This window comes from Dama dama, chromosome 14 (genome assembly GCF_033118175.1).
Source record: "Dama dama isolate Ldn47 chromosome 14, ASM3311817v1, whole genome shotgun sequence".
NCBI classification, from domain to species: Eukaryota; Metazoa; Chordata; class Mammalia; order Artiodactyla; family Cervidae; genus Dama; species Dama dama.
The window spans coordinates 2,353,125-2,496,454 of NC_083694.1; the positions used below are offsets into that span (position 1 = coordinate 2,353,125).

General features: G+C 45.2%; 4 protein-coding genes, 1 non-coding gene and 1 pseudogene across 9 annotated transcripts in view; 2 read left to right on the forward strand and 4 right to left on the reverse strand.

The window, feature by feature from the left end:
- Positions 1-226: 226 nt before the first annotated feature.
- CNTN2 (contactin 2) lies at positions 227-20,668 on the forward strand. Its single transcript, XM_061161178.1, has 22 exons — positions 227-331; positions 5,685-5,829; positions 5,910-6,085; positions 6,243-6,338; positions 6,706-6,915; positions 7,181-7,280; positions 8,795-8,970; positions 9,306-9,442; positions 9,901-10,030; positions 11,394-11,544; positions 11,667-11,794; positions 12,249-12,424; positions 12,965-13,085; positions 13,694-13,852; positions 14,522-14,671; positions 16,756-16,826; positions 17,114-17,348; positions 17,670-17,782; positions 18,835-19,021; positions 19,319-19,431; positions 19,883-20,051; positions 20,425-20,668. The coding sequence occupies exons 1-22, from the start codon at positions 262-264 to the stop codon at positions 20,532-20,534; spliced, it is 3,123 nt and encodes a 1,040-aa protein (XP_061017161.1). The 5' UTR covers positions 227-261; the 3' UTR covers positions 20,535-20,668.
- Positions 20,669-26,051: 5,383 nt separating this feature from the next.
- TMEM81 (transmembrane protein 81) lies at positions 26,052-30,498 on the reverse strand. The gene has a single exon (XM_061159906.1). The coding sequence runs from the start codon at positions 29,158-29,160 to the stop codon at positions 28,330-28,332; it is 831 nt and encodes a 276-aa protein (XP_061015889.1). The 5' UTR covers positions 29,161-30,498; the 3' UTR covers positions 26,052-28,329.
- Positions 30,499-30,634: 136 nt separating this feature from the next.
- RBBP5 (RB binding protein 5, histone lysine methyltransferase complex subunit) lies at positions 30,635-70,242 on the reverse strand. Of its 5 annotated transcripts, XM_061159902.1 has the most exons (16): positions 70,113-70,219; positions 57,434-57,502; positions 54,569-54,594; positions 53,571-53,743; positions 47,152-47,292; positions 46,053-46,215; positions 44,807-44,916; positions 43,650-43,769; positions 43,409-43,562; positions 43,239-43,310; positions 42,189-42,306; positions 40,888-40,957; positions 40,283-40,512; positions 39,359-39,550; positions 34,902-35,044; positions 30,635-32,663 (listed from the first exon to the last, which is right to left on the reverse strand). In XM_061159902.1, exons 4-15 carry the CDS (start codon positions 53,711-53,713, stop codon positions 34,941-34,943), a joined length of 1,617 nt encoding a protein of 538 aa, XP_061015885.1. In that variant the 5' UTR covers positions 53,714-53,743; positions 54,569-54,594; positions 57,434-57,502; positions 70,113-70,219; the 3' UTR covers positions 30,635-32,663; positions 34,902-34,940. The 5 variants fall into 5 exon arrangements, with proteins under 5 accessions (XP_061015885.1, XP_061015883.1, XP_061015887.1 ...); XM_061159900.1 differs by lacking the exon at positions 57,434-57,502 and having other exon boundaries at positions 70,113-70,242; XM_061159904.1 differs by lacking the exon at positions 57,434-57,502 and having other exon boundaries at positions 39,473-39,550; positions 70,113-70,241.
- Positions 70,243-76,601: 6,359 nt separating this feature from the next.
- LOC133069556 (prohibitin-2-like) lies at positions 76,602-77,695 on the forward strand (annotated as a pseudogene).
- Positions 77,696-103,433: 25,738 nt separating this feature from the next.
- DSTYK (dual serine/threonine and tyrosine protein kinase) overlaps positions 103,434-143,330 on the reverse strand; it is a 50,325-nt gene continuing 10,428 nt past the window's right edge. The window contains exons 2-13 of the mRNA XM_061159907.1: positions 131,875-132,260; positions 118,775-119,444; positions 115,077-115,309; positions 114,596-114,679; positions 113,762-113,938; positions 112,797-112,926; positions 112,280-112,436; positions 111,732-111,864; positions 110,003-110,116; positions 107,807-107,921; positions 106,319-106,453; positions 103,434-105,910 (exon numbers count right to left, since the gene is read on the reverse strand). Coding sequence (XP_061015890.1) covers positions 105,723-105,910; positions 106,319-106,453; positions 107,807-107,921; positions 110,003-110,116; positions 111,732-111,864; positions 112,280-112,436; positions 112,797-112,926; positions 113,762-113,938; positions 114,596-114,679; positions 115,077-115,309; positions 118,775-119,444; positions 131,875-132,260 — 2,522 coding nt within the window. The 3' untranslated portion in view covers positions 103,434-105,722. The remainder of the gene's footprint in view (positions 105,911-106,318; positions 106,454-107,806; positions 107,922-110,002; positions 110,117-111,731; positions 111,865-112,279; positions 112,437-112,796; positions 112,927-113,761; positions 113,939-114,595; positions 114,680-115,076; positions 115,310-118,774; positions 119,445-131,874; positions 132,261-143,330) is intronic.
- TRNAC-GCA (transfer RNA cysteine (anticodon GCA)) lies at positions 143,240-143,311 on the reverse strand. The gene has a single exon. It is a non-coding gene; the product is annotated as a tRNA-Cys (tRNA).

Here is a 143,330-nt window from a genome sequence, read left to right on the forward strand (position 1 = left end):
CTCAGCCCGGGAAGAGCTGCTGGGCAATAGTCAGGCCCCTTCCCCGGGGCTGTGGGGAGGGTGGGAGCGACTCCAGCCTCTCCTCAGGCCGGGGCAGAAGCGTGGCATGCCCGGAGCCGGGAGGGGCGCTGCTCAGCTCCGAGGCCTCCCCATCCCTCTGCTCCCCCAGGTGCCTCTCAGCCTCCAGCTGGAATCTCCGGAGTCTCCGTGTGCTGACCTGAGGCTCGTCTCCGCTGCCCGCCCCAGCCTGGAGTGCCCACCATGGGGACACCCATCAGGAGGAAAGCAGGCCTGCTGATGCTGGTAGCCACGGCCCTAGTCTCCACCCCAGGTAAGAGGGCTTGTCCGGCCCCGGAGCCAGCAGCGATGTGTCAGGCGTTCTATCTTTGTTAGGGATGACTGCACTGCTGTAGCACTTCAGGGAGAGGACATTTCCTTGTGGAATTTTCGTGTCTGTGGATTTTACTTTTCCTGAGATTAGGAGGAGAGGGGATGAGTCTTTGTCTCACTGCAGATGAAAGAAACATGATCCAGAGAGGGTGACTGGCTTGCCCCGGGTCACACAGGAAGACTACGGCACAGCCAGAGCTCCACGTTAGCAGAGTTGTAGCCCTTAAGGCTGCAAGATTAAAATTAGCTGCTTAGCTGTCCTAGCTGCACTTCAAGGCCTCATGGCCGTATTGGACAGCACAGATTATAGAGTATTTCCATCCTCACATAATGTTCTGTTGGAAAGGACTGCTCTAGGGTCCCCTGACCACAAAACCCTGGGAGGGAGGGCTCCTCAGGGCAGTGCTGAACCCTGGCGAGTGGACCAGATGTGGAACAGGATCTGGGCAGAGATGAGGCAGGGCAGAGGATGCCCAGGAAGCAGGCAGGCGAGGCCCAAGGAAGGTTCTCGAGCCAGCGGTCCCGGGGTTGGGGGGCTGGCAGAAGGGGAGGGGGCGGGGCAGGGCGAGCCGTGCAAGGCTCTAGCAGCCTCTGCCGCTCAAGAGCCTGCCGGGACCACTGCTCGGTCTCTCCGCCCTGACCCCCAGCCTAGACCCACAGACGTGTCCTTTTCCCTTAAAGATCGCCATGGGAGAAAGCGTGCTCTTCATCTGATGTCCTTCTGGAGTCCTAACTGCTTCAGACTCTACCTCCCCACCCTGCGGTCCCCTGCAGCCAGCACATTTTAATTCTTCGTCTCGGCAGGGAGGGACCCCACTGGTATACAGTCAGGTGTTCTCACTATGTTTCAACCACCTCCCAGCCCTGCACCCAGGTCAGTGAGGCTGCTAGGAAATAGGGAGCCTCCCGGGCGCCCAGCCCAGGTCTAGCTCCTGGTGCCGGGACTCCCAGGCCTGGAGGTGCTGCTGGGTAGGGAGCCCAGCCTTCAGGGAGCAGGAGACATCTAGCCCAGAGAAAGCAGAGGAGAGGTGCCTGGGGCTCCTCCAGGTTCCGGACCCTTAGGGGCAGCTCAGTCCTGGGACCCCAGCACCCGGGGCAAACAGCCTCTGGAGTCCTTAGACCCTGAGAGGCAGGAAGGCCCAGGAAGGTGGGACCTGGCCGGCCCCCGGGAGGAGCGTCCACGGCTGTTCATCCCCTTGGAAGGGGCCTCGGCTCTTAGCTGTCTCTGTGCACCTGCTCTGGGGACACAGCTTTGGACTCCTGCACCCCAGTGCAAAGTAGCGCGGTGCGGCTTCCCCGACACGCTCCCGGCTCCCTCTGCTTCCCCTGTGAGGTCCCGATGCCTATGCACTGAGGAGCAGAGTTGTCAGGACAGGGAATCAGGAGAGAATCAGAGAGGTTGTCAAACAGGGAGAGCATGGAGGGGGTAGATTTGCCCGGCAGTCGTGTGTGTGTGTGTGTGTGTGTGTGTGTGTGTGCATGTGTGGGTGGACGTGTGTGTAGCTTCATAGGAAGGCATGGGGTGAGTGAGTGTGTGCCTGTGGATGGGAGGGTGGAGCTGTGAGTGTTATGCGTGGAGGACATGCTACCTTTGAGGGGATGACAAACATCTATCAAGGCCTTAGGCACAGTGCAGCGGCTCACAGCTCTGACTGCCCTTCAGAATGTCCACGCAGCCCCTTTAAAATCTAGATGCTTTGGCCTCCCTCCTAGAGATGCTGGTTCAGTACCTTCAGGATGGACCAGCACCTCTGATGCTTCTGCTGGGAAGCAGGTCAAGAATCCTGAGCCCTGTGGCTGAGGACGTGGCTCTGGGTCCACACCCCAGACCTGCTCCTTCTCGCTGTGTGATTTGGGGCCAGTTTTTTAACCTCTAAGTCTCAGTTTTCAGATTAGCTAAACAATAAAGTGGCGGTATCTATCTTGTAAAGAGGTTATGGAAAAGAAATGTGGAGCATGATATTTGATAAAGAGTAAGCCCTCAAGAGATAGGATCTATTTTGTGATTATTAATGCCTGGATATTATGAATGCTTATTTTGTATATGTATGTATGTATATACAAGTATATGTGGACATTTGTAGCTGTCTGTGTGTGGAAACAGATGTGTGTATAAACGTATATATCTGACTCCTGGAGTAGCTTAGAAAGTCATGTATGTATATATGTGTGATGTCTGTGTGCACGTGAAGAAGTGAGCGTACATGACAGGTGTGGAAAGTGTGCATGTGTGGATGGTGGGGTGAGGGTGTGTATGTGGCCTAGCGCAGGGGATCAAGCTTTTCCCAGAAGGAAGCCAGTCTTGAAGCATCAGTGTGCCCCGGGCCCACTCAGCCCCCCACCCGCACCGTGCAGACAGACTTCCTGGAAGCTGCGATTATGCAGGGCTGTTCCCAGCAGCCGGGCTGCCTCCCCCGCCCCTCCGCACAGTCCCAGCTGGGGCAGGGGTCCCTCCCCTCCACCGCCGTCATTAACTCGGGATTAAGCTGGGCCATCTCTGAGGCCTGGGGCAGCCATGAGGGAGAGCTGGCTTGGGGGGAGGCGGGGTGCCGTTTCAGGAAGCCCTGCCTCCTCTTCCATTCTTAGAGCTGCTTAGCAGCTGCTGTCCCTCCCAGGGGTCTGGAACCGGGCCTCACATGTGCCGTGGGGCCCAAGGCTGACAGCTGGATGAACCAGGAGAGCAGGCACTAATTAGTTAATGGGGACCCCACCCCACAACCCACCGAGGAGGCTGAAATCAGCGTCACTGGGGGACAGGAGCCAACTAGGGGTGGCTGGCTCCCGCCTGACACCACAAAGGCAAGGCATGCCCGGCCGCCCGGCCAGCACATCGAGGCGGGTGTAGGACCCTGCCCTTTGCGTCGCATCCCCCACCCAGGGAGGCCCGGACACACGACCGGAAGAGCAAGGCATCTGCTCCGGGAGGGGGGCCAGGCAGAGAAGCGCCGTTTGCATGCGGCATGCCCATCTGCTCAGCAAACCCAGGAGCCCAAGGTCTAGACCTGTGTGTGCCCCAGGCTTGCCCTGTGATGATAGGCAAGTCGTTCCCCTTTCTGGGCCTCCCTTTCTTGAACTGTCACACAGAAATTTTATAAAATGCCCCAAAGCCACCCATACAGCACCCACCCAGCCCTGAGCCTGCCTTCCCCCAGCCCCCACCCTTGGATCCGGGGGCCAAGTGCGGAGCACACAGCCTGTGCTGGCTGACCCTGCTGTGGGCCTTGGGAGGGGCGTTCATCTTCCCATTTCCCAGGTGAGGAAGCTGAGGCCCAGAGGGTCCTGTGATAGCCCGCAGAGGCCCAAGCCCCAGCATGTTCTCTGGGGACGCCTCCCAGAAGGAACACAGGCCCAGGGCCATGCGTCCTCGCCCCGCCACTTGCCCTGTGGCTTCCGGGCGTCTGTCCAGGCCCCTCTCACGCCCCATGGGCCAGCTCTCCCATGAGTCCTCTGGACCCACTCCAAGGATCCCTGCACGTGAACCTAAACCATCACGGTCCTTGCCTTCTTGTACTGTCAGCTTTCTGTCTTCCTTCCTAGACCTCAGGCTCCATGTGAAAGGAGTTGTGCTACTCAGCCCCTAGCCCAGTGCTAAGTATACAACAGGAACTCAGGACCTGCAAGGGGGGGTGATTGCCTGAACTAACTTAACAAGTTGGAGTCTGTCTGTCATTGTCCAGTCATTAAGTCATGTCCAACTCTTTGCAGCTCCATGGACTGCAGCATGCCAGGCTTCCCTGTCCTTTACCATCTCCTGGAGTTTGCTCAGACTCATGTCCATTGAGTTGGTGATGCCATCTCACCAGCTCAACCTCTACCGCCCCCTACTCTTGCCTTCAATCTTCCCCAGCATCAGGCTCTTTCACAAAGAGTTGGCTCTTTGCATCAAGTGGTCAAATATTGGAGCTTCCAATGGATATCCAGGACTGATTTCCTCTAGGATTGACTGGATTGATATTGCTGCCCAAAGGACTCTCAAGAGTCTTCTCCAGCATCACAGTTTGAAAGCATCAATTCTTTGGCATTCAGCCATCTTTATGGTCCAATTCTCACATCTGTACGTGACTTCTGGAAAAACCATAGCTTTGACTACAAGGACCTTTGTCAGCAAAGTGATGTCTCCACTTTTTAATATGCTGTCTAGGTTTGTTCTGACTTGTCTTCCAAGGAGCAAGCATTTTTTTAATTTTTTTTTTTGAGCAAGCATCTTTTAATTTCATGGCTGCAGTCACTGTCCATAGTGATTTTGGAGCCCAAGAAAATGAAGTCTGTCACTGTTTCCATTGTTTCCCCATCTATTTGCCATGAAGTGACGGGACCAGATGCCATGATCTTAGTTTTCTGAATGTTGAGTTTTAAGCCAACTTTTTCACTCTCCTCTTTCACTTTCATCAAGAGGCTCTTTAGTTTCTCTCCACTTCCTCCCATAAGGGTGGTATCATCTGAATATCTGAAGTTGTTGATATTTATTTCTCCTGCCAATCTTTATCCCAGCTTGTGATTCATCCAACCTGGTGTTTCACATGATGTACTCTGCATATGAGTTAAATAAGCAGGGTGACGATATACAACCTTGATGTACTCCTTTCCCAATTTTGAACCAGTCCATTGTTCCATGTCCTGTTCTAACTGTTGCTTCTTGACCTGCATACAAGTTTCTCAGGATACAGGAAAGGTGGTCTGATATTCCCATCTCTTTAAGAATTTTCCAGTTTATTGTGATTCACACAGTCAAAGGCTTTCTCATAGTCAATGAGGCAGATGTTTTTGGAATTCTCTTGCTTTTTTTATGATCCAGCAGATGTTGGCAATTTGATCTCTGCTTCCTCTACCTTTTCTAAATCCAGCTTTTACATCTGGAAGTTCTCAGTTCACGTACTGTTGAAACCTAGCTTGAAGAATTTTGAGCATTACCTTGCTAGCTTGTGAGATGAGCGCAATTGTACAGTAAGCTGAACATTCTTTGACACTGTCTTTCTTTGGGATGTGAATGAAAAGTGACCTCTTCCAGTCTTGTGGCCACTGCTGAGTTTTCCAAATTTGTGGTCTGCCTAACCTATTGAAATTGAAATTTTAATGAATTATCATTAAATAAAATTAAAAACCTGGTTACTCAGCTGCACCAGCCATATTTCAGGGGCACAATGGCGAGTAGCCAGTGGCTACTGTACTGGACAGTTCAGAAAATGGAACCTTCCCATCACTGCAGAAAGTTCTATTGGACAACAGTGCCCTGAAGACCAGGCTCCAACTGGCCCCGAGGCCCTGAGACCTCTGGTGATGTCCCCCATCTGCAGCTTGGAGCTCGGCCTGGGGATCCCCAGCTACCTTTGGGCCTGTCTTTGAAGAGCAACCCCTTGGCCTGCTATTCCCAGAGGAGTCCACAGAGGAGAAGGTGATGCTGGCGTGCCGCGCACGGGCCAGCCCCCCGGCTACCTATAGGTGAGGCCCCGCGGTGGTGCCGGGAGGCCCTGGGCAGTGGCAGGCTGTCCTCACGCCAGCCCCCGCCACCCCCACTGCAGGTGGAAGATGAACGGCACCGAGATGAAGCTGGAGCCGGGCTCCCGCCAGCAGCTGGTCGGCGGCAACCTGGTCATCATGAACCCCAGCAAGGCCCAGGATGCTGGCGTCTATCAGTGCCTGGCCTCCAACCCCGTGGGCACGGTCGTCAGCAGAGAGGCTGTCCTCCGCTTCGGCTGTGAGCCCCACGGGGGACTGAGGCGTTCTGGGGGGTGGCAAAGAGGGTGCTGGGAGGCGTCCAGAAAGGGCGGGTAACTCCCGCCCCATGGAGGCTGAGCAGGGCGGGGCCCGCAGCCTTGAAGGCCAGCGCTTGAGGGCCTGGTTCCCACGTCCAGTTCTGCAGGAATTCTCCAAAGAGGATCGAGACCCAGTGAAGACCCACGAAGGCTGGGGGGTGATGCTGCCCTGCAACCCGCCTGCCCACTACCCAGGTGAGCCAGGGCCCTGGGCGATGCGAGCGGGCACAGGAGGCGTCCGGCCGCTCACAGAGGGGTGGAGTAAACGGTGGTGAGGGGCCCCGGAGTGCGGATCCCTGGGTCCCCAGCTCTGGATCAGTCTGTGCCCCACAGCACCCCAGACTGGGAGCGTCCCCAACCACTGCGGGCTGTCTCCCCAGCAGACTGCACTCCCTGAGAGTGGGACTAACGACGCGACTTCCCTCTGGGTCCCCCCCCCAGCCCCAGTTCCGGGCCCCGCGGCTCTCAGGACGGGGTCTGCAGGTCCCCAGCCACACGGTGGGGTCCCAGCAGAGCTGGTGCATTAACCAGTGGCCCAGGTTCCTCACATGCCCCCTTCCAGGCTTGTCCTACCGCTGGCTCCTCAATGAGTTCCCCAACTTCATCCCGACGGATGGGCGGCACTTCGTGTCCCAGACCACAGGGAACCTGTACATCGCACGGACCAACGCCTCAGACCTGGGCAACTACTCCTGCCTGGCCACCAGCCACATGGACTTCTCCACCAAGAGCGTCTTCAGCAAGTTTGCTCAGCTCAACCTGGCCGCAGAAGGTCAGGGTTGGTGCACAGGGCCCGGGGAGGGGGCTGAAGGGCTCAAGGGCGTTGGGAATGCGGGCTTTCCCTTTGAAGCTGTAAAGAGCAGCTTGGAGGGCACAGGGTCTGGGCCTGGACCCCGGGGCCCTCCTGTGGCCCAGCCTCAGAGCCTTGCTCCAGCCGCCAAGGGCAAAGGCAGGCTCTGAGCTGCGCTGAGGTCGCAAGCACGGGAGCCCTGACCTGGAGCGTTTGTGTCTGATGCGCACACTCCCCCTCTCCGCAGACACCAGGCTCTTTGCTCCCAGCATCAAGGCCCGGTTCCCGGCAGAGACCTACGCCCTGGTCGGACAGCAGGTCACCCTGGAGTGCTTCGCCTTCGGGAAGTGAGTGGTGGGGAGGGAGGGCACAGCCCCTCCGAGCCCCCAGGGAGAGGGCAGGGCCAGCCCTCGGCCATCTTGGTGCCCCGCAAGGTCTAGCAGAATGCTGGGCCCTCAGTGGGCACTGAGTCTGTAGGTGAGGCATCACACACTCCAGGGCCCCGACAAGTGTCAGCTCACTTGGTCTTCCCAGCAACACGTGACAGGCTCAGGCAGCTTATGTAGCACCCCAGGCTGGAGGCAGGTAACGTGGTGAGTGGACCCAAGCTGGCCTGCCTTGTTCAAACCCCAGCTCTGTCACTTGCTGACGGGGAGACCTTGGGTAAACCACTTAACCTCTCTGAGCCTCAGTTTCCCTATTTTTTCAGTTCAGTTCAGTCACTCAGTCGTGTCCAACTCTTTGCAACCCCATGAACCGCAGCACGCCAGGCCTCCCTGTCCATCACCAACTCCCAGAGTTTACCCAAACCCATGTTCATTAAGTCGGTGATGCCATCTCATACTCTGTCGTCCCCTTCTCCTCCTTACCTCAATGTTTCCCAGCATCAGGGTCTTTTCAAATGAGTCATCTCTTCGCATCAGGTGGCCAAAGTGTTGGAGTTTCAGCTTCAGCATCAGTCCTTCCAATGAACACCCAGGCCTGATCTCCTTTAGGATGGACTGGTTGGATCTCCTTGCAGTCCAAGGGACTCTCAAGAGTCTTCTCGAACAGCACAGTTCAAAAGCATCAATTCTTCAGTGCTCAGCTTTCTTTATAGTCCAACTCTCACATTTCCTACTTGAACATAGTGTTAATAATAGTACCTACCTCGTGGAGTTGTTATGAGCTTTGAATGAACTAATATACATACAGTGCTTAGAACAGTATCTGGCACTGAATAAGGATTCTATGGATGCTAACAGTTATCTTTTAAGATAGAAAATTTATAACAGAAATCTTCCTCGCTCAGGACAAGAACTCACTGGACCAGTGCTAAGCTGATAGCAGGTGCCCGATAAATGTCCGTAGAATGAATGAAAGAATGTGATTTGACCATTGGTCCCCTCCTCCCTCCTATATCTCCTGTGGTTACCCAGGATGCCTCCTGCTTTGTGGAAAGTGATTGGGCTTCCAGAAAATCCATGTTTAAAGCACATAAGAGTCACTGATTCCTCAGTCAATTTAGTACACAAATTACTAACAGCATCCCCTTTGAAAAGTAGAGGCCAGGCCCCGCTGGGGAGAAGGCAGAGGGAACCGTAGGGACCCTGGTCTCAGGCCGCTGCTGAGGAGGCGGGGCCCAGGAGAGGCCGCTGCGGGGTGGGGTGGGGTGGGAGGAGGGCAAGCCAGCTTCGGGGTGCAGACCCCCAGCACGCTGAGCCCCCAGGAGCAGCCTCTCCCTGCCGCTCTCCCCGTCTCTCCTGGACCCCTCTCCCTTCCCCACCTGCCCCGTGTCCCAGGAGGGCCCGGTGGGGGTGAGGGGCGGGAGGCACGGGGCGTCTGCCCAGCCCTGCCCAGCCCTCTGGCTGTCTCCCCGCAGCCCGGTCCCCAGGATCAAATGGCGCAAAGTGGATGGCTCCCTGTCCCCGCAGTGGGCCACGGCCGAGCCCACCCTGCAGATCCCCAGCGTGGGCTTCGAGGACGAGGGCACCTACGAGTGTGAGGCGGAGAACGCCAAGGGCCGCGACACCGTCCAGGGCCGCATCATCGTGCAGGGTACGGCCGGCGCCCGCGGCCCCGCCTTCCCCGGCCCGAGAGGCGGGAGGCTGGGCAGCCCGGTGCTCAAGCCTTCAGCCCAGAGTGCCCTGGGTACGGGGCGGAAGAGGCTCGTGCTGCGGCCGGCCCACGGCCTGGGCTGCAGAGCGCACGGAGCGCGTCCCAGTGATTTAAGTCAGGAAAGGTTACTGGAGAGGCGCCAGGAACCTGCTTCTCCCCACCCCCACCGCCCCCATCCCGTCCCAGAACCCTCCGCCCTGCCGCCCGACGGCCCGGGGACTTAGCCCCGAGGCCCTGCCCGGCTCCGCAGCAGACGCTCCCCTTGGTCTCCACAGCTCAGCCCGAGTGGCTCCGGGTGATCTCTGACAGGGAGGCTGACATCGGTTCGGATCTCCACTGGGCGTGCGCCGCCGCCGGCAAGCCCCGGCCCGCAGTGCGCTGGCTGCGGAACGGGGAGCCTCTGACCTCCCAGGTAGGAGACCTGGGGCGTCCGTCCTCCCCGACCCAGCGCACTGTGCTCTGCTTCCCGGTCCCCTCCCCTCCAGGTCTCCCCCTCCACACACACCCCCAGGGACCCTTTGGGCCGGTAAGGGTGCCAGAGGCTAGTTCTAAGTGCTTCTGTACATCCCAGAGCCACATTCTCCCGGTCAGCCGGAGAGACTCCTGACTGGAGGGTCCCGGGACCTGGGTCCAGGCACACGTCAGCCACAAACGCACCGGTGGTCTTCAGCCCCCTGGCTTCCATGTGCGGACGGGCATGAGGGCTGGGGAACCTCTGCACCCTGGGATCCAGGCGGCCCTGGAGAGGACCGTGCATGGGGGCTTTCTCTAGGCAGCCCCGTCTCCACTGCGCCCCACTGTGAGCGCCCAGGCTGGCACTCCAGTGGTCCTGATGCCCCTCCCCGGCCCGGGGCGGGCTTTTCTGCACAGGCCCGGGTAGAAGTGCTGGCCGGGGACTTGCGGTTCTCCAAGCTGAGCCTGGAGGACTCGGGCATGTACCAGTGTGTGGCGGAGAACAAGCACGGTACCATCTACGCCAGCGCCGAGCTGGCGGTGCAAGGTAAAAGGCCCAGGGAGAGAGGTCGTCCCCAGGGACAGCCGGGGGGCCCGTCAGGAATTCTGAGCAGTAGCATGTCTGCATTCACACACTCACCTGGCAGTTTTCCAACAGCTTCTAAGTAGAACTCAGGGATGGAAGACAAGCTGAGGCACTAGACAGAGAGCTCCCAGAGGACAGGGTATCCGGCTTGACCCACATCTGAAAGTAAATGTCTACTGTTGAAAAAAAAAAAAGGAGGCAAAAGTCACTGGAAACCGAATCAACTAGATTTGGGTTTAATGCGGCCCCTTTGCTTATGTGACCTTTGGCAAGTTATTAACCTCCTTGTGGCTCAGTTTCTTGATTAATAAAATCAAGAAATCACTGTCCAGCCCTCATACAGGCTATAGGGTTAAAGGAGATGATAGAGCTAAAGCATAAAGAACCTGCCCATCACATAACAGGTGCCTATAAATGTCAGCTGATCCAGTATCCTTAGTTGTGTGACTTGGGAGCTTGCAGTCTGTTTCCTCATCTGTAAAATGGACAGAATGGAACCTATCTCATCAAGTTGTAGTGAGGCTTAACGAGGACTCACTCATTCATTCAACCAGTAGTTTTTCAACACATCCTAAGAAGTGAATATGAAAGATAAGGTCTCTGCCTTCAAGTATCTTACAATCCAGTGAAGAGGGACAAATAAACAGAAAATCAAATAATTAAAAAGGCTAATTTCAGACAGTCATAAAGAATACAGTATAACGGAACTTCCTCAGAGTGGTGGGGTAAGGCAGGCCAGTCAGAGGCAATGGTCAGGGGAGACCTCTCTGAGGAAGTCACATTTGCAATGCGTATCAATCATGTGAGATCTGGGCATTTTGAAGCAAAACCGATGGTAAGTGCAAAGGTCCTGAGGCAGGAAAAACCATGGCATCTTCACGGGACAGAAAAGAGAAAGGAAAAATGGCCCAGGCGATTGGAGCCCAGTGAGCGCGGGAAGGAGCAGAATGCAATCAGGGTGGAGACGGCTGTGCCAGCCCTCAGGAGGTGCTGGGCTGCATCCTCAGTGTCTGACTTGTGTGTTTTAAAAAGATATTCCTGGCGGCTGTGTGGAGAAGATCGTAGAAAGAACATGCAAAAACAGGAAGACCAAATAAGGGGCTCTCAGTAGTCCAGCGGAGATTTGGTGGTAGTTGAGGTGGCGGGGGGTGAGGGGAAGGGGCTGCATCCTGGCTATTTTAGACGTGGTGCTGCTGGGAGTCACTCATGCATTAGCCATAGAGGGCCCGTCGGCTGTTTAGTGTGTAGCCAGGTGGCGTCTTAAGGGCAAAGGGGCACTGTTTTGATTCCCCGGGTGACTGCGGGGTTCTCCCCTTGCTTCCAGCGCTTGCCCCCGACTTCAGGCTGAACCCTGTAAGGCGTCTGATCCCTGCAGCCCGAGGAGGAGAGGTCGTGATCCCCTGCCAGCCCCGGGCCGCTCCTAAGGCAGTGGTGCTCTGGAGCAAAGGCACTGAAATTTTGGTCAACAGCAGCAGGTGCGAGCCCAGCCCCTCCGCCCCAAGCGATTCCAGCTCCACCCCCTCCCTGGACTCCCACCCCCGTCCCGGGACCACAGGGTGTCCCCAGGTCGGCCAGGTGTACTCCGTCCCTGCTGCAGAGTGACTGTGACTCCGGATGGCACCTTGATCATAAGAAACGTCAGTCGGTCCGATGAAGGCAGATACACCTGCTTTGCTGAGAACTTCATGGGGAAAGCCAACAGCACGGGCACCCTGTCTGTGCGAGGTGAGGGCGATGGTTTGGCTGCGGCCGGTGGCTCAGGCTCCTCAGGGCGCCCTCCGTCCCCACCATCCGGCTCGTGTTCCTCCCAGTTCCTTTTTTTTTTTTTTAATTAATTTATTTTAATTGGAGGCCAATTACTTTACAATATTGTGGTGGCTTTCTAATCAGCCTCGGGTGATGGGATGGGGAGGGAGGTGGGAGGGGGTTCAAGATGGGGGACATGTGTTCACCAGTCCCATTTCGAGGCTACCCCGGGGGTGGTTTCAGTGGGGACCACCATCCAGGATATGCGCCTCCATCCCTCCCACACATCTGGGGGGCTGCTGGCGGGTCAGGGTACTGTTGCCATGCGGCCTGTTCTCTTTCCTGGGCTTCCAGGCAAACCCTCTCGCCCTCCCTGCTGCCCCTGCCGGGCCTGTCTCCTCCTGCTCCACCCAGGGGCCCTCTGTCTTGGCAGATGCAACCAAAATCACACTAGCCCCCTCGAGCGCCGACATCAACCTAGGTGACAATCTGACCCTGCAATGCCATGCCTCCCACGACCCCACCATGGACCTCACCTTCGTCTGGACCCTGGACGACTTCCCCATCGACTCTGACAAGCCTGGGGGTCACTACCAAAGGGCCAGCGTGGTAAGGCCTGAGGCCAGAGAACTCAGGGCTTCTCCCTCCTTGGTAGACAGGGCACCCAAGATGTCCTTAATCATCACCACCCCAAAGCCTTTCCCCTTCCCCCAGAAATGCTGGCAAGCCTATCCCTGGGTCCATACACACCCTCCCTTAGACAGGCAGCTCCCTGGGTTCCACCCAAAGTCTGTGCATGCAGGAGGTTAGGGGCAAGCCTGGATTCCCAGCATCCAGCAAGACTGAATTCCCCACTGCTATCCTGCTGCCCGCCCCAACGCAGATGATACCATTAACCTGAACCAACATTGACTGTCTTCTCTAAAAAAAAACAAAACTGCTGTTTAATCCCCAGTGGTACCAAGTAGAAAGTAGCTGATTCCTCCCATGGAGCAGAGAGGAACAGTGAGGTGAAGAGGTCTGTGGGCATAACGGAGCAGGGGACCGTGAGCCGCGCCTCCTGCCCCCTGACTCACTGCTGGGGAGGGTCCTCTGACCTAGCTGGGTCTGCGTCCTCTGACCTACCCGTGCTCTGTCCCTCGTGTGCAGAAGGAGACGGTTGGGGATCTGACCATCCTGAATGCCCAGCTGCGCCATGGCGGGAAGTACACGTGCACGGCCCAGACGGTGGTGGACAGCGTGTCTAAGGAGGCCACGGTCCTGGTCCGAGGTAAGGCCAGGCGGTGGTGGACGGGGCGTCTAAGGAGGCCACGGTCCTGGTCCAAGGTATGGGGCTCCTACCCCACCCCCACTGTGACAGGCGTCTAACAAATCTGTTGCACTGAACTCATCCCAAGGGCCTTTGCAGGTACTGAATGAATAGAATACTCTTCCTCCAAAGCCAAAATTATAAAAATCTACTTCTAAACACACTCCTAGCCTGGAAAAATTTCCTGAGGCTGGAGAAGGGGCTGGCAACCCACTCCAGTGTTCTTACCTGGGGAATTCCATGGACAGAGGAGCCTGGTGGGCGCATAAGCAGGCCATAAGTTCGCAAAGAATCAGACACGACTGAGCGACTAACACTTTCACTGGAGTGTCAGAGGCTGGTGCTGGGAAATCCGTCCACTCTGTGACTCCTCCAGCCTGGGACACGTCCTTCCTCCAGGAAAGCCCCCCGGCCGCAGCTCACACCTTGCCCTCCCACCGAGCATGTGTTTGCTGCGCCCTCTGCTGCTCCCTCCTGGTACTGCAGTGGCCCACGCGGGCCTGAAGGAGGTTAGCTCCCATTGGAAGCTCTGCAATTCTGACCCACTTTGCTCTGACGTGTTGGTGTAGGTCCGCCAGGTGCCCCAGGAGGCGTGGTGGTGAGAGACATCGGCGACACCTCTGTCCAGCTCAGCTGGAGCCGTGGCTTTGACAACCATAGCCCCATCGCCAAGTACACCCTGCAAGCTCGCACTCTGCCTTCAGGGAAGTGGAAGCAGGTTCGGACTAGTAAGTGTGAGGTCCTACCTAGGTCAGTACTGGTTAGCCTGGTGGTTCAGATGGTAAAGAATCCACCTGCCGTGTGGGACACCTGGGTTCGATCCTGGGTTGGGAAGATCCCCTGGAGGAAGGCATGGCAACCCACTCCAGTATTCTTGCCTAGAGAATCCCATGGACAGAGGAGCCTGGTGGGCTACGGTCCATGGGGTCGCAAAGGGTTGGACATAACTGAGCAACCAGCACGCATGCATGAGGAATGGAGGGGGTGGGGCTTGGGGGCCAAGGCTGAGCCTGGAGCTTCCAAGAGGGACAGGTGTAGGCCCCTCTGCCTGGAGGAGCTCCCAGGCCATTAGGGAAGAGGGCCACACAGGGAGCAGGAGAACGGGATGAGAGTTGGAGGAGGAGGCTCAGTCTGCACCCTTAAAGCCCTGGCAGGACCGTTACTGGGGCAATGAAAGCGTTCATGGGGTACGGAGTGCTCACAACACCTTACAAAGGTTCCGAGGCGGGGAGGTCTGCCTCCTAGTTCCCAGTCACTGATAGAAGAGGCACTGACTTTTAGTAAACAGCAGGCACCAGTGTGGGAGCTGGGCATAAGCACGAGATGCACAGCCACTCCCTGCCCCTTGCATCCAGGCCTGTAAGTAAGTGCAGGACACTGACCCCTGTGCCTTGCAGATCCCGCCAACATCGAGGGAAACGCCGAGACTGCCCAGGTGCTGGGCCTCACACCCTGGACGGACTACGAGTTCCGGGTCTTAGCCAGCAACATCCTGGGCACTGGGGAGCCCAGTGGACCCTCCAGCAAAATCCAGACCAAGGAAGCAGGTCAGAGCCCTGGAGGAGCAGTAGTGTCAGGCACAGACACCAGCTCTCCTTAAAGGGTGCTCCAAGCCAACAGCAGTTACATGGGGCTCCAACCCTGCTCACCAGACTTCAGACTCTAACAAAACAAATGCGGAAGGAACCTAAGTCAGGGCAAGGTGGCTACACTGCACGACGCACGACACACGGTCAGGGCTGGAAGCCCTCCAGTCCAAACTGTTCACCCAGAAAAAACAGGCCAACCTTACCACTGCATGTGAATCTACAATTATCTAAAAGTTTAATTTTTATTTAATTTTTAAAAAAATATTTATTTGGCTGCACAGGGTCTTAGTTGTGGCATGTGGGATCTACTTCCCCAGCCTGGGATCACACCCAGGGCCCCAGCATTGAGAGATCAGAGTCTTAGCCACTGGACCACCAGAGGAGTCCCTAAAAGTTTAATTTTTTTTTAAAAAAATGGAAAAACCAAAGCTTGAAGGAAGGAAGGAAGGGTCACACTGTCAGAGCCGGGGCTTGAACCCAGGACCATGGGGTAATGGGCAGCTCTTCTTTGTACATACACAAGCTGCAGGAATCAGTTGGTGAGGAACGTGTATGTTGTACAGGGCACTAGGTGGGCAGCCAGCGTCTCTAAGTCCTTCTTTAGACGGTTTCTTTGGCAGCAGGAGGGATGGACTTTCTGCCCACACCCCTCCCTTAAAGGCAGGTGGGGAAGGAAGAGGTGAAGATGAAGCCCAGGACCAGAGCGCTGGGCTCCCAAGGCCGGCAGTGTGGAGTCGGGACCTGACGCCCCTTCCCCACCCACCCAGGCCCGCCCCACTGGCTGTGGGACAAGGGTCTGCCGTTTTGTGTCCCTGAAACACCGTTTCCTATGTGCCCCAGGCTAACTCTCCAGGCTCCTTATGGAATCATTCGACATTTTTAACTGGTACCTCTCCTGAGTAAGAATTCCAGAAGGAGCATTTTCTTTGACTGAACTTGGAGAGTCCAAGGGTGAGAAGTGGTCTCCTCCACCATAGTATCCAGGAGTTGAGCACAAATCTATGATGCAGAAGAAAGATGGTGAGCTTTTCAATCAGAAGACCTGAGTTCAAATTCAAACTGTGACATTTATTAGCTGTGTGACTTTAAGCAAGTCACTTAACTGCTCTGGGCCTCAACCTTTCCACTCTGAAAAGGGTAATAGGTGTTTAAGTACCCTTTGCAAATGAGAAGGCCCTCAACTCTCATCAGAACCAAGTGATGAGTCTCCATTTGCGGTGTCATCTGCAGAAATATTTTGACCTTCAGCCAAGTTACTCCCTGCCAAGCTTCACAATCTAATTAAATATATTTTTTAATAGCAGCCCTTTTGAATACTAGAGACAATTAGGAAATTAAATCTGCCACACACACCAAAAATCACCCTGTAACCCAAAAGAAATATTTTTTGGATTAACTGCAGTTCTGGATTATTTATTCCCCTTAATTTAAAGAAAACTGGAGTTGGTCTATTGAGTTTACACCAGCTAGAGGAATGAGGCTAACGCTCATTTATAGTGTATGCTCTATGTATATGCCAGCCACTGTCTTGTTTAATTCTGTTTTTCTTACAGCCTTTGAGAGAAACATTATTATCCTTATCTTTTGGAGAGGGGAATCAGAGGCTCGGAGAGGTTAAATAACTTGTCCAGAGAAACGCAGCTAGTAAGTGGCAGGGGTGAAATTTGATCTCAGATCCGCCTGACTCCTGAGCCCACATCCAGAGGGACCCAGAGGACAAAACCAGGGCTCACTGGAATAGCTTCAGAAGAACAGATGTAAACTCTAATTGTTTGGTAGAATTTACCTGTGAAGCCACCTGATCCTGGACGTCTGTTTCTTGAGAGTTTCAAATTACTGATGTGGTGTGTTTGTATTTCCTATTTCTTCCTGGTTCTGGTTCGGCCTCGGGGGATTGCACATTTCTAAGAGTTTGTCCATTCCTTCCAGGTGGTTCATTCTGTGGGCATATAGCCCATTGGAAGGGAGTCCTGACCCTGCGATGCTTCTCAGCTCAGCCGCAGGCCCGTCTCCACTAACTGTCTGTCCCTTGGCCCCGACAGCCCCCTCGGTAGCCCCGTCGGGTCTCAGCGGAGGCGGTGGAGCGCCGGGAGAGCTCACCGTGACCTGGACGGTAAGCAGCGAGGAGAAAGGCAGGAACACGCCTGCGGTGCTCCGGGGGGGCGGTTCTCCCCCACCGCCGGCCCGCCGGCCCCTGGGACTCATCTCCGGAAGGGCGTGGCGTGCAGAGAGGACCAGACAGGGCCACTGCGGGGTCCTGACCCGGAGCCAACGCGGGCCCCGCTGCCCCCGCCGCAGGGTGGAAGGCGCAGTCCCGGGCGCCGGTCCCGGGGAGGCTGGGGGCGGGGCCGGGCGGGCCGGCGGCCAAGGCCCCTCGCCCACGCGCTCTCTCGCCCTCAGCCCATGTCCCGGGAGTACCAGCACGGAGGCGGCTTCGGCTACCTGGTGTCCTTCCGCAGGCAGGGCGGCACCAGCTGGCAGACCGCGAGGGTGCCCGGCGCCGACGCCCAGTACTTCGTCTACAGCAACGACAGCGTCCGGCCCTACACGCCCTTTGAGGTCAAGATCCGCAGCTACAACCGCCGCGGGGACGGGCCCGAGAGCCTCGTGGCCGTCGTGTACTCGGCCGAGGAAGGTGGGCCGCCGGGGCCACCGGGCGCCCCCACCCCTGCGGCTGGTCCGCGGGGTGTAGGGTGGGGGGAGGGACCCGGGGCAGGGGAGACCCCTGGCTGCCTTTCTAGCCCTGGCAGCCTCTGCCCCACTCAGGCCTGAAGGAGGAAGGCCGTCTGGGAGAGAAGTGGGCCCCCAGGGGTGGGGGGTGCTCTGGGAACCCCCACCAGGCCCCTACCCTGCACCTCAGGTTTTTTAAATCCTGTGCAAGAGCAGTCCCAGTTGGCGGCCGCTCTGCAGGACAGGGAGGCCCCGGGAATCCACACCCATTCCGTGTTGTCTCCAGAGCCCAGGGTGGCCCCTCCCAAGGTCTGGGCCAAAGGGGTCTCGTCCTCGGAGATGAACGTGAGCTGGGAACCCGTGCAGCAGGACATGAACGGTATCCTCCTGGGGTACGAGGTGAGCGCCGGCAAGGACTGGGCGGGGAAGGGGGCTTGGGGTCAGGCGCAGGGCCACCTCGCAGCTCAGCAGTCTTCCTCCCAGAACCTCTCCTGCACTCACCAGGTGCACCCCATGCAGTCTCTGCAGCATCGCGTTCGCAGCCTCAGCGCAATCCTCTGGCCGGTGCCTGTGGACAGCCTGGACGATACTGCCCGGCTGGCCACCTGGACACTGTGGGAGCCCAGAGGAGGAGATCTAGAAGGGGCATGGCCTGCCTGCCCCTTTCACACCAGAGCCCAGCTCTCCTGGCATGCTCAGGGTGGCAGAGAACAGCACAACCCCCTCTGTGTACCAGCCCGTCAACCTGTGCCCAAGGAACTCTAGCCTGACAGTTTCTGACCCAACCCTTGAGGCCCGCTGATTATTCTACACTGGGGTCCATGTGGGGGTACGTGGAGAGCGAGACAGAACAAGAGGAAGGGAAAGAAGGACCAACGGAAAATGTCTTTGTCTCAGGGGGAACCATCATACTAGTGACGCTGTAAATCCTAGCCCAGTAGTCAGCTCTGGGCTGCAGCAAATACGCTAGGTGAGCCCACTGGAGAGAGAGCTCCAAACCCTGCCCTTGATTTGGAAGAACATCTAGAAGGTCTTGGTGTTACGAGGACTATGCCAGTGGGTTTGCATTTACTGGGCAGCCATCATGAGCTTGCTGGCGTGGGGGCTGGGGGACTGCTTTGCAAATATGCATTCCGTGGCCTTTAAGAGTCCCCACAGGACTCCTGAGTTCATTAACTGGGGCTGTGTTTCAGCAGGCCATCTCTCGGTGGAGTCTGTACCCACCCACCTGCTCCCGCATTCAGCCCAGGTACTAAGCTCTCTCCTTGGACTGGGCCATCCACTGGGCATCAAGAAGGGAGCAGCAGATCACACAGCTTGTCTCTTTCGTGGGCCTCATAGTCGTGTCTAGGCTCCAAGCCTGGGATGGAGGGACCAGGCAGAGCCGGGGCGGCGCAGTACTGAGGCCCTGGGCCTGATCGCTGACCCCTGGCCACGCCCGCTCCCTTCAGATCCGCTACTGGAAGGCTGGCGACAAAGCAGCGGCCGCTGACCGAGTGAGGACAGCAGGGCTGGACAGCAGCGCCCTGGTCACGGGCCTGCACCCCAACACCAAGTACCACGTGACTGTGCGGGCCTACAACAGGGCCGGCACCGGGCCCGCCAGCCCCTCTGCCAACGCCACCACCATGAAGCCGCGTGAGTCTGGCAGCCTGGGTGCGGGAGGGGCGGGGGGCTCTCGGATCACTTTCCTGGAAAGACGGGGCCCCAGCCCCCAGGGCCGCTCGTCTGATGGTAAGAAGGGAGTGGGGTTCACGGCCTCTGCGGCGCCTCTCTTCTCCAGCGTCTGTTGGAGTTTGTTTCTCAGTAGTGGTAACAATGTTCCGGGCACAGCTGTGACGGGCAGATTATCTAGAAAGTGGCTGGCTGAAAGCAAGGGGGTGCGTGGTGGGGAAACATCAGGAACACTCCTCCTGACTCTCCCCGCTCTGGCAGCTCCACGGCGACCCCCAGGCAACATCTCCTGGACTTTCTCGAGCTCCAGTCTGAGTATCAAGTGGGACCCTGTAGTCCCGCTGAGTAATGAGTCTGCAGTCACAGGCTACAAGGTAAGGAGGGGCGAGCAGGCAGTGAATGCTGGGGGACAGCTCATGTGTGCCCCGTGAACACAAGGGAGCTTCAGTTCCTAGCAGCCCATGTCCGAGTTAGATGTAAGCAAACCGTCTGGGCCCGTGAGAGGCATGACTGCGTGAGTGAGTCTCCGGGGAGCATGCAGTAGCGATTACACGGAGGAAAGAGGTGTGACTGCGGAAAGGCAGGGTTCACGAGAGCGGTGACAGACTGGCTGACGTTTGGGACCCTTCTGGTCTGAGGAGCCTGCAAAATCAGTTCAGCTGCTGGGAACAGGAAACTGGCTCCAGGGAAAAGCTTATTCAAGAGCCTGGTCCTGGTCAACGGGCAACAGGAGGGGTGAGGGGGCAGGACCTCAAGGCTTTCCTGGGGCCAGGGAAGGGAAGGATCAGCCCTAAGGAAACCCTGCTGGCTAACTCCTTCCCACAGATGCTGTACCAGAACGACCTACACCCAACTCCCACGCTGCACCTCACCAGCAAGAACCGGATAGAAATCACAGTTCCCGAGGACATCGGCCACGCGCTGGTGCAGATTCGGACCACAGGGCCAGGAGGCGACGGGGTCCCGGCAGAGGTTCACATCGTGCGGAATGGAGGTGCTGTATACCCCGTATCCCCCGGGAGGAGCAGGGTCCATCCAGAGGCAGAGATCATCCCAGCCCAAACCAGGCCCCAGCCCAGCCAGTCCCCAGGGAGACAAAAGGCGGCGTCAGGAACCACGTTCAGAGTAGCCCTGACCCGCCCTTGCCACCTGCCTTCTCCCCAAACATCCCTGAGGGCTGAGTGCGCTCCATGCTCGGGAATGAAGGTCCTACAAAACCCAGCTGAGAAGGGCTGAGGGTACCTCCCAGTCCTGAAACGAGTCCTGTGAGTCTCCTTTGGGAAGGTCTGGATTCTGTCCTGAGGGTGGGGCAGGGATGAGCCGGCCCAGGCCCAGCCTGTTCAGCCCATCCCACCTGTTGGTTTCAGGCACTAGCATGATGGTGGAGAACTCCGCAGTCTGTCCAGCCCCGCATCTGGACACCGCCCTCACCCACTCCGTGGCAGTGCTGGTCCTCTTAGGCTACCTGCAGCTCTGATCTCGGCACCCTGCCTCCCCGCCACAGCTGGGCGCCCACCTCGACGGACAACCGGCTGGCCCCAGTCCCTTCCCAATGCCAAGGTGGCCCAGCAGTGTGCCTGAGAACGGCTGGTTTCAAACACTGACTTTATTACAGAGCCCTTTTCGTAGGAGGTAGGATATGTCATATTCTGCCACAGGATAGAACCCATGCAAGCATTTTTTTTTAATCGAGAGGCACCAGGCAGTAGCTTCCATGATGATACTGAACCCTGTGCCTGGGCCCTCTAGGGTGCCTGCATGGAAGGCAGGAAGAAGGGGGTTAAACGTGTATCTGTGTATCAGCGGAGATGGCACTCTGGGACTGCATATGGACTCTGGCCCAGACGGCAGAATCCTCAGCCCGGGAACACTGGACGGGAACGGGCTGACGTGGGACAAAGCACCCACAGCAGCGTCACTCAGTCTAAGGAGCAGTCCCGACCTGAAGACCTGGGACTCTTCTCCTTTCTCCTCTGGCAGGGCAGCATGGCTGGGCCCTGACACTGTCCTTGAGGACTCCCTGGAGGCCCCCACCACCCGCCCAGATGGCTGAGACCCATGTCCTGGTGTCAGGCCGGCAGCTGAGCCCCTGCCGCTCTGGGTGGCCGTGCTCCCGACTGCTGGGTGGGAAGGAGGCTGGGCCTCCTGCTGGAACGCTGCACCAGACTTGGCCTGAGGCGCAGTCACACCTTAGGTGACGTCACCCTCTTAGCCAGCACTGCCAACCCGACCTGTCACCTCGAGTGACAGAAGCCACGACAGGTGGCTGGTGACTAAAGGGCTCGTCTTGGGGAAGTCCCCCACCACACCAAGACCCATCCTGCGTGGTCTGTCCAGGGTCTGGGCAGGGCGGGACAGCCGTCGTGCCCCACCGGCTTCGTCCCGCGGAACGTGAGCAGTCATCCCCTGTCTGCAGTCAGGCACCTTCCGAGAAGCCCAGAGGATAAAGGCAGCCCTGCCCGCTCCCAGGAAGGCCCCGGGCCGTCGGGCGAGCCGACCCCCACACGGCCTTGGGTGCTGTTCTACATTTCCCCCGAAGATGAGGGCGCGAGTAAAGGGGGCCCCTGGCCTGCTCTCGGGGTGCGGTGCCAGTCCCGGCACATCAGAGCTGGAAGAGGCTTAGACCTCAGCGTGCCCAGGCCCCTGCTCTACGGGGAGGAAGCGGAGACTGGGGGGAGGAGGGCCTGCCTCCGGTCACACAGCCCGCCAGGGCTGGGGCAGAAACGGCTCTCTTCTCCCACCGGCCCCAGGTCCTTTGTCTGCCGAGGAAGGGGGCCGTGCTGAATGGCCGTGACCTGGTTAAGAAGGTGATCAAGAAGGGCAGAGTGGACTGTGAAAACCCTGCTTCAGGAGGTTCCGGTGGGTGACGGTGGGGTGATTGGCATGGCTGGCTTCCAGCCCACGGCATGTGCAGACTGCCGGAGATCCCGTCTCCCTTTGCCTCCTTAGCTGGCTTCTGCAGGGCCCTCAACACGCAGTGCTGGCTTGGACCCCCCTGTGCCCCTTACCCTTGCTTCCAAAGCAAGGACAGGGATTCCCCAAATGCAGGCATCAGTGGAGGCATGACCAGGAGATTCCGAAGCCTGTGTTGTGACAGGTGACCCTTCGCATATGGGTCAGCAGGACAGGCGTCGCAGGGGACGGGCCCCCAGCCTGGTTTCTGTCGTTTACAGTCAGAGCTCTATTTTGTTATGGTTTTTAACATTTTTAAGCCCTGCTCTATTTTACTGGGCAGGTTTGTGTTGATGTTTACCCACTACAGTTTTTTAACAGTGTCAGCTCACATGCCTTCTCTGTGCCACCACAGCACCCACCGCCCTGTCCCCGGCCCAGGGCACTGCCCCCCGGGCCCTCCGATCAGACCCTCCTCCCTGCCCCTGTCCGTCATCCCCACGCGGTGCTGGGGGCTGAGGTCCGTGCCCGCCCTGCCACTGCAGAGACCCGAATTTGGCCTGGCGCCCAGCCTGGTCCTGCATGGCTGTGAGGCGGCCTGTACCCCGCTCTTAGAAAGGGGGATCTCAAAGGAGGACACCTCCTTCCAAGGTCTTGCTGACTCTTTCTTCGTTGCCTTAGCTGTGGCAGAAGCAGAGGGCCAGGTGTCCAGACGCCGGCCACGGGAGCTGCAGCTGCGGCCCTGGGCTTGCTTGAAGCCAGAGACACAACCGAGAGTCTTAGTTCTGGGGGGGGGAGACCGACCCTCTGGGAAACCCAGGAAGGATTTTTTTATGAGTAACTAGGAAAACTCAGCCTCAGGAACACCTCAGCCCTGTGTAGGGAGAACTCATTTGGGGGGACTCAGAAAAGACAAAAACAGACATTCCTGCAGGCCGAGTGCCGACTCAGACCGCAGGGGATGGCAGGTGACCCGAGGGTGCACAGGCTTGGGAAGCAGAACGGCCTCTTGGGGCGGTGGCCGCACGGGAGCGTGCATGCAGGCGGAAGGCGAGATGGGGCAACGTCTGAGTCCCTCTCTGCCCGAGGCCGGCCTGCCACCACCTCCGCCGAGGTGGGCCGAGGCTCACAACGCGACCCGGGATCCCTCCCTTCATGTGCCGAGCCCCGGCCGCCAACCAAGGCTCAGTGGCCAGAGAGCGCCTGAGCACCCAGGGCAGAGCCTGCCCCAGGGCCCAGGAGACGGCTCCGCGCACGCCGGGCTCGGCCGGGGGGCCCCTGCCCCCGTCCTGGCTCCACCCTGCTCTTTGCCCCACAGCCCCGACGGTACCTCAGCCTGGACAGCTCTCTCCAGACGCAGCCTCAGGGCCCAGCGGTGCCAGGGAACAGGAGGGCCGTGGGCCAAGGGCTCTTTTCGATAAAAAGACAGCAGAGTCGTCAGAGAAGACGTCTGCAAGGAGACCTTTCCTAGGGGGCTGTGAGGAATTCTGACAGCTGTGTCTTGGGGTCTGGGTTAGGTGATGACTGGAGGGGATGCTCTAAGTGCCCTTCAGGACTGGCATTCTTGGAATCAAAACGTGCTCAGCACAGAAGTCTTGGCACTCCTGTCCGCACTGCGGGGGAGTGACTGCAGTCACCGTCATTTGCGGGGGGAGGCACACCCCAGGCATTCTCTGCCCAGCACATGCCACTGCCTCTTGGCAGTCCCAGGAGTGGTTTGGTCTCCTCCGGGCAAGAGCCCGAGCTGACTCCAGAATGTTTCACCCCCTCGCGTCTTCCCCGCTGGAGAACTCTGTGCTCGTCCTGTGACCGCCTGCTGGCTCCTCTATATGGAGTGTCAGCACGGTGCTCATGCCTGGGTTTGCGGCACAGGAGTGGCGCCCTCTTTCCCTGGCTCAGGTCAGACCAGGAGACGAGCAAGGTGGCCGGAGAGGCCCCTGGAGCGGCACAAGGGGTCCGACGGGCACTTAGGGAACTTCACGGAGAGCTCCACAGAGAGGTGCCCGGGAGCCAGCTACATATATAGGCTTTGGGAAGGCAGGACAATAAAAGGAAAATGAAGAGGGAAAAAGATGGGTCAGATAGCCTCCCCCAGTCCTAGGAAGCCTCATGCCCTCAGACGGGGTCCACCCTGCTTTGACCCTGACTCCAGCCGACACACCCCCTTGCAGGGTCTGCATAGCTTAGAAAAGCTCCAAGGGCAAGGGTTGGGGCTTCATCGGGCCACTGTTAACTCGGCTTTTGTTAAAATGGACCCACTCCCACTGATCTGTTATTACCTGTCTCTCTCACACTTCTTGTAATAGTAGTTATTTATTGACTCTGGTAGCAGGCAGTTCTTAAATAAAGATGGTTTCTCAACCTGGGGAGGCAGCTGCCACCAGCCGTGGGTGTTTTTATCCTCAGACTGAAGAGTATCTCCTGGTCGTGTTCTCTAACCAGAGGCCTCTATCCAATACCTTCAACCTTCCACACAGTCCGCTCTAAGGGTCACAGCGCATACTGCAGGCTGCTTCGTTCAGTGCTGCGAGGGCAGAAAAGTTAGGCCGAGCGACCTTAAGACAGGCTCCTCAGAGCAGAGCAGGCGTGCTGCCTGCCTGCTGGCTCTCCCGGACAGGGCAGGCAGTAAACCGTGTTCGTGTAATGATGCTGTTCTCAGCTCCCCTGCTTTTTAAGGCATGTGAGGTACAGGTTCTCCTGCTGCTCACAAGTCAAGTATTCCTATGAACTCTTAAGCTGAAATGGTGTAAAGCAAAGAAGCAATTACCTTTTTTTTTTTGAAAAAGGGAAAATCCTCTTCAGATATCTTTCAGCTAGTGAGAACAGGTACTAATGTAGGTTTCTCATAACTCCAAAGTGGTGGAAAGTGAACTTTCAAAAAGCAGGAAATACCTGTGTTGACTCAATAGTTACCAAAGGGAAATCGTCTCCCTGCAGAGACAGTGACCCCCTTCTGGGAAGTGGGTGCCTCCAGCCTCGGCTCAGCAGCCTAAAGAATGAATTTCTAGTCATATTTCCCAACTACAACACTATCCTGCATTCAACATTTGCCACGACTTCTATTACACCTGAGATGCAGGACACACAGGCAGCTGTGTAAGTGTTCGGTTCTTTCAATGTGAAGCAGGTAGGGCTCTGTGCTAACTGCGCCTGACAGCTTCCAGCAGGGAAAACAAGGTGAGCGGAGGCCTGCCCCTGGCCTGCTGGGCACAGGGACGCCGAGGCTGACAGTGAGCCCCCGAAAGGCCACACAGCTTCACCCCTGCTACTCTGCACCCAAAGAGATGCTGGGAGCACTGGCCACTCTGGAGCCCAAATCGTAGGCAGCATCTCCTGATCCTTTAGAGGCAGACCACATGCATAGAATTCAAAGAACTAAGTTGGGTTTGAGGCTGCACTAATGCATGTAATTGGGTTTTGTTCTCTTCCCAGTTCAGTACCCTCACATCCTCAAACTAATGCAGAATGCTCTCAACCTAGAGCTGTAAGATATTCCACCTCATGTTTGACTACCGGCTTACAATAGAATGCTGGAGAAGTTATTTAGCTCTTCTTGGGTCTGTCTTTCCATCTGTAAAATGGGAACACACTGCACCCCTTAACCTGCCTCATCAATGTAATATTAAGGTTTTACGGTCCTCTTTCAAAGCAGAGCAAGCTCTCTCCTGACTGGCTCAGCAAAGTGCCCAGGACTGAAGTGATGGCCTTCATTAGTGACATTCCCCAATCCTGTACGTGTCTGAACTTCACAGCTTAGAGCAGCTTGACTCACAGTATCTCATTTGATCATCACAATCATGCATTTCAAAGATGAGGACTACGAAGGGTCAGTTAGCTTGCTCCGTTACACAGAAAGAGGACCAACCCAGGTCTTCTGAGTAAATCCCATCTGAGATAGAGACTGGGAGAAAGGGGCTGTGGAAACTTTAAGGTCTTTTCAAAATAAGAGCAATAGTTAAAGACTCCCATGCATGAGTGTAAGCTAGTGGTTCTCAACCTTTGCTATATACCAGAATTATCTAGAAAACTTCTGAAAAACAAAGATGCGTTTGAACACATGATTTATATATACATAGGACACACAAATGGCCTAGAAGCAGTGACCTTCCAGTGGCAATAAGCACAGCCAGCACCCACGCCGTGGTTTCTAAATACTGCTTCCCACACTGAAAGGAACCAGAGCCCCTTGGAGATTCAGGTTTGGCGTGCATCTGAGGCATCTTGCCGTTGGCAAGGACATGCTCAAAGTCAAATGCGACCACACCAAGAGGACAAAAGAGCTGGCTCGAAGGGACTCCTGGCCAAAAGTGGGAATAATGTGAACATCAAAAATATGACAACAGTAATTACGGGGTATATATAATTCACTGAATAAAAAAGAGAACCCATTGAAATCTCTAAAGAATAAAAACAATAGTGCTTAAGAGAAAAATGCAGTGCAACAGATACAAAAATGAGTTTAAAAATCCATTATTTTGCAATCCCCAACATGTAGTAAGGCAAAGATCATGGATTCCAAAACACCTGTGAATGTTTTTTTGAAACCAGATAATCACAAGGCATCACCCCACAGATTACAAAAGGAAAACATATACAGGTATACCACTGCAGAGATCTGGCAATCACCACCTTAACCAAATGATCAAGCTCACCATCAACAGCGGGTCACCCTGACACCGGGCCTCCCGAGGTCATGCAGTAAGTACGTATCATTTTTGTTGGACTCTTGTCAAAAATGTTTTAAGATTCATTCCTCAGGAATTTAATCATGAGGAAATAATTGTGGGACATGTAAGCAAGACAAATACCTCTTCAATATGAATGTCATGAAAAAAATGTAGGGGATCTGCTGTAAAATAAGATTTAAGAGAAATAATCAAATGTAATACGTGAACCTTCACTTGACCCTGGATCAAACTTTAAAAGTTCCAAGATTTTAGAAGTTGAGAGAAATGATGTATCAACTATACATAAGATTAGGGAATTGTTAATGTGATGAAGTCGCTGTTGTTACACAGGTGAATGTCCTTATTAAGAGATACATAAATGATTAAAGGGTAAAAGGTCACTCTGTGACTCACTTTCAAGTGTTTTATATAAAATCAACATGTGTTTAGAGAGCAAGAGAATTGGAGCAGAATGTTTGCAGTCAGTGAATCGTTAAAGGGTCTATGGGTGCTATCAACACTTTCAACTTTTTTATGGGCTTGAATTTTTTATTTAAAATAGAATAAATAACAGAGATCCATTGGTCGTAATTTAAACTGAGTTAGCATCATCAGATTGGGACTCAGGAATCTTACTTTTCAAAAGCTTATCTGGGTGACTCAGACATATGACCAGAGAAGACAATCACTGGTCCAAGTCTTATTTCTGCTACTTCATCTGTACTGACAGCAAAGTGAAGGGAAGAAATGCTAATTCTCTCAAACAGAATCAGCTCAGTTGGTGGCCCAAGAGCCATTTCCCCGATGGTTCCACAAGCCAAGCCAGTTATCTCAGACACAGTCTGAATGACCTCTTAAGACTGGATTTCCTGTTGCGGAAGGAAGGTACTAGTCCTTCCTCAGGGGGCCCTGACTGCTCTAAGAAACCAATGCACCTGACCTCTCCAGCAACTTAAGCTTCAGGGCAATAAAGCTTGCTGGAAGGATAGGATCAGGAAGCAAGCCGAGAAACCGTTCAGGCGAAACCTACCAGCAGAAAAATCCAATGTTTTGCTAGGAATTCAATCTAGCCCTGAGCACAGAGGCTTCACCTGGGAGGTGTAAGGGTGGCAAACGACTTACTAAGATTCAGGGACTGTCTCTTACACACTCGAGTCTGCAGTCGTCATTACCCTCAGCTCTGCCACAAATGGTTATATGCCGCGAACAAAGCAGTTTGTTCAGTATCTATTCTAAAAACTGGTGAGTTTAACCCAAAACCAGACTGACTATGGTCGGACAACTTAAAACGACTGACAAGAAATTTTACACTAAAGAGCAGAAAATGTTAGGTCTCCATACAGTTATTGTGAATTATTTTATTGAAGAGGAAAAAACTGCTTTCACTAAAAAAGCTATCATATCCTTCTACATGATTATACTGCTCAGAAGGGAGATCACGGTGGGAGGCATACAAGCTGTAAAGGGCAGGAAATTAATGCAAACGTGGAAGACACAGCTCGTCCCAGGAGTAGGGAGATGCCTGCAGTCAGGGTTCCCGGGCACCTGGTGGGCAGGGAAGAGCGGGGCGAGATCCACCCCGCACACAGTCAGAGACTTGCCCACAGCCACCATCCTGCTGCCTGCCCCACACGCTCCGCTCAGCTCTTTGGTAATGGAAGCCTGCCTCTTAGCCAGCCCACAAGCAGGCAGCCAGAACACTCCCCTGAAAACCTAGTCTGGCGTCCTGAGCATCCCACCCTTGGGCAGCAACGGTTGTAAGGTCTCAAGGCTGGAACTGCTGTGGGCCGCCCGCAGCCTGCCACAGAGGGCGGTGCTCACCAACACACCAGCAGTCACGCCACCGGCGACGCCCACTCCCACAGCTACGGCCACCTTCTTCCTCCACGGTGGGGGCTGCGGCCTGGAGTAGTTGTCCAGACTCACTTCCAGGCCCTCGTCTACCAACTTCTGATGCTCAGTGAGGGACTGATGGAAATTCAGGTTCACCAAATTAGGAGGAAGGACCCTCAGCCCAAAATAGAGCCTCTTGACGAGTCTCAAGTTTTTTAACAGCTGCACATCACACCGGTAGGTCCCAGAGTCATACTCTTGGATGGACTGAAACTTTATAAAGTAGGAACTGGCTTGGAAGGGTTTGAAGACTTCATCATCAGTTGAGATGATTCCCCGAGCAAGTCTCCAGGTGAATCGGAAAGCTTCCTGCCCGATCTCCAGGATGTCTGGACTCAGACAGCTCAGCTTAAACTCCTTCCCTATGAGAACGGTGAAATGGAGCATTCCGCAGACCCAGCTGGTCAGACATTCCAGGCGCTGAGACTTACACTTCCTTCTCACTCCATCAGGGCCCACCTCACAGACAGTCTCTTCCTTAAAGCCAAGGCCACACGTGACGGTACAGGTTGTGGCATTGACGACAACTTTCCCCACAGCTTCTTGCAGTTTCTCAGGGATGGCCAGTGTTTTAGGTAAAGTCACCACCAAAGGTAGACAGAAGGCCAACACCAGGCTCCCAAGGATGAAACTAGTGGCCAAAGTCTTCATGTCTTAGCAGACACCTCACTACCCTCAGCCAACACCTGAGGTGTTCCAGCTAAATCCACCACCACATCACAACTCAATTCCTTTGACATAAGACAGCTCTCAAAGGCAAAAGATACGATGCATGCATTGTCAATAAAAACTTACAATTAAAGTCCAGTCCTTACTAACAGGTGAGGCCACAGGCAGACAAAAGTAAAGCACTGCTGCTTTACTATCTGTTTGCTAACGACTACCTTCCCAAAGTCTTCACTCTTTTCACATCTTTTTAATGAATTTAAATCCACCTCTTGGGAAGACAGATAAAAAGGCTTCAGAAGCTCAATTGCCAAATAACCTCAATGCTCACTGAAGCTATACTGTTCCTCACCCTTTCCAAATTGTGGGATCGGAATTTCAAAACCCCCGTTAAATCTGACCAAATAAGAAATCAAATACTGACTCTAAAAAAGAGAGGATTAATTTGAATTAAGCCATCATCACCTTTAAATGCTCCTAAACCTATTAAAAGGATTAAGGACTCTGGACTAAGATGCAAGTGACTTCCTCTTCCTGAATTTGTTTCCTCCTTTGTAAATTAAGAACTCCTTGCCTATTTCAGGAAGGTCACTTTGAGCATCAAATGATAAAGTGCACATGAAAACACTTTGTAAAGTGTGAAACACTCTTCATGTGTAAGGAATGTTAAAGAGAAATGAAAATTCATGAAGGCAAGGGCCACGAGGTCTTCTAGAATCAATGCGTAGCAGGACAGGCAATATTAAATGCAGTTTCGCACTTGTAGGCACTCTTCCTTCCCAAGGGTACCAAAAGATACATTCTGGGGGAGAGGATCTCTAAATGCCCCTGCCTTTCAGTCTAGTCCCTCCACCCCACAAAACAGGGAAGGAGCTCATAATTCACTTGGGTCAAAGTTGCTAGGAAACAGCTGTGATGTCAAAAGATTCTCAGTCACATAACAGGGAAGACTCGTAAGTAGACACTCAGATTTAGAGATGATTAGAATCAAAGACTTACATATTCTTACTCTTTTGGAGACAGTAAGTAGTCAGTGGATTTCAAAGCTGTTTAATTTAGGCAGAAAGAGTGCTAATGAAGAGGAATTTATCTGCAGTTACTTTAAGATCCCTGGAAGGCAGGAGCTTCCTTACAAGTGTTTTCCGTAAGCTCTGGAATGTCTCCTAGCACTGTGGCCTCTGTAGTGTAGTCACACACTTACTGAGCAAAAGAATCTGAAGAGAGGTCACTCCTAAATGATCTGACACTAATGTACTTTGCTTATTTAATATAATATTGTCCAGAGGCAGATATCTAGACTACCAGGCCGCCTCTCAGCCCTTCCAGTTCTGTATTTCCATATAGAGATCTATTAAGAATCTATTATCAACCAAGTAAGCTGTATTTTCTGTTGCACGCAGTGAAGAGGCTGGTGACTTTCAGAAGTGATCAGTTGTCTACAAGCAAACACCTACACCTGTTCTTTAATAAACATCCGATTTTATTTACAAAGCATTAAAGCTTCAGCAAGAAGTACCCGAGGCTAAGTCTCCTCTCATACAAAACTACAGGACATTACAAAACGCTGAGGGGATGGGAGGTGACAGAAGGGAAAAAAGAATATGCATATATTGTACAAATCTAGAGAATCAAACTGAAATGGACACAAGGTTTCAGGAGCCGAAAACAATTCCAGAAGCATAAATAATTGCTAGGAGCTGCTACCAGACGCTCTGGCAGGGCTGACGTTGATTTTTCTCAGGAGCCAGTTTAGGAGGTGGACAGAGCCCGAACATCCAAATGCTCAGGCAGAGGACACCCAGCTACTTTGCAGAAGTAAGGCAGAGGCCACCTGTATCACAGTTTGCATACTGCTGCCGTGTACAGTGCAGTGAGCAACGAAATGGAAATAATGTCTGCAAAACAAAAACATGCCTAGTGACCCACCTACCAATCTCAACCACTGGTCTGATATGAAATAGGAAATGAAATTCACAAAAGGAGCATCTGAGGAAAAGGCAGTGGCATCTAAAAACATAGACATTTGGCCACTGGTTCAGGGAGAGCTCTTCAGCCACTGAACACTTTGGTTCTAGAGACGGAGTGGAAGAGGCTCTTGCTGATGTGTTCTACTCTGATTGCTACGCTAAAATCCAAAAAGCAATCAACTTGTCTGGCTACCTATTGAAGCAACCACCAACCAACAGAGATTTCCCAATAAGCAGTGTTTAACTCTCCTTTGAAAATACCGTGAAAATGATGATCCAGATTGAGCACTTCCAGTCAGCTCAAAGCTCTACTCAGAAGAGCTGGACAACCTTCTCCACACCTGGTTTCTTCACTCTGGGTTTTCAGAGAATTTCAAACACCTGGTGGACACATCCATCCAATTTGCTACTTTTTATACAAAGAACAGCAGAAGCAAAAATTAAAAAATTTTTAAAAGCTAAGCAACCTTTCACAGAAAGGAAGTGACTGGAAACATGTAGGAAGGAAAAGGAGTGTGGACATAAGGAGGGCAAACATGATGACTGGTGGGAAGGACAGATGTCCACAAGCACTGATAAAAAAATGTTCCTTGATTTTTTATTTGTGTTGTTGCTGCTTTGATTATGGATGGTTTTATTTTAGTCCTTGCATAGATTCCCCCACCCCAGTATAAAATAAGCTTGTTGAGAGACACCCCGGTTTGTTTTTGTCTCTGGAAGCCAGTATAGGTAAAGCAATATAAACTACTAATGATTCTTTGCTGGAGACAAATGAAACTAGCTATCTTCATAAACCATGATTGAATGAACTGCAGAGAAACATGCAATGAAAAGAAAACCAAGAAAAACCCTGACCCTCTCACAGCCCAGCTTCTTGAGCAAAATGTTACAGGATGTTAAAAAGAGGGGTCCTTTCTTATCTCTCTCTCAGAAAATCTGAAATCTTTCAAGCACCTTCTTTTCTGCCCATCCTTTGTAACAGAATATGGAAATATAGGAGGTATCTGGTGAGTAGCTAACTTTAAAAATGGAAGAAAGAATGTGCAAACAGAAGTTTTTTCTAGGATACAGGCAGCAAAATTTCAGGTAAAAATAAGTCACTCAAGGACATGCACTGAGGAGCGAAGGCAAGCAGGAGAGAGGACGTGAGAAGCCGCAACGATGCCAGGCACAGGGCAGACAGACGAGCAGACCGGCAACCTCCTCCAGCAACAGAACGAGCACTCAGATTTCAGGAGCCAAACTCCTGCGTGATGTCTTCACAAATCCTCATTCCTGAGAGTCTATTTGGACTTAGGCTTGAAAGGGAAGGGACATATACTCTTCTTCCATAATTCACTTCTTCATTCAAACATAAAATTCACTCCTTCCACCTCCTGGGTGGAAGACACAGGCCTTTGTTTTAAATTAAAGTCAATCTCAGATGACTGACCACAGTGTCCAGAGGCCACATGATGGCAAAGTAGGGAAGAATGAAGAACTTCAAGGGTCTTCATAACAGTTCTGAGATTGCTCCTCCTGCTAAAGAGATTAGAAATAAAAAGATTTCTTTAGTATCAACTTAGACCAGTTACTTTCAAGAACAGAAATACTGATGGATGCTAGAAGATGCATTCCAAGCAAACATGAGCTAAGAACTCCCCACCCCTCCACTTTAAGTTAAAACCAACTGCAACTCCCAATTACCCTTTACTGAAGCAACAAATAATTCAAATCCCAAACCATGCCCCCAGGACTTTTCTCAGTGTTGCCCCCGGAGGGAGAAAAAAGGGCAAAATGATCAGACTTCTACACATTTCAAGCTGCTAACCATTCTCCAAGGTGTTAATAATGCTTCATATTTCAAAAAGTAAGCAAAGGAAAGGAAATTCTAGGGTACTGCATCTTTCAATCTTTCACACATTAGACTAATTCACCATTAAATGATTAACGATGAGCAAAACATCCTTTTTCAAACACCCCTGTTCCTTAAGTGACACTCTCAGCTCCTCAGAATGCAGAATATGGTGAAATGTTAATGAAAACCACTACTGGCATTTCTGTGCACCAACAACTGATCAATAAATAAAACCCTAAATAGTGAAATGAACACTTCCCTGGTCACTCCACAGAAGCTGTTCAATCTCTGAAGGACATCCTTAAATGGGCTGCTGTGAAATATTAACTAAGAAGTGGAAAAAGAGAACAAGGTGAAGAAAGTCCTCCCAGTGTCATCTGGAATGCAGAACATGCTACTTGAAGGGAAAATGGTTTAAAATAATTGCCCAAGCTATAAAAAAAATAAAAATAAGAGTACCCACTTATAATTTGCTTTTAACCTGATTTTTAAAGTGCAAGCACATATGAAAACTGGCAATAAAAATAAATTCCACTTTGCCTGAGAACAGACTAAACCTCTCCTGGGTGCCACGTGTTAAAAATATCTCCAGGCAGGAATACCGGAGTGGGCCGCCATTTCCCTCTCCAAGGGACCTTTCCACATCTGGGATGGAACCCATGTCTTCTGCATTGGCAAGTCGATTGTTATCATTGAGCCACCTGGGAAGCCCCAGAAGTATATTTAAGTTTTTCAGATCTTTCAACATAAAATGTAGTGATTAACCTCTTGATTTTTTAAATAATCTGAGATTAAAGAATCTACTCCACAGAACTTTAAATACTTTAAGGTTAGCTTTCCTGATCATTCCCACAGGTACTCTGACCAATCTAATTTTAAGTTTAAAAACAAGACACAACATTGACATTTTAAGCCTAAATCATGAGAGGAAAAAGTGGTGTGTATTTTATAACGGGCACTCAAGATGATCAATAAGCTACATTATACTGCTTATCTGAGGTCAGTTAATATTTTTTCTTATTGCCCTCTTTCCTGTGAACAGACCAAAAACAAAGCTTGTTGAGGCATCAGGCAACAAACGTAGAGCAGCACATCTATGAGGAAGGTAAGACACACAGAGCAGCAAAAAAGCAGACCCCCAGGTGAATCAAAATTTGCCCCAAGCGTTATTTAGCTGCAACACAACAGAAATCTCCAGCAATAAAAATTAACAAAAATTCAGCTCATAGTGAACAGCTGCTATTGGTACCTCCCCAAAGCAGCCAAGCCAGGGTAGCCTAGAAAACACTGGATATTAATTTTCAAGCATTACCTTAGTCAGATAGTAAGACCACACAGAAAGAATACCCAACTAGCCATCTAAAAATCTGATCCTAGCAGGAATTCATAGATTAGTCTTTGAGAGACTATCAAGTTTATAAAGGAAAAGGGCTGGGGGAAAGCCCCTCCCAACCATTTAAAACCATCAGACTCACTAAATGACCAGGATATGGTTCAGAGGCCCAGGCTGTGGGGCCAGAACCACAGGCAGGGGAACCTGAGGGGGCCTGGGGGCCTCAGAGGTGACCCTCCACTCAGCCTGGCCTCTGCCTCCCTCGAGAGCAAGCACCATCCCACGCCCTTCAGGCCCGCCGTCCCACAAGGCCTTTAGACCCCGTGCATGACAGACCACAGCTTTGTCACCGTCACTGCTGATGGTGCTCACTGCCAAGGAGCCCTACTTCTTGGGCAGCCCCTGAGTGGTCACGGGGCAACAGGGACTCTGGTGGTTCTGCTCACATCTCAACTGTTGATCCTGAAGACTGTCCCCTGGAGAGTGTAAGGTAACTAGGAGGAAATCTGACAGATGGAGCAATGTTGGTACAGACTTTCTGTGAGTTCCCAGTTCAGGGTTTCCCTCAAGCTTCACTGACGGGCCCTACCACAGAAGGTGTGTTGTCATGGATGTGGGTCCACTGGTCCTATCCAACACTGACGAGCTGTTTGACAGCGAAGAATTTTCGAGCCCCAGATTCCAGATGGCTAGTTACTTCTACTGGCGCTCTATTAGTCTTCCAAGTGTCCCCTGAAATGCATAATCTCCTGTTACAACATGCAACAGACTACAGCAGCTTTGTCAGGACTAATCAGGGCTCACTGGACGGTTTCTTCAGTTAACTGATCAATCATACATAGTAACAAACAGCTGGCATTTATCCAACTTGAGCGGTAGCCTACACTTATAATCCTGCCTTCAAACAATTTGGCTCTAATGCAAAACTAGGGCATTTGTGGGGAAGGAAAGTCCACAAAGCACTGAATATGCAAATACTGTACACCCATCAGACTGAACTGATCTTTAAGGATGGTTCCACCTCAGCCACTGAGGATCAGGATTCATTTCTTAATATCTGGTAGAAAATCCACAATGACAGCATGCTGCTTCTTCAAGGAAAACCTCCAAGGTGTGGAAGAATGTGAGACATGAGTTTTTATTACCTCAAAGGCCATGGGGAGCCCCGCGAAAATCAACAGCATGTGTCAGCCAGCCTCTGAGCCCTCCAAAATGGTACTGGATGAAGCCCCACCCAACGAAATCCACACAAAAGATACGATAGGTTGTCTTGAAACTGAGACCTCTGATGGCCCACTACGATACTCAATGTCAGCACTCTCCCCCAGAGGCGCCGTTTTCACAAAGATCCACATGGCAGCTAGTGGCTAAGGCCCTCTTAGGAAGGGCTGGCACTAAACCACAACGCCCCTTTGAGGCTTTTTAATGATCCTGTTCCTCAGCATACTCTGGGGTTTTATCTGGCCATTTCAGAGATTTCCATATAGGAAAAGGCCAAGGAACCAAGGCAAGAGAAGAAGATGGGAAGAAGGAAGTATAGATTATTCAAGCAAGTATGCAATGTACACAATCATTTTGTTCTTCAGCTGCTCAGTCCTGTCCGACTCTTTACAACCCCATGGACTGCAGCATGCCAGGCTTCCTTGTCCTTCACTATCTCCCAGAGTTTGCTCTTGTCCATTGAGTCAATGATGCCACCCAACCATCGCATCCTGTCATCCCCTTTTTCTCTTGCCCTCAATCGTTCCCAGCATCAGCATCTTTTCCAATCAGTCGGCTCTTCACACCAGGTGGCAAAAGTAGTGGAGCTTCAGCATCAGTCCTTCCAATGAATATTCAGGACTGATTTCCTTTAGCATTGACTGGTTTGATCTCCTTGCAGTCCAAGGGACTCTCAAGAGTCTTCTCCAGCACCACAGTTTGAAAGCATCAATTCTTTGGCATTCAGCCTTCTTTATAGTTCAAATCTGTATGTGACTGCTGGAAAAACCATAGCTTTGACTATATAGACCTTTGTCTGCAAAGTGATGTCTCTGCTTTTTAATATACTGCCTAGGTTTGTCACAGTTTTTCTTCCAAGGAGCAAGAATCTTTTAATTTCATGGCTGCATTCACTGTCTGCAGTGATTTTGGAGCCCCCAAAAATAAAGTCTGTCACTGTTTCCATTGTTTCCCCATCTGTTTGCCATGAAGTGATAGGATCAGATGCCATGATCTTAGTTTTTTGAAAGTTGAGTTTTAAAAGCCAGTTTTTTCACTCTCAAGTGCCCACCAGAGCAAGACCCAGTTTTCCCCACAGTCAGTCCCTCCCATCAGGAATCCTGCACATGTCTCTTATCCTCATTCATCAGAGGGCAGACAGAAAAAATAAGAACTTTAATACCATGGCCCACAGAACCACCATCACAGAAAACTAACCAAAATGATCACCTGGACCACAGTCTTGTGTAACTCAGTAAAGCTATGAGCCACCCAAGACGGATGGGTCAGGGTGGAGAGTTCTGACGAAACCTGGTGCACTGGAGAAGGGAATGGCAAACCACTTCAGCATTCTTTCCTTGAGAACCCCAAACAGTATGATCGTGAGAAGCTGGTAAAATGTTTGCCGTAATCTAGGCAGTTCTTTGGTCTGTGTTACAAGAAAGCACATCCTCACTCTGGCCTTGTCATGTACAAGTCTCCCCTAGTCCTTTGAAAGGATGAAGTCATTAAAATAGCTGCCTCTATTTAAGGCTGACCAATGAAGTGCCTAATAACAATGATGTAGAAAATAAAAATCCAGTCTGAAACACCCTGCTATTTCAAGACACAAGTTTTAGCCTTTAACGAGGTTTTAACCCTCTTTTAACCTTGTCAGCTGAATGGGAATAAACTCCTACCAGGCCCTTGATAATGATAACCACTCTTGCTAGAAGGAGCTCTGAAATACTGACATGTGCAAACACTATTTTACACCTGGCTCAAAATTTCAATGCAGTATTTTTAGTATTCAATGAAGTATTTTAGCATTTAGGGCTAAATAAACTTTGCAACATTCTGATTTTCAGTGTTATTTAGATGTTTTTGAAGCATAGCTGAAAAACACCACTGCTCTTATACGCTGAGCTATAAAACATAGAGTACTTCATGGGACCTTTGACAAAAGCCCAAGTTGGAAAATGCCAAAAATATTTAGTTACTATTAATGACCATAAGAAAAATCTGATTTTTAAAAACTTTAGTTTATTTACCATATACTTAGTACTAAAGAGCAAATGGTTAATTACATACAGATTCTGAAGATGCTGGGAAACTGTGTCAGAGTATTTCAATTAATTCAACATGTTTGCCAACATTTTAATCATCCTCAAGCAATTTAGCTTTTGGGGCCAGGGAAATTGATTTAAACTTTCAATAGTTTCTTCTGTAGTAGCATCAGCTTATGCAAAAAATGGGTTATGGAAGGATCATTTTTATTTACATTAGTCAATTACTGACCTGCAATCTTTGTTAGTAATACCCATATAACTTGTTCTCAGCTATTGTTTAAAATATATAGACATGGCCCTAAATGAACTGAATGTGGAGGTGATAATCAGTTGAGTACCATAAATACTGTTGTTGGGGGGAAAATGCTAGTGCCCTAGTGGGACGGTGTAGGACTGTGAAAATCTAGTGAATTTGAGGGGGGATACTCAAAATGATGAGTCACTGAGTCTGTTTCAGCTTCTCTGTAGAGGAGAATTCATGTTCACAATGATAAACTGGCTTAAGGAATTCTGGTTTGCATTCTAGTACATATCATCACATTTGGATTAACACAATTAAAAATTTTAATATGGTGGAAAAATCCCCTCAAATATAACCACTGATTATTGTTAGTCCTGCCTCTGAATTTATAGACCTAGCCACAGAAAATTGAGAATACTGTGTCAACTAAAGCAATGCCTAAAAAAAAAAAGTTTCCAAAACCTAACAATGTTTGAGTAGAATTAAATCCTAAGTTGATTACTATTTTCCAAACAAAATACCCTTTAGCCTAGATTCACAAGTATTTGATAGGAAACTGAAACTGTTCTCCATCCTCCAATAACAATCCCTTCAAACCTATGAAAGTGGGAAAACTCAGTAAGTATCAAGAAGCTTAGGTATTAAGAAGCTACAAAGTTTGTCTTTTGTATAATCTTTTTTAAAAAAAAAAAAACCTCATCTTCTTCCTTAACATGACAGTGCTACTAACAACTCCATCACTGTTTCTAGAATACTGAGAGAGAGAAAAACACCACCTCTGGAATTTGAACAATTTGAAGAGAGAGAAAAAAGATGATACAGTTAAACATTCAGGGGCTGTATAAAGCAGCTCATTTTTCTGGTTATCTGCCTGGATCTTTCACTTGAGACAAAACAAAACAAAAAACCTAGGAGCAAACACAGATGAAAATATTAATTAAACCAGGGGTTCCTACCCATTTTTGGGGTCATGGATTCCTAAAGGAATCCTGTGAAATGTACAAGCATCTCCACCACAAAAATATTCACACAATATTTTGCACATAAGATCAAGGGAATGGACAGCCCCTGAAATATAGCTGCAGACCCAAGGTTAAGAGCCACTGAATTAAGCCAAATCTGATTTAGCCTGCCCTTGGCAGCAGCTTAAAACTCAAAGATCTTCTGCCTCTGGGGAAAAGGAGGGAAGATGGTCTGGGAAGTAGTTAGGCACAGCACGACTTTGGGATATAAGAGAGAGCTAGACCAGGCATCAACATTTAGAAATTATTCAAGTGTAGCAGGTAGTTAATGCTGTTAAAAAGAATTTTTGACAGGGAAAAAGAAGATCAAGGGAATGCAGATGCCTGAAACCTAGTTATGGACCCAAGGTTAACAGCCACTGAATGAAGCCAAATCTGGTTGAGCTGCCCTTGGCAGCAGCTTAAAACTCAGAATTATCTGCCACTGGGGAAAAGGAGGGAAGGAAGGAAAAAAATGTTGCAGTTAAACGGAGTCAGGGGCTGTACAAAGCAAGGCCACGAAGAAAGCCAGACAGTGCTCCCAATGTGTCCTTACCTGTCAAGGGCTGGCTGAGCTCCGCCTGCACTTTACCCTTCGCTGATCCTTCCAGAGGTAAACCTCTGTCCCCTTTGTAGAGTTTCGGTTTAAATGGAGAATCTTTCTCTTTACCTTTTGATCCTTTAGGCCGGCCTGCTTGCTTCTTCTTGGATTTGCCATCCCCCTTCACACCCAGTAGTGGATGGACTTCTGTAAAAGGACAGATGGGCATGGAAAGGAACCCACACATCACCCCAACCGAGCACGTGTGCTGCCTACCCACGAGCAAAGAGTTTTGCTCTTGTGTCCCAAGTCCACTAACACAAGAAGAAAAGTTTGTTTTGTTTATCAATTATAATACTACAAAAGAGCAGCCATTACATGAGAAACAGTTGCTTGGCCAAAAAGCACACATAGCCTATGTGGTTCACACCAAGCTAAAGCAGCTCTAAATAGAAAAGGGAGATCAAAGACCCACTGACACTTTGTCACACAGTCAGAACAGGAATGCACATGTTCACACTGGCACATGAAAGCAGAAAGTGAATGGGCTTTGGAACTCAGTAGAGCAAGGTAAGAATCCAGACTCTACCATGTGATTAAAAAGGCTTCTAGAATTAAGACTGTCCAGGTCTGACCAGTATTGATACTTTACCACCTAATGAGAATTTGGGAGGAGAGGTAGAGGAAGACTGATATTTAAACAAACTGATCCAGATGTCAGATGACTTAAAGCCTGTTATCTTAGGAAAAATACTGAGGGCAGAATCTCCCCATTTTAAAAGAGAAGTGAAAGCAGATAAACTGTTACAAAGTTGTGAAACACTACAAAAAAGACTCAGGGAAAAATTCCTTTAAGGGAATATCACCCAGAAAGAAAATTTACCAGGCTGCTCTGGAGAGGGGGTCAATCAGGTGGGAGAGAGGAAATGCGGCCCTTACCATCATTTGGTACTCCTTGCAGTTCAATATTGGTTGTTTTGGGTTTCTTCTTAGGTGGCTGGGACCCATCTGCTGAAGACTGCCTCTTCTTCTCTGAACTAGCCCCTTCGTCCATCAAGGAGGTTTGGACTGCATCCGGTGGGGGGCCATAAGGATTTTCTTCTGGGTCTTCTACCTCAGGGGCAATGGGTAAATATAATAGAGCCTTTGAATCTTCCAGTTCTTCATCACTATTTGGAACAGGATCAGAAAAGGGATAGGAAAAAAGAGGAGAAAGTTGCTTAAACCATGAACCCTTCCTCTAGGGCAAAATCATCTAACCATAAGTAACAGGTACGGACCTAAAATTTCATGAAAGCCAAGGATGGATAAAAGAAAATCAAACAATATGATACAATCAGTAGTAAAAGTAAACGGCATAAAATTAATTATTTCACTTCCTTAAGATCTTCTATCAAGGGAGAACGGAAGGGATTTCTTGCACATCAAAGGCGTTAACTCTGAGCCTAAAGGCAGACGGGACTGAAGGACAGTGGGGGCTGAGCAGCACAACCAGAGACTGAGGAGCAGGCGCACCCTGAGGCCTGGCCTCCACGGCAGCTCACCTGCTGCAGAAGGCTGCGATGGGGTCCACGCTGGTGACATCCACCTCCTCGTCCTCCGCAGCGTCAGCCCCTGCAGGGCAGAAGCACAGTAGAGCTGTGAGAAGCGGAAAGCTGTGAGAAGCTGCTTTTTACATGCTGCTTACGATTTTCATAAACTGAAATCCAGGAGAAACAGAGGAGGAAAATCAGGCATTTAAGTTAGTCGTTTAGCAAATACGTGCGGAACTTCCCCCATATGCTAGACACTGGGAATACAGCACTGCCCCAGAAAGTTGGGAACAGTTTTTTTGTAAAAAGCCCCAGCAATCTAACTGAGGAGACAGACAGAAACGGATAATTTCGGTTCCACAAAGTGAGTGCTACAATAAAGGCATGTGCAATGTGCCCAGGAGATGGGAGGAAGAAACAACTTATGCAGAAGTCTGGGAAGTTTTCCATGCAACACAATCCAATCACACCAATACAACCCAAAATATCCCATGGTCCTGACAGTCTTCCTAAGACACCTGAGGTATACACATTATCTAATGTCACTGAAGTGAGGACCAGCACCTTCAGGCTGGAGAGAACTAACCTCAATCCCAATTCCTTGATTCCTGGCACCATCCAGAAGCCCAGCAGTCAGTGACAGTGCCAAAGGGGCACGTCACGCTTTCATACACACAAACCCCCGCCAGATGCAAAGCCCTGTGCTTATACACTAGGGGGCTATAAAGTGAAATATTTATTCTCAAGGTGTTTCCTATTTAGAAGTTCAGAAGCCAAGAGATGAAAATAACAATGATCACGATCTATTAGAATAGAATATCTGAATGCTCACTACGACCTAGACACTATTGTGAGCGCTCTACCCCACAACCCTAAAAGGCACAGTTTTTACAGATAAGGAAGTTCAGATTTAAAGAATAAGTATTCTGTCCAAAGCAGTCTGACTTGAGTCCATGCTCTTTACCTTCGTGTTACTGACAAAGAGATGAGAATACCCAAGAGCAGCTCAGCACCCAGCACATATGAGTGGCTTCCTGAGGTGCTGTATGCAAATCCTCATTTAATCATCATCAGTCAGGAAATACAAAGTGAAATGTTAAGAGAGCTGCTCAAGCCCTAGTAAAGCCCATATAAGCTCTGAGTCAATGCCTTACAAATAAGGATTCTAAAAGGACTATTAAAAGTGCAAGCTTAAAAAAAAAAACATTAGACTAAGTGCTGAAATGAATTTTCAGCACAAATTAAGAATGAGTACTGAGTTAAAACAATCATTTTTCCTTTTGGAAATACTATCTGCAATTGAGAAATATTACCTGTCTGTTCAGGCTCACTCTTATCTTCATCTTCAATATCAAACTCTGATTCCCTTTCTTCATATTCTACATTTTCATCCAATTCTTTGAAGTCTGGCGCAAATGCACTCCAGTTTTCCTATGCCACAAACAAAATATACTACTTAACCATATGAGAAAGCAACAGTCTGTAATCTAGACATTAATGACATAATTGAAAGGCTTGGGCATGAGACACTCAAAATTCTGAGATCAAATTTGGCAGGTAATAAAAATTAGGTATCTATAGGTTTTACTATCTTAAGGCATTTCCTATCTTAAACATGCCATATTATTAACTGCAGTTCTTTCATGAACAACTGTCTAAAACATTTTTAAGGATTTTAAAAATGATTTTACTTCTTTATTTGGCTCTGCTGGATCCTCACTGCAGCACATAGGCTTTCTCTGGTTGTGGCACCTGGGGGCTACTCTTCACTGCTGTGCATGGCCTTCTCAACGTCCTGGCTCCTCCTGACGCGGAGTGCCAGCTCTAGAGCTCGGGCTCAGAGTCGTGGCACAGGGGCTCAGCTGTCCCATGGCACACGGGATCTTCCCGGACCAGGGACTGAACCAGTGGCCCCTGCGTTAGCAGGTGGATTCTTAATCACCGGACCACCAGGGACATTCTTAATCTTTTTAAGATGTAATTCTGAGGTAAAATGTTAAGTTTTCTTATGAGTACATGGATTAAAAATATAATTAAAGTTTTCAAAATAAAACCAGATGCAAAACAGAATCTAACTGAGCTGAACATAGGAAAAGCATAAGAAAGCTCTATCTGAGATAAGCAACAGAAAAATATACCAGAAGTACCCTAGACTTCCTCCCTGAAAACAGAGCTAGTAAACTGGCTTTGGACCAAGACCCTCCTGTTAAAGCAAAATTAGATGCATGGAGCTATTTAATCAGGTAAGAAGAATCCTGTGGAAAAGAAAGTAAATAAAGTAACTTTTGTCTTACTATTTGCAAGGCTCATTGATATAGATAGAGTATCTAGTTTCAAAGCAGTTAAACCAGAAAAATACTTACTACTTGATTTTGTGCCCAGATAGATACGACTCCACTAGAAATGGACGCTATGATGGGTCGAACAGGATGCCACTAAATTTTAATGAAGCAAAGAAAAGTCAGTTCTAAGAATGAATCCAAGATTCCCTGTGTTACGTTAAGTAGCAGCAGCAACCTCTCCCCCTACTTACAGCTACGTCCAGGAGGAGCTCTCCTCTGGTCCCGTGGAGGATCTTCACCAGGTTGCCGATGCTCTTCTCCCAGATGTACAGGGCGTGCTGCCGGGCGGACCCTGCCACTATGTACTCCCCATCCCCAGAGAAACAACACTTCTTCCACGGGGTCCTAAGGACAAAGAAAGCACCCAAGGAGAACCGGAACCTGAGCCCAGGCAATGAGCGAGCACACACTCATCCAGGTTATGACACATACCTATTCACCAAGTCCTGCAGTTTCTGCATGGGTTCAGGCTCTCCATCTCTTCCACAGGTTAAGATTTCTCTACCATCATAAACTCTGATGATTCGATCTGCTGTGTTAATTAAAAAGCAACTACAGAAAGGATAAAAATATCAACACCACAGGTCAGAAATCGTTCCTGTTAACATTTTCCATGACTGCCAGTTACTGAGGAGAATACCACAAGACAGCTAACAAACAAGGAAGAGAGTGAGTGAAAATCTAAACAACGGACTAGACTACTTATATGGACAAGACTACCTGTCACCTTTCAAGATAAAATATAACGTGAAGTGAGAAAATGCTTTATATCAGTACTTCTGTGTGACCCTGCACCCTATATGCACCAGTATTTGACTGAAATCCAAAACGTGTATATTGAAACCAGTTTCCCATATGTACAAGCTTACAGTTAAATATATATAAATACTTCATTTCTCTGGCCTATTTTAGTTATAGTACAATATATTCTTCTTAATGAGTTAATGAATATATCATTTGGATAGCCCCATTTTTAAACATTGGTTATTTTACAACTTCCTTACAGACTTCACTAACTTTTTCTTAATTCAAGAGAAATTGAACATGAATGTCTTGTAAGTGTGTACGGTGATCTCTATACAAACTAAAGTGACTGTCACTTCTCTTAATGACAACTTCTCTTATTGACAACCTATTTTCTTCTTGTTTCTGTTGATATCTACTTCTAGTTGGGTAACCAAACTTACTAGAAAAATATCTGAAAGTAAGAGGATAAATAAGTTTCACCAAAGTAAATTGCATATTCAGTTACTATGTGAACTCTGTGGTATCAATTCTGACTACAGTATAATAAACACCTCATCTCTGCCCAGGGCTTACCATGTGCCAGGCATTCTGGTCCTATGCACAGACCACTCAGACATCTTTTCTGTAAAGGAACTGCCTGTGAACCTCCAGGAAGATGTGACTGCTGCCTCAATGCAGTAAATTTTACAAACTTAAGAAGCAGGCAGTAACAGTTTCTATAAATATTTTTAAAATAAACTCAAGAAATTTAAGTATAATATACACAAAAACTATGAATCTCAATGTATTTTTGCATTCTACTCACTTTTAAAATTGTCTCTAAAAAGACAGGTCTTACTTACCTCCCCTTCCGGGCAAACTCTATTGACTTAATGGCTGTTGTATTGCTTGTTCCAGTTGTTACTCTGAAGGAAGCAACAAGATCCTGAGAATCGGTTTTTAGGACCAAAATCTAAAGTTTAATAGAGAAAAAAGTAAGTAAATATTCTGATAATTTACAGTAATTAGATATGGCTTGTTTTTAAAACTGGGCAAAGACTACGTGAAAACCTAAGTATCTCTATTCAACTTGCTTTTACCTCTTCAATTAAAGACAATGTCTTAACCTATCCTTAAAAGATGGTGTTTAATATTATCCACAAGAGAAAGTGGAAGCAACCCAAGTATCCATCAACAGCTAAACAGAATGTGACATATACATACAATGGAATATTATTTGGTTGAAAAGGAAAGAAATTTTGACGACATGTGCTACAACATGAATGAATCTTTAAGGACATTATGCTAAGTGAAATAAGCCCCAGTCACATGCAAAAAATACCAGATGACTTCCAAATTCATATAAATAGAAAGTAGAATGATGGTTTCCAGGGGCTGAAAGGGAGTAAGGAATAGCAAGTCATTTAATAAGTACAAGGTAAGTGCGAGATGAAAAGAGCTCTGGAGATAAATGATGGTGATGACTGCACAATATCGATGTACTTTATACTACTGAGCTGCACACTTATGAATGGTTAAGACAGTAAACTCTAAGTGCATTTTAACACAAAAAAACACAAAAAGACCCAAAACACTGCCACTCTCTTAAGTAGCCATACTAACCAACCCACATGATCCAGTCAAAATGAAAAAAATAAAAATAAAAAGGCAACAGAACTCAAATTCTAAAAAGTGTGAAAAGGATCCTAAAACGTACTTAACTTTTTTTTAACCTAACTTTTTACTACACAATAGATTAAAGTGGCCTAAATTATACAATATTTTCAGACCAAGATATCAGACATTTGTTAGCAATATTCCATTAATGATATTTGACTTTTATAATTTAGTAATGGCCCTCTATTACTAGCATCCAGTAAAGGCCCTCCATCCTCCTGTAGATCAATTCTCTCTGACCCCTCTCAATCCAAACAATAGAAATTATTAAGGCATGGGAGAACAGGCTGTATTTGCCACAGGCAGGAAGCACACTCAGTCCAGGGATAAAAGAAATTTCAAAGAAAAGAGAACAAGTAAAAGTGAAATGAGCCAACACACAGGATGACTGATGCTTACTTATTTCACCAGCTCCTAAGCTTCCAGGCTTACCTTGCCTTTTGCATTTCCTGTATAGATATATTCTCCTCGCCTATCAAAAGATGCAACCACGTTCAAATCGGAGTCATCGTCTACAGGCAGAACGACATGTTTGGAATCTGAAAGGGTCAACATGACAGGAGCAGATTTCATGGGACACACGAGAACCTTGTTCCTGTTTAAAAATATGAATAGTACATTGGCAGTTGCTATGGTATCAGAAAGCTGACTCTCTGCCCTTTTCCTCTAATTCCTATCTACTACCCTCATCACCCTATCCAGCCCAAGGATATTTAAAATAGTTCAAAAAGACTAAACTCTAAATTTCTAATAATAGGGAAATGGCTGAGTAAAGTTATGGGATCCTACCTTGACAAAACAAAATGTAATCATTAAACATAAATATGAAGATGTAGCAAACTGGTAAAATATGTATGAAAATGAAAAAGCAAAACATCAGTTAAACTATGTAAAAATACATATTTGTGTACACCTAAGAGAGAGAAATGCTTTGTGAGCTAATAAGTGCTTTGTGAGCTATGAAGTACTATATAATAAGCTTTTAAACTTAATGAGAACTTAACTAAAAGAGAACCTAGAGAAATGAAAATAGTTATATAGAAGTAACTGAATGGTGGGTAACTCTACATAAATATAGTTTTTAAAACTATTTTATTTATTTGGCTGTGCTGGGTCTTAGCTGCTGCATGTGGGATCCAGCTCCCCGAATCCAGGACCCCTGGCATTGGGAGGGCACAGGACTGGATTTCCAGGGAAGTTCCTTAAATGTAGTTTTCATACTGAACTGTTTCCGGTACTAAGGAAATTCAAATTGGGGGAAAACCCCAGGTCAAGAACAATTATACTTTTTCTACCTTTGCCCATTTCAAAGTTTTATTATAGGCCAGTTTTTAATTGTAAACTACTACAACAGTATCTTTAAAATCTGTTCAGAACCAACCCAGACAGAAAAATTAATTCATGTAGAAGAGGTTTGAAGAGATGTGTGCTTTTGCCTCCTGAAACCTTAAACTGAAATTATCATGAGCTTAGAGATAATTTAGACAGAATGAGACCCACCCCAGGAAAGAAAAGCTCAGAGAAAACATACTGATCTCGCGGATGATACTGGACTTTTAAGATGGGTGAAGGAAATCGAAACCTCTGGTCGCAGTCGCCTGAAAGGACATCCCACTGGGACACTATGTTGTCAGTGGAGGCGCTCACGAGCTTATGACCATCTCGACTCCAGCTGAGAAGGAAAAAAGGGTAACTTAGAACTTAGCACATATTCTAAGTTAAAAAAACCATATCACCCTTACAGATAAAAATGCATGAGTCACACTTATTGCCCTAACTATATGGGTCACCAATGTTTCTTCTTCTTCATTTTTTAAACATATACTCAAATCTATAAGCTTTCCTAACATTAAGCAATAAATGAGAATGTTTTCATGACATCTTTGTATCTAGCAATAGAAGCTCTTAACAGTTCAAGATAACAGTTCAACTGGCTAAGTGAAAAAAGAGACTCAACATTTTAGGAGAGTATAAAAATCAGCAGGCCCTTAAGTGCTGATTTAACAAAAAACAGGTTTTCTTCCCCCTGAAGGGAGAAGGAGGAGCAGCTGAATTTTCTGAATTCGGCCCTGCAGTAGCACCATCATAGTACACACTAAACAATACAGATATGTATCTGTTATTTAAAAGAATTAAGAAAGAAATTAATTCCTCCTGCTAAGTATAGTTAAACATCCTGGACATCATACAGAAAACTAAAAGGTTAAGAAGAGCCAGACTGGCTAGGTACTGTAGGATCTGCAGAACAACACAGCAGTGAGATCCTTAGATTTTCTTTTTGCCTCACATATCCTGGACCAGGTGATGGAGATGTCAACAACGGAGTAGCGTCAATGGGTACACACAATGAGCACACACCCTTCCGTAAAGCCAAAGGACAATCAGCAGACACCACCACAGAGATAACACAGGTATTAGAACCTAACCAACATTTCAATGCAGCCATCATTGCTTCAGCAAGCAACTACAAACATGCTTGGAACAAATGGGGGAAAAAGAAGTCTCAGCAAAGAAACAGAAGATGACCAAATGTGAATCTCAGAACTGAAAAATATAAAAACTGAAAGAAAAAAAAAACCCTCAAAAGATGGGTTCAGCAGCCAGTGGAAAAGAGGAAAGAATCAGTAAACTGTAAGACAGAATATAAAATCCCCAATCTGAGCAAAAAATGGAAAAAAATGCAATGGAAAAAAATAAACAGAGCCTCAAGGACCTGTGGGACTATAACAAAAGATCTAGTATCTAATATCCATGGCATCAGAGTTCTGAAAGGAGAAAATAAAGAGAGTAAGGCTTAAAAGTATTTGAAGAAATAATGACTGAAATTTTTTCAAATTTGACAAAAGATATAAAACATACAGATTCAAGAAGCTGAGCAAACCTCAAAGAAGATGAATTCAAAGAAATCCACTCCCAAATATAAATTTTTGAAAACTAAAGACAAAGAAAAAAGATCTTGAAAGCATCAAGAGGAATGACATCTTACCTATGGGGAACAATTCACATGACAGCAAATTTTGCATCAGAAACCATGGAGACCAAAAGGAAGTGACATGTTTCAAGCGCTGGAAGAAAAGACCTGTCATCACCAATTCTACATCCAGAGAGTAACCTTCAGAAACAAAGAGGTAAATCAAGACCTCTTGTCACCAGCAGACCTACCCTAAGAGAATGGCTCATGGAGGTTCTCTAAGCAGGGAAGAAATATTAGATCATCAGGAAAGAAGAAATCTTAGAACATCAGGAAGAAAAATAAGGAAAAGTGTTTAAAAAATTAAATACGCTTTCTCAAGGTCTGATGTTTCAAACGAAAATCCTAACACTGTCTTAGGTAGGTTATCAATATACACAGAGGAAACGTTTAAGACAATTACATTATAAACAAGGAAGGGAAGGGAGGTAAAGGGGAAGTTTCTATGCTTCGCTTCAACTAGTGAAACGTCAACGCGAGTAGACTGTGATAAGTTATGTATATAAAAAGCTATACAAGCTAGACAAAGAAAGAAACTCAAAAATACTACAGATAAGTCAAGGTGAAGTTCTAAAAATAGTTCAGTAACCTACAGAAAGCCAAAAAAAAAAAAAAAAAAAAAACAGAGAAACAAAAACCAGAACAAACAAACAGAAAAAGAAACCCTAAATGAGTCTTTATTCAAATTTTGCAATGAATAGGATTTGCTACTTAGGGACTTAGAGGAGGCAACACAGTTCCATGGTTAAGAACACAGGCTCAAGTCAGATTTATGCTCAAGCCTAGACATTATGACCTTCTAGCTGTGTGGTCTTGGGCAAGTTATATAATCTTTCTGAACTTCAACTTTTTCATTTATAACATGGAAATAATAACAGTATCTGCAGACGAGAAAATTAAAATTAATGCACATCAAACTCTTAGTCCGGAACAGTAAGTGCTCACAAACCATTATCATACCAGAGACAAGATAAATGTATTCCCAGACTTGAAACTCATGGCAGAGAGAGGCAGGAGCAAGCTGAGGAAGTACCCGTGGTGGGACTGAGCTCCAGTCTGCACACAGAGGACTCGGTCGCCCCCTCCCACCACCTCTAGAACACTCCCAGTCAACAAGAGCATCTTTCTGGGGAACATGAGCCTAAAAAGGAAGATGCCTACACACGTGTAACTTGAGGGCTCGTAACAGAAAGGTCAATGGTCCACCCAACTTCAGTGGGAGATGAGAGGGTGAGAGGGTGAGCCAAGACTCACATACACTGTAGTCGGAAGTCACAAGTAAGTTCTCTAAATTAAACTAAGAAGAAGTAATATGCGTTAAGTGCTTTAGAAATATTGAGACAAATAACCAAGAGAAACCAACCGGAAGAACGGAAGTGCACTGGGAATGGGCAGGAACGAGGGGCAGCTTCCCCAGCACTTCTCCTAAGCACTGCAGGACACTCTGACTACACAACAGTGTTACCTATGACTCCACCGCCCCTTTAAACCCTCAGCATTGAATGACTTTCTGTTTCACAGCAGGCTTGTGTTTCCGTTATAATAGAGGGAATTAACAATCCATTGTCAGCTCCAAATTAAGTTCAAGAAGGAGGGATTCTCATACATTCTCACATCTGACAATACTGTTTCTTTCCAAAAGACAGATAGGTCTTGGAGTCTTAAATATCATTTTTTCTACCTATCCAGTGGCCCCCACCCAGTGCTTGAATATCTTCTGCAGCAATTCTAAGAGAGACAGCAAGCCTAAGAAGGGCCAGTCCCACTGGTAAGTTCTTCCCTGGGCAGTCCACCCATCCATGGGCACTCTGCTTGGGAGCTCTTCTCTATTCTAAGCTAACATTTGTTTCCCCATAAATTCCACTCACTATCTACAAGTCTTGCTGCTTCTCCTTAGGTCAATTTTTCTGTGTTGCATACGTTCTTTAATAGTTGAAGACAGCTATTATACCTATCCAAAACGCCTCCTGGTGAAATTTTCTTAGTCTTTAATATATTCAAATATTATACAACAATTAATACATAAAGTCATATTCTAAATGAGGCTGGATCAAAGAAAAATGCAAAATGTGTGTAGTTACTGACCCTAACTCTCATGTATAAATATATATAACAAAAATCAGGGAACAATTACAATGCACAAAAACCAAGTAATACTATATAGGTGTACACATACATATATATATCAATACAGAAAAACATCTACTATGTATTAAGTGCAAGAGGAAGCAATAAAACAATGTTTCCATTAAAAAAAATACACATTTACTTGTGTATGTACATTTTTACATATGTGAGAGATACAGATAGATCTTACAGATAAAAGATATATTTCATACTCTAATTTGGGCTTCCCTGGTGGCTCAGATGGTAAAGAATCTGCCTGCAATGCGGGAAACCTGGGTTTGACCCCTGGGTTGGGGAGATGCCCTGGAGGAGACCATGGCAATCCACTCCAGTATTCTTGCCTGGGGATACCTCAAGGAGTAGACAAGGGGCTTTCATTTTTTACTCTATATATTCATATATTGTTTGAATGTTTTTAAAGTTCTTAATAAAAAAAATAAAGTTCTTAATAATCAAGTTTTGTGATAAAAAACCTTAAAACGGGGGACAGATGGAGAAATCTCACTGTTCAAGCCTTCTGACCTAGCAGTAATATACTTCTGAAAGTCTACACTAATGAAGAAACACAGATCAAATGCCTACTGGGCATCTTCACTAAGATATCCCACTCATCCAACAAGTACCTATGTGTCTACCGTATACCAGGTATAGTGCTAGAAGCTGGGACTATAGCAGCAAAATGGCAGACAAGATTCTTGTATCCACATCCCTTACCATATTCCAGGGCAGATACTCATGAAACAGCTATGTGCAATAAAGTACAACAGGAGACACATACTGTGATTCACTGTATCTCCCTCAAATCTTACATTAACATCATCCAAGCAGGAAACCTAAGGGTCATCTTAACTCCTCTACATCACTTACACCCTGTACCTAATCAACGCCTACGCCCTCTAATTTCTACCCTCTCTCACCCCTGTCCCATTCAGCTGCATTCCTACTGCAGCCATCCTCATCCTCTCTAACGGAGACCACTGCACCCCTGTTTTCATCTGCCACCCTCCTTCCCACATGCTGCTCGAGAGATCCTTCTAAAATGAAAAGCGCGTCGTGTCACCTTTCTTCGACAGTGCTTTAACGGCTGCACAGTGCCAACAGGATGAGACTTCGGTTCACAGGGCGGCAGGTGATGTGCTCCTCGGAGCACAGGTTACCGTGGCTGCTGCCCCACCACATCTTCCACAGCACAGCCCAGCGAATCTGAGCCACTGCGGCTGCTCGTATGAAGCTGATGTGCTTTTGTCTGTGCAGAGCCGTCTGCTTGGAATAGAACTGGAAACACCCACTCATCTTACAAGTCTGAGGTTAGAAATCACCTTATCTTTGAAGCCTTTTCTGACCACTATTCTTCTCCAATACAATTGATCATTTCCGCCTTTGCACCTTGCCTCCACTAAACTTCAAATGTAGTTCTTATGTAGGACCTACAAACCTTTAGTATTTGTTTTTGTCTCCCCAAAACCCTAACCTTTACCCTAAATGCCTAAAACAATATCTGGCACGTAATTCATGTTCAATGTTTGCTGAAGAAATGACTGTATGAGAGGAAAAACTTTTATGTACAAGGACACTGACTAAACAGCAGAGAAACAAAAAATGATTAAGCAAATTATGGTTTATCTAACAGAAGATACATAGCCATTAAAAAAAGTTTTTAATGGGTACACAAGCAGGAAAATGTCTGGTGTTAAAGAGGAAAAAAGCAAAACAGAAAACATGGCACACAAACTTTGCTTTTAAAAAATATATAGTACCAAATCAAAATATTTATAGTAGTTATATCTGAGGGGTAAGACAATGGAAGATAGTCTTTCTCCTTTGTATTGTATGTGTATTTTAATTTTCTAAATGTTATTATTTTATAATAAAAAATATGAATAATTTAAGTGGCAGCACTTGTAAAATTAGATTGTGATATAGCTGCACAACTCTGAAAATACAAAAAAGTGAAATGTACATTTTAGTTGGGTGGATATCACAGCATGCGAATTATACATATCTTAATAAAGCTGATAAAAATGTACATATCTACTTAAACCTTTATTGCAAAAGCACAATAATAAAAAAGAAATAAAATGCAGAAGAACCAGAAAGGGCCTAAGAAACTATACAGGCCAGTTCTCTCATTTTGCAATTCAGAGAAAAGTTCTGGCCAAAGCTGCTACCTCATTAGTGGCCAATCCGAGACTGGGATTCAGGCCTCCTCCCAACACCACTGCTGCTCATACTCAGGCCAAAGGAGCTGTGTTAGTGTAATAAATCTAGACCTGGTAAGGTGTTTTTGATCCCAAGCTCATTTAAAAGAAGTGTTGCCCCAAAATAAAATTTTTGCAAAGAAACAGTCCCTGAGAATAAGATTGAAATCAAAGGGAATTTATTTAATCCCAGATTTCAGCTCAATATATTGGATAGAAAGCCTTAATAACTACAATTCAATGAAGGAACAGGCATGTTTGTGATCACTACAACTGCTGCAATTCAAAAACAGGACAAGGCTGGACACTTTAACTTTCAAGCTGCCCTCCTAACCAAGATTTTTTTTATTCTAAATGAAAAGGTCAGTATCACAAATAAGATTACAGCTGCAATCTGCAAATGTCTCATTTCAGTACTGCAGTATTCTCAGACAGAGCCTGACACTGATCCACATTACAACGAATTTCTCCCCACAAAAGTGTTGAATATCAGCATGAGTTCAACCTTTCCACAAGCTATGAGAAATTATGTTACTAATGGCCAAATACTTAGACTTTAAATATTAAAATTTATCTAATGAGACTGGCAATTATACAGTTACCACTCATCCCAATTTAATTCATATTTAATACATTGACTTTAAAACTCCTTACCATAAAGAACAGACTGGATGAATGTGTGCACTAATTATTTTAGCAATGCCTCTTGTCAGGAAATCCCAGATGACGATTCGGCCATCATTACAGCCAACTGCAAGCAGCGTGCCCCACCTGTTAAAGGTGCAAGTCAGGGCCATGCTGATACAATCCAAAGTTCCATCAGCTTCCTAAAAATTAAAATGAAGGCAAGAATACAGAACTTAATACCCAGATATCCAAATCATTTCTTAAAAGTTTCTCTAACATCTATGATACTTCTTTTGAATTTAAACTAGGAAACATATCAAAATAATCCATGAGTATTCTTGTATTTCTTAAACTAACCAAAATGAAGAAAGATTTATAAAAACTAACAGAGAATTTTTAGAAACAGATGTGACCAATCCTTTATATTACTACTATGACTTTATACAAATTCTCCAGAAGGCAATTAGGCAAAATAAACCAGGTTTCCCTAGGAGTCATCTTACTGATCAAGCAATCATAGTTCTTGAAATTTATTCCAAGAAAGATAATCTATTAATAAAACAAAACCCGTAGGAAAATCAAATAAATCTGTATTAATATCAAGCCATTTAAACACCCCAAGTATTACAAAATATTTTTACATTTTAAAAAGTAAAGCACACTTACAGTATACATATATTATTATGATGTAAAAACACTGATCAAAACTATAAAAACACACAGAAAAAAACATTTTGATACAGGTGATAGTACTGTTTGTGAAAAATGCTTTAATCAAAGTCTTTTTTAAATTTAAAGGGAAATGAACCATAAGGTTTTCAACATTGAGATTTCCAACCAATATGGCCTGTCTACTTCCCAGCCTGTTCAAAATTAAACTTTAGTTACTTTTATAGCAAAAGATCATCACACTTAATGCTTCTATTATCAAAGAAAAAAAAAGATGAAAATGTAGTTTTCACTCTACTCAAACATAAAAGCTAGCAAGTTGCCATGTTTCTAAAATCACAATATTATACTCTTACCTCTGGATAATTCTGCCCAAAGGACTCTGCAACAAAACAAAGAAAGAGAGTTGATGGAACATGTGCAACATACCAGGAATCCTACAGCACACCATGTACAGAGTGGCCTGCAAAGTGTGGGTGCGGAACTGGGGCTTGTGCAGGGACCCCATGAGGTCACACTGATTTTCATTATCACACCAAGATGGCACTTGCCTTTTTACTCTCATTATCTCATAAGTTTACAGATAAGTTCTACTGATGCTATTCAAGCTGTGAAACACTGTGAATACAGAATCCAGCCAACTTCTATCTAGGCAAACATTAAACAGGTTTGTAAAAATGCAAAACAATACCTCTCTTCTCACTGAGTATTTTTTGTTTTGAAAATAGTTATTTTTCATTAAAACGTTCTTAACGTAAGCATGTAATGGTGTATTTTACACTTACTTTTATGTAACAAACTTTAAAAGCTCAAATCAGTCAAGTTACCTTAAATCCCAACTACTCTCTTAAACCCTCATTAACAGCAGTCAACCAACAGGAGTCATCTCCAGTCTAAACAACAGATAGGACTTAGGCTATAACATAATTTGGTAGTTGGTTAAAGACCTAATTCTCTATGTTAATTTCTTCAGCAAATAACATTTTAATACACACATCTCTGAACGTCTTTCCTATATTAAATTAGGCATTTACACATTAGTGTAAATTTTTTCTAAAAAATGTTTATTACTAATGTGTAAATGTCAAAATTACATTTGCTATGGTTTTTCCAGTAGTCATGAAGGGATGTGAGAGTTGCACTATAAGGAAAGCTGAGCGTCAAAGAACTGATGCTTTTGAACTGTGGTGTTGGAGAAGACTCTCGAGAGTCCCTTGGAATGAAACTGAAACAGGTCAAACCAGTCCATCCGAAAGGAAATCAACCCTGAATATTCATTGGAAAGACTGATGCTGAAGCTAAAACTCCAATACTTTGGACACCTGAAGTGAAGAATGGACTCATTTGAAAAGACCCTGATGCTGGAAAAGATTGAAGGTGGGAGGAGAAGGGGACAACAGAGGATGGCTGGATGGCATCACCAACTCAATCGACATAAGTCTGAGTAAACTCTGGGAGTTGGTGGATGGACAGGGAAGCCTGGCGTGCTGCTGTCCATGGGGTCGCAAAGAGCCAGACACAACTGAGTGACTGAACTGAACTGAATAAACTTTTTGAGCTACAGTATGATGATACTGCCTATCAGAAGTTTGTTTAATGCAGCAATCATCTTTATCAATATTTACTTATGTTATTACCTAAATATTTTATTACAGTGATATTTAAACTATACTCTTAGAACTACAGTTCCAAGAAAGCTGTTTACATTTAGGATATCCAAATAAGATTCCATTTAAAAAAATAAGACTACTATTTTTAGTTTTTGATCATATGATAAAGCAATTTCACTCCTGGGTATATATTTGAAGAAAATGAAAACACTAACTCAAAAAGATTCATGCAATCTAACATTCATTGCAGCACTCTTTACAACAGCCAAGATAACAAAAGCAACTTAAGTGCCCATCAACAGATGAATGTGTAAAGAAGTTATGGAAAGTGTGCATATGGACGTATATGTGTGTGTATGTACACATATATATTTATATAAGTAATAATATATTTCTCAGTCATAAAGAAGAATAAAATGCTGGCATTTGTTACCAGTGGAGAGAGGGACAGAGGACAGGCAGAGAGGTACAAACTATTATGCATAAAATAAACAAACTCTAAGGATATACTGTACAGCATGGGGAATATAACCAACACTTCATAGTAACTTTAAATGGAGCATAATCTATAAAAATATTGAATCGCTGTGTCATACACCTGAAACTAATGCTGTAAATCAACTGTACTTTGATTTTTTTAAAGACATCTGATTTTTTAAAATCTGAAAATAAGTTTTATTAATTTTATCTTTTATAAAAATTAATAGAAATCTAAACAGTGAGAACATTAAAACTAGTCAAAAGAAATCAGGCCTTAAAATTAAGAAAACTAAAAGACGAGTACAAAGCTGAACAACTGCCCAGCCCCCAAGAAAGGCAATCATTTTGATTTATCTAATGTGTACCAAACTTTAGTGTGATTGCATTCAAATATTAAAGACAAGAAGGAAATGAAAAGCTGAAACCAGATCAAGATAGGCTTTTTTTTTAAAGAACCTTTTAAAAATTACTAAAGTAATACATGTAAGTAATATAAATATGTAAAATTAAAAAATGATGGTTTCCCCCCTGCAACCCCCCAATTCAATTCCTGGTTCAGGAAGATCCCCTGGAGAAGGGATAGGCTACCCACTCCAGTATTCTTGGGCTTCCCTTGTGGCTCAGCTGGTAAAGAATCCATCTGCAATGCGGGAGACCTGGGTTCGATCTCTGGGTTGGGAAGATCCCCTGCAGAAGGGAATGGCTACCCACGCCAGTATTCTGGCCTGGAGAACTCCATGGACTGTATAGTCCATGGGGTCACAAAGAGTCGGACACAACTGAGTGACTTTCACTCCCACTCACCAAGGTAAAAGCTTCCATATACTTCTGTATGCTTATAGAAACATTAACATACTTAAGGCTTGTTTCCTAAATAAAATACTATTAGGTTGGTGCAAAAGTAACTGCAGTTTAGAACTGCTGAACTTTGCATTTGATACTGGAATACATTCTTAAATATGGTTATGTTATACATCATTTTAATGCACATTTCTTGCTTTGTTTGTTGCTAATGACTTATTACTTACTGTTTATTTCATATTTATTTTAAACTTGGGAAATGATGCTAGACAAAAAGTAAATTTTAGCAATCTTCTCATTCAAGTTCGTAAAGCAGCAAAGACAACTCACAACATCAACAGTCCATTTGGCCCAGGAACTACTGGTGGACATACAAGGCCAGCGGTGGTTCAAGAAGTTCTGCAAAGGAAGATGAGAGCCTTGAAGATGAGGAGCACAGTGGCGGGCCATCGGAAGCTGACAAGCACCAACTTAGAAGATCATCGAAGCTGAAGTTGCCAAAGAGCTCAACGACGACAGTCGTCCAGCATTTGAAGCGAATAGCAAAGATAAAAAAGCTTGACAAGCTTTTTGCAGCCTCATAAGGGGAACGCAAATAAAACCCAATCATTTTGAACTGTCTTCCCTTCCTCTACACAACAACAAACCATTTCTCGAATTGTGATGTGCGATAAAAAGTGGATTTCATAGGACAAGGGGCAACGACCAGCTCAGTGGCTGGACTAAGAAGCTCCAAAGCACTTGCCAAAGCCTACTTGCACCCAGGAAAGGTCATGGTCACTGTTTGGTGGTCTCCTGCCCATCTGACCCACTACAGCTTTCTGAATCCTGGTGAAACCATTACATCTGAGAAGTATGCTCAGCAAATCGATGAGATGCACCAAAATCTCCAAGCCTGCAGCTGGCACTGGTCAACATAAAGGGCCCAATTCTTCTCCGTGACAACACTTGATCGCACATCACACAACCAACACTTAAAATGTTGAATGAATTGGGCTACAAAGTTTTGCCTCATCAGTCATATTCACCTTACCTCCCACCAACCCACTACCACTTCTTCAAGTATCTCAACAACTTTTTGCAGGGAAAACACTTCCACAACCAGCAGGAGGCAGAAAAAGCTTTTCAAGAGTCCATCAAATACCAAAGCATGGATTTTTACGCTACAGGAATAAACAAACTTATTTCTCATTGGCAAAACTGTGTGATTGTAATGGTTCCTATTTTGATTAATAAAGATGTATTTGAGCCTAGTTATAATGATTTAAAATTCATGGTCTGAAACTACAGTTACATTTGTATGAACCTAATACACATAATATTATGTATTAAATTAATATGCATTATGAACAAGAGAAGACTTTACACATGAACATCACCAGATGGCCAACACAGAAATCAGACTGATTACATTCTTTGCTGTCAAAGATGGAGAAGCTCTATACAGTCAGCAAAAACAAGACTGGGAGCTGACTGTGGCTCAGACCATAAACTCCTTATTGCCAAATTCAGACTCAAATTGAGGAAAGTGGGGAAAACCACTAAACCATTCAGGTATGACCTAAATCAAACCCCTTATGATTATACAGTGGAAGTGACAAATAGATTTAAGGGACTAGATCTGATAGATAGACTGCCTGATCAACTATGGACAGAGGTTCGTGACATTGTACAGGAGACAGGAATCAAGACCATCCCCAGGAAAAAGAAATGCAAAAAAGCAAAATGGCTGTCTGAGAGGCATTACAAATAGCTGAGAAAAGAAGAGAAGCGAAAAGCAAAGAAAAGGAATATATACCAATTTGAATGTAGAGTTCCAAAGAATAGCAAGGAGAGATAAGAAAGCCTTTCTCAGTGATCAATGCAAAGAAATAGAGGAAAACAATAGAATGGAAAAGACTAGAGATCTCTTCAAGAAAATTAGAGATACCAAGGGAACATTTCATGCAAAGATGGGCTCAATAAAGGGCAGAAATGGTATGGACCTGATAGAAGCAGAAGATATTAAGAACAGGTGGCAAGAATACACAGAAGAACTGTACAAAAAAGATCTTCACAACCCAGTTAATCACGATGGTGTGATTATTCACCTAGAGCCAGACATCCTGGAATGTGAAGTGGGCCTTAGGAAGCATCACTACAAACAAAGCTAGTGGAGGTGATGAATTCCAGTTGAGGTCTTTCAAATCGTAAATGATGATGCTGTGAAAGTGCTGCATTCAATATGCCAGCAAATTTGGAAAACTCAGCAGTGGCCACAGGACTGGAAAAGATCAGTTTTCATTCCAATTCCAAAGAAAGGAAATGTCAAAGAATGCTCAAACTACCACACAATTGCACTCATCTCACACGCTAGTAAAATAATGCTCAAAATTCTCCAAGCCAGGCTTCAGCAACATGTGAACCATGAACTTCCAGATGTTCAAGCTGGTTTTAGAAAAGGCAGAGGAACCAGAGATCAAATTGCCAACATCTGCTGGATCACTGAAAAGCAAGAGAGTTCCAGAAAACCATCTATTTCTGCTTTATTGACTATGCCAAAGCCTTTGACTGGGTGATCACAACAAACTGTGGAAAATTCTGAAAGAGATCGAATACCAGACCACCTGACCTGCCTCTTGAAAAACCTGTATGCAGGTCAGGAAGCAACAGTTAGAACTGGACATGGAACAACAGACTGGTTCCAAATAGGAAAAGGAGTACGTCAAGGCTGTATACTGTCATCCTGCCTTTTTAACTTATATGCAGAGTACCTCATGAGAAACGCTGGGCTGGAGGAAGCACAAGCTGGAATCAAGATTGCCGGGAAAAATATCAATAACCTCAGATATGCAGATGACACCACCCTTAAGGCAGAAAGTGAAGAAGAACTAAAGAGATGAAAGTGAAAGAGGAGAGTGAAAAAGTTGGCTTAAAGCTCAACATTCAGAAATGTGATCTTAGAAAACTAAGATCATGGCATCTGGTCCCATCAGTTCATGGCAAACAGATGGGGAAACAGTGGGAACAGTGTCAGAGTTTATTTTGGGGGGGCTCCAAAATCACTGCAGATGGTGACTGCACCCATGAAATTAAAAGACGCTTACTCCTTGGAAGGAAAGTTATGACCAACCTAGATAGCATATTAAGAAGCAGAGACATTACTTTGCCAACAAACGTCCATCTAGTCAAGGCTATGATTTTTCCAGTAGTCATGTATGGATGTGAGAGTTGGACGGTGAAGAAAGCTGAGCGCCAAAGAATTGGTGCTTTTGAACTGTGGTGCTAGAGAAGACTCTTAAGAGTCCCTTGGACTGCAAGGAGATCCAACCAGTCCATCCTAAAGGAGATCAGTCCTGGGTGTTCATTGGAAGGTCGATGCTGAAGCTGAAACTCCAGTACTTTAGCCACCTGATGCGAAGAGCTGACTCACTTGAAAAGACCCTGATGCTGGGAAAGATTGAGGGCAGGAGAAGAAGGGGAGAACAGAGGGTGAGATGGTTGGATGGCATCACCGACTCAAGGGACATGAGTTTGGGTGGGCTCCAGGAGTTGGTGATGGACAGGAAAGCCTGGCGTGCTGCAGCTCATAGGGTCGCAAAGAGTCAGCCATGACTGAGCAACTGAACTGATGAACAAAATATCCTATATATCTTTCCAAAGCAATAACCAAGATCTATATTCACATGATTAAGAGAAAAAAGGACCTTCCTGCGCTTCCTCTCTCTTTCACTCAGGCCCATGGTGCCGGCAGGATGGGCAGATGTTGCGGCCTTTGTACTGCCAGGAAGCCCCGTAGCCAGCGACGCAACCAGAGGTGGCATAATAAACAGTACAAGAAAGCCCATTTGGGCACAGCCCTGAAGGCCAGCCCTTTTGGTGGCGCTTCTCACGTCAAGGGAATTGTGCTGGAAAAAGTAGGAGTTGAAGCCAAACAGCCAAATTCTGCCATCAGGAAGTGTGTCAGGGTTCAGCCAACCAAGAATGGTAAAAAAAAATCACTGTTTTTGTACCCAATGATGGTTGCTTGAATTTTTTTGAGGAAAATGATGACGTTCTGGTTGCTGGATTTGGTCGCAAAGGTCACGCTGTTGGTGACATTCCTGGAGTCCACTTTAAGGTTGTCAAAGTAGCCAATGTCTCTCTTTTGGCTTTATACAAAGGCAAGAAGGAAAGACCAAGATCATAAATTTTGATGATGAAAGCACGGTAGTAATAAATTTTCATATACCAAAAAAAAAAAAAAGAGAGAGAGAGAGAAAAGGAATATTCACTTAAAAATTAGAAACAAAACAAAAAACCACCATCTAAAAAGATGAAGCACTCAGGAAGGAGCAGAGCATGACTTGGTGTGTTCAGAGAAAGGAAAGCTGTATTTAAGATTCTGAAAGGACTTCCCTGGGGGTCCCAGTGATTCTGACTAAGTGCTTCCACTGCAGGGGGCATGGGTTCCATCCCCTGGTCTGGGAACTGAAATCCTGCAAGCCTTGAAGAGTGGTCAAAAACAACAACAAAAAAGATTCTGAGAGAATCCAGAATCCTTGGACCATTTTAATGTATGATTATGCTTCAACACAGACTACTCCTGATTTTGTACTTTGGTTTTATGCACTGGATGGGTTTTTTTCCCGTTTTCTGAAGGTCTGCGTGCTGTGCGCTAAGTCACTTCAGTCGTTTCCAACTCTTCGCAACCCCATCGACCACTGCCCGCGATGCTCCTCTCATCCACGGATTCTCCAGGCAAGAAGACTGGATCCGTCTCCAAGGGATCTTCCCAGCCCAGGGACCCAACCACACTGGCAGGCAGGTTCTCTACTACTAGCGCTACCTGGGAAGCCTTTCTGAAGGTCATCCTAGTTAATAGGATGATAACAAGGAATCTAAAGGAATACAAGAGAAAGTGATATACAAAAAGACTAAGTTCATCTGAGCCACTTTGGTTGAGGAACTCGAGCAAGAATGCTGTCAAGTATGGTTATGGTAGCACAAAGCCACTTCCCCCAGAGGTTCAAGGCCATTTTTACATTCTCCATCTCCCACCATCTAACATTTAATATTCTGTTACAATCAGATTCTTGGGCTCGGTTTTAAAGACCATGGAGCGGAGGGAAAAAGCCCAAATACAGTTGCCAAGGAGAAATAAACCCTAGTCGGATTTAACGTCACTTGATAATTCAAAAAACATGAATGACTCTTGCAACAAAAGACATATTTCCAGAACTGATTACAGAAGAAAAATTCTTGACTGTGTCAATGAGGAAAGAACACACCTAAAAGTTGTTAAAGACCTGTCATTAAAATAAATTTTTTTTTAATGTTTAATATTAAAAAAAAATGACAGCATATGGATGGTTTTACGAGCCATATGGTTTTTTTAATGGTTTATTCCTCTAAATCTCAAGGCAAAAAAATAATTATAATGTTATTCAAGCTATTTCTAAGCAGAAAAAATACACAGAGCAGTGTCTTACAAAACCAACACAGACAATAACAAAACCTGATACAGATGGGTGAAAAAGGAAACAAGTCTCTTTCACTTAAGAACATAAATGGTACAAGGTTTATGAATCACCTATAAATTCTACAGAAAAGTAATTTCTAGCAACGTAAATAACTATAATCAAATTCCAAACACAACAAATCTTGAGCTTATTATTCTACCATATAAGAAGGCATAATGGTATATAGCAAGGGGAGTGGGGAGGGGGAAGAACAGGCCCACTCCAAACTCGTTCCAAAGGAACAAATAGCACAATGCATTCGAATGTATATCCCTCATCAAGAATGTTTAAGTCATACAATCCTGTGAGTAGATATTGAAAAATATTTGCTAAAACTCAATAGCTCATTCTAATAATAGCCAATGAAATGAGAAAATGAAACTATTGGTTTAAACATTAATATAGGAAATAACACTATTTTTCTTTTCTGGTATCACTATCTAGAAAACAGAAGAAATTTTAATTTAAAAAACCACCACCAAATTAGTAAGAAAATAAGGCAAGGTGGTTTTATATCAGGAAAACATTCAAACATTAATTGCTTTTCTCTACATTGGCAATTAATATCGAGAAATGAAAATGAAGGGGAAAATTCCATTCACAGTGGTTATTACATATTTAAGGAAAAATGTAATAAGACATGCCATGTATAAAGAAGAAAACTATAAAATCTTATTTAAGACCGTAAAATACGAATAAGTGAAAAGGCAATCTACAATGCATTCTGGGGTAGAAAAGCTTAATGGCTTTCTCCAAAAACTGATAAATCTTATGCAATTCCAGATGGATTAAAGACAAATGTAAAAGCAATTCTAAATGAACTGCAAGGCTGCTGATATATGATGAAAATGACATTTCAATTTAGTGGAGAATTTATTTTATATGGATGGACAACTAACTATCCATCTGAAAAAAAAAAAAAACAGCTCTGATTCCTCTCCCATATCACATATAAAAACAAATTTCAGGTAAATTAGTGATTTTTAAAATCAAAAATTTTAGAAAAAAATTTGAGAGATTCCATGTATAATATACAGTGGGGAAGATTTTAACGAAATTAGAAAACCAAAAGAAGAGAAATACATCTGATTACATAAAAACTGGAACATTTTGCAAGGCACAAGGTCCCATAAACAAGAGATTTACAAAAACTGGCAATGTAGATGATGGATGAGAGTTGGTATCTATACTATAAAGCAAGTCTATAAAACAGTAAGGAAAACCAATCAAAAAGAAAGGCTAAAGAATATGAATAAACAAGAAGAAATAAGATGGCCTCTAAACAAAGGAAAACATCAAATTCAGAGAAATGTAAATCAAATGAAACATGAGATGCCACTTTCATCCATCAGACAGGAAAATTTAGACAGCGCACCTGCTGGGGGCAGAATGTGAATAAAGGAATATTTTCAGTCACTGTCTATAAAAATGGGAATTTTTACAGCAGTTTGGAAAAGGAATCTGACAACATCTATTAAAAGCAAAAATATCCCTCATCTCAATAACCCTACAACTGGAAACCTAAACACAACAATGGTATGTAAGAACAAGGGTTTTTAAAGTATTGCTCTTGATTGCAAAAAAAAAAAAACAACTCCTGCCCGCCAACTGGAAACAAGGTAAACGCCTATTAGTGGAATGAATGAACTGCTGTATTCAAAGATGGACCGTGGTCGTGTAGTCACTAAGTCGTGTCCAACTCTTTTGTGACCCGCCAGGCTCCTTGGTCCATGGGACTTCCCAGGCAAATATGGATAAATTACACTCATTCTCTTGAGAATTTTTATGTGTGCTACTTAAGTGAAAAAAAGACACAAAGTATATATAATCCAATCTCATTTTTTTGTTAACATGTGTATATACACACATACAAATATGCAGAGAGAAAAATATGGAAGGAGATACATGGGATTATCAACAAAGAAAGGAGGAGGCAGGGGGAAAAAAGATCACTTTAAAAAAAATAATCATTTATAGCAAATTCTCTGGTGGCCCAGAAGTTAGGACTCCACACTTCACTCAGAGGACAGAAGCTCAATCCCTGGTCGGGGATGAAGATCCCACGTACCATGGCAAATAAAGACATAAACAAATAAATAAGCATTTAATAGTTAAAATTCTATACTGTGTGTGTGTACCTAACATGAATGCATTAAAAATCATTAGCTCTGTCATCTCTTAATGTGTAGGAATAGGCTTCCCAGGTTGGTCAGCGTTAAAGAGTCTGCCTGCAAATGCAGGAGACGTGTGTTTGATCCCTGGGTTGGAAAGCTCCCCCAGAGAAGGAAATGGCAACCCCTTCTAGTATTCTGGCCTGGAGAATTCCATGGACAGAGGAGCCTGGTGGGCTACAGTCCATGGGGTCTCAGAGCCAGACACGATTTAGTGACTAAACAACACTTGCATTGTTTCCACTGCTGTGATAAATATTTACTGTATATGTTAATTTGAAACACATAAAGAAATTTAATGAGTTTTCTAAACTTGAACTCATGCTGGCTTATCAATTCTTTCAAGTACTCAAACTTGCATTTATCGTTAGCAGCTACCCTTACTAAATGCTTGTGTGTCAAACTGTACTAAGATTTTCTGTACGCTGTCTCATTCAATCCTCTCCATTCACTATTAAGGAAGTACTATCATAATTCATTTCACAGTTAGATTAAGTCAAGTCATTTCCCAAACTAACAGTGAAAAACTGGCAAAACTGGAACCTGACCAAGAAACCATACTCTTAAATATACGTGCACTATAATCTATAAACTTGCCCAAATTTGACCTCAAGGTTACTAGTCTATGATTTACATAACTCACCTGTCCTTTATTAAAAAGTCAAAATCTTGCCCATCTCCTTTATTCTCTCCCCAAGACACAAAGATCCTCAACACTATTTCACATGCAAGTTCCTTCCAGCCCAAGGAACATAATTAAAGCAAGAGAAGTGAGCTAAATGACCCATCTAACCCTCTCTCTATGAAGGACTTCCCTTTGCAACGCCCACTGGTCACTCTATTTGCCCCGCTGCCCCCTCCTCCTTGCCTTCACACTCCACGTAATGAAGCTGCCTCATTCTTATAGGATTGACCTTTGATCACATTAGCTTTCCTGAAACTTTTTTTTTTAAATTATTACCTACAGTTCTTTTTTTTTTTTTTTTTAATGTGGACCATTGCTTCTGTTTGGGTTTTCGGGTGAGAGGCATGCGGAATCTTAGCTCCCTGACCAGGGATTGAATCTGTAACCCCTGTGCCGGAAGGTGATGTCTTGGCCACTGGATGACCAAGAAGGCCCTCCTGGCATGATTCTTAAAAGCTGGTGCCAAGCAACTATATGCCATCTCAATGATTTAAAAATAAATAAAGCTGGTGTCACCCTCATATACTCACTTTCAGCAATGCACCCTTCTCTTTTTGAGAATCTGAGTTTAGACTGCTTTCAGTGGGAGCACGCCAGTTCCTGCAGGGGCCTCCTCTTTTTTTCTAGTTACAATCCCCTCTCCAAACTGCCTTTTGGCTTTCTAGGTCTTTAGAGACTTCTTTCTCCCAGTCTGATGACATGGAATAATACCTATTCCCTAAACTGCTGAACATCTTCCTCCTTAAAAACTTGGTATCAGGAACTCTAAAATTTCAAGGTCCTTTTCTCCCAGTGGAAGTCTTTTGGACTTGCCAACTAATTATTTCCTACTGTAACAGTTAGGTCCAGAGCAGCAGTTTTCATTCCACTTCCTCAATCTAACAGGTGATGACAAGAGTCAGCACCATTTCTTTTTAGAGAAATGCAACCTGCAGGTGGCTAAGTAACTGATCTTACCGCAACCTAATCTGATGCCACGGCTGCTGTAATTACTACATTTCCCTGGCTCCAGTCTGGCCTCCATTATCAGTTCTTAACAAAGCTGCTACAGCCTGTTTTCTAGGCCCCAAATCTCATCACATCACTTACCTGCTCAAAAATCTCCCCTGCTAAAATAAACTATATACTAAAATCCTAGGCATAGTTTTAGAAAGCAATAATCTGGCCCCATCCAGTGTTTACTATTTTATCTTTGACTAAATCCCCATTAGCACCTGGGACAGAATCTTGCATAATCCCCCCTAAGCACCAGCTGTAAGCTACTATCATGTCCATGCCTCAAGTTTGCCCCTACTGTTCTCTGCACTGGTAATCACCTTCATCATCTCTTCCCTTTGGAAAAATCCTACTCCATCTTTACTGTCTGACTTAAATGATGCTTCTGCTATAAAATCATCCCCAAATTCTACTGCCACCCCAACAATGCAGAATTAACTGCTCTTTCAGCTGGACTCCCATAATGGATTCCTACCATTTATTGTGGTTCCACATCATACCGTCATTTGTTCACACCCCTCTCCTCCTCTGTGTGCGTTAGTCGCTCAGTTGTGTCCAACTGTTTGCGATCCCTATGGACTGTGGCCCACTAGGCTTCCCTGTCCATAGAATTCTCCAGGCAAGAACACTGGGGTGGACTGCCACTCCCTTCTCCAGAGGAACTTCCTAACCCTGAAGTCCCCTCAGACCAGGGGCTGAGCCCTGGTCTCCTGCATCACAGGCTCATTCCTTACCATTTCATCTACAGAGAGGTCCTCTCCTCCTAGTTCTACGTATCCATCTGGGGCAAAAACTGTACTTACTTCAGTGTTTACCAAACATTAGGACCCAATCCACCACAAAGGGATAAAACATTCAGTGAGCCACACAAGTTCTTTAATAGATTAGAACAGAAGATATCAGAGGCCACTGAGCAAAACAACAATTAGTATCATTTTGAGAAACTTAGTTACATGTATATACAATGGGTTATGACAAAATACATTTCTTACTGTGAGTTGAAGTTAAGTTTGAAAAACTCTTACTTAACTTTTATCTCCAGTGCATACTGCCTAATACACAGCAAGGCCTCGGTGGCTAAGATTCAGTGCTCCCAACGCAGGGGGTCTGGGTTTGAACCCTGGCCAGGAAACTAGATCCCACACGCTGCAACTAAGACCCAGCAGAGCCCAATAAATAAATAAATTTTTTTTTTTAAAGAGAAAGTGGTTGCAGAGGTAAAGTATGTGAGAGCCCACACTGAAAACACATTATCACCCTCTCCTTACGGCCAGACACGCTTTAGTGTGCCCCCACAGTCACGTCACTTCTGTCCCTGTCTCCTCTTCAATAATCAACCTTCTCACTGGGAAAATTCAGTCACTGCCATAGAAGATTATAGCCTTTGAATCCGGTCAGTCTTTTAAATTGTCTAACCTTCCAATGCTAATGTTCCTTCCTAAGTTTTACCTGCATGAAAATTCTGTACCATACAAGAAAACTCCGTCCTATGACTCTGCTCTCTTTCAAGGTATGAGCCTATTACTTCTCCCCCATCCCCAAGTTTTTTAAAACAAGAATCAACTCTGCCTCCATTCCATCTCCCACATCTCCCTAAACTGTAATTAGCTTCTGTTCAAGTTGCTAAGGAGTCCCAAGTTGCCCAAAACGTGAGTAGCCCTTTCTCAGTTCTGAGCCTCAACTGCTCTACAATTGCTTCTGTGGAAGACGGCACACTAACCTGTATGCTCTTTCACCTCTAATGAATACATTTATGAAAAGCACTTGAAATCAGGCCTAGCTCACAGTAAGCAGCGTGTAACCATTAGCTGGTATGTTATCACTCATTCCTCCTCTTATCCTTGAGAGAGCGATTACTATCCAAGATTCTGTCCTCAGCGGTTTCCTTTTCTTCGCCTCCCACTTTCTCCCTGGGTCTTATCATCTACCCACAAGGTTTTGATTAGCTTACCTGTAGGAGTATTATAAATCTCTCATAAATACAAACCTCTCTCCTAAATCCCAGGTCAACACTTGACATACCCAATGTTAATTGTCTTTTCCAGATGTTCTTAAATGTTTATGAATAGCACCACGATTGTGTCCCATCATTTTTCACTCCCCTCTCTTCCTCACCACCAGCACCGCCACCGTCACCACCACGATAAGCAATCAATTTTCAAACTGTCAACTCTACATTCTCTATGTCTTTTCTTCCCATTTTCTAGTTCAGATCTTCTGTATCCCTCATCTACCCTAGCCCTCCAAGCTTGTTTCACAGCTTCCAAGACTCCACCCCACACTGTTGTCAGATAAACCTTTTTTTAAAAAAATCATATCTCTGACTGAGTTACTTAACAGGTCAAAACCTTTTAACGCATCTGCTCTACTTTCCTTAAAAAGCAACACTTCTCAGCTAGGCATTTAAGAGCCCCCACAGACCAGACAGCAACAACCCTGTCTCTTCACCTTCTCAGGTTATTCACAGTACCCACAACCCGGCCAAGCGGGAAAGTATCTTTAGGATTCATTTCACTGACACCTTAGCGCAAACATATTCCTAAGAAGCATTCCTCCCAATATTTTCAACATTTTGCCAGTCTTAGATATCCACTCAAAACTGCAAATCCTCCACAGGTTTTGTTTTTCTTTCTGGATTACCTTTCTTGCTCTGCCCCAAAGATATTCACTCCCTCTTTTAGATGTTCTTAGCCCTTTGCTGTTGTTGTTTAGTGGCCAGTCTGTCTGACTCTTTCGTGATCCCATGGACTGGCAAATTTCCCAGGCAAGAATACTGAAGTGAGTTGCCATTTCCTTCTCCAGGGGATCTTCCCTACCCAGGGATCGAACCTGAGTCTTCTGCATTGCAGGCGGATTCTCTCTCTACCGCTCAGCCACCAGGGAAGCCCTTAAATGCAAAAACCACTCCTTAAAAAGCTTTATAGTCCTTAGGAGCGTCAGCATATCTTCTGAATTTAATTTTTTTAAAAACATAAACAAACATATTAAGTCACTTAGAAGTTCTTGAAAACCTGACATCCTTAGGCTATGATGCTAAACGTTACCTGATGAAAACCCAGAAAGACCTACGGTTTATAAAGAGATTGAGTAAAGGGTGGGGAAGAAATGAATCAGAGTGTGTGACAAGAGAAAACGGCCTTCCAGCTCACTGTTCAGTGTTTGACACAGCGTCCCTGCTAAGTAACATAAAGTCAAGGCAACTGGATTCCAGCGCCAACTGTACCATTTACTTGCTTAGTGCCTTCAGGTCAGCAGCCTCTGAGTTTTTCATTTACTCAATGAGGCACTGCTACTACAAAACACACAAGTTCCCCTCCTTAGGCACCCATGTTTCACCAAACCCTGACAAGTGCTCAGAGCCTCACCTCACTTCCTAGGTTCCCGCCCCAGCGTAACTCTGGTCCTGCTCTGGGCTCCTGCAGCACCTGTATTCGAAAGTAACTCGCAAACTACCTGTCCCTGTCGTTCCACAACCGAACTGCAAAGCACGCCCGAAGAGAGCGACAAACTCCGCTCGGGCAGAAGCCCGGCTTCCCGCCCCAGTCGCCGCTCCAGACCGAGGCGCCCACAGATCCGTCCAGAGCCGGGACCCTGAGGCTGCAGGCGCGTCCCCTCCGCCTGGGCCCCTCCTTTCCAGGACCGAAGCTTCCCCCGGACGCAGCCACAGCCCTCCTCACCCAGCAACTCGAGGTTCATGCCTGAGGACTCCGGCCGCCCGGCCTCGGCTCAGCGACGACACCCGCGCCCGCGCCCGCCCGCGAAGCCCGCGTCCGAGTCGGGGGCGCCGCAGAGCGCCGGCGCAGGCCCCGGAGACTCCCTGCTTCAGAGGACCCCGCGGCTTCCGCCGCCTGCCCTCGCTTCCGCCTTCGTTTCCGGCGGGCTGTCCACAAATATGCCTAACCAAAAAGAAGAAGGACCACCCTCGGAACCACTTGAATGTGGTATTTTTTAAGGAATGAAAATGCTGTCGTCACTCGGTTTTTCCCACGTGCCAGAGTTTGGGGCTGTCCCCGCGAGGCGCGAGGTAAGTGAGTTAGACGGTTCAGGCACAGACTTAGACGACTCACCCGCCCTTGCTGTGTGCTCCGCGCGCCGTCCCGGTGGGGTGCCTCGGCCGCGACTGAAAGGTTCCGGCTGGGTGCCGCTTAAGTAAAGGGGCCCGCGGGACAGGTCGGTCCCAGAGCTTGCGGCGGGTCTCAGGGCGATCAGGGCGGTACTCAGCCCGTGCGCGCGCTGCTTGTCGGGTACCTGTCTTAGTCTGGGAAAGTTATTTCACGTTTGTAAAGGTATGTGTCGATCCCACGGAAACGTCCAGTGGCATTTATCCAAGGATCTACCCTATACCCAGCGTTCGCCAGGACGCCGAAAGTGAATGGGAATGAGAGGTGACTGCGTTCCGTGGAGCTCAACCAGGCGGGGCTGTGATGAGATGCCCAAAGCAACGACACAACGGTTGATGTAATTAGCGAATGGGCAAATTCTATATAAACGAGCTTTGAGTATGGGTCCTGTGGGCAATCATAAAAAAAAAAAAAAAAAAGCAAAGACTGGCATAAGTGGCTGCAAGAAAAAAAAAGGACTGAAGCTAGATCCTCTTATCTAGATTTAAAACCGGTCATCCCAGCTTCAGTCTTAGTACTAACTTACCCTTTGGGCAGTATTTTGTCCTCTGTGCCTCAGTCTTGTTATATGTAAAATGGGGGTGGTGCTTACAGGGTGATTGTGAAGATTAAGTGAGTTAACACACATAAAATACTTAGAACAGCAAATGCCTACTAAATGTTAACTATTACTACTTTCCCCTAAATTATTTCAGTTCCTTGAGACTGTTAAGGTAGCTGGCGGCTCCATTTCACCAAGTGCAGTAATTGAGGCCCAGAGAAACTAGGCATGTTAAAGAAAAAACCATCAAAGGCCCAAAACGGCATCACTTGTACTAAGTACCAAAGTACTTAAAAGTACTAAAGCCGCAGATAACTGAATCTAGATCTAATACCTGACCTAAGTGCTCTCTCAGCCTTCCCCAGAAACGTAGTCTTTATCGGCTCACTGAAGTTTTCTGGTCCGCACCAACGAGGTAATTCTCTCCTGGGCCCTCTCCACTCCAGCCTCCACCCCAAACTCCCCCTGAAGGAGCAATCTGCATGATAAAACCCCTGCCATTTCCTTCCTCCCTGAAAGAAGGTTTCTTGGCCTAAAAATTATCCTTTCTTTTCTTCTGCTAATAGCTCCCTTACCCCACCCTTCTTCCTATAAGAAGCTTCTGAAATGGCAATCCACTCCAGTACTCTTGTCTGGAAAATCCCATGGGTGGAGGAGCCTGATGGGCTACGGTCCATGGGGTTGCAAAGAGTAGGACACGACTGAGCGACTTCACTTTCTTTGTGTTTTGTACATTCTCCCGGAGTGCCCTTCTGTTTACTAGATGGGATGTTACCCATCTAGTTTAATAATGCCAGTTAGATCTTCAAATTTAGTGGGTTGGATTTTGGTTTTTAACAGGCAAATTGCATTCCTTCACATATCCAAAACATTGCCAAAAATGTCATCCAAAATATTTTACTATTAACAATGACTGTAGGAGTATTTCTGCACACCCTTGTGATCATTTGTTATTAATCTGTCCTCTGAAACTCTGTCAGTTGGGGATAGGTGAAAAAATGTCATGGTTACATTTATTTCTTAATGAGGATGATCATCAGTTTTTCACATGTACAAATGTGTGTTTTCCTCTTCTGTGAGGTGATCTGTGCATATCCTTCACCTATTTTTTGGATGGAGTATTCATCTTGTAGGATTTTTAGGCAAGGAATAATCTGATCAGATTGATGTTTAAGAAAGAAAATAAGGACAGTGTGGAGTAGGGATTGATTAGAGGGGTGGAGAGTAGTCAGGAGATTACTGTAGTAATTTTGTAGAAATGAGGAAGACTTACTTAACTCAGAGTCACAGTGGAGGAAAGAGAAGGCAATGCGTTCAGGAGAGAGGTACCAGACAGAGCTGACCAAAAGGGAAGGACATGTTGCACGCGGAAAGGAACAGGAGGTCAGTGGGCTGGTGTTGCTGTAGGAGGTAGATGGGCTCCAGGTTGGGCATTTACAGCTAGCCTCCTGTTTACATTTCATGGGGCATGAAGAAGTGGGCTCCAGGCTGGGTACTTAAAACTTAGCATTTCTTGAGCCGAGAGATAGGTGGGCTCCAGCTAAGGCATTTACAGTCAGCCTTCTGTTTGCCCTCCGAAATGGAATTGACAACAGAAACAGGGTAAAGAGCCAGTGTTGGTCTCTTACAAATACCTTAAGGTAACAGTCATGACAAGGACCCAGAGGGGTGAAACCCTGTTAAGGGTAAAGAATTAAGGGATCTCCACTCCCCCCTCTTTTTGGACAAGGGAGACACTATACTTTTGCAGAAAGGCTCCTTGTGGATCAAAAGTCAAGAGATACTGCCAGGCCATAATGAACCTTGCTCCTCTCAGAAGCCTGCACTTCGAGATCCATGTTGGCTGAGGGGTGCGTGTGTACCCAGGGGCGGGTCCCAGGTAGGTCAGGTGTGGGAAGAGAAAGCAGATGATTGCCCAGAAGGAAGACAAAGGCCCGGCAGAACTGCCTCTTGACCGTGCCCCTCCTCACTAGGGGAGATGCCCAAACCCTTTCTCTCTGGGGGTGCGTCTCTGCCTTGCTTCTGTCTTAACTGTTGTGGGATGGGCTCGGGTTGGAAAAGAATTTCCAGACATGAGACAGAATGAGAGGGAAATAAAGTTTATTAGAGTGGGAGATGCTGTTAGTTAAAGGGAGAACCGACGTTGGTCCACTTTTATAGCCAGGGTCCAGGGAGTGGGATAGGGGTCTTGCAGGTCATTTGCTGATTGGATGAGGCTCGTATACTGGGTGGGGGAAGAGTAAGGCAGATACCTCCTCCCTGCGGGGTGGCGGGGAGACAGGTTATACTGCTCAGGAGGACCTGAAATCCATTAACAGTTACAGCATGGGGGAGGGAAGGATGATAAGGGTCTGGTTTTTCCGTTCCTGCATTCCAGGACCCTCCTCAGTTTCATCTGCTCCTTCGTCCTTGGGTCCCTTGGGTCACCACGTTAAAACGTTTCTCTGAGTGCTGTCCCACTTGTGCTCTGTCTCTAGTGATAAATTTGTACCTGCATTTACACTTTCGGCCTCCATAATAAATGCATTTTTCACTGGGCGCCAAGATCAGTATGACTTCCATGTTTCTATTTTGCCAAAATAGAGAATGTAGGGAAAGGAATAGCTTTGGTAATGTAGGTGAAGAGCACCCCAATGGGGCATGTTAGGCTTGAGGAGCCTGTGAGAAATTCAAGTGCTCCTATAGACGTGAAGTTCAGAGAAGTCTAAGCTATCTTCTGTATCTTCTGTATCTTCTGTATTTCACGAATTCTACTGTGTATACTTTCCCACCTTTAAAAATCTCTGAAATAGAGATATTTCTTACATTTGATTGTATCTCATAATTATCTAGCAGTGGGTTTGTTTATTAGCACTAAAAATAACTAAGATAGGATAGTCAGGTGTATTATACTTTTAGTATCTTTGATGAAAAAGTGTTACTGGTAGTTTGTTATTGGTAGACTTCTACTTTACAAAAGTCTTTTTTTTTTCCCCAGACAAGTTGTACAGCATGCAAAATCCTAATTCCCTCGCCAGGAATCACACCCTTGCCCCCGCTGCAGTGTAAGTGCAAAGTCCCAACCACTAGACTGCCAGGAAATTGCCTACGAAGTCTTATTAATACTACCAACTGCAAAGGAAGGTACCCAGATTTGCATGTTGAAGGAGAGAAAGGGAAATTTAATATTCTTCCTTCTCACCCTGAAGCAGCTTGTACCAGTCATTCAGATTATATGTAAGAAAGAACTTTTTTTAAGCTAGGCCCTCATTAAAGGCTTTGACAGATCCTCCTGAAATTAGGCCAGCAGGTATTTACCTCTTTTCCAGGTAAAATTCAGGAATTCTCTGAGTGGAGCACCTCCTGATCAGCCAGAGATTGTTCTGCAGCTGGTTCAAATCACAGGGACTATGGTGAGGGCAAGGAGATTATTGTAACATGTCAAGGATATAACCAGTGGTTCTCAACTTTAGCCACACTAAATTTCTTCTCACTGGAATTTCTTGGGCATTTCAAAATAACATAGGTGCCTGAGCCCCACACCAGAGATCTTGCATTCATTACAGAACCTACCTAGAGCATTCCCAGGCATGTTATATTAAAAAACTCCTAGGTGATTTTAATGTTCAGACAAAGTTGAGACCCACTACTGTAGTACAAGACGGGGGTGCCACCCAAATTATTGGCTGAGACAGAGTGAAGACTTTCTCAGAAAGTCTCAGAAATACCCCTGACCACAGTCTACGCTTATTGTCAGAGATTACAGACTTCAAAGGGAGAGCGAAGAAAGAAAACATTTTATGGACAGTAACATTAGCACAGCTCCCAGTTCCTAAAGAAAGGCAGGATTGGCAGAGGAGAATGATCTGTGACAATCACTTGAATATATACCTCCAGCTATGGAAAAATACACATACACATGCTGTTTGTAATTGCAAAATATTGGAAACCACCTAAGTCTTCATGGGCTTCCCTGATAACTCAGATGGTAAAGAATCCACCTGCAATACAGGAGACCTGGGTTTGATCCCTGGGTCGAGAAGACCCAGCTGGAGAGGGTGCTCAGCAGCAAGAGGAGGCAGCGCGGGGGAAGCCCCCAACTGCCGCAGCCAGAGAAGAGCCCCCGCAGCGGTGAAGACCCAGCACAGACAAGAATAAGTAAATAACACACTTTAATTTTAAAAAATGAGAAAGAGCTCTGTGAACTGATATAAAGTGGTCACCAAAATGGGCTTCCCTGGTAGCTCAGCTGGTAAAGAATCTGCCTGCTCTGCAGGAAATCTGGGTTTGAGCCCTGGGTTGGGAAGATCCCCTGAAGGAGGGCATGGCAACTCACTCCAGTATTCTTGCCTGGAGAATCCCCATGGACAGAGGAGCCTGGTGGGCTACAGTCTGTGGGGTCGCACAGAGTCAGACAGGACTGAACGACTAAGCACTCACGCACACACACAACACAGTTGCCAAAACATGCTGCCAAGAGAGAAACACAAAGCACAAAGATTTATCTTTAGAATGCTGCCCTAAGTAAGAAAGGAATTTGAGGAAACATACTGCATTTGCCCATTTGTGTAAAAGAAATGCAGAAAAGATACAGCAGAATATAAGGGGACTGGTCCCCTATAGGGAACGGGTATGAAGAGAAGGGCAGAAGTTGGGGGAGGTAAACGTGAGTGGGGTGATGGAGATGAGGAAGTAGTGACTGACCCTCAGAGCCGTGGTGGCGTACCACATACCCCCAAATAAAGTAAAACCAACTAGGCTGTGGAGAGAACCAAGTGGAATAAAAGTACCAACAGTGACCCTATTATAAAGCAGTCACATAGCCACACTAAAAAGGATGGGAAGGAAAGATCTAACGTGAACTGGGAAACAGCATCTTGATTGGATACCATAAGCCTGAAGACAAAAAGAACTATAGAACTTCCCTGGTGATCCAGTGGTTAAGAATCGGCCTGCCAATGCAGGGGACATGGGTTCGATCCCTGGCCCTGGTCCAGGAAGGTTCCACATGCCTGGGGGCCACTCAGCTCATGCGCCGAAACCACTGATCGCCAGCTCCTCCACAAGAGAAGCCGCCTAAATAAGAGGCCCGAGCACTGCAGCTGGAGTGGCCCTTGCTCGCCACGTCTGGGGAAAGCCCACAAAGCAACAAAGACCCAGTGCAGCCAATAAATTTTAAAAAGAACTAAAGTATCACCACTAGGTAGACACTGGTAGTTGGTGCAGACAAGTTCCTTTAATGAGTGATAAGGGCAGAAGTTTGAGAAGAAACAGCATTTGCATACTCTCAAAACGTCTACCATAAGATACTTATTGAGAAGCTCAGTAGAAATCACCTTAAGTGATAAATGTCAACATCACCAATAATAAGCTGCATAACATCAGGAACCTGTGATATAATTCACTGAGGGTGCACATCATTCCTGTAATATTCAGTCTACTTATGCTAAAACATCAAACTCAAATTGAGGAGCCTTTGACAAAATGACTAACTAGTACTCTTCAAAAAAGTCAATCAGCCCGAGAGCACCTGGGGCCCAGACCCTCGTGTGAAGGGTGGCCATCCCTAAGCAGGGAGCACGGTAGAGGCGGGCCGGCACCCCCTTCTTACCACTGGTGCCGCCGGCCTCAAGACCGAACATGGCCCAGAACTTGAAGGACTTAGGAGAACGGCTGCCCTCTGGGCCCCAGGGTATAGGCATGGCGCTGAAGCTACTGCTGGGGGCCGGCGCCGTGGCCTACGGCATCAGCGAATCGGTATTCACAGTGGAAGGAGGGCACAGAGCCATTTTCTTTAATCGGATCAAAGGCGTGCAGCAGGACACCATTCTGGCCGAGGGCCTTCATTTCAGGATCCCCTGGTTCCAGTACCCCATCATCTATGACATTCGGGCCAGACCCCGAAAAATTTCCTCCCCCACAGGCTCCAAAGACCTGCAGGTGGGGAGCATCTCCCTGCGGGTGCTGTCCCGACCCAGTGCCACGGAGCTGCCCCAGCATGTACCAGCGCCTGGGGCTGGACTGCGAGGAGCGGGTGTTGCCATCCATTGTCAACGAGGTGCTCAAGAGCGCGGTGGCCAAGTTCAATGCCTCCCAGCTGATCACCCAGCGGGCCCAGGTGTCCTTGCTGATCCGATGGGAGCTGACAGAGAGGGCCAAGGACTTCAGCCCCATTCTGGACGACGTAGCCATTACCCAGCTGAGCTTCAGCCGAGAGTACATGGCTGCTGCGGAAGCCAAACAAGTGGCCCAGCAGGAGGCCCAGCGCACCCAGTTCCTGGCGGAGAAAGCGAAGCAGGAACGGCGGCAGGAGATCGCGCAGGGGGAGGGGGAGGCTGAGGCAGCACGGATGCTGGGAGAGGCCCAGAGCAAGAACCCAGGTTATATTAAGCTGCGCAAGATCCGGGCAGCCCAGAACATCTCCAGGACGATCGCCACCTCACAGAATCGTATCTCTCACTGCTGACAACCTCATCCTCAACCTACAGGGTGAAAGTTTCATCCGGGGAAGTGACAGTTTCATCAAGGGTAAGAAATGAGCCTGGTGACCAAGAACTCTGCCTCCAGGGAGGAAGTGGATCTGTTTCTGCCCAGGTGTTTGAGGAGTCACCTTGCGGCCCACCCCCCACCCCCACCCCACTATCATGAGATGGTCCCTCTGCATCGCTCCTCCCAACCCTTCTGATGAACAAAGACTGACCACTTCTGGGGCAATGACTTTCCTCCCTGTGTTGGCCTGGGGTGTTGGGACAGTGTGATTTCTCAGTGATTTGCTACTGTGTTGATTCCTCCCTTGTGGTCCGGAGGCGATAAGCACCACCCCAGGAATTCTCAGTAAATTTTTATTACTGAAGCTGAAAAAAAAAAATCAATCATGAGAAATAAGGAAAGACTAAGGAGCTTTTACAGACTGCACAAGACTACACAGGGAGAGAACCAAGTACCATGTGCGGTCCTGGACAGGATCCTAAAGTAGAGAGACATCAGGGCTGGACCCAGAGAGGGTCATATGGAGTGAAGTGAGTCAGAAGTCCTTTATATGTGGAACCTGAAAAGAAACATTATAAATGAACTTTCTTACAAAACAAAAATACTCACAGACTTAGAAAACAAACTCATGGTTGCAGGGTGTGTGTGGAGGGGAGGGATAGTTAAGGATTTGGGGAAGGTCATGTACACACTGCTATATTTAAAATGGATAACAGACAAAAACCTATTGTATAGCACATGGAACTCTGCTCAAAGTTAGGTTCCAGCCTGGATGGGAGGCAGGGGTTTGGGGGAGAATGGATACATGTATATGTATGGCTGAGTCCCTTCACTGTTCACTGTTAGGTCTTTAGTTAGTAGTATTGCAACAATGTTAATTTTGGGGGTTCTGATAGCTGTACTGGAGTTAAGGTACAGATGGTAACATTAGGGGAAAATGGAGGAGGGATATATGGAAACTGGTAAGCCTATCTTTGCAACTTTTCTGTAAGTTTAAAATTAATTCAAGTTAAAAAGAAAAAGGACAGGGGCTTCCCTGGTGGTTCAGTGATCAAGAATTGGCCTTCCAGAGTAGGGGACATGGATTCGATCCCTGGTCCAGAAACTAAGATCCCAAATGCCATGGGGCAACTAAACCCAAGCGTCATAACTAGAGAGAAGCCCACGCGCCTCAAAGAAGACCTCATGTGCTGCAACAAAAAATCAATGCAGCCCAAAAGAAATACTCCATGTTTCCACTGCAGGGTACATGGGTTCGATCTCTGGTGGGGAAACTCAGGTCCTGCAGGGTGCTCGGCGCCACCGAAAAAGAGAAAGACATTATCTTCTCCTCCAGCTCTTCTCATGAGAGTGGTTCATGCAAAGCTATTTTGCCTAACAATAAAATGAAGGCACAAAAACTTAGAAATAAATGGGTGGCTCAGTGATAATTAATGTAAATAATTCAGGCAATTCCACATAAATTACTGGATCTGAAGAGGGGATAAGAGAGTCCAGTAATGGTGGAAAACATGTCAATCTGAAGTGATAAGTTAAAAAAAAAACAGGAAACACTGGTTCCAACTGTAACACACAGAGTCTAGAAATTCCTTTTGGAGGCTGTTTGTCCAGGTCCACAGGGTAAAGCAGCTTCAGGGCATGAGACCTGTGTAGTCACATAAGACCCCACACTTAGAAGGGCCACACACTTGGTTTCATGTTCTGCTGTTGCCATCTTGAAAGTCTTAATTTTTGAACAAGGAAGCGCTGCCTTTTCATTTTGCACAGGGCCATGCAGATTACGTAGCTTGTCCAGTCTGTCTCCGCTTGTTAGCCACAAGTGTGCAGAAGGAGGACCTTGGGCACATGGTGCTCAGTATCCCCTGCCACAGTTGACGGCTCTGTGGGTAAGACCCTAATTCAAACTGCACTCGAGGAGACTTCTTACCCGAGAATTTGAAGGAGGAGCTAATTGGCCTCTGGGCTTCCCTGGTGGCTCAGTGGGTAAAGCGTCTGCCTGCCGTGTGGGAGACCTGGGTTCCATCCCCAGGTCGGGAAGTTCCGCTGGAGAAGGAAATGGCAACCCGCTCCAGGACTCCTGCCTGGAAAATTCCATGGACGGAGGAGCCTGGTGGGCTGCAGTCTATGGGATTGCAAGGAACTGCACACGACTGAGTGACTTCACGTCTCACTTCTAATTGGCCTCCATAGTCTGACACTTCTAGTGAAGAGAAGAGACATATTAGAGGGCCATTTGCTCCTAAACCATGATAGTTGGCCTCAGATTGAATAATAGTTTCAGAAACAAGTCAAAGATGATAATTTCTGCCTCCAGTTTGTTTCCAAGAAGATACTGTGTTAATTTCCTCTCATTCTGTTAAATATCTTGGACCTTTGTAAAAGATAACCTTTTGGGGTTCTTTTTTTGGGGGGTGGGGGGTGTGGGGGGTGGGCACCACATGGCATTCAGGATCTTATTTCCCCAACCAGGCCCCCTGCATTGGAAGGTCTGAGTCTTAACCATTAAACTGCCAGAGAAGCCCCAAAGACAGCCTTTTGGTTTGTGCTATCCCAAAACATTTTTATTGATGGACAAGAATGCTAACTAATTCTGCTCCTTAGCAATGGAGAGTGTTCAAACCCCATGTTGTGTTGGAAAGGTTTTAAGGAAGGAAGTATCATTTCAAACTGCAAAGACTTACAAAACTATTTCTAAAACCAAATCCAGACATTCAAAATCACTTTACAAGAGAAAATCCACAGTTGCTCCTCTTTAAAGACAGGAAAACATTGCATAAAGGAAAAAGCAACACATAAACCCTTGGTTGGTTTCCCCTCAGTTCTCTGGCTCTCCAATTCACTGTGATTATTTCCATCATCCTTTGTGGACTGGATGCTAATATACTTGAAGTTCAAATTAAAGCCCTTCAAGAACATTAGACAAAACCAAAAAAAAAAAGAACATTAGACAAAACCTGATGGGATTTTCAATGCAGTTTTTCCCCCATTTACCTTTGTACCCCTAGTCTAATAGGGTCTTTTTTTTTTTTTCAAGGAAAGTTATATAACTTGTTAACTTGTTATAGAAGTCAGAGTTCAGGCTATGGGTGCTCCAAAAAAGAGAAAAATTGCTCTGTTTGGCAATAAACCTTTATAGAAGGAAAAAGAAACTTATTTCCCGGTGTCTTCACCCTCAGTTCTCTGTAAATGGAACCTGAAGTCCACCTCATGCCAGAATCTAGTCTCTTTTTAAGTCAGAAGTGAATATCTTTATTAATTTTTAATACACTTTTAGAAAAGCAGTTTTAGGTTCACAGCAATATTGAACAAAAGGTACCGGAATTTCCCGTATGCCTCTTGGCCCCACCCATACATCACCTCCCCCATTATCAACATCCCTACCCAGAGTTGTAATTTTGTTACAACTGGTAGACATACAATGGTACATCGTTATCATAGTTTACCTAGGGTTCACTCCTAGATTATATATCCTGTGGGTTTTTGACAAATCTATAATGTCATGTACCTGTCATTATAGTATAGGGGTAGTTTTATTGCTTAAAAAATCCTCTGTGCTCCTTTCATCTTGCCTTCCTTTCAACCCCGGCAAACATTGATCTTTGAACTGCCTCCATAGTTGTGCCTTTTCTAGAATTTCATAAAGTTGGAATTGTACAGTGCATAGTCTTTTCACATTGGCTTCTTTTATTTAGTAATATGTGTTTAGGTCCCTTCCATGTCTTTTCATGGCTTGATAGCTGATTTCATTTTAGCACTAAATTCCATTGTCTGAATGTATCAGACAGTGTTTATTTGTCCACTTACCTGCTGAAGGACATCTTGGTTGCTTTCAAGTTTTGGCAATTACCAGTGAGTCATCTATAAATATCTGTGTGCAGGTTTTTGTGTGAACATAAGTTCTCAGTTCCTTTGGATAAATACTAAGGGCATGTATGTAAGAATATGTTTAGTTTTGTAAGAAACCACCAAACTGTTTTCCCAAGTGACTGTACCATTTTTCATTCCCACCAGCAATGAATAAGAGTTCTTGTTGCTTCATAGCCTCGTTAGCGTTCAGCATTGTCAGTTTTATTGTGTGCAGTGGTATCTCATTGTTTTAATTTGCTCTTCCCTGATGACATGTGATGTGGTGCATCATTTCATATGCTTATTTGCTATCTGTATATCTTCTTCCATGAGGTCTGTTCAGAACTTTGCCCATTTTTAAATCAGACTGAGTTTTAAGAGTTGTTTTCCTTCTTTTCCTTTGGTATTATATCTAAAAGCCATCACCACACACAAAGTCATCTAAATTTTCTCCTGCCGTTGTTTAGTAGCTAAGTCGTGACCCCATGGACTGAAGCACTCCAGGCTTCCCTGTCCTTTGCTATCTCCCGGGGTTTGCTCAGATACATGTTTGTTGAGTCAGTGATGCTATCAAACCATCTCATCCTCTGTCACCCCCTTCTCCTTTGGCCTTTAATCCTTCCCAGCATCAGGGTCTTTTCCAACGAGTTGGCTCTTCACATCATAGGGCCAGAGTATTGGAGTTTCAGCTTCAGCATCAGTCCTTCCAATGAATATTCAGGACAGATTTCCTTTAGGATGGACTGGTTGGATCTCCTTGCAGTCCACGGGACTCTCAAGTCTTCTCCAGCACCACAATTCAAAAACATCAATTCTTAAGTCCCAGCCTTCTTTATGGTCCAACTCTCACATCCATACACGACTACTGGAAAAACCATAGCTTTGACTATAACCTTTGTCGGAAAAGTGATATCTTTGCTTTTTAATATGCTGTCTAGGTTTGTCATAGCTTTCCTTCTAAGTAGCAAGCGTCTTTTAATTTCATGGCTGCAGTCACCATCTGCAGTGATTTTGGAGCCCAAGAAAATAAAATCTGTCACTGCTTCTACTTTTCCCCTTTCTATTTGCCATGAAGTGATGGGATTGGAAGCCATGATCTTAGTTTTTGAATGTTGAGTTTTAAGCCAGCTTTTTCTCCTAGGAAAATGTTATATTCCAGGAATTTTATAATTTTGCAATTTACATTTAGTTCTGTGATCCATTTTGAGCTAAATTTTATGAAGGTATAAAGTCTGAATCTAAGTTCATTTCTTTGCATGTGGATATCTAGCTGATCCAGTACCATTTGTTGAAGACTGTCTTTTCTCCACTGTATTGCCTTTACCCCTTTTCAAAGATCAGGTGCCTATATTCATATGGTCCTATTTGTCTGTTCTTCCACTAACACTGTAGCTGAGCAGGATCCTAGCCCTGCTGTGTCCTTAGCCTGCCTTTTGTCTGTGGGAAACCTTTAGCCAAAGAATAGATTTCATCAGAGAAGTGAGAAAACGCAGAAACAGAGGAAAAGCCACATGAGACCAAGTAATAATAATGTACACATTAAGCATAGTCAAGGACCTTTAGTTCCTTCTCAAGGGTTATAGATAATATTCTGAGCCATATCCTTGAGTTGTCTGATAGATACTGAAACTCCCACCTGGTAGAAGAAGTTAACTACTGACGACCAGACTGTACCCATGACTTAAGCTGCCACAATTCCGAGAATTGGCCTCAAAGCAATGGTAACACACTGCCCCTGGAACTGAAGATAAACTGTATTTAAAGTAACCAAGATGACACTGGTCAGACCACTGATGACCAGTCTGAAGATGACTGTCAGAACTGACTATGTTGTTTCTGCATGTAGCCCTCTCCCAGGGAATAAGAATAAAAGCTCTTATTCCCTGATTGTCACCAGGGGGAGTCGGCCTTTGACAGACGTCCACTTCCACTCCGTCTCCCTCGCCCACCCCCACCCCAACCCCTGGCATTGCTGGCATCCAAAATAATGCAAACTTTCCTTTCCATCAACCTGGATTCTTTAATGACTTTGAGCAACAAGCAGCTGGATCCCACTTTGGCTAACAGTATCACACTGTCTCGATTAGTATACCCTTACAGTATATCTTGAAATCAGTTGGTGTCAGTCCTCTGACTTGGTTCTTTTCCTTCAGTATTGTGTTGGCTGTTCTGGGCTTTTGCCTCTCCTTATAAACTTTAGAATCAGTTGGTCCATATCCACAAAATAAGTTGCTGGGATTTTGATTGGAAATGCACTGACTTTGTAGAATTATGCTCGGAAGAACTGACGTCTTGATAATATTGAGTCTTCCTACTGGGCTTCCCTGGTGGGCTCAGATGGTAAAGAATCCACCTGCAATGCAGGAGACGTGGGTTCGATCCCTGGGTTGGGTAGATCCCCTGGAGGAGGGCATGGCAACCCACTCTAGTATTCTTGCCTAGAGAATCCCCGTAGACAGAGGGGCCTGGCGGGCTATGGTCCATGGGATCGCAAAGAGTCTGACACAACTGAGTGACTAAGCACAGCACAGCACCCAACAGGATGGAGTATCTTTCCATTTATTTAGTTCTGCTTTGACTTCTTTCATCAGAGTTTTGTAGTTTTTCTCATATAGAATTTATACATATTTTGTTAGATATATGTGTTTCATTTTCCACCGTTCATTGCCAGTGTTTAGGAAAGCATTTGATTTTTGTGTTTTAACCTTGTAGCCTGCAACCTTGCTGCAATCACTTCCCAGTGCCGGGAGGTCTTTGGAAACAGTGTTATTTCTTCCTTCCCATTCTTCTCCTACTGCGTGAGCTGGGACTTGTATGATGTTGAAAAGGAATGGTGAGAGGGCACTGCCTTGCCTTGTTCCTGACCTTAAGGAGAAAGCTTCTCTTTTATCGCCATTAGGAATGATGTTGAATGTAGGATTTCTGTAGATATTCTGTATCAAGTTGAGCAAGTTCCTATTTTCAGTCTCAGAGTTTTTATCAGAAATGGATGTTGGGTTTTGTCAAATGCTTTTCCTATATCTGTTGATATGATTATGTGATTTTTCTTCATTAGCCTGTTGATGTAATAGATTGCAGTTGACCCCTGAACAACATGGGTTCAAACTGCATGGGTCCACTTGTACATGGATTTTTTTCAATAAATATGTAGTTGGCCCTTGATATCTGTGGGTTCTGCATTTGAGGCAGATTGAAAACTTAATACAACCATGTGTGGTTAATGAACTCCACAGATGTGAACCCGTGGATACAGAGGGTTGACTATGGGATTTGAGCAACCAAGGGTTTTTGTGCCAGTGGAGGTCCTAGGATCAATATCTGATGGATGCTGAGGGATGACTGTACAGTAATTGATTTTTCAGTGTTGAACCAGCCTTGACTATCTGGGATGTGCTGTGTGCTCGTGCCCGACTCTTTCTGATCCCACGGACCGTAGCCCACCAGTCTCCCCTGTCCATGAAATTCTCCAGGCAAGAGTACTGGAGGAATATCTGGGATAAATCCCACTAAATCATGGTATAGTTTTATAATTCTTCATAGACATTGTTGGTGCTAATATTTTCTTGGCAATTTTTTGCATCTATGTTCATGAGAGATACTGATCTGTAGTCTTATTTTCTTCTAATATCTTTGCCTGGCTTTGGTATTAGGGAAATGCCCTGGTGGGATGAGTTGAGAAGTACTCTGTCTGCTTCTGTCTCTTGGAAAAGATTGTAGAAAACTGATACAATATCTTCCTTAAATGTTTAGCAGAATTCATCAAGGAACCGTTTTGAAAGGTATTTAATTATTGATTCAGTTTCTTTACTAGATATAGGCCAACTCAGATTACCTGTTTTTTCTTGTGTGAGTTTTGGCAAAGTGTGTCTTTCAAGGCATTGGTCCATTTCATCAAGGTTATCAGATTTGTGGGCCTAGAGCTGTTCATAATATGTACTATCCTTTTACTGTCCATGTGATAGTAGTCATGTCTCCTGTTTCATTTCTGATATTAGTAAGTTGTGTCTTCTCTCTTCTTTTCTTAGCTAGCCTGGCTAGAAGCTTATAAATTTGACAAAAAAATTTTTTTTCTCAAAGAACCAGCTTTTGGTTCTGTTGATTTCCTGTTTTCAATGTAATGTATTTATGATTCTTTTAGTATTTCTTTCCTTACTTTGGGTTTAATTCCCTCTTCTTTTTCTAGCTGGTTAAGGTGGCTTAGATGACTGATTTCAGACTTTTTTCTTTTCTGACTTATGCATTCAATGCTACAAATTTTCTTCCAAGCACTGATGTACTAGTCAGGGTTCTCCAGGAAAACAGAACATATATTTTTAGAGAGATTTGTTATAGAAATTGGCTCACGTGATTGTGGAGACCAAGAAGTCCGACAGTCTGCTATCTGCAAGCTAAAGAACCAGGAAAGCTGGTGGTATAATTTGGTCTAAGTCCGAAGCCCTGAGCACCAAGCGGCCATGAGTAAAGCCCTAGTCTAAGCTGGAAGGGCTCAGAGCCAGAAGCTCCCACACCTGAGGGCAGGAGAAGATGGGGTCGCCCTTCTTCTGCGCTTTTGTGCTGTTCAGGCCCTCCGTAGGTTGGATGCTGCTCACCCACTTTGGGGAGGTCCATCTGCGTTACTCAGTTCACGAGTTCAAATGCTGATCTACTCCAGAGACACCCTCGCAGACACATCCAGAACTGGTGTTTAACCAGCTCTCTGGGCATCCCTAAACCCAGTCAACCTGACATATAACATTAACCATGACAATTGCTATTTGCTGTATCCCACAAATTTTGGTAAATCATGTTTTTCAGTTCAAAATATTTTAAAAATTTCCCTTGAGATTTCATCTTTGACCCATGTGTTATTTAGAAGTGCACTGTTTAATTTCTAAGTATTTGAGGGTTTTTTACCTACCTTTCTCTTATTGATTTCTAGTTTAATTCTGTCATGATCTAAGAGCAAACATATGATTTCTGTTCTTTTCATCCTGTTAAGATGTGTTTTATGGCCCAGAACATGATCTATCTTGACAAATGTTTCCTGTGAGCTTGAGAATAATATTTATTCTGCTGCTCTTGGATGAAGCAGTCTACAGATGTCAGTTACATCTAGTTGATTGATATGCTATTGAGTTAAACTGTGTTCTTGCTGATTTTCTGCCCGCTGAGTCTGTCTATTTCTGACAGAGAGGTGTTGAAGTCTGCAACTACAATCACAGATTCGTCTGTTTCTCCTCGGGCAGTTATATCTGGTTTTGCCTAGTGAACTTTTACACTCTACTCTTGGGCAGATACACACTAAAGATTATTATGTCTTCTTGGAGAAGTGACCCTATTGTCATTATGGAATGCTCCTCTTTATATCTGCTAACCCCCTTTGCCCTGAGATCTGTGTGTTGGACATTAAAACCACTACTCTGGCTTTCCTTGATTAGTATTAGCGTGGTAAGTCTTTCTCCCTCCATTTGCTTTTACACTACATGTGTCTTTGTATGTGGCTTTGTGCATGCATATGTGCTCAGTCATGTCGGACTCTGTGATCCCATGGACTGTGGTCTGCCAGGCTTCTCTGTCCGTGGGATTCTCAAGGCAGGAACACCGGAATGGGTTGCTATTTCCTTCTCCAAGGGATCGTCCTGACCCAGGGACTGAACCTGTGTCTCCTGTCTCCTTCATTGTTTGATCACTGATATTTAAAGTGATTATTGGTGTAGTTGGTTAATATCTACCTAATCTATTACAGGTTTCTGTTTGTTGCCCTTGTTCTTTGTCCCTATGTTTGTCTTCTCTTTTTCTGCTTCTTACGGTTTTAAATGAACATTTCATGTTATTCCATTTCTTCCCTTTTTTTAGCATATGTTATATTTCTTTTAAAAAAATTCGTGGTTTTCCCAGAGTTTGCAATATGTGTTTATAACTAATCTCTAGTTCAGTTCAGTTGCTCAGTTGTGTCCAACTCTTTGTGACCCCATGGACTGCAGCACTCTATGTCTACCTTCAAATAAAACTGTTCAGTTGACCTTTGAACAACACGGGTTTGGACGGCATGGCTCCATTTATATGTGAATTTTTTTTTCAATAAATCCTATAGTTCTGTATGATCCACAATGGTTGAATCCATGGATCCTGGTCTGTGTATATATGAAGCGCAGACTCTAGAGTTACATGCAGATTTCCAACTGTGTGGAGGATCAGCATTCCCAGCCCTTGGGATCTGCACTGCTTCATGGGTAATACAAGTACCTGTTTGCAGAAGAATCCTTCCTCTTTCTTCCCATTCCCTGTATCATTGCTGTCATTTATTGCAATTATACATAAACATATGAATTATATACACATACTGTTGTTGTTCAGTCACTAAGTGGTGTCCGACTCTGCGACCACATGAACTCCAGCATGCCAGGGTCCTCTGTCCTTCACTATCTCTCAGAGTTTCCTCAAATTTGTGTCCATTGAGTTGGTGATGTTATCCAACACACTCATCCTCTGCCACCCTCTTCTCCTCCTGCCTTCAGTCTTTTCCAGCATCAGGGTCTTTTCCAGTGAGTCGGGCTCTTTGCATCAAATGGTCAAAGTATTGAAACTTCAGCTTCAGGAACAGCCCTTCCAATGAATATTCAGGCTTGATTTTCTTTAGGACTGACTGGTTTGATAGTCCAAGGGACTCTAAAGAGTCTTCTTTAGCACCACAGTTCAAAGACATCAATTCTTTAGTGCTCAGACTTCTTTATGGTCTAAATATTTATACAAACATAAGAATATATAGTTGAGTAAATTATTATTCTCGTTATTTTGAAGAAACTGTTATTGTGAGGTCAATTAAGAATAGGACAAATAAAACTTTTTATTTAACTTCACTATTTCTTTTTTTGGTGCTCTTTATATTTTATACTATAGATCTAAGTTTTAGACCGGCATCATTTTCCTTCTTTCTGAAGAACTTTCTTTTTTAACATTTCTTGAAAGTCAGGTCTACTGGCAACAGGGGCTTCCCCAATGGCCCAGGGGTAAAGAATCCACCTGCAATGTAGGAAACACAGGAGACACGAGTTCAATCCCTGGGTTGGGAAGATCCCCTGAAGGAGGAAATGACAACCCACCCCAGTATTCTCCTCTGGAAAATCCCATAGACAGAGGAGTCTGGTGGGCTACAGTCCATGGGGTCACAAAGAGTTGGCACAAAGAACATCTGCGTGCACAATGGCAACAAACCCTCACTTTTTGTCTGCTAAAGACGTGATGTACTTGGTAAAAGGAAGCATGGTAAGCAGGCCTGCCTGTAGTGGTGTGATGGTGAGGTGTGGGGAGAGGGCGTGTCCCACAGACCTGTGATTCGGGTCCGTCTTCTCATGGGCCTCGCCTCTGGACTGTGAAATTTGCAAGTCTTTCTCATTCCTCTCCTAGCCGCCCCTCAGGTGGCAAAAGATGGCGAGGTTGGGCTGGAGCTGGATACTTCCTTCCCCCAGGTTGGCTGGGCTCTGAAAGACAAACTCCAATAGTTTAGACGCTGGTGAAACAATTTCTCTTGAGGGCAAGTCTTGTTAAGGGCAGAATGTTCTGGCATAGTTCAAAATGGTTCCTTTTCCAGCAGGCTGCCCCTTCTGGAAGCAAGAGGGAATTTTTCTTCAATATTTACTGTGAAAAATGGCCAAGTTACTGGAGGTAAAACGCATAAAATTGTGGGAGTTCCCTATGCCTCGGTCCCCCTGGAATTTCAAGCTCTTTATGCACACTGACCCTCCAGTAATTTATTAATTACAGTTGAGATTTTCATTCCCTGGCACTGGTTCCTGCAGGTTTTGGCTCCAGAAAGTTGTGATTCTCTGTATTGGCTTATCGGTCTCTCCAATTCTAGGGGCAGTGCTTTGCCCTATGACCTAGCTTCTCTGATGGATCTATTGACTTTTCAGTCTGTTCAGTGTTTTACTTGTTGTTTGGATGAAGTGGCAACTTCCAAGTTCCTTACAAACCAGACTAGAAACCAGCAGTCTTGAATTCTTGTCAAACTTGTTTCTATCTCGTCTCTCTCATCTCAGTAAATGGCATCATCATGGACCCAGTTACCTAAGCCAAAACCTGGGAATCTTTCTCAATGCTCCCTTCCTCAGCAGATCCATATTCAAATTACAACAAACTGTGTTAGCTCAATCTCTGCACTCTAACCAGAATCCGTTTATTCTGCTCCACCTCTGTTATATTCCTACCATCCTTCAGTACATCTCTCTGCTTCTTCTCTGGCTCCCCTCTGACCCACGGTCCACCCAGCAGACACTGCTTCAGTGTTTCCTCACTGCACCAACAATCTACAACCCTTAACCCTGGCCGTCACAGCAGATTATAAAATGATCCTAACTGCCTCTCCTACCTAACCCCGAACTCTCTCCCTTGCTTTCTGGGCTTCTCCCACCTTGACTGTCTTATTTCATAAACATGCCAAGTTTGTTTCCATTCAGAGCTGTTGGTGCTCCTACTGCCTAGGACATCCACTCTCCCTTGCCTTTCCGCTAGCCCTCCAACTTTGTATGTAGTTTATAAATCTTTATTATTCATTTTTCTTCTCAAATGTCATTGAGTTCTTCTTCATAGAGTTATTTCCTTAACACCTAATTTAAAATGCCACCTCTCGTTTTATTGCCTTCCATCTTGTTTTTCACGCACTTACCTCTTTCTGGCATTATGCTTTTATGTTTTTATATGTTATTTTATATCAACTGCCATTGGAAAATCAGTTCCAAGAGAGACTTTCTTATTCACCATTGTATCCCCAGCATCAAGAACAGGGCCTGACAGTAGCAACAACTCACTAATATAGGAGAAAAGAAAGAAGGAAGGAAGGAAAGAAAAGAGGTGGGGTTGGATGGAGAGAAGGAGAGAAAGAGGAAGGGGAGGAAGAGAGGGGGAGGGAGCAGAGGTCACATTAAGACTTCAACTGTGAAGATGCTATAGAAACCTGGAAATCTGTTGCTATGGTGATATGAAGAAAACAAAAGCCACAAGACATCAATAAAATCAATGAAAAATAATCCAAATTACAAATGAGCCCTATGTGGGCACAAATACTGAAAGTTACCACAGATATACTTTTTTGGTACCTTTTTTTTCTTTTCCCTGTGCTACACAGTTGTTGTTGTTTAGTCACTAAGTCGTGTCCAACTCTTGCGACCCCGTGGACTGTAGCCTGCCGGGCTCCTCGGTCCATTGGATTTCCCAGGCAAGAACACTGGAGTGGGTTGCCATTTCCTTCCTCAGGGAATCTTCCCCAGCCAGGGATCGGTCCCGCGTCTCCTGCATTGGCAGGAGGGTTCTTTACCACTGGGCCACCAGGGAAGCCCTGTGCTATACAGTAAGTTCTTGCGAGTTATCTGCTATATATGGTAGTGTATATATATCAGTCCCAGCCTCCCAATGTATCCCACCCCTTCTTCCCCCTTGGTGTCTTTACATGCGTTCTCTACATCTGTGTCTCTATTTTTGCTCTGCAAATAGGTTCATCAGTACCATTTTTCTAGATTCCACATGTGTTAATATGTGATGTTTGTTTCTCTGACTCATATCACTATGTATGACAGTTTCTAGGCCCATCCATGTCTCTGCAAATGGCACAATGCTGAGTCCACTGTATATATGGACTGCGTCTTCTTTATCTGTTCATCTGTCGATGGACATCTAGGTTGTTTCCATGTCCTGGCTATTGTATATACTGCTGCAATGAACATTGGGGTACATGTATTTCTTGGAATAATGGTTTTCTCTGTGTATATGTCCAAGAGTAGGATTGCTGGATTATATAGTAGTTCTATTTTTAGTTTTTTAAGGAACCTCCATACTATTCTCCAAAGTGACTGTACCAATTTACATTCCCTCCAACAATGTAAGAGGGTTCTCTTTTTTCTGTACCCTCTCTAGCACTTACTGTTTGTGGATTTTTTGCTGGTGGCCATTCAGACTGGTGTGAGGTGGTACCTTATTGTAGTTTTGATTTGCATTTCTCTAATAATTAGTGATGTTGAGCATCTTTTCATGTGCCTCTTGGCCATCTGTATGTCTTCTTTGAAAAAATGTTTATTTAGATCTTCTACCCATTTTTTAATTTTAATTTTAATTTTTTTTTGAGCTGCATGAACTGTTTGTATATTGTGGAGATTGCAGATATGCTTTGGAACAAAGCTTCTAGCCATCAGTGTTCCAACCCTTGTCCAGCGCAGTATCCAGCCATGAGACACTTCCTCACCTTCTTACCATTGTCTCTGAGCTGCAGCAGCTGCTGTAGCCTGCAGGCCTTTTCCAACAGTCCCTGCAGCTCTGGCTCCTCTTCAGCTATGTTGAAGTGGGAAGATTTGCTCCAGGGTCTGTCTCCACACAGGATTGAGGGGGCAGCAGCGATGCCTGTTAACACCCCTCCTACACACACTGCCCTCAGCTCCCTCCTCCCATCTCTTCAGCTGCCCTCACTGGTTTCTTCCAGCCCTGCTCCCCTTTTTCAGATGTTCATGGTCTCTGTGAAGCAAACTTCTGATGGGAGGAAGGCAGAGCTGAGGAGGAGGCTCCTTTTCTCCCTCACAGGGACTTCTCTTTAGCCCAAAGAACTCACCGATGTCCCCAGCCTCAGGGTGAGGGACAGAGACCTCCCCAGGAAAGCTGCCACCCCTCAACAGATAGTCCTCAAATCTACCTGAATGGGGCCTGACAAAGATTCTCTGCTTGACCAAACAACAGTCAGGCTCCTGTACCTTTTTCTAGGCTCATCTGTGCACTTCCTTGTAAAATCTAGTTTTAACAAGAAACCTGCTGAGTTAGTTGAACTAGAATCCCCATTCTTGATATCTGATCACCCTTGATATCTGATCAGGTTCCTCACCCCCCAGGCGATGTCTGATCACCTTGACTTTGTCTTCAGCAAGAACCCTGTTAGGTCAGTTTAGCCATGATTCCTCTCACCTCGTTTCCTGTTGGTTAATTTTCCGCCCACTGATGCCCACTTGGTTCCATGGCTGTGCTCCCACTTGGCCCCATGGCTGTGCTCCCACTTGGCCATGCTGTATTTGGAGCTGAACCTGACCTCTCTCCCCTACTGAAAAGAGTCCACTGCGGTGGTCCCTGGGCCTGTCACAGTGGTCCAGAATAAGATCTTTAACAAGTGTCACTGAATAGTTCTTTCTGTAACAGGCCCACTTTCATCACAGCAGCTTCTGCTCCTTGGAGCCAACCCCTCCTTGACTGTAGTCATCAAAAGGCAGCAGGTTGTCAGTCTAGATCACTTTTCCTTCTCCTGGTGGTTTTTCTTCTCCTACTTTGGCTTCTTGAAGGATCACTTGAAGTAGAAGGAGAGAAGAGACCAGAGAGAAAAGAGTGAAGAAAGAAAAGATGAGGAGGGTAAAAAAGGTGAGCAGGGCCGGCTACAGGTTTGCTTGATCTCTCTCTGGCTTTTTCTCTATATATTTATATAAATATATTCCCTACACACACACACACACACACACACACACACACACACACACACTCTCTTCATATATCATATCACCAGTGCTCACAACTTTATAATAACTCTGCAAACATGATGAAAATAACTGACATCACTGTTTTCACACGAGCTGCTAAGGCTCTCAGAAGGGAAATGACCAGCTACATGGACTGGCCAAGGGGCAGAGTCTGAATTTGGCGTGTCCAGCCCCAGGGCCATGCTCTTCTATAAACTAGAGACTAAACGGGGCTGCAGCTGACTCCACCGTGCCCCCAGCACTGTGACGACACTGGACCTCTTTCAGCTGAACAGCACTTCACCCTGAGGAGATGGGTGCGTGCATGCGTGCTAGGTCGCTTCAGTCAAGTCTGACTCTGTGCGGCCCTATGGACTGTAGCCCGCCAGGCTCCTCTGTCCATGGGGATTCTCCAGGAAAGAACACTGGAGAGGGTTGCCATTCTCTCCTCCAGGGGATCTTCCCAATTCGGGGATCAAACCCATGTCTCTTATATCTTCTGCATTGGCAGGCGGGTTCTTTACCACTAGCGCCACCTGGGAAGCCCCAAGAAGATGGGTATATCCTCCCAATTGCAGGATGTGGGCGGGCCGCTGGGGGCTCCTCACCAGGAAGTGTGCGGTAAGATGCTCGGGGGCACGCTGGGGCAAGTGGGCCACTCGGCCTGGACCTGTGGAGAGTGCGGTCCTGTTGCCCGAGTTCCTTGTGTGTGCCCAGGGAGGGTGAGGCGGGGCAGAGCATCCCTCAGAAAGCCTGTGCCTCACCGTCCCGCTGGGCCTGCTGAGGGTGACCGGCTCGAGCTCCCTGCCACCTGCCCACCCCTGCCTGCAGTGTCAGAGCCCGGCCACCCATGCTCTCATCTTCCCTGGTGTTGGTGGTCTGCCCTTTCTGCCCACCAGCTTCACAGTCTAGGGAAGGGAAAGAGGTAGTGACCACTCAGGCTTTCCGCTTAATCACAGCGCTACACCAGGCCCCCCTCCCCCCACCTTGTCCTTGAGCAGGAGGATCAGGCTCCTGTCTTCAAAGGACATACTGGTAGGTTCCGCGGTCAGGCCCTGCAAGTCTGGAAATAGTACAGGTTCACGAGGGAGGGAAGGCAGTCACGGGCTTGACCGGTAGGTGCATGGCTATCCCAATCTCTTCCCCCCAGCGTTCCAGCACCAGGGACAGCATCCACCTAGCCTCTGCCCACACTTTTCCTCTGTTGGGAAGCTGCCATGAAAATCTTTGTCCCTCTCATCCAGCGGCTTGGCCCATCGAACAGGGCCTATCTATGACTGATAGGTCCTTCTGCATTACTCAGAAACATCTGTTAGGACCACACACACCAAGACGACACACAGAGTTCTCCTGAATATAATAAGCTCAAGAAGTCCAGGACCTGGAGCCAAAAGCTGACAATTGAAAGCAACAAATGGCAAAAATCTTCCAGCTCCTTGGGTCAGCTTTACCTTCTGAGATGGCCTCCAGCCTTGCTTAGCTCGCCAGGCCCACCAAAGACAAACGGATACCTTCTCCAGCTGCCCTTCTCTGCTCTGCCAGGCCCTGCTCTTCCTGCTGTTGCTGGTTCTTCTGGATCTAGCTTGCAGTGTTGTCCAGCCAGAGGTCCTCCTCCCCTGTCTGGGGAGGGGAGAAGTTACCCCTCAGGGAAACCCCGGCCCAGCTGGTGCCTCACTCCTCAACCCACAGTTCGTGAGTGCTTGATGATGTCCTTAGGCTGCCTCCATCCTTACCTGCTCTGGCCTGCACCCCTCGTCTCAGCGTCTGGATCAGCAAGTTTTTTCTTAAGTTATTCTCACATCCTAGCATCCCAGGCCCATGGGGTTGATGATATCACATACCACAGACACCTGCTTAGTACCAGACATTGGATGGGGGTCCCATACGTGGGGTTATGCCAGACCGCATGGCTGGAAGAGATGAAGGAGCCCATCTCCCAGCCTCCTTTCAGCTCAGAGGGCCACTGGGAATAATTAAGAAAGGAAAATTGGCCTGGGGGTCAGGGACATGGGTGTTAGTCTTGTACTGGTCTCTAACTAGCTGTGTGGCACCCTTTCCTCTTGGGATTGCAGCGTCCTCTACTGTAAGAGAGGGGCTTAAATGGGGTAAAGCCTCCTGGGCTACTGCTCAGGGATCACCTCTCTTAGGAAAGAAGAGAGGAAATAGCAGAGATCTTTTTCTCAGCTTCTCTTCTCCCAGCTTCCTAGGTCTTCATGATGCTAAATGATGAGGCATGCCCAGACCTGGTTCTGGCACCAGAAGCTGAAGGAGAGAAAGGTGTGACTCTGCTGAGAACACAGGCCCCGAGGTCCGCCAGCTCACGGCTCCAGCCTGAGTGCCGGGACATTTAAAGTGGCAGAGGCTGCGGGCTTCTGCCCCGCACTCTCTAGGTAGACACTTCAGAAGTATTCTAAGGTCCACAGCTCCCATGGATAGGCTGGCCGCCTTTGCAGCTTCATTGAACTTACACTCTCCTCTGCTTGCTTTTGCTTCCTTTGCGTCTTTAAGGTATTGATCCTAAGGGGTCTAGAGATCTCCCCAGTAGCTTCCTATATGTAAATATTGACCCCAGAGGTCCCAGGGAACTAGACCTATAGGAACATGACTCATGGCCTAGAGGGTCCTTTGTGATCTGGTCTCTGCCAATCTTTCTAGTCTTATTTCCTTCCAGTGCCCCCCTTTGCACTCTATTCTTCAGCCTCATTGAACTCTCAGTTCCCCCAAACCAAGTTCTCTCTTGCATTATGCAAATTTGTGCATGTTTTCACATAATTTATTCAGCAAATATTCATTATGCTACTAATCAGTCATGATGCCATCAGGAAAGAGATGGCATACTCAAAAGGGGGAACTGAAGAAGTTTAATGAAGAGGCTATTTAAAAGATGTAAGCAGGATTTGGGGAAATTAGCAAAGCATCCTAAGATTAACAGCAGTGGGAAGCTCCTAGCTGGATGGGGAAACGGGAAGCGTGGCTAGTGGAAGCTACACCGCCAGAGCTGTAGCTCCAGACGAGAGCCCTCACACAGGAGCTGTGACTCCCGGGAAGTGGACAGCCTTTGCCAACCCAGACCAGCTGGAAGTGAGCTAGGGTGAAAAATCCCCCAACCTCTCCCCTGCCACCCTTCAAACTCCCGCTGGTACGGCTGAACCCAGTGGGAGACCCCAGAGAAAAAGGTGGCCCACAGAGCTTGGGGGAGAGGGAAGAGTGGATTTGGAGGGTGAGGAAGCACTCAGCGCGCTCCCTGCCGTGCCCGACACAAACGAACACAGGGCAGCGGTACCCTCGGGCTGTGCACAGTCTCAGAGGGGAACGGCCGCCATCAGCAGGTCACTGAGAAGTAACAGAAATACCGATAAAAACTGGCATCATATGGCCATGCTCTCTGCCTACAATGTAATTACTATAAATCATTAACAAAGAAGGAATTTATCCTCATAGTCAAAATTTTAAAAACAGGCCTCTGTAAAACTTGGGGCAAAGAAGAAATCACAATGGCAATTAGAAAACAGTTAAAACTGAATGATGACAAAAATGTTTCAGATTAAAATTTATGGGATACAGCAATAGTTTGTATTTAAAGGGCGATTCTGAACATAAATGCTTACATTAGAAAAGAAGAAAGGTTGAAAATTCATAAGCTAAGCATCCAACTTAAGAAGATGGGGGGATGGATAATAGAAAAACCCTAAAAAGGAGAACAAAGAAGACAATTAAGACGAGCAGAAATTAGTGAAACGGAAAACAGAGGTACAATGGGGAAACAACCAAACCAAAAGTTGGTTCTCTGAGAAAAATCGAATAGCTCAACTGCAATACATGTGCACATCAGAATAATATACTGCAGTAAAAACGTATATACTACAGTGACAACAAATTAGCTTGGATAAAATCAGAGACTTGTGAGTGAAAATAAAAAAGTTACAGAAGGTTAAAAACAGGTAATACCATTTTTGTAAAGCTAAAGAACATGTAAAACCAAGTTATGTATTATTCAGGGTGTATCTGGGAAAAAATCTTTTTAAAGCAAGAGAATGATATGCACAATCAGGACTGGCGACTGGGAAGAGCCCAGAGGGGCCTCAAGACCATGGAAATACTCTGGTCCACAAATTTACAAGGATGCTTGTAAATATGATTTTTTGCAGGCATCAAATAATAAGTAATAATTTCTAAAAACTGTAAGCATCCTGCTCAGTATGCCTCAGACTAACTCTGCATCATTTCTCCACATGTCAGTTTGGAACCTTCTCATCATCTGCCGCCCTGTTCTCCTTTTGCCTTCAGTCTTTCCCAGCATCAGGGTCTTTTCGAATGACATGGCTCTTTACCATCATGTGGCCAAAGAACTGGAGCTTCAGCTTCAGCATCAGTCCTTCCATTGAATATTCAGGGTTGATTTCCTTTAGGGTTGACTGGTTTGATTTCCTTGCAGTCCAAGGGACTCTCAAGAGCCTTCTCCAACACCACGGTTCAAAAGCATCAATTCTTTGATGCTAGGCCTTCTTTATGGTTCAACTTTCACATCTGTACATGACTTACTGGAAAAACTGTAACTTTGACTATATAGACCTTTGTTGGCAAAGTGATGTCTCTGCCTTTTAATACACTGTCTAGGTTTGTCATAGCTTTTCTTCCAAGAAGCAAATGTCTTTTAATTTTGTGGCTGCAGTCACCATCCACAGTGATTCTGGAGCCCATCTGAGCAGATACAAACTACTGTATATAAAATAGGTAAACAAGGTCCTACTGTATAATGTAGGGAGCTATATTTAATGTCTTTTGGAACTATTTTTTTACTTATGCACTTATTTGGCTACGCTGGTCTTACTGGAAGCACAGGATTGTGTCTTTGCTGTGGCGTGCAGGGTCTTTAGTTTCAGGATGCCGGATCTGAGCTCCCTGAGCAGCAATCAGACCCAGGCCACTGGCATGGGGAGCATGCAGCCTTCGCCACTGGACCGCCAGTGAGGTCCCCTATATCCCATCTCTTGTAATCAACTATAATGGAAAAGAATATAAAAAAGAATATGCGTATGTATAACTGAAATACTTCTAAACGCCAGAAACTAGTGCAACACTGTCAATCAACTACACTTCGATTTTTTTAAAAGCCTCTGGTATAGTACATTGCTGGATGCTTGAGTGTTTTATGGTTAATCTCATTGAGAAGACTTGCTAAGAAAACAAGGAAATGGGAAGAAAGGAAATAAAAACCAAGGAGGTCTTCTTACAATGAAAGCAAGCCCAGAGGTTGGAAAATGAACTTCCCAGAAACCTGGCTGTTTCCACTCCATGCTCAGGCTCCAATCTATAAACCTCCTTCCATGACCTTGCCACCCAAGAGGGCCAGAAGGGTGGACGTAAACATCAAGCAGCCCAAGAGGTGAACTACAGTGGACACTTGTCACCTGGAGCCTGTGCTGAGTTTGTGTTCCTTTTCTAGCAGTTCTTTGATTACATTTCAGGAATCACGTCTTCTCTGCTGAATGTGGTTTTGGTGAGCAGGCAGATCGAGGTGCCAGGCTCCCACCATAGGATCTGGAGGAGAGAACCTTCCAACCCAGAGCCAGTAGAGAGGACATGGGCCTGGGGCTGTGCTGGGCCAGCTGAGGACACCCTCCCTGACAGCAGACGCATCAGGATGGAGACCGTTCTTCACAGCCACCATGAAAATTTGCTCCGGTTCCGACCGGCTGATTCGATGAGCCTGAATTTACAGTTTCCTATTGATTTTGTGAGCCTCTGATGTCTTTCCAATACATATTTCCTTTCTCCTAAATTAGCCATTTCATGTATCTTCTAAAATTACAATAAAAATAGATGTTCGTAGTAGATTAACAATAACAGAAATTCAATCTACTAGAAGTTGGACGTTCTCTCCCTAGGAAAGCCACTGTTATCATTTTGATATATATCCTTACAAACTTTTCTCTGTGTACATATAGAGAGATGGACTAGATCTCTAGATAATTTGGAGTTATAGGAGAATGGAGGAGGTTTTACCAAAAAAAAGAGGTCACACTAAATATATTCTTATATATGTATATTTTTTATAGGATGATATAGTATAAAATCTTCCTTCGTCAGTACAGAGAAATTTACACCATTCCTTTTAGTGGCTGCATAGCAATTCATGGTGTAAGAACCAAAATTTAATCATCCCCTGTTGTCATACATTAACACTGCCTCCAACTTTTTAGTATTACAAATAATGATGCAATAAATACTTACACTCACACACCCCTTCATGGGTCACAGCCTTGTCGTGGCAGAGGCTTACATAATTCAGTGACGCTATAAGCCGTGCTGTGCGGGGCTACCCCAGATGGATGGGTCATAGTGAAGAGTTCTGACAACATGTGATCCACTGGAGAAGGAAACGGCAACCCACTCCAGTATTCTTGCCACGAGAACCCCATAAACAGCATAAAAAGACAAAAAGATATGACACCAGAAGACGAGCTTCCCCCCACGCCCACACTGGTTGGAAGGTGTCCAGTATGTAACTGGGGAAGTAGGTGGTGGTGGTGTAGTTGCTAAGTCGTGTCCAACTCTTGGAACCCCATGGACTGTAGTCAGCTAGGCTCCGCTGTCCATGGATTTCCTAGGCAAGGATACTGGAGTGGGTTGTCATTTCCTTCTCCAGGGGATCTTCTCGACCCAGGGATCAAACCCAGTCTCCTGCATTATAGGCAGATTCTTTACCAACTGAGCCACCAGGGAAGCCTCTACTCAGGAAGAGCAGAGGGCAAACACTAATAGCTCCAGAAAGAATGAAGCGTTTGGGCAAAAGTAGAAACAACACTCAGTTGTGGATGTGTCTGGTGGTGAAAGGAAAACCGGATGCTGTAAAGAACAATATTGCATAGGAACCTGAAACTTTAGGTCCATGAATTGGACTTGGTTAAACAGGAGAAGGCAAGATTGAACACTGACATCTTGGGAATCAGTGAACTAAAATGGACAGGATGGTCGAACTTAATTCAGATGATCATCATATCTACTACTGTGGGCAAGAATCCCTTAGAAGAAATGAAGTAGCCTTCACAGTTAACAAGAGTCCAAAATACATACTTGGGTGCAACCTCAAAAATGACAGAATGATCTCATTTCTAAGGCAAACCATTCAACATCACAGTAATCCAAGTCTATGCCCCAACCAGTCACGCCAAAAAAGCTGAAATTGACCACTTCTATGAAGACCTACACGAACTTGTAGAACACACACCAAAAAAAGATGTCCTTTTCATTATACTGGATTGGAATGCAAAAGTAGGAAGTCAAGAGATACCCAGAATAACAGGCAAGTTTGATGTTGGAAGTACAGAAAAATGAAGCAGAGCAAAGGCTAACAGAGTTTTGTCAACAGAACATGCTGGTCATAGCAAATACCCTTTTCCAACAACTTAAGAGATGACGCTACACATGGACATCACCAGATGGTCAATCTGAAATCAGGTTGATTATGTTTTTTGCAGCTGAAGATGGAGAAGCTCTATATATAATCAGCAAAAACAAGACCTGGAGCTGACTGTGGCTCAGATCATGAGATCCTTATTGAGAAATTCAGGCTTAAACTGAAGAAAGTAAGGAAAACCATTAGGCCATTCAGGTATGACCTAAATCAAATTCCTTATGATTATACAGCGGAGATGATGAATAGATTCAAGGGATTAGATCTGGTAGACAGAGTGCCTGAAGAACTGTGGACAGAGGTTCATAACATTGTACAGGAGGCAATGTTATGGTCCAGAACCATCCCAAAGAAAAATAAATGCAAAAAGGCAAAGTGGTTGTCTGAGGAAGCTTTGTAAATAGCTGAGGAAAGAAGAGAAGCAAAAGGCATGGGAGAAAGGGAAAGATATACCCAACTGAATGCAGAGTTCCAGAGAAGAGCAAGGAGAGATAAGAAGGTTTTCCTAAAGGAGCAATGCAAAGAAACAGGAAAACAATAGAATGGGAAAGACTAGAGATCTCTCCAAGAAAATTGGGAGATATTAAGGGAACATTTCATGCAAGGATGAGCATGATAAAGGACAGAAACAGTAAGGACCTAATAGAAGCAGAACAGATCAAGAAAAGGTGGCAAGAATACACAGAAGAACTGTACAAAAAAGGTCTAGGTCATTCACCTAGAGTTGGGCATCCTGGAGCATGAGGTCAAGTGGGCCTTAGGAAGCATCACTACAAACAAAGCTAGTGGAGGTGTCAGAATGCCAGCTGAGCTATTTAAAATCCTCAAAGATGATGCTGTGAAAGTGCTGCACTCAATATGCCAGCAAATTTGGAAAACTCAGCAGTGGCCACAGGACTGGAAAAGGTCAGTTTTCATTCCAATCCCAGAGAAAAGCAGTGCCAAAGAATGTTCAAACTATTGTACAATTGTGTTCATTTCACATGCTTAGTAAATTTATGCTTAAAATCCTTCAAGCTAGGCTTCAGCAGTACGTGAACTAAGAACTTCCAGATGTATAAGCTGGGTTTCAAAGAGGTAGAAGAACCAGAGATCAAATTCCCAACATCTGCTGGATCATGGAAAAAGAAGGGAATTCCTGAAAAGCATCTGCTTCAGCATCACTGACTATGCTAAAGCCTTTGACTGTGTGGATCACAACAAACTGTGGAATATTCAGAGAGATGGGAGTACCAGACCACCTTACCGTCTCCTGAGAAATCTGTTTGCAGTTCAAGAAGCAACAGTTAGAACGAGACATGGTACAACCGACTAGTTAAAAACTGGGAAAGGAGTATGACAAAGCTGTACATTGTCACCTGCTTATGTAACTTTTCTGTGGAGCACATCATTCAAAACACCGGCTGGGTGAGTCACACGCTGGGATCAAGATTGCTGGGAGAAATCACCACCGCCTCAGACACGCAGACGGTAACATTCTAATGGCAGAAAGTGAAGAAGAGCTAAAGAGCCTCCTGATAAGGGTGAAAGAGGGGAGTAAAAAAGCTGGTTTAAAACTGGACATTCAAAAAACTAAGATCATGACATTCGGTTCCATCACTTCCTGGCAAACAGATGGGGAAACAATGGAAACAGTGACAGACTATTCTCTTGGGCTCCAAATTCACTGCAGATGGTGACTGCAGCTATGAAATTAAAAGACGCTTGCTTCTGGGAAGTAAAGCTGTGACAAACCTAGGCAGTGTATTAAAAAGCAGAGACATCACCTTGCCAATAAAGGTTTGTAGAGTCAAACCTATGGTTTTTCCAGTAGTCATGTATGAATATAAGAGCTGGACCATAAAGAAGGCTGAGTGCCGAAGCATTGATGTTTTTGAATTGTGATGCTGGAGAAGACTCTTGAGAGTCCCATGGACAGCAAGGAGAGCAAACAAATCAATCCTAAAGGAGATCAACCCTGATTGCAAGGAGTGATGCTGAAGCTGAAGCTGCAATACTTTGGCCACCTGATGCGAAAAGCCAACTCGCTGGAAAAGACCCTGATGCTGGGAACGATTGAAGGAAAAGGCAAAGGGGGGAGCAGAGGGTGAGATAGTTGGATAGCATCACCGACTCAATGGACATGAATTTGAGCAAACTCCAGGAGACAGTGGAGGACAGAGAAGCCTGGCATGTTGGAGTTCTTGGGGCTGCAAAGAGTTGGACATCACTTAGTGACTGAACAACAACGAATCACAAGCAGTTACAGCAAAAAGCGAAGCAGCTATGGAGTCTGATGTTGTAATCCAAAACAGCACACACAGCCGCCCCTGGGAGAAGGCATGCTCCATGCTGACAGCCCCTGGTCATTACAGATGTTGCCACTCTGCTGGTAGAGGTCTATGATGGTGTCCATTAGGCACTGCCAAGAAAGCAAATCTGAAGAGCAGCTTGAGCCTAAAAAGTTCAAATATTCCAAATGCAGATAGGCCCATGTTTGTATTCCATGCAGCAAATGTCTCAGAGTGTAATCAAGAGTAGCCAAGCTTGTGCATGAGTTTAGAATGTTGCAAGTTCCTGCTGAAGAGAGGCTGGTGCAAAGAGTGTGAACCCAGGAGAGACTCTGAAAAGTCAACTGCTCTCTCTGCACTTTCCCCTTCCCCTCTGCTGTCCTACCTCCGCTCCCTGGGCCCACCCTCTGATCACGTCAGGTGCCCAGAGACTGGGGGTGACCCATGCACAAGAGTGACGTGTTCGGTGGTCACGTGAGGTGCCCAGAGACTGGGAGTGACCCATGCGGAAGAGTGACATGTTCGGCCAATCTTTACAGCAAACTGAAAGACCTCTAGGAGCCCAGTGGAAATGGAATGGAATAGGGAGCATCCAGTAGATATAGCGAGGGAAGGGAAAACAAAAGCCAAATAGATGTAAACCTAAAATGTTAATGCGATCTTTATTATACAGCACATCTGGTGTGTGTGTATCCCAGAAGTACACTCTATAAAACCAAGTCCAGCCATTCAAAATTACACTAAGTGAAGACTTAACCCATAGTTGCGTGGCTTAAAAACATACACAATTAACACTGTCCTGCTGTAAGAATATTATGGATAGGGACGGGGAGCACAGGAAGGGAGAGGGTGTAAGAACTGGAGTTTGTGCCCAAGTAATTTTCTCGTTATTGCACTTTTATTCTACATACTTAGTATATTACACTTTTATTTAACACTGTAATAATAAACATTAGTCCTTTAAAACAAACAAACAAAAACATTACCTAAAGACAAAAGACAACAAGCTATCCAGACTGGTTTCCAATGTCAAGTGTTCACACACAGCCTGTTTTCCATCAGCTCAGCTGGACTGGATGTTAACAAAGCAATAAAGTTAAAAATAAAACCCTTTTAAGAACAGTAGTGCTATTTAAAATCCCCAAGGGAGTTTGTCATACAAGTTTCTCAAAGTTACTCGCACCTAACCCACTTAAATATCACACTAGCCCTAACCCACCCCACCCTCATATTTAGAAGGATAAACCCTCTTTTTTTCTTTTAAAGAAAAAGTGGGTTATTTGGTCCAGCAAATCCAAAAATCAAGCTTTGAAAACTCAAAGAAAGCAACTACTCTTTTGGCAGTGGACTCTTGGAGGGCTATTTATCCCACTGTGATGCAGTATGAACTTCCTAACTAGTCAGATGGAATACCACCCATGCCTTCTCTCCAAAGCAAGGCCGGGGGGAGTCTATCCCCCAAAGTGCTATTACAGTCAGCAACCCTTGGCTTCTCAGTGCTAAACAATAAGCCAAAAATAAAGTGTCACTCAGTGCGGGTATCACTCGCAGCCCTGCTGCCCAAACCACTTCTCTCATCAGGGGAAAACTTTCTCAATGCTTCTTTGGCAGCTCAAGCAAAAATGCAAAAAAAAAAAAAAAAAAAAAAAGGCCATGGAGAGCTGACAGCCAGGAGCTGAGAGTCGCACAGTCCGTGTCTCTATCTGTAGCAGGAAGACAGCCTTCCCTTTCACTCTCTTCTTTTAGTGTTAAAAATTAGGAGAAGCTGCTGCCCAGGCTCTGTCCCTTTAAAACTGATGGAGTCACAAATGACTTCTTTGGTCTGAGAAGAACCAGCACAGCCCTCCTTTCCAGAGAAGCGAAAGGCTTTTGCTCAATGAGCCCCTCTCTGCAGAGGACCCAGGGAGCGAGGGCATGTCTAGGGAACTCCACCCCAACGTGCATCCCTCAGTCTGCCCAGACCAACCTTGCTGCCAGCTCCCCTGGCCACAGCAGCTACTCTGCAGCCCCAGGCCCCACTGTGTCTCCTGACTGCTTGGCAGGAAGGCTCCTCAGTCAGTTCTGAAGCAACAGAAGTGACCAGACTTCAAGCGCGTTAAAAGTGGCCAGGTGATCATTTTCAGGCTGAGGTGAATTTCCCTAATTCAGGCGGTAAGAAGGAGGGAACATAGTAAGGGTAATTCTTCTCCCCACCCTTCCTCCTCCCCCAGCCACAATCTCACCTCATCACGTGGGAGCACAGACAACCAAAACTAGGAGGTAAAATCTTCAAGACTTTGGTCTTGTGGAGCCCTCTACAGCCCAAGTCCTTCCAGACTTCTTTGAATATCTAGTGTCTTCCCAAGTAATATACAATACAGTACATTTCATGGCATTCCATCACTTAAATAATGGGTGCCAAGGAACAAAGAACCCAAAATTAGTGGACACTGTTATTAAACAAATGCAAAGTATACACACATGTTACACATATGTATTCCCGTACTCAGCCTGCTGAGTGTTTAAATAACACTTCCAAATATCTACATCTGGACTTTGGCTGGCCTGGAGACTTTCAGGAATATTTTGCACCTTTTCTTGGAATACTTTTTAAAAAATGAACTGTAACCACTTATCTCCTTACTAAGCATTAGCCCCTCCCTTGCGTCTTCCTACTCAGGCAAACGATATGGGGTATCTGCTAGGAAACTAATGTCTGAGAAACTAGGCCATAGGGGATAAACCGAAAAGCGGCTCTGGGTAGAGAAAAACCTAACCTCCCATGTGTAAACAGGAGTATGGACTACTAAGGCTTCAAAGAATGTTGGGAATGTGGGCTCCACAATGGAAGCACAGAGTCCTGATTATAGCTGGAGCTAAAAGACAGTCTGGAAAAGGGAACTGTGTATGACTTTTCTTGAAATTTCATACAGAAGAGATTTATACTGATTTTTTTTTTTGGCTAAAGAAATAGCCTGGGCACAGGGGACTGCCGGATGTGCTTAAATAGCCATCCGACTCTTCACTATCTGGGAGTCATCTCTGCCTGGGAGGGTCTCAAGTTTCCCAGCAAGCATCAGTCCCCTCGGGAGCACTCTGTAACGAATAAATGTCAAATTCTTCCCATAGCCAAAAGGTGAGGGGAAGGAAAAAAAAAAAAAGACTGAAAGAGAAAGGTCTCTGCTGTCAAGTAGAATCATCGAGTCCTCTGTTTGGCCTCTCAGAATGTGACTTGCATAGCCGGTCCATGATGCCCTGGAGCATGGGCTGGACAATGCCCAAGAGAGGTCTCTGAGAGGGGTCACCATCCCAACAGGCTTCCATCAGCTGCCAGCACTCCTCATCAAACACAGGAAGGCGTTCTGGACGGGCCCCTAGAGAACGGAGCATCGAAATAAGACCAGAGGCAGCGAGAAGGGACCGACACAACAAAGAGGCATGATCAGCTCCGAAGCCAATTACCCAGCTGGGCTCAGGATGTTAAAGGATGCAAGAGGCTTTGGCTTCAACTGCAGTTATCTAGGTTAGAACTTAATAGTAAGAGTGATGAAAAAATGGAATATACTGGCATAGGAAGTTGAAGAATTAGACATTTTAAAGAAAAAAAGCCTTTCTGAGAATTCAGAACCATGCTGCCTGGACAGAAAGGTTGGACTTAAACGTCTTTTCTGGATTCCATGGTGGTTTAAACGTGTATGAGGTCCTGCTGTGGAGTGGCCGGAGTGGGGGTTTCAGCGTGCTCCCGCCAAGGGTGACAACGAAGCAGGGCTCGTGGTGCTTACCTCTCCGGACGTTGTTCCAGAGATGGTCTTTGCTGGCACACCTCTCAAATGCCTCTGGGAGCTTGACAGAGCCTGAGCAGATATACCAGAAGAGAATGCCAAAGGCGTAGACATCCACGGAATTATCATACTTCCCTGCAGCAAGAAAGGGTGACAAGTAGTGAGCAGGGAGGGAAGCAACAGCATCACACTCACCTGCATCAGTGGAGGCCTTTTCACACTGTTTCTAGAGCCTTTAGTATCCATTATCTCTTATAACAACCCTGTTAGAAAGGACACATTTATAATGCCCATTTTATAGTATGAAAAATTACGGCACTGGGAGGGCCAAAGATTAAGAAGAGAACCAAGACTAGAACTTGACAAAGGAGAAGGAAAATAGGCCTTTAATTTTAATGGGACTGTCAAAAAGATGAATCCTGAAAGGTCATGTTAGGGAAATAAAATTGGAAAATACAGGTGGGTAAACAGGTTGGAACCAGAACATTTTTACACATTTTAAACATATTTAAAGTCAGACAGTATGGATTCGGTGGGGAGAAGGGGTCATTTATGCTTTAGAGCAGGAGGTAACATGAAGAAAATATTTTAGAAAGATTACTTTTACAACAGTAGGATGAACTGCAATAGAAACGATCAAAGGACTTTAAATATGAAGTGGCCAAGATCAAATAATAGAAGTGGGAATAGAAATTTTTTAAAGTCAGGGAAAGAAAAATGGTGACTGCCTACTTCTTTTCGATGTGTGTAAAACTACAGCTGTCCAACTAACTCCTGATCCTTATGTTGCTGTCGCTCAGTCTTGTCTGACCCTTTGCGACCCCATGGACTGTAACACGTCATGCTCCATGCGACTCTCCAGGCAAGAATACCGGAGTGGGTTGCTGTGTCCTTCTTCAGGGGATCTCCCCGACCCAGGGAGCAAACTCGACTCTTCTGCACTGGGAGACAGATTCTGCACCACTGGCCACCAGGGGAGCCCGAGCAGCTTCCTACTAGCTATCTGTTACACGTGGCAGCGTATATGTCACTGCAACTCTCTTAATTCCTTCCGTCCTCTCCTTCCCCTGCTGTGTCCACAAGTCCATCCTCTCATCTGCATCTCTAGTCCTGCCCTTCAAACAGGTTCATCAGTATCATTTTTCCAGATTCTGTAATATATGTGTTAATATACAATATCTGTTTCTGTATTTCTGACTTCACTCTATCAACACTTTATGATTAAATAATTGGCTGACTATGCCAATTATGGCACTAACAGCCCAGAGAGACAGCCACAAGGTAGCTGGTGACTCCCATTTATAACTGTCTTTCTTGCTCCTTTACCTCTTCACTTTTCTCCCTACTTGTCTTGCGTTTCTCCTGTTCTGGTTTCTCCCCCTGTACCAGAACTGCCAGTAGTACTTGAGGGTATTACTTAGTCCAAAGGGTAGCACTTGGTTAAAATACAGAGCTCTGCCCAAACCCACTCCCCACCCTCCAGCTTACCTGTGAAAAGTTCAGGGGCCATATGGATTGGTGTCCCCACAATGCTGCCTGACATCATGGCCTCTGGCTTGCAGAATCCTAAGTCAGTGATCTTGGCACGGTTCTGCTTGTCCAACTGCCAACAAAGCAGGATGCCAGTCAGCCTATGCCTCGTCCTGCACACAGCGCTCAACTGCATACCCAAGCTCAGAAGCAGGCACCCACCTCACAGCAGTACTTAATCAGCTCTGCCTCCCATCTCCCTGTCTCCAGACTCACTCCCGTTGCTTCTCCCCAGACTGTAAGCAACCTGATGCCAGGACCGTCTTTTTCATCTTTGTATCCCCAGCATATAGCATAGTGCTTAGCACGTATCAGGAGCTTAGCAAATGTTGGAAGAATGAATAAATGAAGGACACTAAGGAAAAGTATTTCAGTTCCTGATTATTCTCCTCTGACCTCCAGAACCCAGGGCAGAAAGTTGGTAAGTAAGAAGGTTGAGCTCCTCTGGTCAGCTGAGGGCTTTTATGACTCCCTCAAGTTTCCTTTCCTAAGGTCCAAGGCAATAAATCAATGTCTCAGAGGAATAAAGAAGCAACTGTATGTATATATAATGGAATATAACTCAGCCATAAAAAAGAATGAAATGATGCCATTTGCAGTGACATGGATGGACCTAAAGATTATCAAAAGAAGAGAAGTCAGAGAAAGACAAATATATGACACCACTTCTATGTGGAATCTAAAACATGATACAAATGAACTTATTTACAAAACAGAAGCAGACTCATAGACATGGAAAACAAACTTACAGCCACCAAAGGGGGAAGGGGTGGCAGAGGGATAAATTAGGAGTTTTGGATTGGCAGATATAAATTACTACATATAAAATAGATAATCAACAATGTTTATAGCACAGGGAACTATATTCAGTATCTTGTAATGGCATAAAATTGGTAAGAATATGATAAAAGAATACAGATATGTAGAACTGAATCACCTTGCTATATACCAGAAACTAACACAATATTATAAATCTTTATGTAACTGTAACTGTGTTGTGCTTAGTCGTGTCCAACTCTTTATGACCCCATGAACTTCAGCCTGCCAGGCTTCTCTGTCCATGGAATTTCCCAGGCAAAAATACTGGAGTGGGTTGCCATTTCCTCCTCCAGGGGATCTTCCCAACCCAGGGATCAAATCCACTCCTCTGTGTCTCCTGCATAGGCAGGTGGATTCTTTACCACTGAGCCACCAAGGAAGCCCTGATAATGGCATTTTAATTATGTGGAAGAATGTCTTTTCCTTAGAAGATACAAGCTGAAGTATTTGGGAGCAAAGTTGTTTTTTTTTTTTTTTTTTTTTTAATTAATTTAGCTGCTCCAGGCCTTAGCTGCAGCACTTGGGATCTTCAATCTTTGTTGTGGCTGGATCCTGTTGTGCAAGATCTTTAGTTGCAACGTGAGAACTCTTAGTTGCAGTTATGTGAATCTAGTTCCCTGACCAGGGATCAAACCTGGGCCTCCTGCATTGGGAGCACGGAGTCCTGGCCAGGGATCACGAGGAAATTCCCTAGAAGCAGACCTTTATCTGCAACTTACTCTCATATAGTTCAGTAAAAAAGTGTGTGTGCACATGCAGGTGACGAGAGCGAGACAGAAACAAAGAGAGCCTACACTAGGAGAGAGAGTATGGATCTGGATGAGCAGCATGTGGGTCTTCATCACACCACTTTTTTAGCTTCTCTGTAAGTTTAAATTTTCTCACCAGGGTTAGGAGAAAAAACCTTAAGCAATATAAGCTAGACCTATGACACAATTCTTCCCTAAGCTGCAAGTCCAAGATACCATCCATCTATTCTGCTGTGAACTGTTCTACTCTCACCCCAGGCTCTTCCTGTGAACAGATTTATTTTATGTGTGAAAGTATTAGTCGCTCAGTCGTGTCTGACTCTTCGAGACCCTATGGACTGTACCTAGCCAGGCTCCTCTGTCCGTGGAATTCTCCAGGCAAGAATACTGGAGTGGACAGCCATTCCCTCCTCGGGGGGGGGGGGGGGTCTTCCCGACCTAGGGCTTGAACGTAGGTCTCCTCCATGGCAGGCAGATTCTTCACTGTCTGAGCCGCTAGGGAAGCCCCTATTTATGTGTACTTCCTTCCAAAGGTCACTTACATGCAGAGACAGGGAGTTATCTTGGCGAAACAGCTCTTACTTACCAGCACGTTTTTCAGTTTGACATCACGGTGGACAAGCCCCTGGCTGTGCAGGAAGCGGATTCCCTCCACGACATCCAGGGCTATCTGCAAACGGGTCTCCAGGGCCAGCCCAGCCTTGGGGAGACAAAAGGGCTTACGTGTCACCAAGCGGACGACTCCTCAACCCCACTCGCTTATACCGACTAAGAGTTCCTCTGTGAGGTACTGAGAGGCCGCACACTAGGGTACCAGGCAGAGAAGCAGGTGAGAGCCAGCGACGAGGAAGGCAGGCAGGAGAGGGAGACAAAGGGAAGGCAAGGAAAGGCAAGCTGTAAGGCCAGAGCACGTCTCCTGCAGGCAGCACTCAGGCAGCTGGATGATCCCCAAAGTGACCAGGAGAGCCACAGCTAAACACCTGAAGGCATGAGCTCATCTCTAACCTGAATAAACTCTAGAACTGCCTCAGAGGCTCAGAGTGAGTATTTCTAGGACTCTCAGGCAGATTTACTTCCATTGTTTTGTAGGCCTAGTTAGTCCAGATTTGGTTTTGTGGATTCAAATGCCAAAGTCATTCATGTTACTTGTAGCAAGGTTCCAATTTAGGGTCTTCTGAATTCTGGAGAATGTTATATCACTTATCCAAAAGCCTATATATGGTTCTCTAACCCACTTATGGAAAAGCATCTCAAGGTGCTGAGCCTAACTCCCCTGAAATGAAGAAAGAAAGCCACTTGGAGAGTCCTTTTCTTCATCTTATTGATTTCTCATGGCTCCTGCAAGCATTTCTAAAGATTCTTCTGTCTTACTTCTGAAAGCTTCCATATAAACTGGGAAAAGAGGTACCTGTGAGAAGAAACTTACCAGACACTCTGTCTGGGCTTAGCTTTTCTAGCTCCAGTGTAGAAGAGGACAAACAAAAGAAACCTCTCTATTTCCCTCCTGGGGTCTGTTTTAGATGAGAGGAACTCAGCATTCAACTGAGAACATTTTACCTTCATTCAAAATCTTTTGCTTCTCACTGTCTACAAGAGAATTTGAATTTTATGGAATTCTTAACAGTTTTGGTCTTTTATAATTTGTTCCCAACACTTCTTTGCATATCATTTCCCCTCTATTCCCCAAATGAACCACCTGCTCCAACACAGTCATAGTGTCTTTCACAAGTCCTGGGCACTATCCTACTTCTTCCCCTGGTATAAGTTCTTCTTTCCAACATCTGCCCAAATTTTACCCACCAGGGTATTATCAAACTCAAATGCCACCTGTTCATGAAATGATAACTGGCTACAATTTTTTTTCAAGTCTTGGCCAAAATAAATTTATATATATATATATTTTTTCCCAATTATATGTTTTGATATCCTCTTATGTTGCTTAATACAAGGCCTTGTACAAAGTAACCACTAATAAATATTTGCTGACAAAAAAAAACTGGTTTAATTCACTGAGAAGAAAAAAGAAAGAAAGAATAGTAGAGTTACAGGAAGCTCTTCTGCTCCTCTGTGTAGTCTAGATTTTTATCATTACCACAATAGGTAAAAGTCGTGAACTGCAATATTCTAGACATAAAATGGGCCAAAGAAACAACTTATGAGACATTTTTTAGGGTTTTGGAGCTGAAGGTAATAGTTTGATTACTCCAAAAACGCCCTATGAGAGCTAGAGGCTCTGAATCAGGAAGAAGGGAGGAAGGCCAGAAAGGAACCCGTGAATCTGGCTGCAAGCTGGCCACTCCCTGTCGGCCCCTCACCTTCAGCCCTGTGTAGAGGTCCCGGTGCAGCCGCTCCATGATGAGCAGCACGGCGATGCTGGAGCCACCGCCGTAGCTGTAGTCGATGACAGAACCGTGCAGATCCACCAAGCGCTCATGCTTTGGCAGAGACCTGGTGAGGAGCAGAGAGGCCTGGCTAGAGCATCTTGGTGCTATCCTCGAGTAGCATGTCACCACGGGTGACCATGCTTAGTCCAGGCCCAGAGTAATGGCCCTCAGGACAGAGAGTGCCAAGAGAATGGCCTCTCTAACAAGGACAAAGAATTATGGAATCTGAAAGGGGACAGGCCTTGAGGACTAAGGAAGAAAGGCAAATATAAGGATGTGTCTGAGAATTAGGATGGGGGGAAAGGGCAGGGAAAGGAGTAAAGGCCTTGAAGAGACCGAAATACTGGTCTACAGCATTGTGAGACATGGAACCGAGGGTCAGAGCACACTGTATCTCTCGGTACAAAATTTATACGAGGTTTCTAGGTTCCTCTCTAGAAGAACTGCTCCCCACAGAGATGACTGAGAGCAGAACCTACCTCATGTAGTGGAACTCCAAAGCCAGGTCATTCCAGTGCTTCTCATCTGGGGGGACAACTGACTTGAGGGCACAAGGGAAGTGCCCACCCCAGTTGTCACAGAGGTACACCACGCCGTACTGGCCCCGGCCCAGCTCCTGCCCCAGTTTAGGTTTACCTGTAAGGGACAGAGACAGAGATAAGGCAGGAAGGATGTGAACGTGCTGGGCAACCGACTCTTAAGATTCTCAGATGCGGACCTGTGTAGAAGCAGGAAGTCATAACTATGCCAGGGAAAGAAATGTGGATGTTTTGTAAACCAATAGTAACCTAACTGCTTTAATTTAAATAAACTTTGGTTGTGTTATTTGAACTACATAAACAGTAGGACCAAGCAGACTTCATCAGAAATTAAAAAATAGTAGATGCTTAGACAGCTTTGCAAGCTTTAGACAGTGGGATTCTCTGAGAGTGGACATGAGGATGTTAGGTATCCAGAAGCCTCCTCCTATTTACTAGGGAAAAAGTAAGGACTCACGATGCAGTAAGACATCCTGTAAAGAACGGCTTTCCAGCGAAAGGCGTGCCAGGCGGGGAGCATGATCTTTCCGAACCTTCAGCCATAGATCTTCAGTTTTCTCCAACCGGCCTGAGTGGCCAGCTTCCAGCTGGGACAGAAAAAGAAGAAAGAAATATGGCTTATCAGGTCCCCAGCTTTGGCTTCCTCACCTATTATAGGGATAACAATATCTACCTCATGAGGGTAACTGTGAGAATTAAGTAAGATGCATGTAACGCAACTCAGGGGTTGGCAGGTAGTGAGCACTCATTAAGTAGTAATTTTTTTCCTCCTGGATGTATAACCACATCTACCCACCCTGCCCTCCACAAACATGTACACACATGCACCTGCACACACCCACACCCTCCCCAAAAGGCACAAGCAAATGTCACATAACTGCAAACTACTGTGAAAGTTGGGGGCTTCCCGGGTGGCTCAGATGGTAAAGAAACTGCCTGTGGTGCAGGAGACCTGGGTTCTATCCCTGGGTTGGGAAGATCCTCTGGAGGAGGGCATGGCAACCCACTCCAGTATTCTTGCCTGAGAATCCCCTGCAGTCCATGGGGCTGCAAAGAGTGGGACATGACTGAGTGACCAAGCACACACATGGAAGTTGGAATGCCATCCCTTTTTGTCTCTCATTCCTAAAATACTATATAAACTCATATAAAATTCCTACCCTTTGATTTTCATTCCTCACTCAGTGAAGTGAGGAGAAATTAACTGAGTTTTCTCCATTCTCTCTAGAGTTAGAAAAACATCCACATGAAACATTTATTGATGAAACACTCTGTAACTTAGTATTATCCTCTAACACAAGAGAAAGAAAATATACTGATGATTTTTAAACAATTATATAGAGGGCAGTAGATAAAGCACTCCACAGCAGATGAGGCTCCTCTCTGCTTGATCCAGTTGTATCTCCTTTCCTACAGACTCACCTGCCGCAAGGAAGCTGCAAAGGCCTCGTGAGAACTGTTGAGCCGAGTCCTGAACTGGCTGCAAATGCTTTTGGCCAGCTTGGAGGCACTGAGGCTCTCGATGGCTTCCTGGGCCACCTTCCTCTTCCACTCCAGTGTGATGGCAGGTGGGCTCACCCAAGTGATGCGCTGGATGATCTGTAAGGACAGGGGTAGTGAGAACACTGAGGAGGGGAGACAGGAACCATTAGGAAGCACCCCTTCCTCACTGGATTACCCATTCAGCAGGCCAGGATCTTAAGACCAGAGCTGTATGAGGTCCAACAGTCCTCTCCAATTTCACCTACCTCAAAATCGGGGCTCAGTCCAATGGAAAGCATCAAAGAACAGTAGGCTTGGAATGCATGTTCACAAATCCTCAATACATTACAAACAGTACTGGGGGTGCCTGATAAATCCCTTTCTAAATCAGCAAATAATTCAATATAAGAACCAGACTGAATACCAGAAAATAAATCATACTCATGGTCTTTGGTAACAAAGCCTGGTTCTGAGAAAACACTTAGGTTGGGGAAGAGAAACATGAAAAAGTTAGAGAAGTAAGAGTTTTATGGCTCCATAAAATATCATTTACCTACATTACTTTTAAGAGTTAAAGGGGACAGTTAATAATTATTTCAGAACAGGCATAAATCAGAACTTTCCCAGGCTAGAAAATCAGGACCAACAGCCACCTATACTGACAGATATCAGTTTGCCTAGGACAGATATCCTAGACATTAGTTCCTGTTGGAGAGACCAAGATTCATTTGAGCCAATTAGGGGCTGAAAAATGTTTCCCTAAAAAACCTCTACCTGTTTGATTTGCTCCCACAGCATCCTTGTAACTGAGGACCCTGAGTGAAATGTGACTTCAACATGATAGGCAGCATTTAAGATCTGAAAAAGAATACACAATAAGAGAGTCAATATGCCCTGAGTAAAGTGGATAAATAAAAATGCAATAAATGATATTTATTTCAAGAACATGGTCCAGTTTCAAGGGTCCCAAATCTACCCCGCCACGTATGTGCAGAGTCAAGGCATGGTGGTCCCCTGTTTTGTGACCAGTGGGACCCGTCTGATTCATCTCCGTCGTCTTGCTCACTGGCTGGACTGCACCCTGACAGTTCACAAGCACCTCCACAGACAGTGGTCGTGAGACAGGAGAACAAAATTCAAACTGCACTGGCGTGAAGACTGAAACGGAGATTCTTGGCTAACTTGAAGCTGGGCTTGTGGGTGGATTCTGTTTCCTGTGTTATCTGTGGCCAGCTCTTAACTACCCTCTGAGTACCTGTTTGAGATAATTACTGGTGATGTGAACCGAGACATCCTGAGACTTCTCCAGGCTCTGCAGACACCGTTCCAGGGTTCCAACAAAGCTCTCACGTAGGTAATCCACGGAGCTGATCAGCTTGTTAGCCACTGCTTGATTAAGCCGGGAAATGATGAGCTCCTGGATCTGTCGGATGCAGCACTTGATCTCTCTGGTGCCCACTGGCTCTCCATTCTCAGGGACAATGACATCTATGGAGGCACAGCAAAAAGCTAACTCATTGTGAGGGGGATGGGCAGGTACACTGAATACTGTCGGACCCAAGGAGCTAGCATGCTGATTGCTACAAAACACACATGGCTGACAAACTTGGGACTCTCAGCATGAGGGGTCATGCAATCCTCAACCATTTAAGGCATCTAAGAATCCTGAAGGATCACCTATGTACAGAATGAACCTATTGATTCTGTCAGCTCTTACATCACATTTACAGAAGGACAGGAACAACATTTATTGAGTGCAGACTATGTGAAATGCACAGTATGTATTTTACATATCTAATCTAATTTAACCCTAACAACAACGTCAGAAGGGTATTACTGGTTATATTTGATGCGTCAGGAAAAAGCCTCAAAAAGAGAATAAACTGGGCACTGGAAGGGGATGGTAGAGTTAGGGAATAATATACCTAGCATTTGAACGCAAAGCTCATGAATTCCAAAGCCTCTAATCTTTGTAATATTTCACACTTCCCAGCATGTTAATGAGAAAAAGCCAAGAGTCAAGAATTCAATTCTAATCAGTTATTGGAGAAATCAAAAGTAAAACTGGAACACTGGCATTGCTTCAAGGATACACAATGTGTATCTTTGCATTGGAAGTGCAGAGTCTGAACCTCTGGACGGCCAGGGAAGTCCTCATGCTGAGGTTTTGAAGCTGGTTCCCAGGAAGATGGTAACATCAATAACAGGGAACAGATAAAGAAGCAGTAAAGTGTGGAAATTATGAGTATGAGCTCAGGAATCAGACTGTTTAGATTCAAATTCTGCCTCTACTACTTAGTATCTGTGTGATCTTGAGCAAATTACTGAAGCTATCTGAGCCTTAATTCCCTCGTCTAGAAAATGGCAATAAGCAGAACCCACCTATAGAGGCTGTTCTACTATATTAAGAACTATGGATGGAAGTTCATGACATTGTACAGGAGGCAGTGATCAAGACCATCCTCAAGAAAAAGAAATGCAAAAAGGCAAAATGGTTGTCTGAGGAGGCCTTACAAATAGCTGAGCAAAGAAGAGAAGCAAAAGGCCAAGGAGAAAAGGAAAGATATACCCATCTGAATGCAGAGTTCCAAAAACAGCAAGGAGAGATAAGAAAGCCTTCCTCAGTGATCAATGAAAAGAAATGAGGAAAACAACATAATGGGAAAGACTAGAGATCTCTTCAAGAAAATCAGAGCTACCAACAGAAACTTTCATACAAAGATGGGCACAATAAAGGACAGAAATGGTATGGACCTAACAGAAGCAGAAGATATTAAGAAGAGGTGGCAAGAATACACAGAAGAACTATTCAAAAAAGATCTTCATGACCCAGATAACCATAATGGTGTGATCCCTCACCTAGAGCCAGGCATCCTGGAGTGCAAACTCAAGTGGGCCTTAGGAAGCATCACTACGAACAAAGCTAGTGGAGGTGATGGAATTCCAGCTGAGCTATTTCAAGTCCCAAAAGATGGTGCTGTTAAAGTGCTGCACTCAATATGCCAGCAAATTTGGAAAACTCAGCAGTGGCCACAGGACTGGAAAAGGTCAATTTTCATTCCAATCCCAAAGAAAGGCAATACCAAAGAATGTTCAAACTACTGCACAATTGCACTCATCCCACACTCTAGCAAAGCAATGCTCAAAATTCTCCAACCCAGGTTTCAACAGTACATGAACTGAGAACTTCCAGATGTTCAAGCTGGATTTAGAAAAGGCAGAGGAACCAGAGATCAAATTGCCAACATCCGCTGGATCAGAGAAAAAGCAAGAGAGTTCCAGAAAAACATCTACTTCTGCTTTATTGATTATGCCAAAGCCTTTGACTGTGTGGATCACAACAAACTGTGGAAAACTCTTAAAGAGATGGGAATACCAGACCACCTTACCTGCCTCCTGAGAAATCTGTATGCAGGTCAAGAAGCAACAGTTAGAACCGGACATGGAACAATGGACTGGTTTCAAATTGGGAAAGGAGTACGTCAAGGCTGTATACTGTCACCCTATTTATTTAACTTATATGCAGGGTACATCATAAGAAATACCAGGCTGGATGAAGCACAAGCTGGAATCAAGACTGCCGGGAGAAATATCAATAACCTCAGATATGCAGATGACATCACCCTTATGACAGAAAGTGAAGAGGAACTAAAGAGCCTCTTGATGGAAGTGAAAGAGGAGAGTGAAAAAGCTGGCTTAAAACTCAACATTCAAAAAACTAAGATCATGACATCCGGTCCCATCACTTCATGGCAAATAGATGGGGAAACAATGGAAACAGTGACAGACTTCATTTTCTTGGGCTCCAAAATCACTGCAGATGGTGACTGGAGCCATGAAATTAAAAGATGCTTGCTCCTTGGAAAAAAAGCTATGACCTATCTAGACAGCATATTAAAAAGCAGAGACATTACTTTTTTGGCAAAGGTCCATCTACTCAGAGCTATGGTTTTTTCAGTAATCATGTATGGATGTGAGAGTTGGACTATAAAGAAAGCTTAACATCAAAGAATTGATGCTTTTCAACTGTGGTGTTGGAGAAGATTCTTGAGAATCCCTTGGACTGCAAGGAGATCCAACCAGTCAATCCTAAAGGAAATCAGTCCTGAATATTCATTGGAAGGACTGATGCTGAACGTCCAATATTTTGACCACTTGATGTGAAGAGCTGACTCACTGGAAAAGACCCTGATGCTAGGAAAGACTGAAGGCGGGAGGAGAAGGGGATGACAGAGGATGAGATGGTTGGATGGCATCACTGACTCAACAGACATGAGTTTGAGAAAGCTCTGGGAGTTGGTGCTGGACAGGGAGGCCTGGTGTGCTGTAGTCCATGGGGTCAAAAAGAGTTGGACATGACTGAGCGACTGAACTGAACTGAAAGATAATGTTCACGCAGGAGTCACTATACAAAGTCAGTAGCACCCAGACCTCAGACACCAAAAGACCTGACTAAGCATTTGGCCCAATTTTCTTAACAGTCATTCATGAAGGACAGGAATGCCAGGAAAGCTAAAACTGCTACTTTGGGAAATCCTTCTGAGTTACATCTCAAGAGCACCCTGAAAAGAAAATGAGACCATGAGACACAAAAAAGAACCAACAAAGCAGCATGGGCCATGACAAAGGAGTCAGGACTAAGGCACGACTCAGTGACATTCTCAAGCAGCTCTCCTCCAGTCTTAAAAAGGCAAGGGGATACAAATAGGCACCCAAGACTAAAGAGCAGTATTGGGATGAATTTATCAAACAGGAAGGAATGTTGGCAGACTTTTCCAAGACCTCTCAGAACAAGAGAGGCCAACTTCGCTCAGTGATTTCAGGTAGGCTGCTGCTAATAAGCCCCATCAGGGTAGGTTCCTTCGGGCTTCAGAACTGATGTACTCTATGCCAGCTGGAAAGGGTTCGAGGATGCCCTAGTTCCTGCACCATACCAAGCTCTCTAGGACCCACCTTTGAACTCCATGTTGGCGGCATCATCCAGAAGTTCCTCCTTCATGGCGTTAAGAGTCTCAACAATCATGTCCTTCATTTCCTCTTGCTTCCGGTTGGCAATATTCATCAGTGATTCATACAGCTCATTCTCCTTTTTTCGAGTGTATTCCAGGCGTTTGGGTGTGATCTGCAGGTCCCGCTGCATGTCAAAGGCCTGGTTAATGAAGATGTCGAGACAGCGGCAGTGCACCAGGTTCAGGGCCTTGGCTGCGTCCACCAGGCGGGCCTGCAGCACCTGGTGAGAAAACGTGTTCAGGTGTCTCAGCTTCCCACCGTGCTCCACCAGCATGCTCTGGGCTTTGGTGTCCTGGCCGGGGGCCGCACAGTTACAGTGGCTGCTGCTCAGATAGCCCAGGTCAGTCAGCTGGCGGTGAAGTGGTGATCTTTCGCTTTCCATCCTTTCAGTGGAGGAGTCAGTTATCTCCGAGCCCGGCTTCGGCACTTTGAAAAAGAATATGGGAAAGGAGAAATACTTTCGGATTTCCTGAAGCTCTTGCTCATCCCTCTCAGAGAGTTCATCTTTGTGGAGTGCATAGGTTATCACAGGCAAGAAATCATTCATCAAGTCACCCAGAACATCCACTGCGGGCCGGAGGCCTTGGCATGGTGCTACCACAATGTCCACTTCCTGGAAGGGGAAGGGGGTCATATCAGCACTTCAGGGTCAGAACCAGTCCTTGCCTCCCCAGAGTCCCACACTGAGACCAAAATGCAGATCTATGATGGGGCAGCTGGGCTTCAGTACATGCCCCAGTCACTTGTCCCCCTCCTTCCTCAGTTACCAACACTTCCTGGTGCCACCTAAGCAGGCAGGCACTCATCGAGAGAGAGTGAAAAAACAAGTAAGTAGTCCTTTCAGCCATTTTAGATAAAAAAAGAACCTGGAGTCCCTTTTGTTGCTTTGGAAACTCCCGCTGATTCCCTCTGATGAAGAAAGAACTCTTAGACTGAGAGTGGATCTGCCTGGAACATTCCTCCCCCTCTTTCTAACCTGACTCATCCTCAACTTTCTAACTCCCATGCATCCTTTAAATCTCAGTGTATACACTATGTCATACCCTTCTGGAGTCTTTCCTAATAGGAAATCCCCATTAGGGGAGCACTCGCTACTTCTCCTTCTCTTAATGGTCAATATACTTATATACTTATAATTTATTTATTTAAAAACAATTTTTTTTCCAATTAGCTTATAAACTCTTTTGAGAGAGGGAACATGTCTATATTCATGTCTTTCATGTCTTTCATGAACATGTCTTTTTCACTCCTGTAACTCCAGTGCCTGGTATAGAATAAGTCCTTAATACTGCTGAATCAATCAATCAAACTAAAGATTAGATCTGTCAAACATTATCATCCTATCGTAAGAGTTGGCAAGCATCCCAAGGTCTCAGCCATCAGGTCTCAGGAATACCTTTATCCTCATGATCACTTGGTCTGGCAGAGACTAAGGTCTGCCTATCCAATATTTAACCTCTGCATCAATGGGAAGGCAATGTCTTTTATAGACGGGGCGGCCAATAGTAGGCAGGACAACAAAAAGCTCTTCAAAGGGTTGACTCTGCTAGCAAGTACACCCTGCGGCCCTGCCCTTCTTGCCTGGAGCACAGATGTGACAGACAGACAGACTGGTCATCCCACAGCCCTTGGGCAGTCCTGAGAGAAGGCAGCCCTGAGGATGAGGAAGCAAAAAGAAATGGGAATTTGGATCTCTGATGACTATAGAGCTGCCACACGAGCTCTCAACTGCCTAGCTTTGGACGTATGTAAGGGAAAAATATATTAACCTCTGTCTTGCTTAAGCAAACCCTTATTTTTCTGATTGTTACCTATGTTTGAACCCAATCATCACTGATACACCCAACTCCGAAACAGATCATTTCCCTAGTTAGTAGTTTCTGCTTATCATTCTACTTCTTCACTAAGGATCTCAACTCACTTAAGAGCATACATTTCCATCCATATGGGAATATGGAGGGAAATAAATTTTGCTCCTTGAAATCTCTGAAATTGCCTACTTTGCCTGGCACTCCAGACCTAAGCATTTATCTGGAGACTCATACCTATATTACCATTGTAGGCACACCAACTCTGAAGTCTGCAGACTCAAAATCAATCCTTTGCAGAATTCTAAAATGTTTAAAGAGTTTTCCTTTTTGATCTCCTTCTCCAGACAATGGAGAAAGGGCTGGGAAATGCCAGCTTATTGTTTCTTGTACTGTGTGTAAGTGTGTGTGTGTGTGTGTGCGCGTGCGCGCGCGCGCCTGGGAAATGCCAGCTTGTTTCTTGTACTGTGTGTGTGTGTGTGTGTAAGTGTGTGTGTGTGTTGTTTCTTGTACTGTGTGTGTGTGTGTGTGCGCCTGTACTAAAGAGCAGAGAGTGAGAGACAGTGAGCTCTTACTTCCACCAAAGCACAAAGGCCTCACCTTCTTCCCCAACAAAGAGTTCATAAATTTTATTCTCAGGTAGGCCGCAGAACTTTCATTTGGCTGGCCACTTTGAACTCTCTAAAACTAAAAGTGCTTTTAGGATCTCATCATTTGTAATTTGAGCAAACACTACATAAATCTACTTGCTTTCTAGCCAAGCCTAGGCCAAGAAGAAATCTGCTATTCACCTGTACCTCAAACTGCATGGAATGTTTTCTGATTGGAAGACTAATCTGACACTCACTCTGCTATTCAAAACAAGCCCCCTTTCACTACCCTGAGTCACAATGCTGGAGTATGAATCATTTCATGAGGCATATTCAAAAAAGAGGGTAAGTAAGAACATTCAAGATTTAAAGTAGAGCATGCAATCGCCTAAATGCCAATATTCTAATTACATATAGTAATTATAGACTAGAAGAGAATTTCAAGAAATGAAAAGTTATAACAAGATAATTATGGGTGACAGTGGCTTTTAAAATATATCTTTTTAAAGATATAAATCAATCAAACTTAAAATAGAAATATTAAGAGAAAAAAGTCTAAATATTCAAACCAAAGTAAGTATTGTTAAGAAAGTTTTCAGGAAGAATTTTGCTGCTTGTTTATTTGATGTATTTTCTTAAAATTTTAAAGCAAATTTCCAGGTTTTTCTCAAAGGACCATCTTATGTGTGCAACAGAACTGTCGGCCAAAGCTGCCAAGTCCACTTGTAGAACCAATATCCTTTGTAAAGGACAGCTGACTTTATTTGCTCACAAATGCAAATTTATTTTTTTAAAAAAAGGACTCAGAGGATAGAGAAGATATACACACACACACACACATATACACCTATGCATCACTGGTGGTTCAGATGGTAAAAAATCTGTCTGTTATGCAGGAGGACCTGGGCTTGATCCAGGGGACTGGAAGATCCCCCGGAGAAGGGGATGGCTACCCACTCCAGTATTCTTGCCCGGAGAAGTACATGGACAGAGGAACCTGGTGGGCTACAGTTTATGGGGTCACAAAGAGTTGGATGACTGAGCAACTAACATTTTCACTATATAATACACACACACACACACAGTGGAATACTACTCAGCCATAAAAAGAATGAAATTTGGCCATTTAGAGCAACATGGATATACCTGAGGGCATTGTGCTAAGTGAAACAGACACAGAAAGACAAAAACTGTATGATATCACTTACAGGTGGCATCTAAGAAATAAAACAAGCTAGTGATTATAACAAAAAAGAAACAGACACACAGATACAGAGAAAAAACTAGTGGTCACCAGTGCAGACAAGGAAGGAGAGATGGGAGAGCTTGGGGTAGGGGATTATGAGGTACAAACTTCTGTGTATAAAATAAATAAGCTTCAGGGAATATAGCCCATATTTCATAATAACTCTAAATAGAATATAACCTTTAAAAACTGTGAACCACTATGTTTTATACCTGTAACTTATATAATACATCAGCTATACATCAAGTTTCAAAAATTCCCCTAAAATGAACTCTGATGGTAGATACTGCCTGGTGCACTGGCACGTAGAAAGAAGGTATCTAGTCCTAAATGTATCTTGTACAAACAAAAATGGATAGAAAACAATTCCATGCTCTCTCTTCTCCACTCCCCAGTTAATTAATTTGTGTAGTCGGTCTCATTGTTCTGACTATCTTGACTGTTGGAAGACAGGCAAAAAAATCTGCTGGCTGAGACCCCAGCAGCAGTACAAACTAGACTGGAATGTGATACGTGAGTCTGCAATACTCACGGCAAAGGGATGACTCATGCCTGACGGTTATAAACAAAAAGGGAAGCCGCGCTGTCTCCTGGAGACAGGGAGTGAAAAACAATTCACAGAGAGGATGAGCCCTGTTCTTGGCCCATATGTTACGGCCACCTGAGAGGGAAGACTGACCTCAGACTATTTCATGGAAGGCTGTACTCCTTCCTGGCACTTGGAACAGTGTGTGCACTTACGAGCATTCAATAAATAAATGTGCAATTACTGGATGAATAAATGATGCCTATACTATTTGCTCAAAACCATTTTCAATCATCATATGTAAAACTGTCTATTTTTTAACCCATATCTCACACATTTATCTGGAACTGCTGTTTGCGTCTACTCCAAGAATGAAGCAGTGAGGAAGCATTTTGCTCTGAAATCAGTCAAAGAAGAAGAATCCAGAGAATCAGAAGAGTGTGCCATAATTCCCATTTTGAGTCACAGAAAATTCCTAAAGAGGTATCTTTTTTACAATGTATCTGCACAAATCCGTGGAATCTACAGAAGCTGATGTATTACCGTCAATTCTCTAGGCAAGATTAAGAGAATGTAATAAAAAAGCAGACTGCTGCTCTGCAAACACCAGAATTTGCCTCTTTCGTTGTTTTTTTTTTTTAATATAAAATGACACTATCTTAAGTGCCAAGAAGAAATGGTTCTATCACTGAAGCCTGACCACTTCCTAAGAATACTGGCTCTGATTGGTGAGGACTTTTACTCTATGGCTCACAGCACATTACACCCTCAGCGACAGCTAAGGATGGTCGTCTTAACCAACAGTTCAAACTGAAGACAATCACACACTCAGATAGGTCATGAATGTCTTTGTTTTGTCTACAGTTCTGCAACCTCATTCCATCACATAGAAAAGAAGCACATAACTGTATGGTCTTACCCTTTGCTCAACAACGGACACATCCTGGACTCCAATCCCTGTCTCCATATTCTACTGACCATCACCATCAATTCTCCTCCCATGCCCACTCTCACAGAACAATGGGAGGTTTTCCCCATTTTACACAGGGTTGATTCTTCCTCATTTGTGTACAGTTCTCTGAAATCACTATCACTCTTAAATGTCAATTATACAGTAAGGCACATACATCCCTCCATAGTGTTGCAGAGTCAGACACCACTGAGCACACACAGTCCGCGCATGCTCCCTCTTCCTGTTACACTGTAGAAAATATCTTGACTCTTGATTTGAGCACTCTCCAGTGTGGAGCTGTGACTGAGCTGCTTTCTAGAATATAACAGGCCACAAGCAGCTGTGCCAACCCAGGGCTTCACCCCAGCAATCAGCATAAAATGGACACTAGCTCATCTCCCTAGCCAGTAAAAGTAGGGAGTGGTAACTCACAGACCAGAACAAGACTTGAGAAAAACCATAATCCCAACCAAAGCCTCCAACTAGCCACAGAAAGCATGAGACCATTATGCTAAAAGCGGAAGTGTTACGATCCCAAACACATCAAAGCAAAGGCTTTAGATCTGCATCTCAGCTCACAAGCATGAAGCCCTTAAGGATCAAAACTATCTGATTTCATATTGTGATGAATCAGATAACACACAAGTTGACAAGAAGGTACTGAATAGCCTCCATGCATTCTACTGTGTGGATATTCAAACATCCAGGTACCCACAGATACAAAATTAGGAATGTGAATTCTCTCACCATTTACTAGACTCATCAAGAAAGACAACAGAAGAATGAAGAAAGAAAGAAACGTTCTGAAGAAAGTTAAAGGTTACCTTTTAACTTTATAACTTTAACTTCTTTATTTTTTTTACCTTTATAACATCTCTCTCTTCTTTCATTTTATTACAAAAGTACTTCATAATAATTATGAAGAACTTTGCTTCCAAACGGAGCAGAATAATAAGTCTAAATAAGCAGGAACCAGAAGGACTTAAGTTTCACAATGGAAGGAGTTCCAGTATGGATGGCTGTCAGGGAACGGATGGGTGGCTGAGAGAGGAGGAAATCCTCTTTTCAAGGACACTGATTAATTCATTCAAAGGGAGGCTTACTAAGGGCCAGACACTGTGCTAGATGCTTTACACCTAGTCTTTCATTTAAGCCTCACAGCAGCCCTAAAACTCACAGATTTCTATTTCTGTTTTATAAATGGGGGATGCCCTAGCACCATGGTCACACAGTTAAGTAACCAAGCCAGGATGTAAATCCAGACTCACCTGACTACAAAGACCGTGTATAAACAGTGACTGAAGGTCCACTGTGTCAGGAATTGTCTGGCCTGATGTTAGGGAAGTTCTGAGAGAAGAATAAAGGACGGACAAGATGATTTCAGGGACCCCAACAGTCCTAGCTTTCTGTGTTAAAAGTATATGTTGGCTACAAGTAAAAACCCCTGCTCTGCTCAAAAAAGGAAGATTAAGACCATAATCTCTGCCAGATTTTCTTCCAAAGAGCTAAACTTGGAAGGCCAAAAGTGAACAAGTGGTGGTGAACTGAGAAAATAGCCCTGTAAGCTAGTCTTTTTAAGAGGGATCAAGGCTACTAGAGCTTGATTTTAAAAAGAATCGTGCCTCTAAAGCATACATATCCTTAATAGGTAAATTAACCTATAGTAAGTATTACCAGGTTTCTTAGCAAAGAGCAATGTATTGGTTATATTTCACTATGTATGTTAGTGTGTGTTAGGGGAACGGCAGAGAGATGCTGAATTCAAAGAGCATAGAATTACTGCCTAGAAGGAACTTACATTCAGCATTTGCCTGAACTTCCCATATCCTTTTTTAACACATCACTTTTAGTTCCCCTTTCTTTTTGCCCCATAAAATAATGGTTTATTTTAATGTATATTTTTAGAAGAGCATTTTTTATTTCTCTTATACATATCACTCTGTTTTTTTTTCCCTTGGAAATGGCCATCTTTGACCTAATTCCATATACTCTCTTTTCCAAAAGTATCTGCTTACCCTCAGATAAAAGACTATCACCCAAACTTCTTTCATGTTTTACCAGTCAATTGTTACCTTTCAAACTAGATACATTCCAGAGAAGACATGGTATCTAACTTAAAAGTAAGCAACATTAACAAATTTAGTTTCATAAGGCACCAAAACAAATGCCAAAAATTAAACAAAAATTGAAAGAAGACAGTTTTCTAGTAACAATGTTTAATAAATTTGGGGGTTTAAATTTTGCATAAACTTATCATTTTTACTTTGATTTGGGGTTGTGAAAGTATTAACTGCTGAGAAATTAAAAAAAAAAAAGTGTCTGTATGTATCAGTGGGACAGAACAGAGAGCTTAGAAACAGACCCACACCCCTATGGTCAATTAATCTCCAACAAAGGAAGCAAGATATACAATGGAGAAAGACTGTCTCTTCAGCAAGTAGTGTCCGGAAAGTTCGTGAAACAAACAAATGGGACCTAACCAAACCTATAAGCTTTTTTACAGCAAAATGAAAAGAATAATCAATATGAATTTCAATAATCAAAATGAAAAGACAATCTACAGACTGAGAGAAAATATTTGCAAATGATGTGACTGACAAGGGTTTAATTTCCAAAATACACACATAGCTCATAACTCAATAACCAAAAAAACAAACGACCCAATCAAAAAATGAGAAGACCTAAATACAGATTTCTCCAAAGAAGACATATAGATGGCCAATAGACACATGAAAAGATGCTCAACGTCACTATTAAAGAGTGCAAATCAAAACTATAAGGAGATGACAGAGGAATGGCTAAAGAAGATATGGTACACATATACAATGGAGTATCAGTCATAAGAAAAAACAAATAATGCCGTGTGCAGCAGCATGGATGGACCTAGAGACTGTCATACGAGTGAGGTCAGGCAGGCAGGGAAAGACAAGTATCACAGGTACTGCTTATGTGTGGGATCCAAACAACACTGGTGCAAGTAAACTTATTTACAGAAGAGAAATGGAGTCACAGATGTGGAAAACAAACCTAGGACTGCCAGAGAGGAACAGCGGGGGAGGGATAAAGTAAGCGGCTGTGACTGACACAGACTCCTGTGTGTGAGAGACGGCTAATCGGGACCCACTGTCACAGCACAGGGACTCCACTCAAAACTCTCTAAGGGTCCACATGGGAAAAGAGTCTAAAAGAGGGGCTGTATGTATCGCTGATTCACTCTGCTGTACCCCGAAACTAATACATCATCATACATCACTTACATGCCACTAAAAATGTTTTTAAAAATAGATTACAACAGCAGAATAAAACTACAGTGACGTACCATCGCACACCAGTCAGAAGTGCCATCATTAAAAACTCTACAAATAACAAATGGTGAAGAGGGTGTGGAGAAGCCTCATACACTGTTGGTAGGAATGTAAATTAGTATAGCCACTATGGAGAACAGTATGGAAGTTCCTTAAAAAACCAAAAATAGAGTTGCCCTATGGTTCAGCAGTCCCACTCCTGGGCATGTATCCAGAGAAAACTATATTTGAAAAGACAGAGGCACCCTAACGTTCACAGTAGCACTATTTACAAAAGCCAAGACATGGGAGCAACCTAAGTGTCCATCCACAGACGAAAGGATATATGTGGTATGTATACACAATGTACACTTCTACTCAGCCATAAAAAAGAATGGAATAATGCCATTTGCACCAACATGGATGGAGCTAGAGATTATCACACCAAGTGAAATAAATCAGAAAGAGAAAGAAAAATGCCATATGATGTCACTTATATGTAGAATCTAAGCTATGATACAGATAAACTTATTTATGAAACATAAACAGACTCACAGACAAAGAGAACAAACTTCTGGTCACCAAAGAGGAAAGTGGGTGAGGAGGAATAAACTAAGAAAGACTTTGGGATTAGCAGATACAAACTACTATATATAAAACAGAGAAACAACAGGCTGCTACTGTATAGCACCGAGAACTACATGCCACCTCCTGCATAAACCATAATGGAAAAGAGTTTGAGAAAGAACATATATACAGACACAGACACACAAGACTGAATCACTCTGCTGTACAACACTGCAAATCAACTAAAAAATTATATATCAAATAAAACAGCTTTTAATTTTTAAAGATTAAAAAGTAAAAATATCAATGTCACTATGAAATGACAAATAGATTACTTCCACTGATGGCTACTGAGGGTTATAAAGAGAAAATTTAACTATTTCAACTCATTAGAGTTCAAAGTAGCAAAGAAAAAAAATAAGTTTATTTGCAAGTCATTAGACCTTTCTTGGAAACATCAGTCTACTGCAGTTCCCTGAAATACCCCTTCCCAGACATCACCAGGAACCGGTCACCGTGACAGCGTGCCGGCAGCCTCACAGCCATGTGACATGTGCATTTGTCCACAGGGCCAGAAAACACCTGGGAGGGGTAAACAGGCTACTGACGAGAGGAGAAAGCTGAGAGCTGCGAAAACAGCCATCGAAAATGAAACGCCACCGTTAGGCTGCAGGAATCCCATCTCAGGCTGAGGAAGTTTAACCACCTCCATTTGTTTTTATTCCTTTTCTTACAGGTGTTCATAGGGAAAAACATATTTAGACTCACATACATCAGACTGAGGCAACTCTAAGGCAGACGACTATGTCCCACTGGACTTGCAAATGGAACAGAAAATAAAAGGAGGTGAGATATACACCAGAGCGGGGGTGAAGGTGAGGATGCGGAAGCATGTGCATGAAGACAAAACCAGTGAACACGGAGAAATGGTGAAATGTACTGCCAACTGGAAAATGACCATGTTTTAACACTAAATGAGGTTTCAGGAACTAATGGCTTGACAGTATTCCTCTATTACTGAATTATGAACTGAGAATCTCAGGGGACCCAGAGCTAAAAAACTGGGAATACTGTAGTATTCCATGTGGGTACCATGTGGTATGGGGTCCATGAGTTGCCCTACTCTGGAACAAATTGAAAATGGCTAATTTATGAGGACTTTAATGTAAGGTATTAGAAGAATGACCATTGTGTAAGAGGGTAAGGGGAAATTCTGCTTTAATAATTTGACAGTTAAAAATGAACATCACATTTCCCCTAAATCAATCTTGGTTTCCTTTAGCTAAATGTTTCCTTTCTTTACGACCCCTTTTAGGAACCAAATTGAAGGGCTGTTTAGAGCTAATTCTCTGGTTCTAAATATAACTGGGGCTAAAAAAAAGATCTTTCTCACTGGCAAGAAAAATCTTCAAGGTAGCTTAGGAAATGCTCCCAGCAGCAAGCCAATGGAGACAGGAGTCTGACTACAGTGTCAGAGCAGAGCCTGAGTGCCACAGAGGCTAAGGCCCCTCTGAGGCTCACCATCAAGGGATTCTAAAGTTAGAAATGCGGGGGTCCGTGGCTGTTTCCACATCAAAATCACTGCAGTATAAAAGCAGATCCAAAGAAACATTACTAAAGAAGCCTCACAAACCACATGAAACAGAACATGGGAGGCTAGAAAATTCTTCAAGAAAAGAGAAGGATATTTCTCATGAAAGAGAATCTATCTATATTTCAACCGTGCAGAGAGAAAACTGTTTAGGTATCTTAATTTCTCTCCCAGCCAAGTAGCCTTCTTAATTGTTAACTCAGTTTGAGTGCTTACTACATATACATGGGGGTTTCCCTGGTGGCTCAGTGGTAAAGAATCTGCCTGCCAGTGCAGGAGATGGGGATTCAATCTCTGGGTTGGGACGATCCCCTGGAGAAGGAAATGGGAACTGACTCCAGTATTCTTGCCTGGGAAATTCCATGGACAGAGGAGCCTTGCAGGCTATAGTCCATGGGGTCCCAGAGTTGGACACAACTGAACTACTAAACAACAACAATGTATTCCTTGAGCATTGCTGGGAAATCTCACCAGTAAGACATGTGCTCACGGCTTCCCTGGTAGCTCAGATGGTAAAAGACCTGCCTGTAATGCAGGAGACTAGGGTTCAACCCCTGGGTCAGGAAGATCCCCTGGAGAAGGAAATGGCCACCCACTCCAGTATTCTTGCCTCGAGAATCTCATGGGCAGAGGAGCCTTGCAGGCTACAATGTATGGGGTCGCAAAGAGTCAGACACGACTGAGCGACTAACACACACACACATACACACACACACACACTTGGGAAATAGCTCTCACTTTCTTTTTTGTGACTTTATTTTATCAGCTCAGCTCATGGGACAAAAGTAAATGAGCATTAAAAATCAAAACCAACAAATGAAGAGACACAGAGAAATCAATCAAATAATGCACCTGTCCTACAGATGGCTTTGTTCACACTCCAAGACTGTTTTTAAAAGGCAAGAACAGGAAAAATCACCACCCAACCAAATTTCGGCTATCTAACAGTGTTTCTTAAGCTGTAGGTCAGAATACATTGTCAGATCATCATAGTGGGTTGCTATCATTTTTTCAAAAAATGAAGTCAAATAGAATAGAGGAGAAAATATCAGTGTGTTTTGCAAGAAGAAAAGTACTGTTTCATGAAACTTTATTCCAAATGCACACATGTATATATGTACTGGGTCCTAATAATAAAATGCTGTTTCTGAGCATGAATTAAAATCTAAAAAAGTTTGAAAACCACTGAGCTCTTGGAAACTGAAGTAACTAGACCAGAACAGAATACTATAGAGAGACTGTGCTTGCCTCATATACTTATGAAGCTCATGAGTCAACTGAGCAGGCTCAGTCAATAAACAAGGATCAGAGTCACCCAAGAACTCTCGCACTGCCCTGGAGCTGAGAAGGGCACGCTCTCGGTCTGAACGCACGGGAAAGCCGCCAGTGATACTGAGCTGAGGGAAAATGCTGGCCTGTATACTAAATCCCTCCAGCATTTACTGAGATCAAAGATAACCGGGCTCTGGAAGGAAATGGGACGACAGTGTCTACTTCCAGAGAACCATAGGCCAAAGCCACCATCGAAGGCCTTGCTCACTGACTGAGATGCCAAGCCTTCTGGAACAGGAGTCGGTGAAGCGGAGAAGAAACTGCTCTCCAAGCCCTGCCCAACCAGCCCCTCCTTCCCGGCACAGCTCAGCAAGGAGAGGAACCCTCTGTTCTGAGCACGCCAGCTTCTTCTTTCCTGCCAGCTCCGGATCCCTGACACAGGCACCCTCCCTGCCCAGCCCCGTTCTCCTGGCACACTTACACCCTCTGCCTCTCACCCTCTGGCCTGATAAAGTAGCCCAGTCCTAGCTGTGCAGCAGCCAGGGAAGCCCTGCACCAGGGACAGCCCTTCCCAGGCAGAGCTGTAAACACCAGACAGATAGTGCTGTCTTTCGGGAAATGCCACAAGACCTGTGTTCTCTGCCGGAGTTTACTTCAAGAGAGAAACAGACACATTCTTCAGGTGATACATCTCCATACCTCTTTATTTGAGCCAGATCTGTCCTCATGTTCTGAGGTCCCTTGGAAAGTAGGAGACATGACCTGTCTCGCTTAGTAAATGATGGCAGATCTAAGGAAAACTCAAAAGTTCTTCACTTGTTCTCCTCTATAAGAACATCAATCATATGATTGTTCCTTTTAGAAAGGGAGGGCCAGAGACAATTCTAGCCACGCCTTCCTGCTAAGAAATGAAAAGGGATTTCTAACCCTGATCCTCTTTCTGTAAAGGCAGGCTGAGATGTAAGGATCACATTCTTCAGTTTAGAAAGGGATTAGACAAACTGCCCAGGGCCTTGCAGCAGTGGAGGTAGGGAGGGGCACTGCCACAGTCTTGTCTGGTTTTCAGCTTCCTAGATCACGTTCCTTTGACTCTATCTGCTGACGCTCAGAGCCCACAGGACACATTGCCAAATTACCTTCTGAGAAAGCTCAGACACAACGAAAGCTGGTACCTATGAGTGCAACTGTGTGAAGACGAGACTGGTACCTGTAAGAGAGCATGGCGCATCGTCACCTCCAGTTCGGCTAAAACATGGGCAGCGTCCTCACTGTCCTCTTGGACCTCCAGGTCCTCCTCAGGGATGGTCTCCCAGTCGCCCTGGTGAGCAACCAGCGTGTGCACTAGTTCATACTGGCCAGGGAGCGCCAGGCTGACCCGAGTCTGAGTCCCATAGGTGAAGCGGAGGCGCCGAAGCTTACAGTTCTCACCGCCCAGCTTGCTGGTGGGAAGCACCTGCACCCCCAAGAGCAGGTTCAACAGCTGGCACTTGACATTACAGTCCTGGCCGAGGATCAAGACGCAGGGCAGGCAGTCCACCATCTGCTGGAGGCGCTTCTCTTCCTTGGGTGGGAAGGAAATGCAGCTCAGCTGGCCTGGGCGGGGACAGGGGTGGAAGGAGAAAGGAGTACAGAGAGAAGAGTGAGGAGGGGTAGACAGAGACTGACACAGAGACCCCATTAGATGTCAGCCTCCTAGAAAAGAAACTTCTAGGAAGCTCTTGGTTGAAGGAGATACCAGAAAAACATCCCAGTCAGAGAAACTTTCTCAAATATCACATAGGATTCCCCTCTCTGGCTCGCCCCCAGAGCAGTCCTTTCTTTCCAGAAAGGTGACAATGACCTAATGTGCCTTCCCGACCCAGTTTCAATCAGTGGAGGGACAGCCTAAGGAGTTTACAAGGACTCCATCAAAGGACGTTACACTGACAAAACCAGAAAAGACTACGCTACTGGAACATGAGTCCAAGGACTGAATGCATGCATTAATGCTCAGACGTGTACGACTCTTTGAGACATCATGGACTGTAGCTTGCCAGGCTCCCCATCCATGAAATTTTCAAGGCAAGAATACCTGGGGATTCTTTACCACCGTGCTACCTCAGAAGCCCGCAAGGACTGAATACAAATCAAAATAAAAATCTTCCTTGTGACACAAAACCTAACACTTGAACACAGAAAGGTTCTTTAAAATGACTCTACCACATGCAGTTTCAGTTTATTTTCCTTATTTATAACATATTTCATTTATGTGTGTAGTCTTTTAACACACATACATTGAAATAAAATGTTATTTGAGTGTGCATAAGCATAGAATCTTTTCCAGTTCATTTCTCTGATAGCTGGTAACAGCATCCCAGCTGCCAAGTCATTTGTTTTCTTAAAACACTGAATTAAGATCACTATCTCTAATCAAATCATATTCTTTCAGTTTATGGAAGACAAGACCCCGAGTAAGACAAAGGGGAAAGGACTACCTGTTAGGATAAAATCCAAGCAAATCAAGGAAGATTTGATGTATCTCAGAAATAGCCTTTCAGGATACACTCATCTATACTGCAAACTTCCACAAAACAGATCAAATACACTCAAGAGAAAACAAAAGGCTTCCTAAAGTATGAGAGCTTCTAATTGGGAAAAGGAACCAGAAATTTGTTGACTGGAACCCTCCGATTACGAACTCAATCACTCCCCAACTTGTTCAGTGACAGTGCCTGCCCAAGTCTAAGATTCAGGCAACTTCATGTTTCTTCAGAAAGGCACAGACACACAGTTCTTAGGCTGTTAGAAAGCCGATCTGTATTTGAAGCCAAATACATACATCTTCATTAAAATTTAGGGTGGCACCAACTGAAGCAGTACTTGCTTTAGTCATTTAACCATGAGCTACATTAAATCATACATAAGCTGTTTATTTTGTTTATGTAATTGAAGCAAGAGGGGCCAGATTCATTTAAAAGGTTGTCCTACTTCTGACTACCTGCATGCGTCCCCCCAGTCATGTCCAACTCTGTACAACCCCAAGGACTGTAGCCCGCCAGGCTCCTCTGTCCATGGGATTCTCCAGGCAAGAATACTGGAGGGGGCTGTCATGCCCTCATCCAGGGGATCTTCCCAACCCAGGATTGAACCCAGGTCTCCCACATTGCAGGAAGATTCTTTACCATCTGAGCCACCAGGGAATCCCAAGAATACTGGAGTGGGTAGCCTATTCCTTCTCCAGGGGATCTTCCCAACACAGGGATCAAACCCAGGTCTCCTGCATTACAAGTGGTCTCTTTACTGACTGAGCCACCAGGGAAGCCCCCCAACTCTACCTATCCTGCTATAAACTCACTATTTTAAATCTTCTCTCCAACAAATGGCACCAAAAGGTTTAAAGAAGTTTGCTTTCACTCAGACCCCTTTATGGACTTCATTAAGCCCCCCCTTTCATGTCTGCCTGCTAAGTACATCACCTGGTCAGCACACGCACACCAGCACCACCAGACACCAAACACGGAAATCTATTCTCCTGGGAAAGAGAGGAGACAGCAAATCGTTAACCGAGGGCCCAACTCTATGCAAGGCATTATTAAGCACGAGGGAAGAGCACCAGACAACTGGTCTAATTTCTGACTTACAAACTAAAAGCAAGGGGACACAGCCCCTTGTGTGTGTGACCACTCAGTAAGTAGGGAGTCCTGAGGCCCTCCATACCTCACTGACAACTAAACAGCATTTACTACAGTTGTCAGGGAGGAAAAACAGTTTTCCTCTACCCTTTTAGTTTCCTCTGGCTGGGTCTAAGAGTTAAATTGACATGAGAAAGATTAACAGTAGAAAATGAAATTTAATTACATACACATGAGGAATCTGAACATGAGAGATTCGAAAGACAGGTTAAATGAGATACATATGTTATCCTGGACTAAAGAGGGGGGGCAGGGGGCTGGGTCTTCAAAGGGAAACAAGGCAATTCACAGAAGAATGGAGAGAATAAATGTTTGGTAAACAAATGTTTGCTGGGCCATCCAGGAACAGCTGGACATAGAGAAGATTTTGACCCCCGACGATTACACCTGGTTCATACTACACTGTAGCTAGCTCTGGTGATAGGCCCTCTATATAAATTCATTTAGGCAGTTAAGGTAAGGAAGATAAAAACTCTTGCTGAACTTTTTGTTTCTTTAAAACAACCAAGCCTAAAGTAATTCTCATACCAAAGAGACACATTTTGGGATGGCAAATCTTGCTCCTCTTCAGACTATTCAGTCGTATGTTTATAATTACCAAAGGCAGGAAGAACCATCATATTTCTCTCTGTATCCTCAACACCCAACACAATGACTAAAAAATAGTGTTTTGTTATCTGTTTGCTTGCTCTGTGTAAGAATTTACCATTTATTTACCATTGAGAACTGTCTACAGAAAGTCATAAGGGGCTCTACTAAGCACTCAGAAAAATCCAGTAATACGATGAACAGTCCAGTACCATGAATAGTATAGGAGCAACCGTCATTCCTAACAACGCCCTTCATCTCAACATGGAGAGCAGAGGTGGGCAGCAGAACAAGACCTCTCCATTCAGCAGCAGGATTTACCAACCAGGCTCTGCCTGAGCATGAGGGCTCCTGCTAGATCCACTCTTACCTATACTTCCTATCTCTCTCTCCTCCCAGTCCTCCTCAGATCTCAGGTGGCTGTCTAAGTAAGCTCATACTGACACCCTTCACAGAATCCATAACAAAAGGTGGTCCATAGTAACAACAGTGAGTCTAAATGAGTTTTGTGACTACTGCTGTTGCCAGGAGAGTTGGGTAACAGAGAACGAAAACTAACCAACCATTTTTCAGGACCAAAGGGAGAGATCTCAACACCTCTGAGACTACAGGAAAACCAGTAAACCACGTGGCACTGGCCGAAACCAGAGCAGACACATCCATTATTCATCTGACCCAAAGTATCACACCCCCATCTCCAGTGACAGAAACAGTCACTATAAATAAACTCGCTGGAGTCAAACAACTGTAGGCCAGTGCAATAGGAGAGGGGGCTGACAGTGAGTCCAGTTCGAATTTTCGTCTCCAGGCGCTTTGCTAGGGTTGTGTATGCAACTTACTAGACAGAGAAAAGATCTTCAATATGGATATCTGCATCTGGTCTTCAATATGTCATTATACAAGCTCTTTGTTTCTCCCACCAATCTTTAGTTTTTTCATTGCTCTTCAATGCGTCTACAAGATTTGAACGAGAACATGGAGAGAAATGAAGCTGAAACTAGACGGTTCCATTCCTCGCTCCCCTTGGCAAATAGTCTGGTGAGGGCGGACCACAGCAGGCGGCGGGCGGAGCACAGCCGGGGCCTCACCACTTACTGGCCCTGTGACTCTGGCAATCCACTTGTTTCTCTCAGCCTCGGATTTCCCATCTGTGAACTAGGGAGCTGGATTAGATCATCTTTAACATCCTTTCCAGTTCCAAAATTCCAGGATTCCATCAGGTTTTAACTGTTGAAAGAAAAATAACTGAGGGGGCTAGGCTGTTGGTCTGGTTGTTTTTCAACTACAGGTGAAATTAATTAGAAGAGCTCCCCTGGACGGCTACAGCTGCAGATTCAAAGGTGAGGGAGCAAGCGGGGGGCAGTCTCAGCAGTTCTCTAAAGAAGAGATGAAAAACGGGAGAATGACAGGAGGGAGGAGGAAGAAAACCTGTTTCAGAGCTAAAGCAGCTGCTTCACTGACAGTTAAAGGATTTTTTAGTTAATGAGGTTTTCTTCTGTAATTAATATAACAGCATCTGCATATGGGACTGCCAGAAGGTAACAGCACCGCCTCTCAGCTGGAACACATTAACCCTGCCAGCTCTGACTGCAGGAAAATTCAAAGCAAATTGTCTTAAAAGCCAAGACATTTTTTTTCCCTTTATGATTCTTAAATACAGATTATCTTGGTTTGGGTTACTTCCAAACAAATGTTTCAAATACAAGAAGGAGCACCTAAGCAGCAATGCATTTTGTTTATCTGTTTCAGATAATGAAGGGGAACAAAATATATCATCCCAAAATATGCCTCTTTGACATACTATTTTGAGGTTATTTTTAAGAAACAGCAGACAAAGGTGAAGCTCCGAAACCTGAGAAGCTACTTTTTCTAACAGACATTTATACTTAAAAGGGAAATCTCCCATTTGTAACGGTATATTCCTCCAGTTTCAGGAAGAGAAGGACTCGAAATGTCTAGAAACTCTTATCAATGCAGAAGGCAATCACTTAAAACTGCTTAACAACCTTACCCTTGTTTATTGTGCTTTTCCAGATAACCACCCATAACTGACTCCCCCCACCTCACCCCACCCCAGTGTGTTTTATCTTGAGCTAGAGACAATATTGAAGGTACTGGCACGCGCCATTTAGGAGTTACTCAGTTTCTCCTGGGGAGCTCCCATCTGTACACATCTGTCGTTTTTCCCTCATTAGTCTGTCTTTTTATAAAAGACAAGTCTCAGCCAAAAACCTAGAAGGGTAGAGGGAAAATTATTTTTCCTCCCTCACAATAATATTTACTATAATATTTATTATTATGATATAATAAAATTATATTATATTTAATAATATATTCTAAGTACATCATTTTATTTGCCTCATCTCATTTAATGCTCACAATCCTACCAGACACAAACTATTATTATCCTCATTTACAGACGAGAAAGCAGTGACTTAAAAGGTACAACAGAACAAAAAAGAAGCCATGTTTCTCTACTCATTTAGGGCGGAGCAGGAGCTGTTCCTAGGTCTCAGGGGGCCAGGTGAATGCTCCATGGTAAACAATCCCTGAAGGGTGGCAGAACTTACCATCCCCCAAAAGGCCTCTTTGGCATAAGGATGCTTTGAGCTAAAGGCACTGAACAAACAGCAGGATGAGAAGGGCACTCTGACCTCCCTTTTCTCTTCTTGAAAGCAAGAAATAAAACCCTCACTGGGAAGATGTCCTCCCTGTAACAGAGGAAAGCAACACCCTTACTACTGGAGTCGAGGTCAAGAAAAATCTGCCTCGTTACACTAACCAGCGTCTTGCTAGTTACTCCCCCACCGTTAACTGCCCTGTCACCTTCTCCTACTTTACTTCTCTTTGTCCAATTCAGTACACAAAAGCACAACTCTGTTTCTTTGGGTCTTCATTCTTTTCTGAGGACTCCCACCTTACAGATAAAATTCAACAATGTATTTATGCTCTTCTCCTGTTTATCTGTCTAATGTCAGTTTAATTCTTAGGCCCAGGTGGAGATAACAAGAGCCAAGAGCGGAAATTTTTCCTCCCCTACACCCCTACCACACTTTCTCCCAATGTGGGGCCAAACACAACTTAGTAGTTGCAGGACTCCAATTAAAAACAGACTGAGAGATTCCTTATAAAAACTGCCCAAGACCATGGGGAATAAAGTCTGGGGGGAAAAGACAGTATTACCACTAGGTGGTGAACACTTTTTTAAAATGTTATTCTACCTAAGAGCTCTTAGAGTCCCTTTTCTTTAAAAAAAAAAAAAAAAAAAAGTAGGTACTTTTCAGAGAAACTTGTTACCCCTCTCATCAGTCAGTCTGTATTACCCTTTGGGTTGAAGTTAAGGTGGAGCTGGCGGGAAGTAATGCTAGTCACAACTGATGTATCTAGTGATACATTAGGGCAGGTACTTTGTTTAAATTGTTTTTAGAGTACAGCAAATCCCCTACATACAAACCTTCAAGCTGCAAACTGTCAAAGATAACATGTATTCGCACGTCCAGTCACATATGTTAGTTCTATCTGAGGAGGCGCTGTCAGTCTCTGAGGCATGGGAACCAAACATATCGGTACATGAAGACTGCAGCAGCCCTTCAGAATGCAAACCGCTGCTACTGCGTCATCTATGATAAGGTAGGAGAGCTACTATCCAGACATCACTGGGTCGTTTTTTCAAGAGGGTAGATAGAATAGAATCCAGCAAGAAACCAGAAGCTGTGCCACAATCATCAGGCGCGAGTGAAACTGCAGTTTGTTCTCTGTCTCCTGTTGCTGACGATCCTCAGCTCCACCATCTCCCCCCTCCTCTCCCTCCTCCAGTCAGCAACTCTTTTCGCCTGTTCACTCGATGCCAGCCCCTGTATGCCAGCTGCTGTACCATACTTTTCAACATACTGTACTGTAACATTAAAAATGACTTTTCTACTTGTAATTAATGTACATCCATACTTACTAAATGATTAACCTCCATTTTGTAAATCACATAAATCATAATCGTCATTAAGTCACATAAAATGTTTCTGAGAGCCTGTAATCTGCATTTTAATCAACACAATGAATTGTAAAAGGTTTTATTTCGACTATATGTGAAATGAATATATATTAATAAAACTGAATGGTTTTTAACTGTCAAAAATGACTTATTTTTTGTTTTTTATGTATTGTGTGAAAAGCATTATACAGACGTATTAGAGTAAAGTACTATATAGCCACTTGTGTGAGTTGGGTACCTAGGCTAGCTTTCTCGGACTTACAAATAAACTGGACTTACGAACGCACTCCCGGAACAGGATGTGTAGGGAGGGGACTTACTGTGGTGGATTTAGAGCAGCACACTCTCCTTCGTGCCTGTTTTCTACCCCAAACAATGGTACGAGTGAAGGCCAGAGTAAGGCACAGTCCATGGCCAAAGAGGGGAGGTGCCATATGGAGTGGGTGAAGTGGAACTCTATCTTTGCTTCCTATTCTTGCAGCTCCTAAGGTTGAAGGGGCTTCAGCATCAATTCAGGTCTCAGCAGGGTTACTACTGCAGTACTTGTTCCTGATATCCAAGGATTTCCCTCCTTTGGTAAAGTTTTTTTACGTCACCTTTAATACTGAACTTGAAGTCCTCTCTGTAAGTGACTGAAGTACAAAAGATTTTGTAAGTCACTGAAGTAATCAGTGACACAAAGTTGCATATCCACAAATAAGTAGTGATGTTTTATTTCTTATTAACTACGTGTGACAAGAGTAAAGAACAAATCCTAAGTTGAGAAATCAATCAGTCCTACTACAGCCAATTCTACTACAAGCTTCAAAGTACTGAGCTACAAAAAACCCCAGGAGTTGACAGAGAAATAATTCTGCCAAGAAACATTTATCATTTCCAAACAAGCTCTCTGACCTTCAGCTAAATTTAAAGGATTCTGAATTATAGAGGAGGTATTCCCATTTAAGGAAAACATATGCTTAGGTAGTCTGGGTTTCAGAATTGTCAGGATCAAGTAATACAAGGCATTTTGCTCGAAAGGGATGGTTTTTGAAGATGAGCGACGGAAACATACTCAAGTAGCCAACACTCTTGGCAGCCGGAAGTCAAGCAGGCAGAAACGTCATTCAAGCTATCCTACCTGGGGGTCATGTTAAGATCCTGAATAGAGTTTGAAAAGCAGACTGGACTGGACCTGGAAAGAGGACATAACACCACCACTGCCCGGCCAAAGACTTATATCTCCTGGGAGCTATGTGAAGCCAAGAGACTGCACTCAGCAGCCTGCTGACATGTTCCATTCCAGGAGAAACTGCTCCTGAGGCTGGCCACGCTGCAGAGCGAACAGAAAGGCAGCTGAAGCTGTGATTTATGGGATGCAGAGGTAGAAGCAGCTCTTCAGGAAGCCAACCCCATGCTTCACTGAGGGAAGGCATCTTTCAGCTACTAACCATTAAGAATGATCCAATGGTGGGAATGTGTTAAAGAGACACAGGAAGCAGCCCAAAGCAGGGCTTACTGACCAGACTTGGGACAATTTAAGCATGAAAAAATTTTTTAAATAAGAAGAAGAAATTAAAGTCCATTGAAAAAATTCAGAAGTCCACATTGGTATAAACAATAAACAAACAGTGGAAAAGGAACGCTCTTCCATCCCAAACACTAAGACATACAGAGGAAACACAGGTTAGAAAAACCACCGAGGCAGGTGCTTGTGCCTGTGCTAGGTCGTGCCAACTCTTTGCAACCCCACGGACTGCAGCCCAACAGGCTCCTGTGTCCATGGGATTTTCCAGGCAAGAGTACTGGAGTGGGGTGCCATTTCCTTCAACTGAGGCAGGTGGTATTGTCAATGGACACTAGGTCCAGTGGTAGGAGATATCTTCAGGAACAAGATTATCACTGAAATCTTAGAACACCTTCCCACAAAAGACTAATCAATTGGAAAAGGAAGAACAGTGACTTGAAGATAAAGAAATGTAAAGGGCACTGACATGACCAGATATCAAGTTTAACATCTAAAAACAGTGGATGAAAGACATCATGTACCCCTGATAATGACTGTACATCACATCATTTCTGTGCCTGATCCTGCTGAGAGCTCATGACCTGAGTTTACTCACAAGGAAACAGCTCAATCCAGGCTAAGGGTCATCCCATAGAATGTAAAGCCTGCTCTTTAAACCTGTCAAGGATATAAATGCCAGGGAAAGGCCGAAAGACTGTCCACAGTGAGTGAGTCTAAAGAGACATTAACAACGAAATGCAACGTGCTCCTGGACAGGATCCTGGATAAAAAAGAAAAAAACATTATTGGAAAAGTTGGCAAAACTTAAATGGGGTCTGTAGACTGAATGGTAGTACTGACTCATTGTTGATTTCCTGATTTAGGGAGCTACACGCTGAAACATAAGGTTATGCTCAAAATCCTTCAAGTTAGGCTTCAGCAACACATGAACCGAAAACTTCCAGATATATAAGCTGGATTTAGAAAAGGCGGAGAAACCAGAGATCAAATTGCCAACATTCATTGGATCACAGTGAAAGCCTTTGACTATGTGGATCACAGCAAACTGTGGAAAACTCTTAAAGAGATGGGAATACCAGACCACCTTATCTGCTTCCTGAGAAACCAGTATGCAGATCAGGAACCAATAGTTAGAATAGGACATGGAACGAAGGACTGGTTCAAAATTACGAAAGGAGTATGACAAGGCTGTAAATTGTCATCCTGCTTATTTAACTTATATGCAGAGTACATCATGCAAAATGCCAAGTTTGATGAATCACAAACTGGAATCAAGGTAAGCTGGGAGAAATATCAACAACCTCAAATATGCAGATGATACCACTCTAATGGCAGAAAGTGAAGAGGAACTAAAGAGCCTTTTGATGAAGGTGAAAGAGGAGAGTGAAAAAGCTGGCTTAAAATTCAACATTCAAAAAGCAAAGATCATGGCATCTGGTTCCATCACTTCATAGCAAATAGATGGGGAAAAAGCGCAAGCAGTGACAGACTTTTTCGCGGGCTCCAAAATCACTGCACATGGTAACTGCAGCCATGAAATTAAAGGACACTTGCTTCTTGGAAGGAAAGCTATGACAAACCTAGAGGGAGTATTAAAAAGCAGAGATACCACTTTGCTGACAAAGGTCCATATAGTCAAAGCTATGGTTTTTCCAGTAGTCACGTACAGATGTGAGAGTTGGACCATAAAGAAGCCTGAGTGCTGAAGAACTGATGCTTTTGAATTGCACTGGAGAAGACTCTTGAGAGTCCCTTGCACAGCAAGGAGATCAAACCAGTCAATCCTAAAGGAAATCAATCCTGAATATTCACTGGAAGGACTGATGCTGAAGCTGAAGCACTTAGGCCACGTAATGCGAAAAGCCGACTCATTGGAAAAGACCCTGATGCTGGGAAAGGTTGAGGGCAGGAGAACAGGGCGAGAGAAGATGAGACGGTTGGATAGCTTCATCGATTCAATGGACGTGAATCTGAGCAAACTCTGGGAAACACTGAAGGACAGGGAAGCCTGGAGAGCTTCAGTCCACGGGGTTGCAAAGAGTGGGACACAACCAAGCGGCTGAACAATAGCAAATGCTAATATGTAAAAGCATGTCCTTGTTTGGAAGAAATGTACACTGCAAGTGTTCAGAGGAGATAAGAGCTATCTAGCTTTCGAGAGCTCATTTTCACAAGGTTCACAAAAATATATACATGTAATAGGAACAGAGAGAAACTGGGTGATGGGGCAAATGCAGTAAAAACAACTGGGGAGCCTGCATGGCATGGGTATGAGAGCTCTTTGTAGTAGTTCCAGTGACATTTACATAAACTTGAAATTATTCCAAAATAATTTTAAAAAGAAGCCAAAAGGATAATGAACAAAATATATCTAGGTCTGGATCTCAGAGAAAAGAGATTAAGAGACAGAATTCTACTCATCAAAAAAAAAAACCCAGCAGGAAGAAGGTATATTATACACAGTAACAGCAGAATTTAAACAAGAAGTTTCTTCACTGTCCCCACTTCTGCCCATTACTTTCTGTCTCCTCAGTCTTCCAGGGACGGTTTACTGATGCCAGATCTGAGTCTGGGAAGTCCAAGGCACTCCTGTAAGTCAGTAGTTCAGGATCAGATTTAGAACCCAAGTCTTTAAGACTAAGCAGGGGTAGACAAAATACCCTCTCCAGGACAGGATACTCTGATGAACCACTCAAGTTGCTCAGCAGTGTCCGACTCTTTGCAACTCCATGGACTGTAGCCTACCAGGCTCCTCCATCCATGGAATTTTCCAGGCAAGAGTACTGGAGTGGGTTGCCATTTCCTTCTCCAGGGGAGCTTCCCGACCTGGGGATTGAACCCAGGTCTCCCACATTGCAGGCGGACGCTCTACCGTCTGAGCTACCAGGGAAGCCCATTTTGATCAAAGT

Coding starts and splice junctions, on each gene's coding strand:
- CNTN2 (XM_061161178.1), top strand. CDS start 262: ATGGGGACACCCATCAGGAGGAAAGCAGGCCTGCTGATGCTGGTAGCC. Junction 12,425..12,964: donor ACTACCAAAGGGCCAGCGTG/GTAAGGCCTGAG, acceptor CCTCGTGTGCAG/AAGGAGACGGTTGGGGATCT. Junction 13,086..13,693: donor GGCCACGGTCCTGGTCCGAG/GTAAGGCCAGGC, acceptor GTGTTGGTGTAG/GTCCGCCAGGTGCCCCAGGA.
- TMEM81 (XM_061159906.1), bottom strand. CDS start 29,160: ATGAAGACTTTGGCCACTAGTTTCATCCTTGGGAGCCTGGTGTTGGCC.
- RBBP5 (XM_061159900.1), bottom strand. Junction 42,307..43,238: donor TCTGGGCACAAAATCAAGTA/GTAAGTATTTTT, acceptor TTTGTGGCATAG/GAAAACTGGAGTGCATTTGC. Junction 40,958..42,188: donor GAGTGAGCCTGAACAGACAG/GTAATATTTCTC, acceptor TCTGCCCTGCAG/GGGCTGACGCTGCGGAGGAC.